Source organism: Pagrus pagrus (genome assembly GCF_965226575.1).
Source record: "Pagrus pagrus genome assembly, contig: HAP1_SCAFFOLD_104, whole genome shotgun sequence".
Lineage (NCBI taxonomy): Eukaryota > Metazoa > Chordata > Actinopteri > Spariformes > Sparidae > Pagrus > Pagrus pagrus.
Window position 1 is genome coordinate 1 of NW_028175359.1, and position 144,179 is coordinate 144,179.

The following is a 144,179-nucleotide window of genomic DNA, read 5'->3' on the forward strand; positions in this document are numbered from 1 at the left end:
GAAAGACAAACTCTGAGTCCGTGTCTGTTTGTGTGTATTTTGTTAGTGTTAAACCTAACACACCCCTTTCCAGCTCACGCAAGGACTGACATTGAATACATACATACACACACTGCCAAGTGCAATACATCCTCCTTCCTCCTCCATTGCACTATGAGCCCACTATTGTTTGCACTTTTGCACCACCTTGCACTTTAATGCACACGTCCATATTTATGGGGACTTGTTTTTATACTGTTTATCTGTGTATCTTTTATATATACTGTTTTTATTTTTCTACTGTCCTACTGCCATGTGGAGCTGCTAAACGTATTTTCACAGTAAATGTTAGTGACAATGTTGACAGTGACAATAAAGGATTCTATTCTATTCTATTTTCTCACCAGTCAAAGACATGCATAATTTGTCAAGCTGATGCCACAATAGATGTACAAATACAAAGCCAAATTTCAGGAAGAAAATTTCTCATTTGTAATGGTTAATGGTTATTAGGGGCCAGGCAGCATACACATTAGGGGTCCCGGCCTTATTGTTATCTCCAGTTTTTTTCTTCTTCTTCTTCTTCTTCTGCGGAAAATCCTACTTCCCATGCATGAAAAATCACCAAACTAATTGGGTTCTTGATCTTTGTTGTCATAGGAAATTGATTTTTATTCAGTGATTACGATTAGATGCAGATAGTAATTGTCTTTAATGAAGTTAAATTTAACATTTTGTTTTTACTCTTTTGAAATGACAGAATCATATCGTTGAAAGGATGTGGCCAGACGTTAATAACAGGGTAACCTACCCACTGAAAAGGGCTCTCATCCACCTTGTAGACCAGGAGGAACTCAACATGGAGGACAACTTGACACAGTATTGTGTGTCCACACTTACCTGTCAGGTGGCTCAGATTGGACTTGAGCGAATGGTGCAGTCCTGGAATGCACACAGGATCCAAGGTTAGCATACCACTTTTTAAATTTCCCTTTAACCCCGTTATGTACCTTTATAGGCATTGTATGTTTGTCATTGTGAATAGGCTATATTCTGAACAGCTGCAACACACTACCGGCCGATGAGAGTCTAATTGTAGTTATATATTATTAGATGTAGCCTAATTGGGAAAACACGGGCAGAAACTTAGTGACCTTGATACTGTTTTTCTTTTTGTTAGTTGTGCACGTTCCCATGACGGGCATGCAGTTCTTAGCAGGCAGGCACTTCTCGGCATAACAAGTCTGAAGCCTAATTTTGTATTTACTTCAATATCAGCCATTTTTAAAGAAAATATTTGAGTGAATAAATTATGGTAAAGCTCACTAGGCAAGACACGTTTATTTGTATAGTACATTTCAACAACAAGGCATCATAAAAAAGATATTAATCACATTAATGTAAGTACAATTAAGTATATGGGATAGCAGACAGATATAAAAACTAAACAAGGCAGATAACACTAGAAGGGCCATAAGCGTCATTTTGACCGCTACATTTTAAACTCTACAATCTCTCATGTAAATACCCAATTGAGTGATGAATGCATTCATTGTGCCATGATGTTTTTAAAAAAAAACAAAATCACACCGAAATGTACATTTTAACAAACTTAATTTCCCTGGTACAAAGTCAGAGTCACATCACCACACTTCAGCACCTTCGTGTTGAACAGCTCCGCTTGCTGTTTCACGGTGGGCGGCAACTCCCGTTTTTGTTTGCCCATGGTGCCAACCAGGCTGGTCTTCTTTGCCTGTAAGGCGGTGGCCAGTTTTAGGGACGTGAAGAAATTGTCTGTGGTAATGTTTCTTCCCTTCCCCAGGAATGGCTCCGCCAGTCTCAGCCCCACACTCTCTCCCACGAGCCGACCTGCGCTCCGTGTCTCCTCCTTCCCCAGACACGGAGACCCGTTCAACATGTATTTAGAGTTGACATCTACAGCCAACCAAAATTTGACTCCGAATTAATCGGGCTTATTCCTCATATATTGGGTGAACTTGCAGGGGGCCTTTGTGGGGAACAGCTGCTCATCAATCGTGATGTTAGCGTCGGATTTGTAGCAGGCTACACTAGTCTGGATGAACCGGTCCCAAGTGGCCCGCACCAGGGCAAACTTGTCGTCCTGCAGACGCACATGTCGGGTCTCCTTCCTGTCAAAGCGCAGGAACCTCATTATGTCCCTGAAGCGATTTATTGCCATCGTTTGTCTGAAAAATGGTAAGCCCCCATTCCTCCATATGAGCAGCAGAATAAGTGAATAGTCCAGGCTGTAACTTAGCGCAGGGCAGCGGAGCTCACCTTGAGCGTTGTATGCCGTAGCCGCCGGGGAAAGCCGTCTCATTTTCCTCGGTACAGACTCTGAGTCACTCTCTGAGGAGATGTTTTCGTGTACCCAGGAAAGATCGCTTTCATTTCTGAGCCCCTCCATCAGAATCACGACTGTCCAAGTTATGAAACATCTTCAGGGCTTCGGCAGTATTCAAATTAGGCTACTCTTCATCCTTTCCTTTTTAGACATGTTGTGAAGGCTCGACTCCATCGCAGACATAGCCCAGCAAACATTTTGACGTCTATTTGACGTCTAATCAACGTCGGTCAGGCAGGTCGATTCGACGTCTAGCAGAGGTGCTGAAATGAAATGTAACGTCCCTAAAATGAGGAGCTTGAGACGTTCAGCTGGGTTTTCTCTCTTCTTTTATTTCCTTTTAACACAGGCTACTGTGGGCCGTAGCCAACGCCAAAATAATCAAAACACTCTCAAAGTCCCCACACACGCTCCTCTCTACTTCCTGATCTCTCTCCCAAAAACAACCCCTGACCTCTCTGTCTCATCCAATCACAGACAAGTAGTCTCACACACTCCCTGTCATAGGTAGCTGCAATTGACTGACAGTTTCTAAACTTGGGATATGTTCACTGACATTCAGGAAACTCAGTAACCGCCTTAACGTTAACATTTCACCTTGATAACAACAGTATCACCCAGTGATCTACACATAACATGAGTGGTACACAAGCACCCAGTCCGCTACACTACCCCCCCTCCTCAAAGTCCCTCGCCCCCGAGGGGGCAAACAAAGTCTCTCAGGTGGACAGGAGGCCTGCGGTTCCTCCGAGGCCGTGTCTCACCAGGGGAAAGGCCCGGAGCGCCAGCCATGTCCTGCGTCCCTTGTGTCCCAACCTCCTGTCTCTCTGGGGAGGCCACGCCCCGGTAGGGAGCCAGCCTATCACAATGCAGGGCCACTTTCCGTCCTCTGAGTGGCAACCGGACCCTGTACACAACCTCACCCAGCCTCTCCAGGATCTGGCAAGGCCCCACCCACTCACTGTCCAGTTTTGGGCACCTGCCCTTCTTCCTCTGGGGGCTATGCACCCAAACCAACTCTCCCACTTCAAAATGACGGCCTCTGGCCCGCACGTCGTAGTTCCTCTTCTGTCTCACCCCCGCACCAAGCAGCTGACCTCTGGCAAACTCGTGAGCAGACTCCAAACGGTCCTGGAGCCTCCTGGCATAGTCGGGGCCTGGAGGGTCTACAAAGGCGTCAGGGGGTTTGCCCACCATCATCTCTGCTGGGGTCCGGATCTCCCTTCCCAGCATGAGGAGGGCAGGGGAGCAGGAAGTGGAGTCCTGGACAGCAGACCGGTATGCCATCAGCACAAGGGGGACGTGAGTATCCCAGTCCTTTTGGTGTTTAGCCGTCACTATGGCAAGCTGTTGTGCCAGTGTGCGGTTAAATCTCTCAACCAGGCCATCACTCTGAGGGTGGAGGGGTGTGGTGCGGGTCTTGTGGGAGCCCAGCTTCTCACACATGGCTGCAAACACACGGGACTCGAAATTCCTGCCCTGGTCAGTGTGAATTTCTTCAGGGGCCCCAAACCTGCTGAACATTCCCTCCACCAGTGCGTCCACTACGGTCTCTTCCTCCTGGTTTGGCAGGCTGTACGCCTCAGGCCACTTCGTGAAATAGTCCATGGCAGTGAGGATGTAGCGGTTACCCCTCTCTGTGAGAGGAAACGGCCCAAGGACATCAATCCCCACTCTCTCCATGGGGCACCCTGCCGGAAACTGTTGGAGCTGGGCATGAGATCTGTCTGTGGGGCCCTTCCGGGCAGTGCAGCTGTCACAGCGTCGGCAGTAGTCTTCCACATCCCGCCTAAGTTGGCCCCAGTAGAACCCCTGTCGGAGGCGGCGTAGTGTCTTGGTGATCCCAAAGTGGCCAGATCCTGGGGCTCCATGTACTGCCCGGAGCACCATCTCCCTCAGGGCCCGTGGTACCACCACCTGCCACCGCGTCTCTCCTGTAGCTGGTTCTTTCCATCCCCTCTGCAGCACCCCATCACACACACGCAGGTTTACAAACATCGACCAGAGTCCTTTTGTGGCTCGCGACAACATCGCAACCTCTTCCCATGCTGGTCTGTGTTGCATCGCCACCCATGTGAGCACTGGTCTGATGTCAACATCCTCTTCTTGCTTACTTTCCCACTCTGCCACATCCACAGCTGCCAGCCCAATACTGGCTGACGCCTGCTCGGGACCCACAGCTGCACATTGCACATCAGGTTGTTGTAACTTTGCCTCATGAGCCTCCCGTTTCTCACAGTGTTGGCAGCCATCAGTGTCACAGGGGCGGCGGGACAGTGCGTCAGCATTTCCATGTCGTGCCCCTGGTCTGTGGATCACAGTGAAGTCATATGCCTGTAGCTCTTCAATCCAGCCTGCCAGTTGACCTTCTGGTTCTCTGAAAGACATGAGCCACTGCAAGGCTGAGTGGTCAGTCCTGACTGTGAAATGGAGGCCCCCAAGGTAATACTTGAAATGCCGTATGGCACTGACCACAGCAAGAAGCTCCCGCCTGGTAACACAGTAGCGACGTTCTGCCTTGTTGAATGTCCTGCTGTGATACGCCACTACTCTCTCACCTTCTGGTGTCACCTGGGCCAGCACAGCACCGGAGCCAACACTGCTGGCGTCTGTGTCGAGGATGAAGGGCAGGGAGGGGTCAGGTGGGGAAAGAATTGGGGCGTCCACTAGGGCTCTCTGTAGTGAAGTGAACGCTGCATGGCACTCTTCTGTCCACAGAAAAACTTCCCCTTTTTGCAGCAGGCGAAATAGTGGTGCAGCTATGCAGGAGAACCCCCTAACGAACCTTCTGTAGTAGGAGGCCAGGCCCAGGAAGCTCTTTAGGTCCTGCACAGAGCTGGGGGTGGGCCAGTCCTTCACAGCTCGTACCTTATCCTCCACGGTGCTGACACCCGCTCCCCCAAGTCTGTGGCCCAGGAATGTGACCTCACGCCTCATGAAACAGCATTTCTGGGGGTGCAGTTTCAAGCCCGCTGCCGCCACCCTCTCCAGCACCCGTCTGAGGGCCATGAGAGCTGACTCGAAGGTCTCCCCGTGAACCAGGATGTCGTCCAAGTACACCACACACTCCTGGCGGGGAATGTCAGCAAGGACCTCATCCATTAGTCTCTCAAATGTGGCGGGGGCATTACAGAGCCCGAAAGGGAGGACCTTGAATTGCCACAAGCCCCCACTGGTGATGAAGGCAGTTTTAGGTCTGGCCTCAGGAGCGAGGGGGACCTGCCAGTACCCGCTGCGCAGGTCCAGAGAGGAGAACCAGGAGGACCCTGACACTGTATCGAGGGCCTCATCAATGCGTGGGAGGGGGTAAGGGTCCTTTTTTGTCACCTTGTTGATGGGTCTGAAATCCACACAGAACCGCCAATCCCCCTTCAGCTTTTTGGGGACCGTGACAACTTGAGAGGCCCAGGAGCTGGTGGAGGGTTCAATGAGTCCAGCCCGTTGCATCTCACACAGGGCTTTATCTGCCGCCGCCTGCTTGGCCAGGGGGAGGCGCCGAGGTCTCATCCTGATGGGCTGCTCATCTCCAGTGTCAATGTTGTGTCGTATGAGATCTGTCTGGCCCACATCATCCTCTGAAAGTGAGAAACAGTCTTTAAACTCCAGCAAGAGTTGCCACAGCAGACCTTGTTCACTAGAAGTCAGTCCATCACAATTTTTCTGCCAAACCTCTTTCACAGCCAAGACTCTCTCTCTGTTGTCAGGTAGAGAGGCAGGGACTGGTTGTGGGTGTAAACCAGTGGCAGACGTGGTGGGAGTCAGGAGGTGCAGCAGTTTTCCGCGGCAGCCGTTGCCTCACCTGCCAGAACTGTAATGGTGTGGGTGGCAGAGCAGCCAGGATGGGGTGGCCTTCTCGACATCTGGATAACATGTCCATCAGGAAAAGTGAGCGTTCCTCTCCCTGTGTTAATGACACAGTCCAATGCCCCGAGAACATCCAGCCCCAGAATACAATCATCTAGAGCCGCCACCCACACCGGGCAGCGAATTGACTTCTTCCCCACGGCCAGAGTCACTAGTGCTTCCCCCACCATGGGAGCACGCTCTCCTGTTACTGTCTGTAGTTTCACCATGGTGGGGAAAATGGTTGTTTTATTTCCTATCAAACTAGGTTTCACCAGGGTTGCTGACGAACCTGTGTCCACCAGCGCAGGGCAGCACGTACCCCCAATAGTCACAGGAGTGTACCAGCAATCTCCTACCCAGGTCCGGCCCAGGACTACTAGGCGTTCAAGCTTACCGTCCAAGTCACTTGATGGTTGTAACACCCCCACCTGGCCGGTGCGCTGCGCTACATCCTCCTCTGGAGAAGGTTGGGACACAGTACAGGGGGCCCGCGCCGTCCCGATCACGCGGTCCCCTTCTCGTTTCCCTGGTTCTCACGGTTGCGTGGGCAATGCCGGACCAGATGGCCGGGCTGACCACATCCCCAGCAGACCCTTGACTGTTGCCTGGGCTGTCGCTCCTCCTTCAGAGTGGCAGCTCGCACTAGCTGGGTCAGCTCCCCCACCCAGGCAGGTTCTGTTGCGTTCAATTCAGTCCCACTAGCAGCCCTCAACTGTGGTGGTCTGTTGAATGAGGAGTCAGCGTCCAGCATTTCTCTCTCTGTTGCTAACTCCAAAGCCTCCTGTAGAGACCTTGGGTGAGCTAGTAGTGTCTGGACACGCAGGTCAGCTGGTAGCAGAGCTTGAAGATAATGGTCTCGGGCCAGTTCACTCTGGATGGCAGGTGGCATGTGAGCATAGGTGCGGTGAAGTAGCCCCTCAATGTCGTTAGCAAGATCCCTTAGCGGCTCCCCAGGGCGTCGCTGACGGCTACACAGTTCAGAGCGCAGCAGGCTAGCTGCTGAGCAGAGCCCAAACCGCCTCTTCAGAGCCCCCACTAAAGCATCATAGTCTCTCCTATCGTCAGGGCTTAGCAGCAGCAGGCTGGACAGAACGTCACCAGTAAGGCACATTGCCAGCTGGAGGGCTTTCTCTTTAGTAGACCACTCGCCGGCCTGGGCTAACAGTTCAAATTGGGCATGAAATGCTTCCCAGCTAGCTTTGCCATCATACCTGGGGGTTTTCATTGAGGGTGGGAGGGCTCCGCCACGCGGCTCACTGTGTCTGTTCATGTCCGTAATTTCGGCCGCGGCCGTGTCCCCACGGGCGGCGTGTCTGTCGTTGGAGCGGCCAGACGAGCCCAAGCCGGTCTCGGCAGCCATCCTCACCGTGATTTCTCTCACCCGGTCTCTGTGCTCGGCCGCCCTCCAACCCACGGTCGGGCTGTAATGTCCCCGTCCATCGGCGTCCTCCTCCCGCTTGATCCCGGAAAGGTCCCGCGGCAACATGCTTCCCAGATGCAGTCAAAGTCACCGCAGCAGCTAGCCCGATGTCACCCGGTGCAGGCGAATTCTGTTCGTCACTTCTGACACCAAATGTAACGTCCCTAAAATGAGGAGCTTGAGACGTTCAGCTGGGTTTTCTCTCTTCTTTTATTTCGTTTTAACACAGGCTACTGTGGGCCGTAGCCAACGCCAAAATAATCAAAACACTCTCAAAGTCCCCACACACGCTCCTCTCTACTTCCTGATCTCTCTCCCAAAAACAACCCCTGACCTCTCTGTCTCATCCAATCACAGACAAGTAGTCTCACACACTCCCTGTCATAGGTAGCTGCAATTGACTGACAGTTTCTAAACTTGGGATATGTTCACTGACATTCAGGAAACTCAGTAACTGCCTTAACGTTAACATTTCACCTTGATAACAACAGTATCACCCAGTGATCTACACATAACATGAGTGGTACACAAGCACCCAGTCCGCTACAGAAAGTTTTTCTGCGGTCGGTCTTATGACCGACCACATTTCGACCGTTATTAGACCGCATCAATTCACGTCGTTTCAACGACATATCAACGGCTCACAGAGCAGGCTACTTCAATCAATGTCATTATTACGTCGTATAGACGACTTTTCAACGTCTCTACGTGACGTCTATCTGACGTCTAATCAACGTCGGTCAGGAAGGTCGATTCGACGTCTAGCAGAGGTGCTGAAATGAAAGTTTTTCTGACGTCGGTCATTTTGACGGCATCAATTCACGTCGTTTCGACGACATAAAAACGGCTCACAGAGCAGGCTACTTCAATTATTACGTCGTATAGACGACTTTTCAACGTCTCTACGTGGCGTCTTTTTGACGTCTAATCAACGTCGGTCAGGCAGGTCGATTCGACGTCTACCAGAGGTGCTGAAATGAAAGTTTTTCTGACGTCGTTTTCATGACCGACGTCATTTCGACGGCTCTTAGGCGGCATCAATTCACGTCGTTTCAACGTCGTTTCGACGGCATATCAACCTTTGTCAAAATACACATGTAATGTATTGCATTTAAAAATATGTTTACCTAAATCGAGTTTCAACTGGTGCCTACATAACTGGCATTACCACATCCATACATTCTATTACAAGCACAGCTCTTGTGCTGTAGCCTATAGTCTACATGTGCAATTCTCAATGCTCTAATCTGCAACTATTTAAATTAACTTATCAATTTCAGCAAAAAAATCCTTAAAATGCAAAGAGGTCAAAAAGTCCAATAGACAACACCAGCAAATTTCACATTTGCCAACTTAAAATATCACAGGAATGGTGAACCTGGTTAAAACTTTCATAGTAAATAAACTCAGCTGTGATAAAGTTAAAAATACTCGAATAATGTTCACCCATACTGTAAAATACAAGTAGTACATGGACAAATCTCAGGTAAAAAAAAAAAGAAAGAAAAAAAAGACAGCATTCAGGACCAGATATATGTAACGAGTTATCTATATATTGAATAATTGAATAAAAAACGAACATGTTTATGGGAACAAATGTTTTATTGACTTTCTTTTTATTGCAGTCCTTTGGGGGTCTGCCCCTTGCCCCCGCTTCTTGGTGGGGCATGTTTAAGTTGGTTCTGAATCACACTCTCTATTTCTGCATCTGTGGCCTTTGGACTCCATCTCTTCACAGCAGCTGGAGAGAGGGCATAAGAAAAAAATAAACATTTTTACAGAGCGCCTATTCAGATGTTAAATGCACTTTATAGATGGCAAGAACAAATTGTTTTGGGAGTTGAAAGAGTAATGAAAGAACCACTTCTTAGAGCCACTCAGTAGCCTGAATCTGATGGTTCCTAGTAAAGCCAGTAGGCATTAACAGTCTGTGCTATGGTAGCCCAGCTTAGCCCAGGATAGCCACATGCACATGAAGCCCATTCAGTAATTTCAATTATATCAATCTTAGTTTCTTACACTTGATGACATGGAACATCTTTGTGGCTTTAAAAGGCACAACACAGAGATGCAACACTAAGCATAACTTCTCTTTCATGCAGGTGCCTGGCTGTACACACAGGGAGCACAATAGCACATTAGAGGTTTTCTTTTAAAGGACAATTCCATTTCATTTCAAACATGTGCTACAGTTTCGGAATACATTTACTCTAAAAGAATGAATTTGAAGATATTCCTCACTGTTGCTGCTGTTATGCATTAGCACCTCTGTCCAAGCATCATCACAACAGCATAAAACAGTGGCGGACGGCTCTGAGGCTGTATCCAAATATTCATATTCATTCAAGCCCCCCCATTCAAGTGTGTGTGTGTGTGTGTGTGTGTGTGTGTGTGTGTATCTCACCTGGTGTGCGTCTCACAATAAACCTGTGAAGTGAGGTAAATCGGACAAATAGTTATCAAAACAGGTCTATGCGAGGGACAGAGACACACAAATAGATTACTTTTATATGTAGAGAGATAGTGACATTGATTAACCTCTGAAGTCAATAAAAATGTAAAAATTTTAGTACGCCTAAAATAAAAAAAAACTGTAAGGATGAATAACTGCTTGTGGCTTCATCTGAGCATGTCAATGGCATTATGGGGCTGTAGCCACACTATCAGTGAACACTTGTTTCAAATTTGAAGAAGATGGCACAAAGTATGACCATTCTACACCTAAGCTGTGATTGACAGATAACCAGCCACACTGTCAGTAACGTCTCTACAATAAGCTGGCGCCCTCTGCCGTTGCGGTCGTGTAGCGACACCAGACAACTATCAGCATGTGTCAACGGTTAGACCCCGGTTATAAGACGATTTCTGGCCACATATCAATGTCCGTGGACCAGATAGTTTTCGGGAGCTGGTATTGACCGTATGGTCCGTCCCGTTTTTGGTGTATGTCAAGCGACACCTATAGGCCTGGCATATGAACTACAACGTTTTCGGTTGATCCGTCTAGATGCAAATATTCTTGAAACAATGCCGAGGAAGACGGAGAAAAAATAACGTTTTCGCCCGTCTGGACGGCCCCTTAAAGTGTTTTGGTTCTGTAACGATGCTAAACTGATAGTTGCACAGATGTTCGGCTCGGTTTAGCATCGAGCACCTCACGTAGCCTGTGAGCTAACTCAGGGCTAGTTTCACACGGCAGCTAACTCGGCTGCTAGCCGCCGCTCGGTTACGAATAAAAGCAAAAAAAAAACAGCTATCTGTAACAATACACGATGCAGCAACAAAATCAAAACTCTAACATGCAACTGATAAACGTATAATGTCTTACCAAACACGGTTTCATTTTAAATTACAGTACTTTTAGTAACTCACCTTTCACAGGTGTCTGTCCTCCTCGTCAACTGACACTGCAAAGTTCTTCTTGCGCATGCGTAGGAAACCCACATTGCCAATATGATACTACATTATTTTCTTAAATTCACGAACATATTTCCATTATTTCGAATAGTTTTTAACATTCGTGCGTTGATAGGTCGTTGAAACAACGTCTAAATGACGTTAGTCATTTCAGCCCCTCAGATAGACGTCAAATCAACCTGCCTGCCCGACGTTAATCAGACGTCCCGACATGATTGGATATCTGCATCTCGACACAGCAGTAGATAGAGGAAATCATTCTTGACAGTGTTTTTTCAGTTAAATATGTTTTCTTTGAGATCGTATTCCCCCTAATGTTATCATGTCGAAAAAAAGTCGAATTAAAGTCACGTTGTGACGCGACGTCGATTGGACGTCTTCATCTAGACGCAGGTCGAGAAAGCGTTTTCTGGCAGTGTTTATTCAGTTAAACCGCTCTAAAATGCATATTTAATTAGGTCATATTTGCCATGATATTATTTTATGATGTTGAAAAACAGTCGAATTAAAGTCACGACGTGACGCGACGTTGACTGGACGTCTTCATCTAGACGCAGGTCGAGAAAATGTTTGCTGGGTAGCAGACACAGAGGTCCCCAACACCCACAGTCAAGACTGACCCGGCTTCAAATAAAAATAATAGTATTCATAATCATTTGAAAATGAGAACGTATGAAGTTTTGTTGACTTCAATGCAGTTGATGTTTAGCCACGAGGTGGCGCAGTTGTTACATGAAGAGTAGACCTCAGGCCTTTACTACGAAGGAGGCTCAACATCTCCAGGCTCTGTGTTCATAACCCGGCTCAACAAAACCTAAAGCCCCGGTCAGAGCTAACTGTATCACGACGGTGGTCATTGTCCGGCTCTGAGCTTTGTGCTCTGTGCGCGTTCACATCAAAGGAGCTGCGATCGCGGGCTGCTGAGAGCTGAGAGAGCTGAGGAATAGGAGTGATCACAACCAAATATGAAAAGAGATGAGGCTAGTTTTTAATTTCTGACAGCTGAACATTGTGCATCTTTTTTTCTTGTTGAAAGATATTTTATATTGTTTCCATATTATTATTTACTGACGGTGATTACAGAATGCAAGTGTGTTATATTGAAAGTGAGGCTGGGTGTGCCTATGAATATAGGCTACAGTGAGTTTTTTAAGGTGCTGTACAAGCAAATCATATTGTCTACTCTGTACAATGACCAAGAGTGTACAGTAGCAGGCTACTGTACACTATAAACAAATGATTTTGCTCTTTGCTCATGGCAGTTGTGACAGTCATTTTTGTTTACATGTCAGCAGGCAAGCTTCACTCATGCCAGGGATGTATTATGCTTTGTCCTATAGCCCACTTAATTGTATCACTTGGAACATGTTATGAAATGGATCTATAGTATAGAAATTTGCTCATAACAGGCCGGCTGGAATACAAAGCAAACTTACCTCTCTCGAATGCACATTCATGGAAGTCTTGTATTGTCATCCCAGGACAAAACACAAACAATGCAGTAATGTAATAATATACATCTTTACATGCACAATACTGAGTCATTCAGAGAGTTATTAAATGTTATTATTATTTAATTACGCAGAAACCACATGGCAGGTGCTATTTTCCCATCCATAGGCTACTCTAAGTTAGGGCTGGGCAAAACGATTATTTTTGTAATCGATAAAAATTTTTTCGATGCATCGATTAATCTAACGATTAATTTTTCAACTCGATTCTATTCCGATTCGATTCGATTAGCGATTATTTCCCCATAATTTGACCTATATAGCAATTTACATATGCTAATTTATGTATCTCAATGGAAAAACACAAATTTCTTCATTCCAATACATTTTTATTGCTCTTAATTACCAAATTCCAAAATAAAATTCAAGTAATGAATAGCAAGCAGCCTCATGTCTTTCAGCACTTTGAGGTGCTGGTGCATAGCCATCGTGCTTTTATGATAGGCCATTTCCATTTTACAAAGCTGACAAACAACAGAGTTGCTCCCTTTTACTGTAAAATAGTCCCATACCTTCGAAATACGTGTTCTTTTTTTGCTGAGTTCAGCGTCAGCTGACTCAGTAGCCCCATTCACACTGCCATTTGCATGCGGGGATCCTGCGCCAATTCTCGGCATCCGCCTCTGTGTGAAAGTTTCAGATGCGGCGAGGGGTGAAATTTCCCTCCGCCTCTGATGCTCCTCCGGAGGTATCAGAGGCGCATTAATGGCGAACCGAACCAGTGTGAACAGATAAGCCGGCGGCACGGAGTGAGGGCGTGTCGGTCTGATGGTGTTCACTGTGTGATAACTAAACAGGTCCAATAATACCGCAGTTATTCATGGATAAGTGTCTGTCAGCCTGTCGGTCCGACCGACTCTTCGTCACATTTCTGGCCGAAAAACAGCATCTGTCCCCGGCAAAAAACTTTTAACTCACCAAGTGTTTGTCACAGTGAAAAAAATCACCGGGACGGTCAGCCCTCCACCGAGACTTCAGTGAGCTTTCCCCCAGAAAACAGCCTCCCTCCCCGGGAGTGAAAGAGTCAGACAGCGTCCTGTTTACTGATGGTGATTATTTAATTATGTCATTTAGAGAAAAACGTAACTTTGTCACTTTCCAGGATGTTTGGTGGGTCAGGATCTCATCACAGCACATTATAACAGCATTCATATGATGATAAACAGTCAGCAGGTAGGCCTACATGTTTAGATTAACAGGTGGACACCGGGGAAACACGTTGAAAAAAACCACACGTCATCACCATGACGTGTACCGTCACGCCTCTTTTGGAGCCGCGGCGCCGGCTTTCTGTGTGAATTACACTCTGGTTCGTCTTTTACGTCGGAGCTGCTCGGCTATGTGTAAACAACCAACGGCGGAGAATTGGCGAACCGCCGCTGCGGCGATAATACGGCGTCTGTGTGAAAAGGGCTACTGGCGTTGCTGCTACTCGCTGCCACCATTTTTTGTTTTGGTCGGTTGACGCGTCGACGTACAGTTTTTGCGTCGACGTATTTTTTGCGTCGACGTAATCGATGACGTCGACGCGTCGCCCCAGCCCTACTCTAAGTACAGCAATGTGAGGGTTTCATACATGTAGGTTGGATCACTCTTCACAATAAACCTGTGAAGTGAGGTAAATTGGACAAATAGTTATCAAAACAGGCCTATGCGAGGGACAGAGACACACAAATAGATTACTTTTATATGTAGAGAGATAGTGACATTGATTAACCTCTGAAGTCAATAAAAATTTAAAGATTTTAGTACGCCTAAAATAAAAAAAAACTGTAAGGATGAATAACTGCTTGTGGCTTCATCTGAGCATGTCAATGGCATTATGGGGCTGTAGCCACACTATCAGTGAACACTTGTTTCAAATTTGAAGAAGATGGCACAAAGTATGACCATTCTACACCTACGCTGTGATTGACAGATAACCAGCCACACTGTCAGTCACGTCTCTACAATAAGCTGGCGCCCTCTGCCGTGGCGGTCGTGTAGCGACACCAGACAACTATCAGCATGTGTCAACGGTTAGACCCCGGTTATAAGACGATTTCTGGCCACATATCAATGTCCGTGGACCAGATAGTTTTCGGGAGCTGGTATGGACCGTATGGTCCGTCCCGTTTTTGGTGTATGTCAAGCGACACCTATAGGCCTGGCATATGAACTACAGCGTTTTCGGTTGATCCGTCTAGATGCAAATATTCTTGAAACAATGCTGAGGAAGACGGAGAAAAAATAACGTTTTCGCCCGTCTGGACGGCCCCTTAAAGTGTTTTGGTTCTGTAACGATGCTAAACCGATAGTTGCACAGATGTTCGGCTCGGTTTAGCATCGAGCACCTCACGTAGCCTGTGAGCTAACTCAGGGCTAGTTTCACACGGCAGCTAACTCGGCTGCTAGCCGCCGCTCGGTTACGAATAAAAGCAAAAAAAACAGCTATCTGTAACAATACACGATGCAGCAACAAAATCAAAACTCTAACATGCAACTGATAAACGTATAATGTCTTACCAAACACGGTTTCATTTTAAATTACAGTACTTTTAGTAACTCACCTTTCACAGGTGTCTGTGTCTCCTCCCCGTCAACTGACACTGCAAAGTTCTTCTTGCGCATGCGTAGGAAACCACTAGGTGCGCTAACTACGCGAGGAAAAATAGTTCCTAGATGGATGCTAGAATCACAAACATTTCAGCCCACATTGCCAATATGATACTACATTATTTTCTTAAATTCACGAACATATTTCCATTATTTCGAATAGTTTTTAACATTCGTGCGTTGATAGGTCGTTGAAACAACGTCTAAATGACGTTGGTCATTTCAGCCCCTCAGATAGACGTCAAATCAACCTGCCTGCCCGACGTTAATCAGACGTCCCGACATGATTGGATATCTGCATCTCGACACAGCAGTAGATAGAGGAAATCATTCTTGACAGTGTTTTTTCAGTTAAATATGTTTTCTTTGAGATCGTATTCCCCCTAATGCTCACATGTCGAAAAAAAGTCGAATTAAAGTCACGTCGTGACGCGACGTCGATTGGACGTCTTCATCTAGACGCAGGTCGAGAAAGCGTTTTCTGGCAGTGTTTATTCAGTTAAACCGCTCTAAAATGCATATTTAATTAGGTCATATTTGCCATGATATTATTTTATGATGTTGAAAAACAGTCGAATTAAAGTCACGACGTGACGCGACGTTGACTGGACGTCTTCATCTAGACGCAGGTCGAGAAAATGTTTGCTGGGTAGCCCTGAGTTAGCTCACAGGCTACGTGAGGTGCTCGATGCTATACCGAGCCGAACATCTGTGCAACTATCGGTTTAGCATCGTTACAGAACCAAAACACTTTAAGGGGCCGTCCAGACGGGCGAAAACGTTATTTTTTCTCCTCGGCATTGTTTCAAGAATATTTGCATCTAGGCGGATCAACCAAAAACGCTGTAGTTCATATGCCAGGCCTATAGGTGTCGCTTGACATATACCAAAAACGGGACGGACCATACCCACTGCGCAAAGAGACGTCCAAACGACGTCTTTTCCAAGTCATTTTTGCACGTCTAATTTTGGTCACCTCAAGGTGCAGACTGTTACTCCAGACGACGTCTTTCTTTCAACGTATACTTGACGTCCATTTATGACGTCCACAGTACCGCCGTGCAGGGGCCATTTCTAGTCCAAATATGGTCGTTGTGGACGTCTTTTCTACGTCAAATTAAAAAAAACTCATATTACTCTTTTTTTTTTTTTTTTACTGGTTTAGTTCCTATGCATAACCAAATGACGCTACAGTAAAATTAGCTGGTACAGGAAAACAGGTTCCTACCTTCTGGACACGTTTCTACAGTCACGTTATAATAAATCACAATCAAATCCTGACTGTTTTGTCACCAATTTTTAATTGCAGACGTCAGTTGACAATACAACAGCAGGCAGTATATACAAACGTGTAAAAAAAAAAAAGGGTTAGCTCCGACGTTCATCTTCGCTGTCATGACGCAGAAGTTCATCCATGTGTAGACACCTCACTCACTTTCAAAAGAGGACCAAACACCACCTGACAAAAGGATAAGAAGGATTTAGAAACACCTTACTAACACTTTACAATACAGTACTCCACTGCACTAAATTGTTAAACATTTGGCTGCAAACCTACGTGGCTGTGTCTGAAGCGCCCCCCCGCCGCCTGTATATTGGTCTGTGCTGCTAGCCCCATTAGCTGTCCCGGTTGTTAGCAAGTGCTAATCTCTCTCTCTCTCTGTCTATCTCAGCAGCAGCACGTCAAAGAAAAAGAAATAAGCGCTGGAGCCGCGGACCCATAACCGGCTGTCACCGACAAATAAAGCCTCGACCAGTAACATGAAAGATGGCTGTGTTGTGAGGTAGCTCGATGCCAACTTCGACTAGCGTTAGCGGTTAGCATCCGCTGCTAACACCCGGCCGCTCCCCAGCTCAACACAATGGCCCTCCTGCTTGTTAACACTGGAGGCCTGTTGCCGATAACGGTCGTGTAATGGCCCACGGCTCCAGCGCTTCACTCCATGTATTTATTTTTCGCCGGTTTCGTTGTACGTTAAACAAAATTGGTCGTGTTCAAAAGCTAACGTTAGCAAATGTAATGCTAATTGTAGCAACAACAGGTTTGAGGCATAAAGCTAAAACGGCAAACGCTATAAATGCATAAATGAACATAAAATTAACTTATGGGTCTATGTGCTGACCGAACTTACCTGCAATTTAGTGGACGACGCTGATTTTCGGATTGCTGTGTAGGTTGTTGTAGAGGTCGAAGGTGCACAGAGCCGAGCGGCCATTTGCTTTCACCGTAGAGAAACACCTGGGCCAATGGGAGTGGCTCTTTTGATGTACGTTGATGACGCAATGCCTCAGCCAATCACCATGGCGTTGACTGTAACACCCCCCCCCCTTCCCCCAAAGGCTACATCTTTATTGTTGTAATAAACTGAATAACACTATTTTAAAAGAGAAAAACAAAAATGTAAACAAACAAAAATATTACTTTTATTCAAAAATAATGTTTAATCACAAAATATGTCATCATGCCCATACTACTACTACTACTACTACTACTACTATGATAATAATAATAATAATAATAATAATAATAATAATAATGTAAATAAATAAATTACATCATGTCAATTACCTGCACCTGTCTTAGACGTCGAAATAAGTGACCTAGCCCGACGTTCAAATGTTCAACTGCATATTGACGTCCAAGTGGGGTCATGATTAGACGTCCAAATAGCAGACCTAGTTTGCACGTCGTGTAGTGGTCCAGAATTGGTCTTGGACCGACGGACGCAATATAGACATGATCTGGACGTCTATCAGACGTCTAATGTTTGGTGGGTACGGTCCATAACAGCTCCCGAAAACTATCTGGTCCACGGACATTGATATGTGGCCAGAAATCGTCTTATAACCGGGGTCTAACCGTTGACACATGCTGATAGTTGTCTGGTGTCGCTACACGACCGCCACGGCAGAGGGCGCCAGCTTATTGTAGAGACGTGACTGACAGTGTGGCTGGTTATCTGTCAATCACAGCGTAGGTGTAGAATGGTCATACTTTGTGCCATCTTCTTCAAATTTGAAACAAGTGTTCACTGATAGTGTGGCTACAGCCCCATAATGCCATTGACATGCTCAGATGAAGCCACAAGCAGTTATTCATCCTTACAGTTTTTTTTTATTTTAGGCGTACTAAAATTTTTACATTTTTATTGACTTCAGAGGTTAATCAATGTCACTATCTCTCTACATATAAAAGTAATCTATTTGTGTGTCTCTGTCCCTCGCATAGACCTGTTTTGATAACTATTTGTCCAATTTACCTCACTTCACAGGTTTATTGTGAGACGCACACCAGGTGAGATACACACACACACACACACACACACACACACACACACACACACACACACACACACACTTGAATGGGGGGGCTTGAATGAATATGAATATTTGGATACAGCCTCAGAGCCGTCCGCCACTGTTTTATGCTGTTGTGATGATGCTTGGACAGAGGTGCTAATGCATAACAGCAGCAACAGTGAGGAATATCTTCAAATTCATTCTTTTAGAGTAAATGTATTCCGAAACTGTAGCACATGTTTGAAATGAAATGGAATTGTCCTTTAAAAGAAAACCTCTAATGCTCTATTGTGCTCCCTGTGTGAACAGCCAGGCACCTGCATGAAAGAGAAGTTATGCTTAGTGTTGCATCTCTGTGTTGTGCCTTTTAAAGCCACAAAGATGTTCCATGTCATCAAGTGTAAGAAACTAAGATTGATATAATTGAAATTACTGAATGGGCTTCATGTGCATGTGGCTATCCTGGGCTAAGCTGGGCTACCATAGCACAGACTGTTATTGCCTACTGGCTTTATTAGGAACCATCAGATTCAGGCTACTGAGTGGCTCTCAGAAGTGGTTCTTTCATTACTCTTTCAACTCCCAAAACAATTTGTTCTTGCCATCTATAAAGTGCATTAACTTCTGAATAGGCGCTCTGTGAATTTTTTCATTTTTTTCTTATGCCCTCTCTCCAGCTGCTGTGAAGAGATGGAGTCCAAAGGCCACAGATGCAGAAATAGAGAGTGTGATTCAGAACCAACTTAAACATGCCCCACCAAGAAGCGGGGGCAAAGGGCAGACCCCCACAGGACTGCAATAAAAAGAAAGTCAATAAAACATTTGTTCCAATAAACATGTTCGTTTTTTATTCAATTATTCAATATATAGATAACTCGTTACATATATCTGGTCCTGAATGCTGTCTTTTTTTTCTTTCTTTTTTTTTTTACCTGAGATTTGTCCATGTACTACTTGTATTTTACAGTATGGGTGAACATTATTCGAGTATTTTTAACTTTATCACAGCTGAGTTTATTTACTATGAAAGTTTTAACCAGGTTCACCATTCCTGTGATATTTTAAGTTGGCAAATGTGAAATTTGCTGGTGTTGTCTATTGGACTTTTTGACCTCTTTGCATTTTAAGGATTTTTTTTGCTGAAATTGATAAGTTAATTTAAATAGTTGCAGATTAGAGCATTGAGAATTGCACATGTAGACTATAGGCTACAGCACAAGAGCTGTGCTTGTAATAGAATGTATGGATGTGGTAATGCCAGTTATGTAGGCACTAGTTGAAACTCGATTTAGGTAAACATATTTTTAAATGCAATACATTACATGTGTATTTTGACAAAGGTTGATATGCCGTCGAAACGACGTTGAAACGACGTGAATTGATGCCGTCTAAGAGCCGTCGAAATGACGTCGGTCATGAAAACGACGTCAGAAAAACTTTCATTTCAGCACCTCTGCTAGACGTCGAATCGACCTGCTTGACCGACGTTGATTAGACGTCAAATAGACGCCACGTAGAGACGTTGAAAAGTCGTCTATACGACGTAATAATTGAAGTAGCCTGCTCTGTGAGCCGTTTTTATGTCGTCGAAACGACGTGAATTGATGCCGTCAAAATGACCGACGTCAGAAAAACTTTAATTTCAGCACCTCTGCTAGACGTCGAATCGACCTGCCTGACCGACGTTGATTAGACGTCAAATAGACGTCAAAATGTTTGCTGGGTAGTGTCTATAATACAGCAATATTTTTGTGGACATTATCAAACGGAAGAACTTTTATTTTGAAAAGCACAGGGCAAGGAAGCACATTAGCCAGTCAGAGGACCCTTTGGCTGCATGTAACTGTTAGCATAGGTTCTATTTTAGTTGGATACTGAATGACAAAATCACAGGTATGCCATTCCACATCGTATTGATGCCTATAATGTCTTTCTACAGATGGCGTTGGGGAACTCGCCTTGAGGCAGCTGCCAGCCTTGCTTCCACCAACGGCTTACAAAGCTGGCCGTGGCTGTGGTGTAAAAGTGGTTCGCCACAGCATTGAGGAATGCAGCTTGGCCTTCATCAACCATAAGCCTGTAAGTCCTCCAGCACATCTAAAGGGAAACTTTATTCATTTCATTAACATATCTGGGCTCAAGAATGTGTGCACGCACACATGCATATCCAGGTTTGTTTTACTATACTTGTGGGGACAGGCAAATGGTAAATGGTCTGCATTTCTATAGCCAGGGTTCCCACGGTCATGGAAAACCTGGAAAAGTCATGGAATTTTAAAAACTAATTTTCCAGGCCTGGAAAAGTCATGGAATTAGTAAAATTCCTTAAAGTTTTGGAAAAGTTATGGAATTTTGTTGTGTGAAATTAAATTAATTGTTACAGTGGATAACTTCCCATGTAATGTAACATTACGGCAGGAACGGTAGGATTTGTCATTAGCGGTTTGTAACAATAGTATATCTCTGCAGACCCAGAGGCTGCAGATTCCCACAAGAGAGTTAAATGTGGCATATATGTTGATCTTGCCAATTCTGTCTACGTAGCATGTAACATCGGTAGGCCAATCTATATCAGTGTAGCAACATATCGATGCAATACGTCTGCCATCAACGTTACATTAATTCTGTCAATAGGGCATAACTCAGTCCATGTAGCTTAGCGCCGTCAGTTCATAGAAAAACATTAAGCTTGTTGATTGGACAGTTGAAGCCTGAAGCCTAAAGCCTCTCTTCCTGTCTTTATCAAAAAATACACTTTTCCATGGATTAAAGTTCTCCGTCGCTATGACGGATTTCCATCATTCAGACTTCACAGAGGTGACTTGTGAGATCAATGTAGATCGGAGGAACTGTTGGCTGATGTTTATTGACAGGTTGTCACACTCTACAGCCAATTGTATCGTTAACGGCGTGTGCACGCCTGACCAATGACAGTGCAGTGACCCACACAGGGCGGGATCTGAACACGGAGCGGCGCTAAAGTTTAGCTGCTTAGCTAGCAAGGACTCGTCGCGCTGCTACGTTATCAGCTGAGTTTAGTCAGCACGTGAGAACTCGTCTGACACAGAGAGTCTCCTGTTGTGTGCTACATGTGTGAAATAACAACTATAGTCTGGACTTTGTCTGCAGTGTATCTGTGTAAATGGCTTCATTCAGCGTCTCTCCCTCCCCTCTGGCACCGTGAGTTACCATGGTTACAGGAACACCCTGAAACTTTATAATGATGATCAATAAGAAGTTTTTGGTTAGTTTGACTGTACAGAATCATGAATGTTGCCTGATTGTAGCTCAATGCTTAAATCTTGTATTATAACATATAGAACAAAGCCTCAGAGCTTCTTTGATTATTAACAGTATGCTAGTGATGACAGAAAGATAACTCGCCATCAGACTGACAAGGCTGCAAAAGTTGCTGCTTGTATGATGTATTTAAACGATAAGAGGCTCACTTTAAACAATATTATTAATAATAATTAATGATGATGATGAGAAGAAGCAGTAGAAAAATAGCGTACTGAAAAGTTCTGTAGATGGTTGATTATTTGAAAGAGTAAAACTTGAGAGAAGCTTGGCAAAACAAAGGGCACAGATTGATTTCATAGATTGAAAATTACATTGAAAAGACAAAAAACATTTTAAGTGTGAATAGAACAGCTGTTCAGATCATCCTCCTGTAAAACACTGTTGGTCAAATATTTAAACTTGATGTCTGCATTAGAGAATATGGTGTGGGGTGAGGCTGTAAATCTTATCTTATTTTTTTAGCACGTGTCAAGTAACGTGCCCTGTTACATGTTTCACAAATTACAAATTGGGAATATGACTTGGCTGCAGCTCGAAAAAAAACATTTCAGTCAAAAGATTTTTTCTTTGCTTTAATCCATGCTTTTCATACTTAATTGACCTTTGAATAGTGTAACAGTAGTTCAGTACAAACATCTGAATTTAATATGGAAAATGTATTTCATGACACAAGAAGCTTATGTGTCTGATTGTACTGTTAACCTGAAGATCTTTTGAAGAGATGAGGCTATGTGTTTTAACTATGCAAGCAATCTCAGCGCACATGTGGAGGGCAGGAGTAGTTACTTGAAACCATATCAACATAAACATAATTAGCCTCTGCTTTTTATATTTTATGTACAATATTTATCATGTTAAATGTCAAAAAGTATTTTAAGTGAATACGAACATAACCAACTATTAGAGATTTAGAAAGGTTTACTGTTTAGTTTTCATACAATAATTAACAGTTGGAGTAAAGTATACTATACAGTTCTGTTCGTGTACTTATATAGGTTGTGAATGGTCATGGAAATGTTATTATGGGTCCTTGAAAAGTCATGGAAAAGTTTTGAAATGTTGTCCATGAAAATGTGTGGGAACCCTGTATAGCGCTTTTCCAGTCCTCTTGGACAGCTCAAAGTGCTTTACAACACATGCCACATTCACACACACATTCATACAATGATGCCGGAGGCTGCTATGCAAGGCACCAGCTGCTCATCAGGAGCAATTTGGGGTTTAGTATCTTGCTCAAGGATACTTTGACATGTAACTCGGGGGAGCTGGGATTTGAACCAGTGACCTTCCGATCACTAGACGACTCGCTCTACCTCCTGAGCTACAGCCGCCCCTACAGGCATCAAAAATAGCTTGACAATAGTCGGAAAATAGCCGATCTACAAGTTTACAACGCGTTGGTCACTATCAAAGCATAATGGGCTTCTAGAACACCTCAGCAGTACCACAGGCTGATCAGTTCCGTACCACACCCAGTGATGCAGTAATTTTTTCTAAAACAGGCCTCAACAAAGTATTGAGTGCAAAAATGAACATATTTATCAGAAGGTTGACACTTTTGTATTTTAACCCATTTGGACCTGATTCTATGAGGTTGACTCTAAAGAAGTCTTCTAAATCTACAAAGCATTTGCGGCCCACCTATCTGACCACCTAACCTGGCCTGACCTAACCTGGCTGCCTATCGGCCAGATAGGATGGTCAGATAGGTGGGCCGCACGCATTTTCAGAGCATGTTTATTATAATGATAAATCATCAATCGATTTGTGGCGTCTTAGGTCAGTTCAGGTCTGAATCCTTTTTTAAATTGTTTTCTGTAATGTGAGCTATATGCCATAACCATCCAGACTTAAACAAAAAAGGTTTGGAATATTTCGTGATGTGCAATGAAAGGTAGACTATTAAAGTTCAACTTTTTGAATTAGAGATGCACTGAATCTTTTCCAAATTGTAAACCTAACTAGACTTTATCATAAAACAATCATTTCTCTAGTGAGGACCAGGAAAAAGGTCCTCACAATGCCTATTTTTTAATTCTACTATACAAGTTGGTAGACATTTGTTCCTTACTCACTCACACTCTCTCACTTGCTCTCTCGCGGACTCTGTGCCACCGAGAGGAGAGCTGTGACACCGGGTCAGAGGCTCTGATTGCAGGTTTGGTTTTCAGCCACAGTGTGGAAGGAGCCTCCACTCTCCTTGCAACAAGGTTATAAGTCATTTATCAAACAACAATGCACGATGTGTTTGTTTCTGTTTTGACGAAGGTACTTCCTACAGATGCTCGTTCACATGACTGCGTTTCACCAATCAAATGTAGCCGCTAGCGACGTTGGACTCCGTTTCACCACTCAGACAGAGTACTACAACAGCATTCATTTTTTATACATAGCCTGTCACGTCTTTCAACAGTCAGCCTAAATAAAAACAGATACCGATAGCCTATGAAACTTAGGATAAATAAATGTTATTCATTCAACTTACCTCCTCCTGGACTTTGATGCCCATCCACCAAAACACCTTTGTGTTTGGTAGCGGGGTCCGTTAGCGGCTCCACTGCCACTAGGCCTACTTGAACCAGCCCGAAAGGCTCCACTGCTGCTACTAGATCCTGGCCGAAAAAGACGCTTTAATTCCTCGTCAACGGCTGGTGGTTGGGATGTTGCTGATGAAACTCTCTGTGTCTCCGACATTGTTGTTAGCAGTTGTCTGTCATTTAATATGTTATTTAGGAGGTCAACTGCTTGCTTGAGACCATGGTTGAGACCATGGTTGAGACCCTCTCTGTCGGTCATTTGCTTTCACCTGAATCCTCATCATACCACTATACTCACACACACACACACTACTATACTGTCTTACACACACTATTATAGTCATACACACACACACTATTATACTCATACGCACACTATTATAGTCATACGCACACACTATTATACTCTTACACACACTACTATACTCATATGCACACACTAGTATACTCATACACACTACTATACTCATGCACACACTAGTATACTCATACACAGTATAGTGGTGTGTGTGCTTGAGTATACTAGTGTGTGTAAGAGAGTATACTAGTGTGTGCGTATGAGTATACTGGTGTGTGTAAGAGAGTATAGTGGTATGTGCGCGTGTGTATGAGTATAGTGGTGTGTGTGAGAGCAAATATGAATAATTTCCTAAACGGCCTGTCATAAATTTCTACTGTGATCTATATCTCTACTGTGTATTTCTACTGTGATGTGTATTTCTAGTGTATTTCGACTGTGTGTTATGTATTTCTAGTGTATTTGTACTGTGTGCTGTGTATTTTGATTGTGTATTTCTATTGTGATGTGTATTTCTACTGTGATTTGTATTTCTACTGTGTATTTCTATTGTGTATTTCTATTGTGATGTGTATTTGTGTATTTCTATTGTGATGTGTCTTTATGCGCATGCGCCGCAGTGTATGCAGCCTGTTCCAGTCGCTCCTGCTAACTTTAACTTTGTGTTCAACTTTCTCCTTTTTTCTTTATCTTACTTGTTCTGTTGAACAATGGGGGAATAAGATGGACGAACTTTCAGCGCTAACCCGGAATCATCAGGAATACCGGGAATGTAGTCTGATGATTTTCTCGGAGTCATGGCTATACACGGATGTTCATGACCACAATGTTTCCATGGAGGGTTTCCACACTGTCTGGGCTGACAGGGACTGCACTATGAGCGGTAAGCGCAAAGGATGGGGGCTTGCTGTTTATGTGAACAACAGGTGGTGCAATCCTGGTCACATCACTATCAAAGACCCCATCTGCAGCCCGGATATTGAACTGTTAGCTGTGGGTCTCCGTCCCTACTATGTAGGCTACCCGGTGAATTCTCACATGCTATTGTCGTGGCTTCAGACCCCCCCCAACTTCTTGAGCACCTCACACCCATCCCCCACTCCTCACACCTCCTCTGGCTCCCATGCTACCTGGCCTCCTCTCATTATGGACTCCAACTCTCCCCCTCCTCGACCTGCACTGTTTACACCGCTTCATGTCAGGAGACAGCTGAGCAAACTCCCCACCGGTAAGGCTGCAGGCCCTGACGGTGTCAGCCCACGGGTTCTCAGAGCCTGCGCCGAACAGCTCTGTGGAGTGCTTTATCGTGTCTTCAACATGAGCCTTAGCCTCTAGAAGGTCCCTGTGATATGGAAGACGTCCTGCCTCGTTCCAGTGCCAAAGACGCCGCAGCCCAGTGGTTTCTCGGACTACCGACCGGTGGTACTGACGTCACATATCATGAAGACCCTTGAGAGACTCGTCCTGGAGCAGCTCAGGCCTATGGTCAGGCCGCACCTGGATCCCCTCCAGTTCGCCTACCAGCCCCGGATTGGAGTCGAGGATGCCATTATCTTCCTGCTGAACCGTGTCTACGCCCACCTGGACAAGCCGGGGAGCACTGTGAGGGTCACGTTCTTTGACTTCTCCAGTGCTTTCAATACCATCAGGCCTGCTCTACTGGGTGACAAGCTGACGGCGATGCTGGTGGATCCCCCCCGTGTCCTGGATTGTGGATTACCTCACTGGCCGACCACAGTACGTGCGCTTGCGGCACTGTGTGTCAGATGCTGTGGTCACCAACACCGGGGCCCACAAGGGACTGTCCTCTCTCCTTTCCTCTTCACCCTTTACACCACGGACTTCAGCTACCAGACAGAGTCGTGCCATCTTCAGAAGTTTTCTGATGACCCTGCTGTTGTTGGATGTACCAGCAAGGCTGAATACAGGACTGTGGTGGACAACTTTGTCACATGGTGTGAGCTGAACCACCTGCAGCTCAACACAACAAAGACTAAAGAGCTGGTGGTGGATCTGAGGAGAACCAGGAAACCAGTGACCCCAGTTTCCATCCTGGGGCTTATGCCACATTATTGTGGACATTGTTGAACACTACAAATATCTGGGGGTGTTCATAGACAATAAACTGGACTGGACTAAGAACACTGATGCCCTTTTCAAGAAGGGACAGAGCCGCCTATATTTTCTGAGGAGGCTCGCTCCTTTAACATCTGCCGGACTATGCTGAGGATGTTCTATGAGTCTGTGGTGGCCAGTGCTATTCTGTTTGCTGTTGTGTGCTGGGGCAGCAGGCTGAGAATAGCAGACGCCAGCAGACTCAACAAGCTGATCAGGAAGGCCAGTGACGTTGTGGGAGCATCTTCAGCGAGAGACTAATTGCTCCAAAGTGCACCACTGAGCGCCACAGGAAGTCTTTCCTACCTGTGGCCATTAAACTTTACAACTCCTCCCTCTGATCGGACTCAAATGGCTATGTATATATATATATATATATATATATATTTATATATGTATATATATGTGTATCTATGTATATTTCACATATGCCATATTTTTTATTGCACTGTATATATGTACATACTTGGAGTGGTCATTGTACACTTGAGATTGAGATTGTCTACTATATTTTTCTATTTTATTTTATTTTATTTGTTGTCTACTTTACTATTGCATTTATATCTATCTCTTGTTCCATTCATGCTGTATTTTATCTCTGCTTTGCATGGAGCATCTGGAACTACAACAATTTCCCCCCAGGGATTAATAAAGTATTCTGATTCTGATTTCTACTGTGATTTGTATTTCTACTGTGTATTTCTATTGTAATGTGTATTTCTACTGAGATGTGTATTTCTACTGTGTATTTCTATCGTCTGCTCTTTATTTCTACTGTGTATTTTGACTGTGTGCTATGTGTTTCTTTTGTTTTTGCACTGTGTGCTGTGTATTTCTACTGTGATGTGTATTTGAACTGTGATGTGTATTTCTACTGTGTATTTCTATTGTGATGTGTATTGCTACTGTGTATTTATCTTGTCTGCTCTGTATTTCTACTGTGTATTTCGACTGTGTGCTATGTATTTCTAGTGTATTTGTACTGTGTGCTGTGTATTTCTACTGTGTATATCTACTGTGATGTGTATTTCTATTGTGATGTGTATTTCTACTGTGTATTTCTATTGTCTGCTCTGTATTTCTAAAGTGTATTTTGACTTTGTGCTGTGTATTTCTACTGTGTATTTCTACTGTGATCTATATCTACTGTATATTTCTACTGTGATGTGTATTTCTAGTGTATTTCTGCTGTGTGCTCTGTATTTCTACTGTGTATTTCCACTGTGTGCTATGTATTTCTAGTGTATTTGCACTGTGTGCTGTGTATTTCTACTGTGTATTTCTACTGTGATGTGTATTTCCATTGTGATGTGTATTTCTACTGTGTATTTCGAATTTGTGCTATGTATTTCTAGTGTATTTGCGCTGTGTGTTGTGTATTTCTACTGTTTATTTCTATTGTCTGCTCTGTATTTATACTGTGAAGTGTATTTCCACTGTGTATTTCTATTGTCTGCTCTGTATTTCTAAAGTGTATTTTGACTCTGTGTATTTCTACTGTGTATTTCTATTGTGATGTGTATTTCTACTGTGTATTTATATTGTTGGCTCTGTATTTCTACTGTGTATTCCTATTGTTGGCTCTGTATTTCTACTGTGTATTTCTATTGTCATGTGTATTTCTACTGTGTATTTCTATTGTTGGCTCTGTATTTCTACTGTGTATTTCTCTTTACTTCTCTGTATTTCTACTGTGTATTTCGACTGTGTGCTATGCATTTCTAGTGTATTCATACTGTGTGCTGTGTATTTCTACTGTGTATTTCTACTGTGTATTTCGATTGTGATGTGTATTTCTACTCTGTATTTCGACTGTGTGCTATGTATGTCTAGTGTATTTTGACTGTTCTATGTATTTCTAGTGTATTTGTACTGTGTGTTGTGTATTTCTACTGTGTATTTCTATTGTGATGTTTATTTCTATTGTGAAGTGTATTTCTACTGTGTATTTCTATTGTGATGTGTATTTCTACTGTGATTTGTATTTCTACTGTGTATTCCTATTGTGATGTGTATTTCTACTGAGATGTGTATTTCTACTGTGTATTTCTATTGTTTGCTCTTTATTTCTACTGTGCACAATAGACATACACAGTAGAAATACACATCACAGTAGAAATACACAGTAGAAATACACAGCACACAGTACAAATACACTAGAAATACATAGCACACAGTCGAAATACACAGTAGAAATACAGAGCCAACAATATAAATGCACAGTAGAAATACACAGCACAGAGTCAAAATACACTTTAGAAATACAGAGCAGACAACAGATATACACAGTGGAAATACACATCACAGTATAAATACAGAGCAGACAACAGATATACACAGTGGAAATACACATCACAGTATAAATACAGAGCAGACAATAGAAATACACAGTAGAAATACACAGCACACAGTACAAATACACTAGAAATACATAGCACACAGTCGAAATACACAGTAGAAATACACATCACAGTAGAAATCCATTGTAGAAATACACAGTAGAAATAAACATCACACAGTGGAAATATACAGTAGAAATACACATCACAATAGAAATACACAGTAGAAATACATAGCACACAGTCGAAATACACAGTAGAAATACACATCACAGTAGAAACACACATCACAATAGAAATACACATCACAATAGAAATACACAGTAGAAATATACAGTAGAAATACACATCACAGTAGAAAAAGACATCACAATAGAAATACACATCACAATAGAAACACACATTAGAAATACACGGCAAACAGTACAGATACACAATAAATACATAGCAAAGAGTCGAAATACACTGTAAAAAAACACATCACAATAGAAATACACAGTAGTAATACACATCACAATAGAAATACACGGTAGAAATACACATCACAATAGAAATACAGAGCAGACAACAGATATACACAGTGGAAATACACATCACAGTATAAATACAGAGCAGACAATAGAAATACACAGTAGAAATACACAGCACACACTACAAATACACTAGAAATACATAGCACACAGTCGAAATACACAGTAGAAATACACATCACAGTAGAAATCCATTGTAGAAATACACAGTAGAAATAAACATCACACAGTGGAAATATACAGTAGAAATACACATCACAATAGAAATACACAGTAGAAATAAATAAACACAATAAATACATAGCAAAGAGTCGAAATACACTGTAAAAAAACACATCACAATAGAAATACACAGTAGTAATACACATCACAATAGAAATACACATCACAATAGAAATACAGAGCCAACAATAGAAATACACAGTAGAAATACACATCACAATAGAAATACACAGTAGAAATAAACAGCACAATGGAAATACACATCACAGTAGAAATACATTGTAGAAATACACATTACACAGTAGAAATACACACTAGCTGTGCATAGCACACAGTGGAAATATACAGTAGAAATACACATCACAATAGAAATACACAGTCAAAATACACAGCACACAGTACAAATACACTAGAAATACATAGCACACAGTAGAAATACACATCACAGTAGAAATACACATCACAATAGAAATACACAGTAGAAATATACAGTAGAAATACACATCACAGTAGAAATAGACATCACAATAGAAATACACATCACAATAGAAACACACATTAAAAATACACGGCAAACAGTACAGATACACAATAAATACATAGCAAAGAGTCGAAATACACTGTAAAAAAACACATCACAATAGAAATACACAGTAGTAATACACATCACAATAGAAATACACAGTAGAAATACACATCACAATAGAAATACAGAGCCAACAATAGAAATACACAGTAGAAATACACATCACAATAGAAATACACAGTAGAAATAAACAGCACAATGGAAATACACATCACAGTAGAAATACATTGTAGAAATACACATTACACAGTAGAAATACACACTAGCTGTGCATAGCACACAGTGGAAATATACAGTAGAAATACACATCACAATAGAAATACACAGTCAAAATACACAGCACACAGTACAAATACACTAGAAATACATAGCACACAGTAGAAATACACATCACAGTAGAAATACACATCACAATAGAAATACACAGTATAAATATACAGTAGAAATACACATCACAGTAGAAATAGACATCACAATAGAAATACACATCACAATAGAAACACACATTAGAAATACACGGCAAACAGTACAGGTACACAATAAATACATAGCAAACAGTCGAAATACACTGTAGAAAAACACATCACAATAGAAATACACAGTAGAAATACACTGCACACAGTACAAATACACTAGAAATACATAGCACACAGTCGAAATGCACAGTAGAAATACAGAGCAGACAAGAGAAATACACAGTAGAAATACAGAGCAGACAAGAGAAATACACAGTAGAAATACAGAGCCAACAATAGAACTACACAGTAGAAATACACATCACAATAGAAATACAGAGCCAACAATAGAAATACGCAGTAGAAATACACATCACAATAGAAATACACAGTAGAAATAAATAGCACACAATGCAAATACACTAGAAATACATAGCACACAGTTGAAATACACAGTAGAAATACACATCACAATGGAAATACACATCACAGTAGAAATACATTGTAGAAATACACAATAGCTGTGCATAGCACACAGCAGAAAAAAACAGTAGAACTACACAGTAGGAATAAACATCACACAGTGGAAATATACAGTAGAAATACATATCACAATAGAAATACACAGTATAAATACACAGCACACAGTACAAATACACTAGAAACACATAGCACACAGTCGAAATACACAGTATAAATACACATCACAGTAGAAATAAACAACAATAGAAATACACAGTAGAAATATACAGTAGAAATACACAGTAGAAATATACAGTAGAAATACACATCACAATAGAAACACACATTAGAAATACACGGCACACAATACAGATACACAAGAAATACATAGCAAACAGTCGAAATACACAGTAGAAAAACACATCACAATAGAAATACACAGCAGAAATACACCGCACACAGTACAAATACACTAGAAATACATAGCACACAGTCAAAATACACAGTAGAAATACAGAGCAGACAAGAGAAATACACAGTAGAAATACAGAGCCAACAATAGAAATACACAGTAGAAATACACATCACAATAGAAATACACAGTAGAAATAAACAGCACACAGTGCAAATACACTAGAAATACATAGCACACAATAGAAATACACAGTAGAAATATACAGTAGAAATACACATCACAGTAGAAATAGACATCACAATAGAAATACACATCACAATAGAAACACACATTAGAAATACACGGCAAACAGTACAGATACACAATAAATACATAGCAAAGAGTCGAAATACACTGTAAAAAAACACATCACAAAAGAAATACACAGTAGTAATACACATCACAATAGAAATACACATCACAATAGAAATACAGAGCCAACAATAGAAATACACAGTAGAAATACACATCACAATAGAAATACACAGTAGAAATAAACAGCACAATGGAAATACACATCACAGTAGAAATACATTGTAGAAATACACATTACACAGTAGAAATACACACTAGCTGTGCATAGCACACAGTGGAAATATACAGTAGAAATACACATCACAATAGAAATACACAGTCAAAATACACAGCACACAGTACAAATACACTAGAAATACATAGCACACAGTAGAAATACACATCACAGTAGAAATACACATCACAATAGAAATACACAGTAGAAATATACAGTAGAAATACACATCACAGTAGAAATAGACATCACAATAGAAATACACATCACAATAGAAACACACATTAAAAATACACGGCAAACAGTACAGATACACAATAAATACATAGCAAAGAGTCGAAATACACTGTAAAAAAACACATCACAATAGAAATACACAGTAGTAATACACATCACAATAGAAATACACAGTAGAAATACACATCACAATAGAAATACAGAGCCAACAATAGAAATACACAGTAGAAATACACATCACAATAGAAATACACAGTAGAAATAAACAGCACAATGGAAATACACATCACAGTAGAAATACATTGTAGAAATACACATTACACAGTAGAAATACACACTAGCTGTGCATAGCACACAGTGGAAATATACAGTAGAAATACACATCACAATAGAAATACACAGTCAAAATACACAGCACACAGTACAAATACACTAGAAATACATAGCACACAGTAGAAATACACATCACAGTAGAAATACACATCACAATAGAAATACACAGTATAAATATACAGTAGAAATACACATCACAGTAGAAATAGACATCACAATAGAAATACACATCACAATAGAAACACACATTAGAAATACACGGCAAACAGTACAGGTACACAATAAATACATAGCAAACAGTCGAAATACACTGTAGAAAAACACATCACAATAGAAATACACAGTAGAAATACACTGCACACAGTACAAATACACTAGAAATACATAGCACACAGTCGAAATGCACAGTAGAAATACAGAGCAGACAAGAGAAATACACAGTAGAAATACAGAGCAGACAAGAGAAATACACAGTAGAAATACAGAGCCAACAATAGAACTACACAGTAGAAATACACATCACAATAGAAATACACAGTATAAATATACAGTAGAAATACACATCACAGTAGAAATAGACATCACAATAGAAATACACATCACAATAGAAACACACATTAGAAATACACGGCAAACAGTACAGGTACACAATAAATACATAGCAAACAGTCGAAATACACTGTAGAAAAACACATCACAATAGAAATACACAGTAGAAATACACTGCACACAGTACAAATACACTAGAAATACATAGCACACAGTCGAAATGCACAGTAGAAATACAGAGCAGACAAGAGAAATACACAGTAGAAATACAGAGCAGACAAGAGAAATACACAGTAGAAATACAGAGCCAACAATAGAACTACACAGTAGAAATACACATCACAATAGAAATACAGAGCCAACAATAGAAATACGCAGTAGAAATACACATCACAATAGAAATACACAGTAGAAATAAATAGCACACAATGCAAATACACTAGAAATACATAGCACACAGTTGAAATACACAGTAGAAATACACATCACAATGGAAATACACATCACAGTAGAAATACATTGTAGAAATACACAATAGCTGTGCATAGCACACAGCAGAAAAAAACAGTAGAACTACACAGTAGGAATAAACATCACACAGTGGAAATATACAGTAGAAATACATATCACAATAGAAATACACAGTATAAATACACAGCACACAGTACAAATACACTAGAAACACATAGCACACAGTCGAAATACACAGTATAAATACACATCACAGTAGAAATACACAACAATAGAAATACACAGTAGAAATATACAGTAGAAATACACAGTAGAAATATACAGTAGAAATACACATCACAATAGAAACACACATTAGAAATACACGGCACACAATACAGATACACAAGAAATACATAGCAAACAGTCGAAATACACAGTAGAAAAACACATCACAATAGAAATACACAGCAGAAATACACCGCACACAGTACAAATACACTAGAAATACATAGCACACAGTCAAAATACACAGTAGAAATACAGAGCAGACAAGAGAAATACACAGTAGAAATACAGAGCCAACAATAGAAATACACAGTAGAAATACACATCACAATAGAAATACACAGTAGAAATAAACAGCACACAGTGCAAATACACTAGAAATACATAGCACACAATCGAAATACACGGTAGAAATACACATCAAAATGGAAATACACATCACAGTAGAAATACATTGTAGAAATACACATTACACAGTAGAAATACACTAGAAATACATAGCACACAGTAGAAATACACATCACACAGTAGAAATACACATCACAATAGAAATACACAGTATAAATATACAGTAGAAATACACATCACAGTAGAAATAGACATCACAATAGAAATACACATCACAATAGAAACACACATTAGAAATACACGGAAACAGTACAGGTACACAATAAATACATAGCAAACAGTCGAAATACACTGTAGAAAAACACATCACAATAGAAATACACAGTAGAAATACACTGCACACAGTACAAATACACTAGAAATACATAGCACACAGTCGAAATGCACAGTAGAAATACAGAGCAGACAAGAGAAATACACAGTAGAAATACAGAGCCAACAATAGAACTACACAGTAGAAATACACATCACAATAGAAATACAGAGCCAACAATAGAAATACGCAGTAGAAATACACATCACAATAGAAATACACAGTAGAAATAAATAGCACACAATGCAAATACACTAGAAATACATAGCACACAGTTGAAATACACAGTAGAAATACACATCACAATGGAAATACACATCACAGTAGAAATACATTGTAGAAATACACAATAGCTGTGCATAGCACACAGCAGAAAAAAACAGTAGAACTACACAGTAGGAATAAACATCACACAGTGGAAATATACAGTAGAAATACATATCACAATAGAAATACACAGTATAAATACACAGCACACAGTACAAATACACTAGAAACACATAGCACACAGTCGAAATACACAGTATAAATACACATCACAGTAGAAATACACAACAATAGAAATACACAGTAGAAATATACAGTAGAAATACACAGTAGAAATATACAGTAGAAATACACATCACAATAGAAGCACACATTAGAAATACACGGCACACAATACAGATACACAAGAAATACATAGCAAACAGTCGAAATACACAGTAGAAAAACACATCACAATAGAAATACACAGCAGAAATACACCGCACACAGTACAAATACACTAGAAATACATAGCACACAGTCAAAATACACAGTAGAAATACAGAGCAGACAAGAGAAATACACAGTAGAAATACAGAGCCAACAATAGAAATACACAGTAGAAATACACATCACAATAGAAATACACAGTAGAAATAAACAGCACACAGTGCAAATACACTAGAAATACATAGCACACAATCGAAATACACAGTAGAAATACACATCAAAATGGAAATACACATCACAGTAGAAATACATTGTAGAAATACACATTACACAGTAGAAATACACTAGAAATACATAGCACACAGTAGAAATACACATCACACAGTAGAAATACACATCACAATAGAAATACACAGTATAAATATACAGTAGAAATACACATCACAGTAGAAATAGACATCACAATAGAAATACACATCACAATAGAAACACACATTAGAAATACACGGAAACAGTACAGGTACACAATAAATACATAGCAAACAGTCGAAATACACTGTAGAAAAACACATCACAATAGAAATACACAGTAGAAATACACTGCACACAGTACAAATACACTAGAAATACATAGCACACAGTCGAAATGCACAGTAGAAATACAGAGCAGACAAGAGAAATACACAGTAGAAATACAGAGCAGACAAGAGAAATACACAGTAGAAATACAGAGCCAACAATAGAACTACACAGTAGAAATACACATCACAATAGAAATACAGAGCCAACAATAGAAATACGCAGTAGAAATACACATCACAATAGAAATACACAGTAGAAATAAATAGCACACAATGCAAATACACTAGAAATACATAGCACACAGTTGAAATACACAGTAGAAATACACATCACAATGGAAATACACATCACAGTAGAAATACATTGTAGAAATACACAATAGCTGTGCATAGCACACAGCAGAAAAAAACAGTAGAAATACACAGTAGGAATAAACATCACACAGTGGAAATATACAGTAGAAATACATATCACAATAGAAATACACAGTATAAATACACAGCACACAGTACAAATACACTAGAAACACATAGCACACAGTCGAAATACACAGTATAAATACACATCACAGTAGAAATACACAACAATAGAAATACACAGTAGAAATATACAGTAGAAATACACAGTAGAAATATACAGTAGAAATACACATCACAATAGAAACACACATTAGAAATACACGGCACACAATACAGATACACAAGAAATACATAGCAAACAGTCGAAATACACAGTAGAAAAGCACATCACAATAGAAATACACAGCAGAAATACACCGCACACAGTACAAATACACTAGAAATACATAGCACACAGTCGAAATACACAGTAGAAATACAGAGCAGACAAGAGAAATACACAGTAGAAATACAGAGCCAACAATAGAAATACACAGTAGAAATACACATCACAGTAGAAATAAACAGCACACAGTGCAAATACACTAGAAATACATAGCACACAATCGAAATACACAGTAGAAATACACATCAAAATGGAAATACACATCACAGTAGAAATACATTGTAGAAATACACATTACACAGTAGAAATACACAATAGCTGTGCATAGCACACAGCAGAAAAACACAGTAGAAATACACAGTGGAAATAAACATCACACAGTGGAAATATACAGTAGAAATACACAGCACACAGTCGAAATACACAGTAGAAATACACAGTAGCAATACAGAGCACAAAGTAGAAATACACAGAAATACAGAGCACAAAGTAGAAATACACATAAAACAGTAGAAATACACACAACACTGTGGAAATACACAGTAGAAAACCCAGCACACAGTAGAAAAAGATAGTAAATTCAAAGCATACAATAGAAATACACAGTAGAAATACACATCACAGTAGATATACACAAAAGAAATACTGCACAGTGCAAAAAGACGCTTCTCTCACTCTGAAACGCTCTAAATTGACATGAGTAAGTTTCCACCATAAATGAATTAAAGGACAGGTGAAACCATCCTTGCCTTAAAATAGATCCAAATTTAGCATGTCCAGGCTAGGAAACTTGTTTGAAAAACCTTTATTCATTGAAATACAACATAGTCTACTTCACAGTTCAAAAACACCGTCTCTCGCTCTGAAATGCTCAAAGTTGACAGAAGTGAGTTTTCACCATAATTGCCATGATATTTATCCAAATTCAACTATTCCTGACAAAGAAAAATCCTTGAAAACGGTCCCTGTATGGTCCATGTCAGGCCCGTGCAGAGACCTTTGGAGGGGCAGATGCTCAAGAAAAAAAAAGGCATAAAAACTATATATATATATATATACATATTAGCAGTAATCATCATGATGATGAGAAAAGAAAAGACATTAACTTACAGTAAGGTACTAACTATGCTGAGGATGAATTTACTTGCTGAGGGAGCTACTCTATCAGGTGAGCTATAGGCCTACATCAGCCATAATGCTGCGTCGTGTCTACCGTTTTAAGAGTTGTCTGCGGTAAAAAAGCTGGCCCCAACCGACTTTTAGCTTTATCACATCAGCTGTGGAGGACTAAACATGACTTAAGTATAAATAAATAAATAAATGCATGAAGAAATGTATACATAAATGTTGAAATAAATACATAAATAAATAAATGCAGGAATAAATAAATACATGCATAAATAAATAAATAAATCAATAAATAAATCAATAAATGCTGAAATAAATGAATAAATAAATAAATAAATGCTGAAATAAATGTATCAATAAATAAATAAATAAAAGAATAAATAAATAAATGCTTTATATTTATTTCTACATTTCTGTACACCTACATTTATTTATTTCTGTATTTCTGTCCATATGTTAATGAGGTAGGAGGTCCTAACCTCAGTCAGCAGCATGATTGGTTACAGGAGTGTGCTCGATGCGGGTCGACTACTTCTGCCTTACTAGCGGCGCTGATGTTGTTGGCTACCAGCCCGCCCGCTCAGCTAACCCTTAGCTGCAGTTCTGATTTAGTTATGGCAGTTTTTGTACGAGCAATTGCGAATGAATTGCGATCATTAGCGAACCATGCAACCAACGACTATGTTCAGTTTCGTCTGGATAGATTGATGGATGACTTGGCTCAGCTCAACGCCGGTATGGATGTGCAAACTGAGCTATCAGTGTTAGACGGTCTGGAAGAAGTCGCCCGCCAACTTTACATCCTGTCAGAGACAGAAGAAGGGACCCTTGGACGTCCGTCGTACAATATACCCCCCACTTTAATCGAAGCACACCTTCTCTGGGGGCACACCGCTAAGGAAATAGCACAGGTGTTCGGAGTGTGCGAGAGAACAATTCGTCGGAGGATGGCACAGTACGGAATAAGGTACTCCGGATTGTCTTTTTGTCTGGTTTCCCGTTTAGCTTCTTTTAAAGGTGGCAATATATGTAATAATGTCTCCTTGCACTGCTCTGTAATCTGAGTTTAAGTTAACTAAAAATTAACTAACGTTACTGATATTAACTTACATTAATATGCACTGGGAGTAGGTCTAACAATACTTGATGATATAGGCCTATATGCTTTGGTTTTCAATGACAGATGGACTGGTGACTAACATGCTTATATTACTGACAAACTTAGTGTAGGAGCCAAAATGGGTTTGGCCTGTATTATTAATTGTTTATCCTGCACATGCTCTTTGGTTACTATTATTTCCGGCAATTAACACCTGGGTGTAGATTCACGGCATTTTACCTGTTTCAGTTGCACGGCGGTTCTGGTTAGACAAAGAGGGTGAGTGGGGCTCGATATTTTCTGTTGACCGTTTCGTTTTATTTCCATAATGTATCGTTTTGTTTCCATATACTTATATCATTTTTTGTGTCAATAAACACTTTAAAAAAGTCACTTTGAGTCAAGAATGGATTTATTCGAGCGTGTCGCAGACAAGATCCCACTGAGTTTCTTAGCGGCCTTTTAAATTGGACAATTAGTCGCTACACTTAGTTTATCATATGTACTCCTAACAGGTAGTGGATTTGTGCTGCTGCATTTGTTGATACTGTACATGGGTGCCATTAATTAACATCTTCAGTTTGTCGGATAATCTGTAACCCTATTTCTGGAGGAAAAGTGAACAGTCAGATGTGACATTTCAGCACAATTGCATTAGTTTGATACATGATAGTGTTGCATTTATAAACTCATACAATATGAAAGATTTTAACTTAAATTATAAATAAAATTAATAAACTGATAGGTATTTAGGTTATTTCTACAGGACACAGCAGCTGAGTTTAGACTAAACAGGAATGAGGTTTGTTTTAGGTGACATCGATTTAAAATAATCTAAACCTTTCACTGCAGCTAACGACAGAGCAACAGACTCCTTGTGATCATTGTTTTGTTTGTACTGTGAGATAGGTGACATTACTTTTTTGCCTCTTGTGACTTTTTTCTTTCATTTCATTTCATTTTTGATGATCAGAGTCCACAATCTATTAACTCCAATAGAGGACAACAGTCTGGATGAAACTGTGACCCAAATTCTGCAGCAGCATCCCATGTCTGGATACAAAATGATGGTTGGGCACCTGAATGCACAAGGCATACGCATACAAAGTAAGGAATTGTATTTATTACCCATTCATTTGTTCGGGGGTTATTTTATGTTGGGATTTGGCCTACTTGCTGATTTACTCACAATGTGAGGAAACTGCTTTATTTAGTGCTAGTCTGGATTTGTGAATTCACTGCCAGATTGGGGAATGCTTTTTTTTTTTTCAGTACACCATATCTGTGCATTGTTTTGCCTATTATAGGACAGCGTGTCCAGGAATCCATGCGGCGAGTGGATCCTGGTGGAGTTTTGATGCGCACCCTTCAGCTGAACCCAAGAAGGCATAGGAAGTATTCTGTTAGAGCACCGAACAGTTTATGGCACATCGATGGAAATCACAAACTGATAAGGTATCAAAAAAACATTCCATCTCAAAAAAAAACATCTCAAGCATCCACTTTATTGTAGATTGTACTAATGTAAGATACTTACTACCCAGTTTAGTGTATATCCAGAGCAGTTACAAAAGCCCATCTATCTATTTTAATTAACCTACCAGTGTCACTGAAAGCCAGACTAGGATTTATCAATGGTGGATGGATCAAATTATTTAATTCATCAATGTTCTTGTGCATGCAAATCAGTTTTACTGACTTCTGCCAGCACCAAAATTAAGAGTTACGCTGGTTGGTTCTTTTAACTTTTCACAGTACTCCATTGTAGATTGTGCAATGTAGAAATTGTAATCTGACAGGGGCTAAAATGGCTACGACTCCCACACTGTGCACCCAGTATTGATGTCAATATTCCCAAATTAAAGTTGCACTCAACAGTTTAACCTCAGCCATTGTCTTCTTTGAAATCTAATATGATGGAGTACAGTGCTAAAAACAGAAAATGTCAGTGACCAAAGACTAAAAGCTCTACAACATGCAGCTGGCCTCAAAGGCTATTTTAAATCTAAATACTCACCAGAACCTTGTATAAATTCACTTTGCCATGTGTGGGTGTAAATTTTGTGAGCTGGAAATAAATACAAAGAAATGTTGACCTAGAAGTATATCAGGATTTTTATTTATGCTTGTGTGTTAAAGATTTCAGATAGAGAAGTTCTGTTCAAATAGGCTTATACAGTATGCTCTGTGTAAATCTGGCCTAAACTTGCACATAAAGAGATGCATGATACAGGTAGTGGTATTGATCTAAGTCTGTTCTCATACGTATCTATTTCAGATGGCATATTGTTGTGCATGGTGGTATTAACGGCTTTAGTCGTTTGATTGTATACTTGAGTGCCGCCACCAACAATCGTGCAGCAACGGTCCAATAAAGCTTTCTGGAAGCTGTCGGTGTCTATGGTGTGCCATCACATGAGAGGTCAGATAAAGGCGGGGAAAATGTTGATGTTGCACGCTACATGGTGATTAATAGAGGACTGAACAGGAATTCACACATTGCTGGCAGGAGTGTCCATAACCAAAGGTAACATAATCTTCCATTCAAACATTTATCAAAATAACACTTTGTAAAAGATGGCCATATAAACTGACTTAACCTGTCTCCTCAAGTCTATCTTAATACAATCAAGCTTTGTGGCAGCAGATTATGAGCTTTTCAACATTAACGTTAGTGTAAATATTGAAAGAGTTGTTCTCCTATTGTCTCTCTGTAATCTATACTGACCAGGAGAAGATTACTATTCTAGTGTGATTCCAATGTAAGTGATGACAAATCTACTGTCCTCATTCTGTAGTTCAGCTGAACTTCATTCTGAAGCTAATATGAGGCTTCAGCAGTCACAGAACAAGGCGACCCATCACTTACAATAGAATGGTTAGCATTAGATTTTCCACAGCCAGTATAGATGGACAGAGGAACAACTACAGCGACCAAAAACTCTTTCATCATACATGTGGGCATGTGAGCATTGTTTGAAGACAAACTTAAAAAAAAAATCAACTTGTCCTTTTAAGAGATTAAAATTAAACTTTGTCATTAACTGTTATTTAGACTGAATATTGAATACATCACTTATTACCTATTTAATTCAGTTCTAATTTACTGTGCTTATCATTGATGGGAGTGTTGTCATACACCAACAGTAGGTAAAAGTATTGGGTAAAGGTATTTTCCTGTATGTTGTGTCTTTGTTCATTGTAGGTAGAATAAACAGTTTTTCCTTTATACCCATCAGAATTGAATGGCTCTGGAGAGACGTTTATGTGGGAGTTCTTGATCTCTTCTACACCATCTTTACCAACCTTGAGAGAGAAGGCCATCTCAATCCTGACAATGAAATGCATCTCTATGCTCTGCACTGGTGCTTCGTGCCCCACATACAGAAGCACCTTCAGTTTTTCCAGCGTGGCTGGAACTGCCACAGACTACGCACTGAGGGCAACCACTCAGCGCTGCAACTGTGGACTCGCCATGAGCATGAGGCGCAGCAGGGCCCCATACAGGTTTGAATTTATTCAGTAATTCTGTTTTACTTTAACTTTTAATTTCCTACATGGGATATTGTCAACATTATCTCCACTTTATGTCCATTATAAAGTGCATGTATCAGTAGCAAAATGTAACTAATCGTGGCTTGTTGTTCAGGAACTAAATGTGATGGATTTATATTGCCTATCATTGGCACTTTCAACACAATAAGGTATTGCTACAATGTTGTGGTCAAACAAGGAGCAGTGATTTAGAGAGAAAATAATACATATTAGCTCTCAAAATTAATGTATTGGCTCTTGGAAATCGTAGTCAAGCTCTTTCTGATGCCATAGCTGTTTTTGGGGCATATACAGAATCCCAGATGATAAACAAGTGATATTTTAAACTAGGTTCTGTAAAATGAATGAATATGGCTTACAGTCCTGTAGACATATTTACCATAAAAATCTTTAAGACTTTGATTTTGATTGACCCTTAACCTCAGCTCTTGCAATTGCAGGTTGACATGGAGTTTGGAGTTGACTGGACTGGACCGAGTGGTCACCGTCAGCCTGGTGTTGTGGTCCCTGAAGTTCAGCTGCAGCGCTCACTGACTGACCAGGAAGTTGCAAGTCTACCAGACCCTGATGTCCCTCTGTCCAATGTGATGGATGCGTATGTACAAAGTGTGAGCTTATTGTCAGAAATGCTCCAGTAAATCCATATTGCTCAAGTTCTGATAAAGAAGCCGGTATTGTGGTTTAGCAGTTCTGATATTTGTGTTGAATCGCATTCTTATTTGACAAAAACATCTTTGTTTCAAGTGTCTAAAATGATTTTTTTTTTTTTTAAGTAAAAAGAATGGTAATGACAGCATTTTTATTTTATACCAGATGTCAAAACTTACATTGTACAATATGACTGCAAACAAACACTTTTTGCAATAAGCAATTTTTTTTAACCATTAAGTTTAAAGGAATAGTTCACCCTTAAAACGAAATTCAGTCATTATCGACTCACCCACATGCTGATTACAAATCCGGTGTAGTTTTTTATTCCTCAAAGTCCAGTTGGAGCACGGCGCTGGTACCCTCCGGCAGTAAACATGGATGTAACGGCTGCAAAAGGCGCCCGAGAGAAAAGGTCCATAAAACTGCACAACAACGTCGTACACGTTAGTACACTTTTATAGCCTATGCCGTCGTTTCGAGAAAACTCTGGATGTCGCCACTTCAGGACACTTGGATTGCAGCGGACGAGCAGTATGGAGGAATATTACAACGTTTTTGTGTGCACAGACTGGCTCCAAATTGACAAGATGGCGGTGCTCATATCTGTAATATTTAGGCTTCACTTTTGTACAGTGGGAGTATCTATAAAGTTGATCAAGTTGAATTATCAGTATTTAAATTGAATGAATTAATTACAAAAATATATTTATTTTTTTCCCTGACATCATCTATTATTTTTGTAGCACACTTGAATGATCCACAGTGTGTTTGGAGTTGTATGTTTTTTTTATTTCCTCCTGCAAACATAAACGTGATGCAGCATTGTAAATCATGCACTGCTCTCTGAGCTTCATCTGAACAACACAATGCATGTATTGACCTGCCCTGACAAAGAGCGACCCTAAACCACAAACTCCCTCTTGTGGTGAAACTCTGGAATTACAATGCCTTACTCTTGTCCTTTGAGCCACAACAATTACCAAACAGTCCATGTCAAAACAAATAAACAAATATATAGGGGGTGTCCTTTTAAGCCACTGTCCCACATTTCTATCGTCCTAGCCCCAATTTGTATCAATAAAATCATACTTGAAAAATCGTACCAACTTGATTTTCTCACGAATATCAAGGTCAGCACAGTCCTTAATATCGATTGTGGCTTCTTCTGGGGATCCACCAAAGAGCACATGCAGGATAGCTGGGCTCAGTCCACCAAAGCATGGCCCATCATGTAGAAATGAATGACCGATCATTCGACCAGCAACAACAAAGAAGTCACTCTCCAAAAGCAGATGGGAAGTGGAGGGAATCCGATGATCTTGTTCCCCTCAAAAAGAAGAGTTCCCCCTGGCACTTGAATACAAAGAGAAAAGCAAAGCATATAGACAGTAATGTAAAGGACATAGATATTTAACTATCATACAGAATTAGTTAAGGAAATATCAATCAGCCACTGAATATTCTGGTTGATCCTGTAGAAACCTAAAGGTTCACAGCAGCGACATTCACATTTATGAAAAAGGTTAGTATTCTCTGGGTATACGTAAAGGTCTGGGAAGACAGATCTGTTTTCAGTCTGGAACTGGTACCAACCAAACACCAAAGTGAATATTTACTTACCAAAATTTATCTCAAACCCATACTGAACATTTTTGACATGATGGTTGCAAAGAAATGGCGAGTCACACCATCACCAATTGCTGGATCTCCTGAAAAAGCAGAACACACGGTACAGACATCAGTTAAATGAAAACTGTAAAAAATATATATATTTTTTATCTTTAGTTTTGTATGTGTAAGCAATTTACCCTTAAGTGTGCATGTCAAGGGGCAAGCCCACTCAACATAAGCCATCTTATAAAAAGAAAGGAGTGCCCTTTCCCTGTCCACTGCACTGTCTCGAAGATCCATGGTAAGACTTAAAAATTTTCCAGTTGCGTGCTGACTTAAAATGGCTTCTTTGAATCTCTTTGCTGACTCTGTAGGATTTGGTGCAATTTGCCAATCTAAAAGTAGTTGTTCAAATGCTCAAATTAATACTGGATCAATTAATATACAGAGTGCAACAAGTTATTGAAATAAATTATGTAATATTTAATAACGTAACAAACCAGGGAAGCCTCTCTCTTCAGTGGGATCTAGATCAACCATCTCAGGAGCAGGCACACAACCCTGAGGTGGCACCGAGTAGTTTGAGTTGTTGGCCCTTGATGTCTCCCTCACCTGTGGCCTCGTCAACATGCTGACAAATCTACCTTCACTTCAGGAGGAGTTGGCACTTCCTGTGGAAACCTCAACCTCTACCTCACCACTGCTCTGTGATGGTCTTGAGTAAAAAGAGGTAATTTTTGTTAGTTTGGCTAGTATATTTTATATTGCATAACACACTCACAAAAACACTGCAATCTAGTAAAACTAGAGTTTAAAAGTAGAAAAGGATGGCCATATATATATAATCAATCAATTCCATTCAAACTCTAAGACTTTCCCTCAAGACCAATATCCAGGATCTATATCCTCCACATTTGGATGCACAACAATGTATGAACAATATGGCTTTTCAGAGGGATTGTTGGCATCAAAATAACTAATATTTGGGCCCACAATAATGAAACATTAGATGTGCGGATCTGTCATGTCTGCCCTGCACTTAGACATGTATAGTTACAATTGTTTAACACACACACACACACACTCACTCAAAATGCTTTACACCTTATGGCTGACTACACATGCAGCATGATTTACAAATGTGATATTTTAGTTCTGTAGAGCATACCTCATGCATTCATCACTATGAGCTTTTATGCGTGAAAAAGGGAACTCCTCTCCACACCCGACACATTTCTGAGGTGGTCCAATTAGCTCATTACTGCAGTCTGGTCGACTGTCCTATAAACAAGATCATTTTAAAAATCATCAAAAGCAATAACTATGTGACTGTCATTCACAGTCTGCATTTTTAAAATGGGAACACCAGTCAAAAAGTGAGGAACTTACAGGGTCCAGATTCAGGTTCCTTTGGAGTGGTCGTATGAAAAGAGTGACATGACCAATCTGGGTTTGGGGATCTTTCAGGTGTCTTACATGATAACCCTCATTGGGACAGGGGATGAGGATCAGGTGGCGACTGCGTGTTGTTCCAGAGATTTTGAGCAACTCAAATCCACCCCCTGGTCTGAGTTTTGGATAGGCTTCATACAGAAATTCTTTAAATTCGTTTGCATCTGTATGGCTACCTGAAAAGAGAAGATAATAATAAAATAACAGGTCTAGAAATTACTTATTTTTAAAAAAAAAACCTTTAGCATTTGGAGCATTATTAAGACAAGTTTTTGACAAGCATGTCATGGCTGATACCAACGGATTCCTTAGATTTTCTAATTTCATGACGTAACAATATCCTCATGCTAGCTTTAAAATTGAGCCCTATACAGCCTCTGAAAGACAAAATGCCGGACGAGGAAGAGGCAGGCAATCTCAATTCGAATTAATTCAGTTTGAATCCCAAATTTATATAGGCTACACTACCCAGCAAACATTTTCTCGACCTGCGTCTAGATGAAGACGTCCAGTCAACGTCGCGTCACGTCGTGACTTTAATTCAACTGTTTTTCAACATCAAAAAATAATATCATGGCAAATATGACCTAATTTAAATATGCATTTTAGAGCGGTTTAACTGAATAAACACTGCCAGAAAACGTTTTCTCGACCTGCGTCTAGATAAAGACGTCCAATCGAAGTCGCGTCACGACGTGACTTTAATTCTACTTTTTTTCGACATGATAACATTAGGGGGAATACGATCTCAAAGAAAACATATTTAACTGAAAAAACACTGTCAAGAATGATTTCCTCTATCTAGCCTACTGCTGTGTCTAGATGCAGATATCCAATCATGTCGGGACGTCTGATTAACGTCGGGCAGGCCGGTTGATTTGACGTCTATCTGAGGGGCTGAAATGACCAACGTCATTTAGACGTTGTTTCAACTACATATCAACGCACGAATGTTAAAAACTATTCGAAATAATGGAAATATGTTCGTGAATTTAAGAAAATATTGTAGTATCATATTGGCAATGTGGGCTGAAATGTTTGTGATTCCAGCATCCATCTAGGAACTATTTTTCCTCGCGTAGTTAGCGCACCTAGCGGTTTCCTACGCATGCGCAAGAAGAACTTTGCAGTGTCAGTTGACGAGGAGGAGACACAGACACCTGTGAAAGGTGAGTTACTAAAAGTACTGTAATTTAAAATGAAACCGTGTTTGGTAAGACATTATACGTTTATCAGTTGCATGTTAGAGTTTTGATTTTGTTGCTGCATCGTGCATTGTTACTGTTTTTTTTTGCTTTTATTCGTAACCGAGCGGCGGCTAGCAGCCGAGTTAGCTGCCGTGTGAAACTAGTCCTGAGTTAGCTCACAGGCTAAGTGAGGTGCTCGATGCTAAACCGAGCCGAACATCTGTGCAACTCTCGGTTTAGCATCGTTACAGAACCAAAACACTTTAAGGGGCCGTCTAGATGGGCGAAAACGTTATTTTTTCTCCGTCTTCCTCGGCATTGTTTCAAGAATATTTGCATCTAGACGGATCCACCGAAAACGCTGTAGTTCATATGCCAGGCCTATAGGTGTCGCTTGACATACACCAAAAACGGGACGGACCACCATCTGGTCCACGGACATTGATATGTGGCCAGAAATCGTCTTATAACCGGGGTCTAACCGTTGACACCATAGACATATATACATAGACGCCGCATTGACTGCTGCCGCCCACTAGAGCGACGTGCCTACAGGGCGGCCATCTTGGAACAGGACCACTCGCTCCTACAGTGCATTACGTCTATGGAGAAATGATGTGTCTACACAATAAAAATGATCATAAATCGCTCATTTGTCAAGCTATTTTCACGGGATTTGTTTGTCAAACATCAGACCAGATAGACAGACAGACAGACACACATAAATAGAACAAAAATAACCCAAAAAACGTTCAGGTGTGTTCAGGTCTTTATTGCTTGAAGGCTATTACATTTGAGTATCTTCTTCTTCTTCTTCTTCTTCTTCTTATTATTATTATTATTATTTTATATTAATATTACTACTGTTATTTTTATTATTGTTATTCCAATCATTATATTATTATATTATTGCTATTATTATTATTATTGTTATTGTTATTATTTAATATTAATATTATATTATTGTTGTTATTATTATAATTACATCACTATCATCATCATTATTATAATTATTGAAGACATAGGATCTGCTGTCTACCCTTTGTGAAAAGCAGACCGTCAGAACAGCTTGCAGGAGCTTACAGGACTCATCACGTTCTGTTCCATTTTTTTGAGTGGCTCCCCTGAGGATTCAGACTTTGTTGCATGCTGCAGGACACAGAGGAAAACTTTGTGCCTTGTGGCTGTCCAGCTCCTAAACTACCACCACCCCCTGATCAGTTTTATCATCTCTATGAATAAAGTGATTTGATTGATTCCAAATATTCAAACTAAACAGGCACTTTGAATTATCAGAGGGTTAAGTAGTAAAACTTAGAAAATATTCAAGGAAAGAACAAGAACATTAACACACCCCTCCAAACAAACTATTTATAAGAGTATTTACAACCTGTCATGAATTGGAGCTAAAACCCCTGAAAGAGAACTGTTTTGCACAGTTTCTTTCTTGTGCTGCCACTCTGGTATTTGAGTGATGTAAGTTTTGCAATGTGGTGCAGCCTAATTTTGAGGAACACAGACACCACTAGTTTCAGTAGGTCAGAATGGTGGTTGTCAATGCCAAATTGTGTGTCTTCAGTGTGTTCCCCGAGCAAAAATACATCATCCGTACCAATCTCCTCACGGACCACATGCATGACCACTGACACCTTGGGAGCTTGCTCTGAGTGGACCTGGCGAATCACCCGCTCTGCTGCTCTCACTACTTTGACTGTGCCCTCTTAGGGAATCATGAGCCCGCCATTATTTTTGAGCACAAGTAGGTGGTAGCTCTCATCATGTGAAGAGGGTACGGCATCTGCCACCAGGCTGGCACGGCACACATGGCAAGAGAGCCTTTTTAGAACCTGCCGAACAACAAACCCTGCAATGTAGACTAGAGCATTGTCTACAAGCCCACCAAAGCGCGTGGGCAGGTAGCTGTGGTCACACACAAGGGCTGCAAAGTTAACAAACGGGGGAGGGAGTTCTTCTGCAGTGACACTGTGTCATCCTGTGCTGCCACGTTGCCTAGCCCACTTGGTGAGACACCACACCAGACCATCAGACGCCGGAAGATGCCCTGGAACTGGCCGGCAGAGGGATTGTTGTTCCAGCCCCCTAAAGGAAAAAAACAACACACACACACACTACAATTACACTAAAGATATTTTCTGTTTGTTTTTTAAAGGCTTTAAAATGTGAACTTTACCTGATGCTCTGATCGAATTAAAGAGAAGCTCCAAGTGATCTTGGCTGAACCGGTAGGTGCAGACATACCGCTGGACTTGGAGCAGCTCAGGAATCATGAGCATGAGGGTGTCAATGTTGATCACAAACCCGATGACAGACAAGTATCTTCAAAAGAAAATGTTTTATTTCCCTAATTGTATTGAGACAAAGACACCTTGAGGAAGCACCTAGGAATTTTGTAAAGAGGTAAATTGATTTTGCCAGCAAATCCATCAGATGTGAAACAGCAAAGGGTGACAGGGATAGATAGACAGACAGACAGACAGACAGACAGACAGATAGACAGATAGATAGATAGATAGATAGATAGATAGATATCTTATCTTCTTTTAGGAAGCTGAACCAACAATAGGAACATTATTAAACCAGAACAGGGACAGCTTGAAACAAGAACTTGCCATACCTGACACCTGCATGATGTTAACATGTATCATACATACCATTGTATAGTCACTATTTTTAAAAGACCTCTTAGATTTGTGAAGCGATGTGCCATCTTTAATTGACAATTTGATCAGAAACTCCCTTGCTCTCATCAAGAACACCACTCACTCCTCCCAATTCAAAGCCCCAAGGGGAGCTTTAAATCCTTTCGCGCGGGGATTGTGGCTGTTCATGACATCAAAGAGCCTGTCAATCATCTAAAAACAAATATCTGCATTAACTTTAAGCATCTAAAACCATCTCCATAACAGTGTTTCAACACGTATCATATCAAATGAATACTTATATATTCAAAAAAACAAAAAAACTATTCATTTCAGTATGTAAACATGCAAGTATTTGGAACTTGACTCTACTCCATCTATGGCCCTATGCACATCCCTAATCATTTTACCTCAATGAATTCCGCTGTCGCTTCACAGTCTCTGAACTGCGAGTAGCCCAGGTCCCTCAGCGTGCGGAGAGCCACTGCAACAGACAGACTCAATGTCTGGGCAGCCAGGGACACCTTCATTTTTTGGTTTTCAAAGTGGACATGCTTTTGAGTGACTTTATTTGCAGCATGCAGTCCGTCTTTGGTTTGAACATCGTTGAGATGGATGATGTATCTCCAGCTGATCAGGCCTGTGGTGTTCTTAACTGGGCTGTAAGCCTTCAAAATCAAAATCAGAATTAGAATCTTTATTAGTCACAGCTGAGCTCACCAAAGTACAGACAGGAAAATGTAATGCATCATCACATGCAGTCATAACTATGTAAATAAAACACACAACAATAAAATAGAATAAAAAAGCAAATAAGCCTAGAACAACAATCAGCACTTACCTGTAGCATGTTAGAGATAGATAGATAGATAGATAGATAGATAGATAGATAGATAGATAGATAGATAGATAGATAGCACTTACCTGTAGCATGTTACGTGCCAGTTTCAGCATGTGACAGGCATCCATTGTAACAAACACTCTCTCACCAGTCACTGGATGGGGGAAAAAGGTCTTCAGGGGCTCAAGAGGGTTTGCTTTAAGGTCACAACCAAGTTGGTTGCACATGCTGAGGTTGGTTGCATGCCCGTCCATCGTCACGCAGATCACTCTCAAACCATGAGCATGAAGTTCCTCTATGGCATGGACAACCAAGACCTTCTGTGTTTCTGGTGAGAGAGTCTTGGTAAAATAGTAGCCAACTGGAGCTTTCCAGTGCCCTAGAATGCCTACCACCATAAGAACGAGAGCCTCAGAGGCAACATCGGTCTCGTTTAATCCATCCCCCAAATCCACAAACCCTGACATTTTTTGAGTTTGTGGATTGTAGTGCACATGCTTTTTAATAGCCATGGCATCCAAAATCAGTGTCACCAATCCATATTTAGCTTGGTCTTCTGTGCACCTTCCTCCTAGCATCTCCAACATCATTTTGTTGAGGCCAGGCTTTGCATCCACTGAAGTCAGCCACCTTTGAAAAATAAAATGTAGTAATTTGACCACCCTAACCCATTCAGAAAAAAACAAAATAAACAGAAACTAGCATTCTCCCCACACATTCCCCTCATAGACATCATGCATATGCACTCACAGACACGCACGGACACACACACTCACACACTAAAGGGACCACAATGGAAATAAGCTGTCAGCTTTTTTGTGTTTTTATCCCTTTGGCAGCATTTGTGTCGATGTATGTTTCTCAATCTCAATCAATCAATCAATATCTGAAAGCTCAAAATGTATCAGAACACAGTGTGTGATGTGATGTGAGCTTTTTAAATCAGTAATTTTTACTGTCTTGTTTAGATTACATTTACATTTTTTGAGCACATTATGAATAAATACCACACACTAGTCTTGTTTCATACAATGTACACACTTTATTTAACATTTTGGCAGTTCTATTTGTAGCGCTCACATTTAGTTACTTTTGTACAGTCAATTCTTAATTTCTTTGTATGGGTTGTTTGTATTGGTTGTTATATGTTTTTTGAAATAAAATATTTTCAAATGTACTTATTTTGGGTATAGAACACCCATTTTTCAGAATTTTCCTGCCAGCTCGGTCCCTCACAATATATTTAACAATCAGGCAACATGGAGAAAACCTTTGCAATGTATGGGGATGTGGGAGAGGAAGATGTTGAGACTCTCTCAGGAAACTATATGCCTTTGGACCATGAAGTTGTAGCGTCAGGGCAAACTCCCTCTGCTCTCTGGTGTACTCATGGCCCTTCTTTGCCAAGAGGTCTACCCGAAGATCTGAAATTCAGTAAGCATAAACTTATTAGTAAGACCCCTTTAAATAAAAAGGAAGAGAGTTTAACACAGACTATAAACAAAAAATACCTATATAAAATATTCAAATTAGTATTTCCATTTTACCTGAGTAGCATTCAAGCTTGTCTTTCAGCTCTTCATTTATGAGGTTTTTCTCCCTCAGATCCTCGAGAAGAGTGTGTACATTTTTCTTCGCCCTTAGCTCCCGGAGCTTGCTATTTCTCTTCTCGCGCTCATGGAAATGCTGAGGCAACTCCACTGGCAGGATTTCTTCTGCTTTCCTTGAAGCTTTTGTTGTCCTTGATGGTACTTGCTAAAATTTAAGAAACATAATACAACATTTTTTAAAAAGTTTTTAGCATCGGAAAGTGGACTGTACTTTATTCCTAAACATGCAGACAGAAAAAAAGTTTAGAAAAGTGTGGTATTAAGTAGCTATGGAATGCTTACATGGACATATGAATCATAGAAATTAATGAATTCATTAGCCAAATGGCACATATACCTTTTGTAAATGAGATGGGAAGTTAAACACAGATGGTTTGACTCCATGTCTCAGCCGAACAATTTGTCCTGTTCTGTCAAAGTCATCTGGCTGGAAGCGCTCACTGCAGAGCAAGGACCTCTCAGTTGCCACAAAACCTTCCCGTTTCACTGCCAGTTCCCATTGTCTCTTTAAACTACTGTCTTTGGGAAACCTTAAAAATATGAGAAAAGTAGCGAGAGATGAAGAATTGTCTACAACAAAAAATAATTCCATGTAATCCCTTCCCATGAACCAGTCTGCCACCCAGTCCTCCCATTAAGCTGGCCAGCTCTCCCTACCTTTCCTCCCACCAGAAGCTGCCTTCATCAGTTCTTGTTAACATTTCCATGTATCCAACATTCTGTGTTATAAACTGTTTTCTTGTCTGTAACAACATCTATTGCACGTCTGCCCGTCCTCGGTGAGGGATCCCTCCTCTGTTGCTTGATTTTTTTTCCATGGAGTTTTTCCTCAGTGGATGTGAGGGTCTAAGGGCAGAGGATGTTGTTATGATGCCATGTAAAGCCCTTTGAGACAAACTGTTTGTAAAGACGGGCTATACAAATAAAATTGCCTTGCACATACAGCTAATGATGATCAATATACTGTATTAGCTATATTAGACCGATCACTGCAGTCTGTTTTTTCTGTGTAAAGGGGAGTTGCTAGGGACGCTGCTTCTTTAACGGTTTCTGGTAGTTTTTTTTTTTTTTTACAGAGATAGTTTATAGATTCATAACACCGCATTTAGACCAAAATTTTGTCTCAGATTAGTTATTTCACTGGGGGCGGCTGTAGCTCAGTGGGTAGAGCAGGTGACCAGCCACCAGAAGGTTGCTGGTTCAAACCCCGGCTCCCCTGGGCGGAACTGAGCTACATGCCGAAGCATCCTTGAGCAAGATGCTGAACCGCTCCTGATGTGCAGTTGGCACCTTGCAAGATGCAAGGCAGCCTCTGCCATCAGAGGGCCCTGGATGAACTGGCGTCTCATTCAGGGGTGTGCCCTGGCCTTCGACCTGGGCACACCCCTGGGCCAAGATGGCCGCCCTGTAGGCACGTCGCTCCACAGTCGATGCGGCGTCTATTTATATATGTCTATGGTAGACACATGCTGATAGTTGTCTGGTGTCGCTACACGACCGCAACGGCAGAGGGCGCCAGCTTATTGTAGAGACGTGACAGATACTGTGGCTGGTTATCTGTCAATCACAGCGTAGGTGTAGAATGGTCATACTTTGTGCCATCTTCTTCAAATTTGAAACAAGTGTTCACTGATAGTGTGGCTACAGCCCCATAATGCCATTGACATGCTCAGATGAATCACTATCTCTCTACATATAAAAGTAATCTATTTGTGTGTCTCTGTCCCTCGCATAGGCCTGTTTTGATAACTATTTGTCCAATTTACCTCACTTCACAGGTTTATTGTGAGACGCACACCAGGTGAGATACACACACACACACACACACACACACTTGAATGGGGGGGCTTGAATGAATATGAATATTTGGATACAGCCTCAGAGCCGTCCGCCACTGTTTTACGCTCTAAGCTGGGCTACCATAGCACAGATTGTTAATGCCTACTGGCTTTATTAGGAACCATCAGATTCAGGCTTCTGAGTGGCTCTAAGAAGTGGTTCTTTCATTACTCTTTCAACTCCCAAAACAATTTGTTCTTGCCATCTATAAAGTGCATTTAACATCTGAATAGGCGCTCTGTAAATTTTTTTATTTTTTTCTTATGCCCTCTCTCTAGCTGCTGTGAAGAGATGGAGTCCAAAGGCCACAGATGCATAAATAGAGTGTGATTCAGAACCAACTTAAACATGCCCCAGCAAGAAGCGGGGGCAAGGGGCAGACCCCCACAGGACTGCAATAAAAAGGAAGTCAATAAAACATTTGTTCCAATAAACATGTTCGTTTTTTTTTTTTTTTTTACCTGAGATTTGTCCATGTACTACTTGTATTTTACAGTATGGGTGAACATTATTCGAGTATTTTTAACTTTATCACAGGTGAGTTTATTTACTATGAAAGTTTTAACCAGGTTCACCATTCCTGTGATATTTTAAGTTGGCAAATGTGAAATTTGCTGGTGTTGTCTATTGGACTTTTTGACCTCTTTGCATTTTAAGGATTTTTTTTGCTGAAATGGATAAGTTAATTTAAATAGTTGCAGATTAGAGCATTGAGAATTGCACATGTATACAGCACAAGAGCTGTGCTTGTCATAGAATGTATGGATGTGGTAATGCCAGTTATGTAGGCACTAGTTGAAACTCGATTTAGGTAAACATATTTTTAAATGCAATACATTACATGTGTATTTTGACAAAGGTTGATATGCTGTCGAAACGACGTTGAAACGACGTGAATTGATGCCGTCTAAGAGCCATCGAAATGATGTCGGTCATGAGACCGACGTCAGAAAAACTGCCTGCCTGACCGACGTTGATTAGACGTCAAATAGACGTCAAAATGTTTGCTGGGTATTAGAAATACACTGACAGGACAAATGTGTGTCAATCATAGACTTTAGATGTATGACATACCTTGAAATGTAAGACGTTTTTCCCCTAAACCTGCTGCAGCAAGTCTGTCTTTGGCGTTTCGGTTGGGGACCAAGTCCGCGTTTTTGTCCACAAGACAGCAGAATGAATGTGTGTAGGAATAAAGTTGGGTGGGCCCAGCAACGGATCGCCGTCTTGCTGTCCTTGTCCCTCCCATGTATGGCCCAAACAGTCTTGAAACCTCGGCTAGGATCAAGTGAAGAGGACATGCTCAATGTTAGAAAATAATATAAAGAGATTGCAGGGGAAATATGTTGGTAGGGATGGGCGATATGGCCTATCACCTTAGAAGAAAAGCTTGTATTTGACTCTCTTTTTAGATTTTTGTGCTGGCATCAACACTGAGTGTTTTATTTGAAAATTAACCGGATGTCATGTTGTTCTTTCGTGTCTGACTTCCTGTCTGCTCTGTGCTGAATTCGGCTGAATTGCTCCACACACTCTACAGAGTATAGTTTGCTGCTGCTTGTCGGACAGCTTAAATCCGAACCACGTCCAAATAATGGATGTCGCAACGGTCTTTTTCACCAGCTCCTCCGTTTCCCTTTCAGCCATGTTTACTCAAGATGACGATGATGCGTTGCAGCCGCGGCTCTACATTTCGCGGGTGGATTGCGTCATCAACATGCATTATTGCGATAGTGCAATAGAATTAAAATCTCTATTGTAGGCCAATTTTGTATCGTTTATATTGCATATCGTTTGTATCGCCCATTACTGTTGGCTAATGTTGATGTTAGCATCGCACACTATAGCAATGTGATCTGTTAAAGCTAATGCACAGCGCCACTGAAAAAAAATCACACATCACTGGCGATAGTAGTTTTGTCCACAGATGGGAGTTAGAATCAAAAACTGTTCCCTGTAGACACCTACCGTCCACTGGGTGTCTGGGTGTCATGCTATGTGACGGCGGAGGTGGTGAACTTGGCTCGTTGGGGTCCTCGGTGCTGTACAGAAAATAACAAAGCAGTGAAAATCATATGGGTACCAAGCTCAATTATTGTTAAACTCAACAACTGCTGTTTACCTATACTTGTTACAGGCCTAAACAGAAGAAACTCACAATTTTCAAGCTGGTCAGCCACATCCCAAAGCAGGTCTGCCAGTGGCCTCCTGGTCGAGGCCATTTTCGAGCTGGTTTACAACTTCACAGGGAGGAAGGCTTGGGATCGGGAATCGTTTGCTTTTGTCTGGCTCTCCAATTTGACCAATCATGCTGTTGACTGAGGTTAGGACCTCCTACCTCGTTAACATATGGACACAGAAATACAGAAATAAATAAATGTAGGTGAACAGAAATGTATAAATAAATATAAAGCATTTATTTATTCTTTGATTTATTCTTTTATTTCAGCATTTATTTATTTATTCATTTAGTTCAGCATTTATTTATTAATTAATTTATTTACACATTTATTTATTTATGCATTCATTTATTTATACTTAAGTCATGTTTAGTCCTCCATAATCAGCAGGACTGCATCTTCACGCAGCAGTCGCAGTCACCTCGGTCGTTTTGGCATTTGCCCTCATCCCCCTATGGCCAGACCGTCACTACTCCTGTTTCATAGCGCAAATGCAATATTGTTGCTGTAACGTGCGATCTGTCGGATTTTGGGCCGAGCCCGTCTCTCGCTGCAGCGGGGGGCACGTCGGGGCACGTCTTGGTGGATGATGTTACCCAGGGGAGCCAGGTCATTTCATTTAGGCTGCATAAATTATTATTATTATTTGCTATTTATTATTCTTTAAGGGCTACTGACAGGCCTTCACAAAAACACACACACGCAAAAAAAAAAAAAAAAAAAAAAAAATAGTACCGAGACAAAAGGGCACTTTGGGCATCAAGGAGCAAAGGGGCAGGTGCCTTAGTAATTAAAGTTGTACTTTATTTTACTTATTTGAAGTGTACTTTATTGTAAGTCTATTGTAAATTGTTCTAAGGTGTACTTTTAAAAAGTATACTTTGTTTCAAAGCACTTATAGTAGAAGATTAATATTCTTATTAAAAGTGGACTTATTTTTGAGTCATTTGTAATATACGGTTAATATACTTTATTAAAGTGCACTTAATTTGCACTTCTTTGGAAGTGAATTTAGGTACACTTATGAAAAGACTGTAAGTCTGTTTTAAATTGTTCTAAAATATACTTTTACAAAGTATACTTTATTTCAAAGTACTTACATTAGTCGAATAGTATTCATAAGATAAGTATGCTTATTTGAGTCATTTGTAATATACTGTTAGGATACTTCATTAAAGTGCACTTAGTTTCACTCTGTACAGAGACGACACCCTCTGTCCTTCAACTCTCGATTCGAGTGAGGAAAAACTTGCCCCCAAAAAATACCCTTTTAACAGGGAAAAAATATGCGGAAGAAACCTCAGGAAGAGCCACAGGGGAGGGATCCCTCTCCCAGGACGGACAGACGTGCAATAGATGTCGCATGTACAGAGCAGATCAACGAGACCACAATGTATACAATTATAATAGATGGTTGACAGGAATGAAAGTACATAAAGAAGTATTACAGCAATAATAATGAAATGCACATAATGGAAATGTGACTACTAGTAATAACAGTAGTAGTGGTTAACGGTAAGGATAAAATGTAGTAATGCATTACAATAATAGTAGTGAAGCGTATGTAACAGAGATATGGCTAATATTAGCAACAGTAGTGGTGGGTGTCAGGCAGGGCCATGGCAGTAGGCGCATCCACGATCCACGACCCGGGCACGGCCAGGATCCATGAGAGCCTGTAGGACTAGAAAGCACAACTCTGGAGAAGAAGTGAAGTCAGTGACATGCAGAGATGGGGCATGTATACAGGCATAATGTATACAGATGGAGAGGAGAGGAGGAGAGAGAAGCTCAGTGTATCATTTGTCCCCCGGACTGGGCCTATAGCAGCATAACTAAGAGCTGGTCCAAGACAGGCCTGGGCAAGCCCTAACTATAAGCTATATCAAAAAGGAAGGTCTTAAGTCTACTCTAGAGAGGGTGTCCGCCTCCCGGACCAAAACAGGAAGATGGTTCCACAGAAGAGGAGCTTGATAACTGAAGGCTCTGGCTCCCATTCTGCTTTTGGAGACTTTAGGAACTACAAGTAATCCTGCGTTCTGGGAGCGTAATGCTCTAGTTGGGTAATAGGGTATGAGCTCCTGGAGATATGATGGTGCCTGACCATTAACAGCTTTGTAAGTGAGGAGAAGGATTTTAAACTCTATTCTTGATTTTACAGGGAGCCAGTGCAGAGAGGCCAATACAGGAGTAATATGATCTCTTTTCTTAGTTCCTGTCAGTACATGTGCTGCAGCATTCTGGACCAGCTGGAGACTCTTTAGAGACTTGTGAGGGCAGCCTGATAATAGAGAATTACAATAGTCCAGCCTGGAAGTAACAAATGCATGGACTAGCTTTTCTGCGTCATTTTGAGACAGGATGGGCCTGATTTTTGCAATTTTACGTAGATGAAAAAATGCAGACCTTGAAATTTGTTTTATGTGGGAAGTTGAAGGACATCTCTTGATCAAAGATAACTCCCAGATTCCTGACGGTGGTGCTGGAGGCCAAGTTAATGCCATCCAAACTAGCTATATCATTAGACAATAACTTAATTGGAAGTGAATTTAGGTACACTTAAAAAAGTGCAAATGAAGTTGAGTTTGTTTTAAGCCGTTTTTCTTCATTATTCAGTATATTAAATAGTTCTAGCAGTAGTTATTTAGTGTACTTATGAAAGGAGTTATTACTTAGCAATACACTTTCTACATATTACATGTATGTGCTAGTACATTTGTTTTCATTTCATTCCCAGTTATGATACAGCAATTTGTAGGAAGTCGCAAAATGAAACGGGTTGTAATTTATATATATATATGCATTTATTTCACATTTGATATACAGTCTATAGTACAGGCCCTGGAAAGAAAGGCGCCTAATTCAAATAGCAACGTTTGCATCTTTGCCATCCAATCAGCGCATTGCGCTCAGCTCAGCCTCTTTGAGCTCCACGATTCACGGCGCTTCATTCTGGTCAACGTTGCTGTTGAATGACATTGACCAGCTAAAGTCTCCGTCGCGAGGCGAAGCAAGCCCAAGCCTACTTCTGATTCACAGTAAGTACATTCAATGTTTTTAATTTCTGATTGAATGGTCATGCATTCTATATTTCCATTCATCACACCGGCTAATTTTATGATTTCGTTGGCGAGTCATGATGTGTTTCAGCAACTTCAGTCATCGTAGCCAGATAACCAACGTTAATGTTAGCTAACGTCAGTCTTACAGCTACTGTAACTGTAAGTTAACCTATTATTACTGCTCTTGGTAGCGGCAGCGTTACGCCTGTGTGTATGTGCTTCAGTAACACAGTGTAATATTACATGATGAAGCGTGGTGTGGTTTCTTTAAGGGGTAGAGCAGTGCGTGTGCGCGTAGGGTCTGTGTGTGTGTAGTGAAGCGAGCGGCAGGTGAGGTTGGAGCAGACATTAGCAGAGCAGAGGAAGAGGTTAGCCGTGCATGTACAGTTCAGTATGTGGCCAAATAAACGCACAAGCTTCTCCAGACCACGTAATGTCTCTCCTATTGTTTTACCAACTACTGTCTGACAGCAAAGTGAAGTGAAGCGTGTTAGCCCTGAAGCTAACCGGCTTCAGCCCAGGAGGAAAACGTACTCCCCTGCGCTCTGCCACTACGGTCTTAGCCTACTGTACATGTTAACCGGTCGTCTAGCTGCTTAGTTTATGACTTTAATTTAAACTACTTCCAAGAAATAACGGACCTTATCAGCCAACCTGAAGCTTATGTATGACAGCTATTCATGTCTGCAGTCAGGTACAGTATAGTCATGTCAGTACAGTATCTGAATGCAAAACGTCCAAATAACGTGACCTCTATTGTTCCTACACCAGTAACTTGTAATAGCAGCTCAAGAATCGTAAAAGTAGAGGAAAAGATTGATTAATTGATTGATAAATAAAATCAAAATAAATAAATGTATACATGATATACACCTCTTACTGCTAGATATGACCATGGTTGGAAAATTGCACAGTACACGTGAGCACATCTTTGTAATATAAAGATAAAATGCTGTGTAGCATTAATAAAACAAATTGCCTGTAAATGTGGTAATTGGACAGAGGCTGTAATTTCAAGGACTTACACACTTGTTCAGCACACTATGTTTATGCTGTGATTCATAGTTATAACCACTGTTATTATTTCTATGTTGTCCTCAGATGAGCACTAAACCAAAGAGCCACAAGGCAATGTGAGAGGGGGAGTGGATGGTGAGACTGAGGACATTTACCAGCTCTGGGGTTTGGCCTGCTGGAGAACGCAACAGACCAGCCCCGAGGCAGCGCTAATGGCATGATCTCTACCAGAAGGTAAAGTACATCAAAATATCCACCTATTACTCATGACCATTGTTTTGAGTTACATGTAGTCTATTTAAAAGCTTCTGTGATTTCTATAGCAGCTAGATCACACGGAAACTGACCACCAGTAATTACTAAATACATGTTGGACTATTTACTGGTAGCAGTATTGGTATACCATACTGATAAAATTTCTCAGTTTCCAGAAAGCAGGTTAAAACGTAAGTGAACCCTGAGATGAGGGAAACTCTGGGGTTTTGTTTTTTTTACGTAAATGAGAGGTATCTTAAACTCTGTGTCAGTCACCATGGTAACTGACTCTGGGAACCTAATGTGCTCTCTAGCAGGTTTACTTAAAGAAACCCTGAGTCTTACGGAGCTGTCTGACAGGGCCCTTTTCTTTTCTTCTCAACAGCATCATGTTGAAGCAGAAATAATTCACATAGTTTTACAACAGGGGGATTATTTAGATTCGTTTAGATTAGCTCCCATTCCCTGAGCCGAACGGTACCACTCCTCATCAGTCCGTCATTTATCTGAACAATATTCTCAGTCTGGCTGCACATGGAATATCAGACTACACGTCTGATATTCTAGCTGACGTGCTCTCAGACGTCTAGCTGACGTGCTCTCAGATCTTGACCTCTTCATTTTTATCACTTTGCAGGTTAATCAATCACCTTCCAGCAGTCAGAAAAAGAGGAATCATTCACATTTCATTTGGCTTCTTTTTTTCCCACAGATAGCTACAAAACCCATCAGCCTGCATTGCCTCCAACAACGCAATTTCAAAGTACATGTTTCTAATTTTCTGCCGCATTTAGGATAATATTAAATAACTTCAAGTGCTATCTGTAGATAAAAGTGAGTGTCTGCCTCTTGGGTCCTGGGGGTGAGTGACGCCCTTAGCCTCTGGCCACCCAGCGACCTGACTCAGGACCAGCTCCTCTGCCTCTGTCAGACGTGGTGGAGGTGGAGGTGACCACCACCTCTGCCTTCTTCCACATGTTCATTTACTCAGCAGGATGTTAGGAGACAGGATGTGTGTTAATCAGTAGGTATCTGTTGGTGGTAAAAGCTGCTACTAGCTGAAATATCCACTGAATTAACTCACAAGACTGTTTTTATAGTCTATACTCAGAGTTTCACTTCACAGATTAAGTCAACTCAGAGTTCAGGGTTAGGCTTCGAGTTTGTTGAACCTCCTTTCTGGAATACCCCTTTGATGTACTGTTCAAAATAATATGATTATGCTGCGTGACTTACATTATCTCTTGTCTATTTGGTCAACAGACGCTGTTCTTCTGGAGTTTCCACAGACAAGTGTCTCTGATGTGTGCGCGGCCATCAGACAAAAGTGTAACAATGAGCAGTTCAGCCGAAAAAAAAGGAACATAATGTGTGGTGTGTGTTTCTGTATGGTGGGAGGGGTTAGGCGTGCAATAATAAGGAATATTGTTTTTCATTGTTCACTATTTCTCAGTGTTCTGTAAAGTTTATGTGTAATGTTTAGGTCTTGCTGACTGAAATGGACCTATTTCTACAAGGTGTACTAAAGTACCAATAGTTAAAAATGTTTAAAAGCCATAATGTAAATGTTCATACATTTGTTGTATAAATGTTAAGAGACAGTACAAGTTTTTTGTATTTACAATGTATTATTCTAATTTGGATATGGTACGAATAGATTAAAGACTATTTTTTCACCTGGAAGTAGTCCCACAAGTTTCACTTTCACAGCCTTTAGTATGCTGGTAATACATTTGCAAACATGTGCAAGGTAGATAGTAATATAGCAAAGTAAAGAGAAAGTATATTGACTATTATGCAAAGTATGCTTTTTTAGCAATTGGAATAAGCCAAACATATAATTAAGCATATTAGCACAGTAAGAATATATTAAAAGTATAAAGCTTATATATTTTTGAGACACTAACAAATCATTTTTAATGTACTTATGATACAAACAAAGTACTAGTATAGTACAAGTGTAACTTTAATTTGACTAATTAAGCATATATAAAGCCATATGCTTAAAGTATACAAAATATACTTTAAGTTGTTCCACTTTAGCACATAAAAGTACACTAAATACACTTCAAGTTGAGCTTTTCTACAATGACTTACAATTAAAATATATTTAGTACAAAATTAGTTGTTCCAAAATAGCATGCTTCAAGTTAACTAATCATGAACACACTTGAAGTATAATGATGATTAGTGTGGCTTCAAGTACACAAAAGTATGCTAAATTTTAGTACATTTAGCACATTTATTTTTCAACTGGGCAGTTCAGGCCAGAAAACTTTTTTGAAAGACCTCTTTTTCACTGAAATGCAGCTTAGGCTACTGTACAGTGCAATAACACGCTCCTATCGCTCTGAAAGGCTCATTTTTGACATAAACCAGTTTTCACCCTTAATGAATTAAATTCCAGGTAAACACTCGTTTGCCATGAAGAAGATACAAATTCAACTAGTTCAGGCTAGAAAACTTTTTTGAAAGACCTTTTTTTCACTGAAATGCCGCTTAGGCTACTGTACAGTGCAAAAACACACTCCTATCGCTCTGAAAGGCTAATTTTTGACATAAACCAGTTTTCACCCTTAATGAATTAAATTCCAGGTAAAAACTTGTTTGCCAGGAAGAAGATCCAAATTCAACCAGTTCAGGCTAGAAAACCTGTTTGAAAGACCTTTTTTCAGTGAAATGCAGCTTAGGCTACTGTACAGTGCAGAAACAGGCTCCTCTCGCTCTGAAAGGCTAATTTTTGACATGAAGCAGTTTTCACCCTTAATGAATTAAATTCCAGGTAAACACTCGTTTGCCATGAAGAAGATCCAAATTCAACCAGTTCAGGCCAGAAAACTTGTTTGAAAGACCTTTTTTCAGTGAAATGCCGCTTATGCTAGCCTACTGTACAGTGCAAAAACAGGCTCCACTCGCTCTGAAAGGCTCATTTTTGACATAAGCCAGTTTTCACCCTTAAAGAATTAAATTCCAGGTAAAAACTCCTTTGCCATGAAGAAGATGCAAATTCAACCAGTTCAGGCTAGAAAACCTGTTTGAAAGACCTTTTTTCAGTGAAATGCAGCTTAGGCTAGCCAGTAGGCCAGTAGTACAGTGCAAAAACAGGCTCCACTCGCTCTGAAAGGCTCATTTTTGACATAAGCCAGTTTTCACCCTTAAAGAATTAAATTCCAGGTAAAAACTCCTTTGCCATGAAGAAGATGCAAATTCAACCAGTTCAGGCTAGAAAACCTGTTTGAAAGACCTTTTTTCAGTGAAATGCAGCTTAGGCTACTGTACAGTGCAAAAACAGGCTCCTCTCGCTCTGAAACGCTCATTTTTGACATACGCCAGTTTTCACCCTTAATGAATTAAATTCCAGGTAAATACTCCTTTGCCATGAAGAAGATCCAAATTCAACCAGTTCAGGCTAGAAAACCTGTTTGAAAGACCTTTTTTCAGTGAAATGCAGCTTAGTGCAAAAACAGGCTGCTCTCGCTCTGAAACGCTCATTTTTCACATAAGCCACTTTTCAGCCTTAGGCGACTGTACAGTGCTAAAACAGCCTCCTATCGCTCTGAAACGCTCATTTTTGACATCAGCCCCTTTTCACCCTTAATGAATGAATTTCCAGGTAAAAACTCCTTTGCCATGAAGAAGATCCAAATTCAACCAGTTCAGGCTAGTAAACCTGTTTGAAAGACCTTTTTTCAGTGAAATGCAGCTTAGGCGACTGTACAGTGCTAAAACAGCCTTCTATCGCTCTGAAACGCTCATTTTTGACATAAGCCACATTTCACCCTTAATGAATGAAATTCCAGGTAAAAACTCCTTTGCCATGAAGAAGATACAAATTCAACCAGTTCAGGCTAGTAAACCTGTTTGAAAGACCTTTTTTCAGTGAAATGCAGCTTAGTGCAAAAACAGGCTGCTCTCGCTCTGAAACGCTCATTTTTCACATAAGCCACTTTTCAGCCTTAGGCGACTGTACAGTGCAAAAACAGCCTCCTCTCGCTCTGAAACGCTCATTTTTCACATAACCCACTTTTCAGCGCTAAAACAGCCTCCTATCGCTCTGAAACGCTCATTTTTGACATCAGCCACTTTTCACCCTTACTGAATGAAATTCCAGGTAAAAACTCCTTTGCCATGAAGAAGATACAAATTCAACCAGTTCAGGCTAGTAAACCTGTTTGAAAGACCTTTTTTCAGTGAAATGCAGCTTAGGCGACTGTACAGTGCAAAAACACACTCCTATCGCTCTGAAAGGCTAATTTTTGACATAAACCAGTTTTCACCCTTAATGAATTAAATTCCAGGTAAAAACTTGTTTGCCAGGAAGAAGATCCAAATTCAACCAGTTCAGGCTAGAAAACCTGTTTGAAAGACCTTTTTTCAGTGAAATGCAGCTTAGGCTACTGTACAGTGCAGAAACAGGCTCCTCTCGCTCTGAAAGGCTAATTTTTGACATGAAGCAGTTTTCACCCTTAATGAATTAAATTCCAGGTAAACACTCGTTTGCCATGAAGAAGATCCAAATTCAACCAGTTCAGGCCAGAAAACTTGTTTGAAAGACCTTTTTTCAGTGAAATGCCGCTTATGCTAGCCTACTGTACAGTGCAAAAACAGGCTCCACTCGCTCTGAAAGGCTCATTTTTGACATAAGCCAGTTTTCACCCTTAAAGAATTAAATTCCAGGTAAAAACTCCTTTGCCATGAAGAAGATGCAAATTCAACCAGTTCAGGCTAGAAAACCTGTTTGAAAGACCTTTTTTCAGTGAAATGCAGCTTAGGCTAGCCAGTAGGCCAGTAGTACAGTGCAAAAACAGGCTCCACTCGCTCTGAAAGGCTCATTTTTGACATAAGCCAGTTTTCACCCTTAAAGAATTAAATTCCAGGTAAAAACTCCTTTGCCATGAAGAAGATGCAAATTCAACCAGTTCAGGCTAGAAAACCTGTTTGAAAGACCTTTTTTCAGTGAAATGCAGCGTAGGCTACTGTACAGTGCAAAAACAGGCTCCTCTCGCTCTGAAACGCTCATTTTTGACATACGCCAGTTTTCACCCTTAATGAATTAAATTCCAGGTAAATACTCCTTTGCCATGAAGAAGATCCAAATTCAACCAGTTCAGGCTAGAAAACCTGTTTGAAAGACCTTTTTTCAGTGAAATGCAGCTTAGGCGACTGTACAGTGCAGAAACAGGCTGCTCTCGCTCTGAAACGCTCATTTTTCACATAAGCCACTTTTCAGCCTTAGGCGACTGTACAGTGCTAAAACAGCCTCCTATCGCTCTGAAACGCTCATTTTTGACATCAGCCACTTTTCACCCTTAATGAATGAAATTCCAGGTAAAAACTCCTTTGCCATGAAGAAGATGCAAATTCAACCAGTTCAGGCTAGAAAACCTGTTTGAAAGACCTTTTTTCAGTGAAATGCAGCTTAGGCTAGCCAGTAGGCCAGTAGTACAGTGCAAAAACAGGCTCCACTCGCTCTGAAAGGCTCATTTTTGACATAAGCCAGTTTTCACCCTTAAAGAATTAAATTCCAGGTAAAAACTCCTTTGCCATGAAGAAGATGCAAATTCAACCAGTTCAGGCTAGAAAACCTGTTTGAAAGACCTTTTTTCAGTGAAATGCAGCTTAGGCTACTGTACAGTGCAAAAACAGGCTCCTCTCGCTCTGAAACGCTCATTTTTGACATACGCCAGTTTTCACCCTTAATGAATTAAATTCCAGGTAAATACTCCTTTGCCATGAAGAAGATCCAAATTCAACCAGTTCAGGCTAGAAAACCTGTTTGAAAGACCTTTTTTCAGTGAAATGCAGCTTAGTGCAAAAACAGGCTGCTCTCGCTCTGAAACGCTCATTTTTCACATAAGCCACTTTTCAGCCTTAGGCGACTGTACAGTGCTAAAACAGCCTCCTATCGCTCTGAAACGCTCATTTTTGACATCAGCCCCTTTTCACCCTTAATGAATGAATTTCCAGGTAAAAACTCCTTTGCCATGAAGAAGATCCAAATTCAACCAGTTCAGGCTAGTAAACCTGTTTGAAAGACCTTTTTTCAGTGAAATGCAGCTTAGGCGACTGTACAGTGCTAAAACAGCCTTCTATCGCTCTGAAACGCTCATTTTTGACATAAGCCACATTTCACCCTTAATGAATGAAATTCCAGGTAAAAACTCCTTTGCCATGAAGAAGATACAAATTCAACCAGTTCAGGCTAGTAAACCTGTTTGAAAGACCTTTTTTCAGTGAAATGCAGCTTAGTGCAAAAACAGGCTGCTCTCGCTCTGAAACGCTCATTTTTCACATAAGCCACTTTTCAGCCTTAGGCGACTGTACAGTGCAAAAACAGCCTCCTCTCGCTCTGAAACGCTCATTTTTCACATAACCCACTTTTCAGCGCTAAAACAGCCTCCTATCGCTCTGAAACGCTCATTTTTGACATCAGCCACTTTTCACCCTTACTGAATGAAATTCCAGGTAAAAACTCCTTTGCCATGAAGAAGATACAAATTCAACCAGTTCAGGCTAGTAAACCTGTTTGAAAGACCTTTTTTCAGTGAAATGCAGCTTAGGCGACTGTACAGTGCAAAAACACACTCCTATCGCTCTGAAAGGCTAATTTTTGACATAAACCAGTTTTCACCCTTAATGAATTAAATTCCAGGTAAAAACTTGTTTGCCAGGAAGAAGATCCAAATTCAACCAGTTCAGGCTAGAAAACCTGTTTGAAAGACCTTTTTTCAGTGAAATGCAGCTTAGGCTACTGTACAGTGCAGAAACAGGCTCCTCTCGCTCTGAAAGGCTAATTTTTGACATGAAGCAGTTTTCACCCTTAATGAATTAAATTCCAGGTAAACACTCGTTTGCCATGAAGAAGATCCAAATTCAACCAGTTCAGGCCAGAAAACTTGTTTGAAAGACCTTTTTTCAGTGAAATGCCGCTTATGCTAGCCTACTGTACAGTGCAAAAACAGGCTCCACTCGCTCTGAAAGGCTCATTTTTGACATAAGCCAGTTTTCACCCTTAAAGAATTAAATTCCAGGTAAAAACTCCTTTGCCATGAAGAAGATGCAAATTCAACCAGTTCAGGCTAGAAAACCTGTTTGAAAGACCTTTTTTCAGTGAAATGCAGCTTAGGCTAGCCAGTAGGCCAGTAGTACAGTGCAAAAACAGGCTCCACTCGCTCTGAAAGGCTCATTTTTGACATAAGCCAGTTTTCACCCTTAAAGAATTAAATTCCAGGTAAAAACTCCTTTGCCATGAAGAAGATGCAAATTCAACCAGTTCAGGCTAGAAAACCTGTTTGAAAGACCTTTTTTCAGTGAAATGCAGCGTAGGCTACTGTACAGTGCAAAAACAGGCTCCTCTCGCTCTGAAACGCTCATTTTTGACATACGCCAGTTTTCACCCTTAATGAATTAAATTCCAGGTAAATACTCCTTTGCCATGAAGAAGATCCAAATTCAACCAGTTCAGGCTAGAAAACCTGTTTGAAAGACCTTTTTTCAGTGAAATGCAGCTTAGGCGACTGTACAGTGCAGAAACAGGCTGCTCTCGCTCTGAAACGCTCATTTTTCACATAAGCCACTTTTCAGCCTTTAGGCGACTGTACAGTGCTAAAACAGCCTCCTATCGCTCTGAAACGCTCATTTTTGACATCAGCCACTTTTCACCCTTAATGAATGAAATTCCAGGTAAAAACTCCTTTGCCATGAAGAAGATACAAATTCAACCAGTTCAGGCTAGTAAACCTGTTTGAAAGACCTTTTTTCAGTGAAATGCAGCTTAGTGCAAAAACAGGCTGCTCTCGCTCTGAAACGCTCATTTTTCACATAAGCCACTTTTCAGCCTTAGGCGACTGTACAGTGCTAAAACAGCCTCCTATCGCTCTGAAACGCTCATTTTTGACATCAGCCACTTTTCACCCTTAATGAATGAAATTCCAGGTAAAAACTCCTTTGCCATGAAGAAGATACAAATTCAACCAGTTCAGGCTAGTAAACCTGTTTGAAAGACCTTTTTTCAGTGAAATGCAGCTTAGTGCAAAAACAGGCTGCTCTCGCTCTGAAACGCTCATTTTTCACATAAGCCACTTTTCAGCGCTAAAACTCCTATCGCTCTGAAACGCTCATTTTTCACATAAGCCACTTTTCAGCGCTAAAACAGCCTCCTATCGCTCTGAAACGCTCATTTTTGACATAAGCCACTTTTCACCCTTAATGAATGAAATTCCAGGTAAAACCTCCTTTGCCATGAAGAAGATACAAATTCAACCAGTTCAGGCTAGTAAACCTGTTTGAAAGACCGTTTTTCAGTGAAATGCAGCTTAGTGCAAAAACAGGCTGCTCTCGCTCTGAAACGCTCATTTTTCACATAAGCCACTTTTCAGCGCTAAAACAGCCTCCTATCGCTCTGAAACGCTCATTTTTCACATAAGCCACTTTTCAGCGCTAAAACAGCCTCCTATCGCTCTGAAACGCTCATTTTTGACATCAGCCACTCTTCACCCTTAATGAATGAAATTCCAGGTAAAAACTCCTTTGCCATGAAGAAGATACAAATTCAACCAGTTCAGGCTAGTAAACCTGTTTGAAAGACCTTTTTTCAGTGAAATGCAGCTTAGTGCAAAAACAGGCTGCTCTCGCTCTGAAACGCTCATTTTTCACATAAGCCACTTTTCAGCGCTAAAACAGCCTCCTATCGCTCTGAAACGCTCATTTTTGACATCAGCCACTTTTCACCCTTAATGAATGAAATTCCAGGTAAAACCTCCTTTGCCATGAAGAAGATACAAATTCAACCAGTTCAGGCTAGTAAACCTGTTTGAAAGACCTTTTTTCAGTGAAATGCAGCTTAGTGCAAAAACAGGCTGCTCTCGCTCTGAAACGCTCATTTTTCAAATAAGCCACTTTTCAGCGCTAAAACAGCCTCCTATCGCTCTGAAACGCTCATTTTTCACATAAGCCACTTTTCAGCGCTAAAACAGCCTCCTATCGCTCTGAAGCGCTCATTTTTGACATCAGCCACTTTTCAGCCTTAATGAATGAAATTCCAGGTAAAAACTCCTTTGCCATGAAGAAGATACAAATTCAACCAGTTCAGGCTAGTAAACCTGTTTGAAAGACCTTTTTTCAGTGAAATGCAGCTTAGTGCAAAAACAGGCTGCTCTCGCTCTGAAACGCTCATTTTTCACATAAGCCACTTTTCAGCCTTAGGCGACTGTACAGTGCTAAAACAGCCTCCTATCGCTCTGAAACGCTCATTTTTGACATCAGCCACTTTTCACCCTTAATGAATGAAATTCCAGGTAAAAACTCCTTTGCCATGAAGAAGATACAAATTCAACCAGTTCAGGCTAGTAAACCTGTTTGAAAGACCTTTTTTCAGTGAAATGCAGCTTAGTGCAAAAACAGGCTGCTCTCGCTCTGAAACGCTCATTTTTCACATAAGCCACTTTTCAGCCTTAGGCGACTGTACAGTGCTAAAACAGCATCCTATCGCTCTGAAACGCTCATTTTTGACATCAGCCACTTTTCACCCTTAATGAATGAAATTCCAGGTAAAAACTCCTTTGCCATGAAGAAGATACAAATTCAACCAGTTCAGGCTAGTAAACCTGTTTGAAAGACCTTTTTTCAGTGAAATGCAGCTTAGTGCAAAAACAGGCTGCTCTCGCTCTGAAACGCTCATTTTTCACATAAGCCACTTTTCAGCCTTATAGGCGACTGTACAGTGCAAAAACAGCCTCCTCTCGCTCTGAAACGCTCATTTTTCACATAAGCCACTTTTCAGCCTTAGGCGACTGTACAGTGCTAAAACAGCCTCCTATCGCTCTGAAACGCTCATTTTTGACATAACCCACTTTTCAGCCTTAATGAATTAAATTCCAGGTAAAAACTCCTTTGCCATGAAGAAGATCCAAATTCAACAAGTTCAGGCTAGTACCCTGTTTGAAAGACCTTTTTTCAGTGAAATGCAGCTTAGTGCAAAAACAGGCTGCTCTCGCTCTGAAACGCTCATTTTTCACATAAGCCACTTTTCAGCCTTAGGCGACTGTACAGTGCTAAAACAGCCTCCTATCGCTCTGAAACGCTCATTTTTGACATAAGCCACTTTTCAGCCTTAATGAATTAAATTCCAGGTAAAAACTCCTTTGCCATGAAGAAGATCCAAATTCAATCAGTTCAGGCTAGTAAACCTGTTTGAAAGACCTTTTTTCAGTGAAATGCAGCTTAGTGCAAAAACAGGCTGCTCTCGCTCTGAAACGCTCATTTTTCACATGAGCCACTTTTCAGCGCTAAAACAGCCTCCAATCGCTCTGAAACGCTCATTTTTGACATAAGCCACTTTTCACCTTTAATGAATGAAATTCCAGGTAAAAACTCCTTTGCCATGAAGAAGATCCAAATTCAACCAGTTCAGGCTAGTAAACCTGTTTGAAAGACCTTTTTTCAGTGAAATGCAGCTTAGTGCAAAAACAGGCTGCTCTCGCTCTGAAACGCTCATTTTTCACATAAGCCACTTTTCAGCCTTAGGCGACTGTACAGTGCTAAAACAGCCTCCTATCGCTCTGAAACGCTCATTTTTGACATAACCCACTTTTCAGCCTTAATGAATTAAATTCCAGGTAAAAACTCCTTTGCCATGAAGAAGATCCAAATTCAACAAGTTCAGGCTAGTAAACCTGTTTGAAAGACCTTTTTTCAGTGAAATGCAGCTTAGTGCAAAAACAGCCTCCTCTCGCTCTGAAACGCTCATTTTTCACATAAGCCACTTTTCAGCCTTAGGCGACTGTACAGTGCTAAAACAGCCTCCTATCGCTCTGAAACGCTCATTTTTGACATAACCCACTTTTCAGCCTTAATGAATTAAATTCCAGGTAAAAACTCCTTTGCCATGAAGAAGATCCAAATTCAACCAGTTCAGGCTAGTAAACCTGTTTGAAAGACCTTTTTTCAGTGAAATGCAGCTTAGTGCAAAAACAGGCTGCTCTCGCTCTGAAACGCTCATTTTTCACATAAGCCACTTTTCAGCCTTAGGCGACTGTACAGTGCTAAAACAGCCTCCTATCGCTCTGAAACGCTCATTTTTGACATAACCCACTTTTCAGCCTTAATGAATTAAATTCCAGGTAAAAACTCCTTTGCCATGAAGAAGATCCAAATTCAACAAGTTCAGGCTAGTAAACCTGTTTGAAAGACCTTTTTTCAGTGAAATGCAGCTTAGTGCAAAAACAGGCTGCTCTAGCTCTGAAACGCTCATTTTTCACATAAGCCACTTTTCAGCCTTAGGCGACTGTGCAGTGCTAAAACAGCCTCCTATCGCTCTGAAACGCTCATTTTTGACATAAGCCACTTTTCACCCTTAATGAATGAAATTCCAGGTAAAAACTCCTTTGCCATGAAGAAGATCCAAATTCAACCAGTTCAGGCTAGTAAACCTGTTTGAAAAACCTTTTTTCAGTGAAATGCAGCTTAGTGCAAAAACAGGCTGCTCTCGCTCTGAAACGCTCATTTTTCACATAAGCCACTTTTCAGCCTTAGAGGCGACTGTACAGTGCAAAAACAGCCTCCTCTCGCTCTGAAACGCTCATTTTTCACATAAGCCACTTTTCAGCCTTAGGCGACTGTACAGTGCTAAAACAGCCTCCTATCGCTCTGAAACGCTCATTTTTGACATAACCCACTTTTCAGCCTTAATGAATGAAATTCCAGGTAAAAACTCCTTTGCCATGAAGAAGATCCAAATTCATCCAGTTCAGGCTAGTAAACCTGGTTGAAAGACCTTTTTTCAGTGAAATGCAGCTTAGTGCAAAAACAGGCTGCTCTCGCTCTGAAACGCTCATTTTTCACATAAGCCACTTTTCAGCCTTAGGCGACTGTACAGTGCTAAAACAGCCTCCTATCGCTCTGAAACGCTCATTTTTGACATAACCCACTTTTCAGCCTTAATGAATTAAATTCCAGGTAAAAACTCCTTTGCCATGAAGAAGATCCAAATTCAACAAGTTCAGGCTAGTAAACCTGTTTGAAAGACCTTTTTTCAGTGAAATGCAGCTTAGTGCAAAAACAGGCTGCTCTCGCTCTGAAACGCTCATTTTTCACATGAGCCACTTTTCAGCCTTAGGCGACTGTACAGTGCTAAAACAGCCTCCTATCGCTCTGAAACGCTCATTTTTGACATAAGCCACTTTTCACCTTTAATGAATGAAATTCCAGGTAAAAACTCCTTTGCCATGATGAAGATCCAAATTCATCCAGTTCAGGCTAGTAAACCTGGTTGAAAGACCTTTTTTCAGTGAAATGCAGCTTAGTGCAAAAACAGGCTGCTCTCGCTCTGAAACGCTCATTTTTCACATAAGCCACTTTTCAGCCTTAGGCGACTGTACAGTGCTAAAACAGCCTCCTATCGCTCTGAAACGCTCATTTTTGACATAACCCACTTTTCAGCCTTAATGAATTAAATTCCAGGTAAAAACTCCTTTGCCATGAAGAAGATCCAAATTCAACAAGTTCAGGCTAGTAAACCTGTTTGAAAGACCTTTTTTCAGTGAAATGCAGCTTAGTGCAAAAACAGGCTGCTCTCGCTCTGAAACGCTCATTTTTCACATAAGCCACTTTTCAGCCTTAGGCGACTGTACAGTGCTAAAACAGCCTCCTATCGCTCTGAAACGCTCATTTTTCACATAAGCCACTTTTCAGCCTTATAGGCGACTGTACAGTGCAAAAACAGCCTCCTCTCGCTCTGAAACGCTCATTTTTCACATAAGCCACTTTTCAGCCTTAGGCGACTGTACAGTGCTAAAACAGCCTCCTATCGCTCTGAAACGCTCATTTTTGACATAACCCACTTTTCAGCCTTAATGAATGAAATTCCAGGTAAAAACTCCTTTGCCATGAAGAAGATCCAAATTCATCCAGTTCAGGCTAGTAAACCTGGTTGAAAGACCTTTTTTCAGTGAAATGCAGCTTAGTGCAAAAACAGGCTGCTCTCGCTCTGAAACGCTCATTTTTCACATAAGCCACTTTTCAGCCTTAGGCGACTGTACAGTGCTAAAACAGCCTCCTATCGCTCTGAAACGCTCATTTTTGACATAACCCACTTTTCAGCCTTAATGAATGAAATTCCAGGTAAAAACTCCTTTGCCATGAAGAAGATCCAAATTCAACAAGTTCAGGCTAGTAAACCTGTTTGAAAGACCTTTTTTCAGTGAAATGCAGCTTAGTGCAAAAACAGGCTGCTCTCGCTCTGAAACGCTCATTTTTCACATAAGCCACTTTTCAGCCTTAGGCGACTGTACAGTGCTAAAACAGCCTCCTATCGCTCTGAAACGCTCATTTTTGACATAAGCCACTTTTCACCTTTAATGAATGAAATTCCAGGTAAAAACTCCTTTGCCATGATGAAGATCCAAATTCATCCAGTTCAGGCTAGTAAACCTGGTTGAAAGACCTTTTTTCAGTGAAATGCAGCTTAGTGCAAAAACAGGCTGCTCTCGCTCTGAAACGCTCATTTTTCACATAAGCCACTTTTCAGCCTTAGGCGACTGTACAGTGCAAAAACAGGCTGCTCTCGCTCTGAAACGCTCATTTTTCACATAACCCACTTTTCACCCTTAATGAATTAAATTCCAGGTAAAAACTCCTTTGCCATGAAGAAGATCCAAATTCAACCAGTTCAGGCTAGTAAACCTGTTTGAAAGACCTTTTTTCAGTGAAATGCAGCTTAGTGCAAAAACAGGCTGCTCTCGCTCTGAAACGCTCATTTTTCACATAAGCCACTTTTCAGCCTTATAGGCGACTGTACAGTGCAAAAACAGCCTCCTCTCGCTCTGAAACGCTCATTTTTCACATAAGCCACTTTTCAGCCTTAGGCGACTGTACAGTGCTAAAACAGCCTCCTATCGCTCTGAAACGCTCATTTTTGACATAACCCACTTTTCAGCCTTAATGAATTAAATTCCAGGTAAAAACTCCTTTGCCATGAAGAAGATCCAAATTCAACAAGTTCAGGCTAGTAAACCTGTTTGAAAGACCTTTTTTCAGTGAAATGCAGCTTAGTGCAAAAACAGGCTGCTCTCGCTCTGAAACGCTCATTTTTCACATAAGCCACTTTTCAGCCTTATAGGCGACTGTACAGTGCAAAAACAGCCTCCTCTCGCTCTGAAACGCTCATTTTTCACATAAGCCACTTTTCAGCCTTAGGCGACTGTACAGTGCTAAAACAGCCTCCTATCGCTCTGAAACGCTCATTTTTGACATAACCCACTTTTCAGCCTTAATGAATTAAATTCCAGGTAAAAACTCCTTTGCCATGAAGAAGATCCAAATTCAACAAGTTCAGGCTAGTAAACCTGTTTGAAAGACCTTTTTTCAGTGAAATGCAGCTTAGTGCAAAAACAGGCTGCTCTCGCTCTGAAACGCTCATTTTTCACATAAGCCACTTTTCAGCCTTAGGAGACTGTACAGTGCTAAAACAGCCTCCTATCGCTCTGAAACGCTCATTTTTGACATAACCCACTTTTCAGCCTTAATGAATTAAATTCCAGGTAAAAACTCCTTTGCCATGAAGAAGATCCAAATTCAACCAGTTCAGGCTAGTAAACCTGTTTGAAAGACCTTTTTTCAGTGAAATGCAGCTTAGTGCAAAAACAGGCTGCTCTCGCTCTGAAACGCTCATCTTTCACATAAGCCACTTTTCAGCCTTATAGGCGACTGTACAGTGCAAAAACAGCCTCCTCTCGCTCTGAAACGCTCATTTTTCACATAAGCCACTTTTCAGCCTTAGGCGACTGTACAGTGCTAAAACAGCCTCCTATCGCTCTGAAACGCTCATTTTTGACATAACCCACTTTTCAGCCTTAATGAATTAAATTCCAGGTAAAAACTCCTTTGCCATGAAGAAGATCCAAATTCAACAAGTTCAGGCTAGTAAACCTGTTTGAAAGACCTTTTTTCAGTGAAATGCAGCTTAGTGCAAAAACAGGCTGCTCTCGCTCTGAAACGCTCATTTTTGACATAAGCCACTTTTCACCTTTAATGAATGAAATTCCAGGTAAAAACTCCTTTGCCATGAAGTAGATCCAAATTCAACCAGTTCAGGCTAGTAAACCTGTTTGAAAGACCTTTTTTCAGTGAAATGCAGCTTAGTGCAAAAACAGGCTGCTCTCGCTCTGAAACGCTCATTTTTCACATAAGCCACTTTTCAGCCTTAGGCGACTGTACAGTGCTAAAACAGCCTCCAATCGCTCTGAAACGCTCATTTTTGACATAAGCCACTTTTCACCTTTAATGAATGAAATTCCAGGTAAAAACTCCTTTGCCATGAAGAAGATCCAAATTCATCCAGTTCAGGCTAGTAAACCTGGTTGAAAGACCTTTTTTCAGTGAAATGCAGCTTAGTGCAAAAACAGGCTGCTCTCGCTCTGAAACGCTCATTTTTCACATAAGCCACTTTTCAGCCTTATAGGCGACTGTACAGTTCAAAAACAGCCTCCTCTCGCTCTGAAACGCTCATTTTTGACATAACCCACTTTTCACCCTTAATGAATTAAATTCCAGGTAAAAACTCCTTTGCCATGAAGAAGATCCAAATTCAACCAGTTCAGGCTAGTAAACCTGTTTGAAAGACCTTTTTTCAGTGAAATGCAGCTTAGTGCAAAAACAGGCTGCTCTCGCTCTGAAACGCTCATTTTTCACATAAGCCACTTTTCAGCGCTAAAACAGCCTCCCATCGCTCTGAAACGCTCATTTTTGACATAAGCCACTTTTCACCTTTAATGAATGAAATTCCAGGTAAAAACTCCTTTGCCATGAAGAAGATCCAAATTCATCCAGTTCAGGCTAGTAAACCTGGTTGAAAGACCTTTTTTCAGTGAAATGCAGCTTAGTGCAAAAACAGGCTGCTCTCGCTCTGAAACGCTCATTTTTCACATAAGCCACTTTTCAGCCTTATAGGCGACTGTACAGTGCAAAAACAGCCTCCTCTCGCTCTGAAACGCTCATTTTTCACATAAGCCACTTTTCAGCCTTAGGCGACTGTACAGTGCTAAAACAGCCTCCTATCGCTCTGAAACGCTCATTTTTGACATAACCCACTTTTCAGCCTTAATGAATTAAATTCCAGGTAAAAACTCCTTTGCCATGAAGAAGATCCAAATTCATCCAGTTCAGGCTCGTAAACCTGGTTGAAAGACCTTTTTTCAGTGAAATGCAGCTTAGTGCAAAAACAGGCTGCTCTCGCTCTGAAACGCTCATTTTTCACATAAGCCACTTTTCACCTTTAATGAATGAAATTCCAGGTAAAAACTCCTTTGCCATGAAGAAGATCCAAATTCATCCAGTTCAGGCTCGTAAACCTGGTTGAAAGACCTTTTTTCAGTGAAATGCAGCTTAGTGCAAAAACAGGCTGCTCTCGCTCTGAAACGCTCATTTTTCACATAAGCCACTTTTCACCTTTAATGAATGAAATTCCAGGTAAAAACTCCTTTGCCATGAAGAAGATCCAAATTCATCCAGTTCAGGCTCGTAAACCTGGTTGAAAGACCTTTTTTCAGTGAAATGCAGCTTAGTGCAAAAACAGGCTGCTCTCGCTCTGAAACGCTCATCTTTCACATAAGCCACTTTTCAGCCTTATAGGCGACTGTACAGTGCAAAAACAGCCTCCTCTCGCTCTGAAACGCTCATTTTTCACATAAGCCACTTTTCACCTTTAATGAATGAAATTCCAGGTAAAAACTCCTTTGCCATGAAGAAGATCCAAATTCATCCAGTTCAGGCTAGTAAACCTGGTTGAAAGACCTTTTTTCAGTGAAATGCAGCTTAGTGCAAAAACAGGCTGCTCTCGCTCTGAAACGCTCATTTTTCACATAAGCCACTTTTCAGCCTTATAGGCGACTGTACAGTGCAAAAACAGCCTCCTCTCGCTCTGAAACGCTCATTTTTCACATAAGCCACTTTTCAGCCTTAGGCGACTGTACAGTGCTAAAACAGCCTCCTATCGCTCTGAAACGCTCATTTTTGACATAACCCACTTTTCAGCCTAAATGAATTAAATTCCAGGTAAAAACTCCTTTGCCATGAAGAAGATCCAAATTCAACAAGTTCAGGCTAGTAAACCTGTTTGAAAGACCTTTTTTCAGTGAAATGCAGCTTAGTGCAAAAACAGGCTGCTCTCGCTCTGAAACGCTCATTTTTCACATAAGCCACTTTTCAGCGCTAAAACAGCCTCCAATCGCTCTGAAACGCTCATTTTTGACATAAGCCACTTTTCACCTTTAATGAATGAAATTCCAGGTAAAAACTCCTTTGCCATGAAGAAGATTCGAATTCAACCAGTTCAGGCTAGTAAACCTGTTTGAAAGACCTTTTTTCAGTGAAATGCAGCTTAGTGCAAAAACAGGCTGCTCTCGCTCTGAAACGCTCATTTTTCACATAAGCCACTTTTCACCTTTAATGAATGAAATTCCAGGTAAAAACTCCTTTGCCATGATGAAGATCCAAATTCAACCAGTTCAGGCTAGTAAACCTGTTTGAAAGACCTTTTTTCAGTGAAATGCAGCTTAGTGCAAAAACAGGCTGCTCTCGCTCTGAAACGCTCATTTTTCACATAAGCCACTTTTCAGCCTTAGGAGACTGTACAGTGCTAAAACAGCCTCCTATCGCTCTGAAACGCTCATTTTTCACATAAGCCACTTTTCAGCCTTAGGCGACTGTACAGTGCTAAAACAGCCTCCTATCGCTCTGAAACGCTCATTTTTGACATAACCCACTTTTCAGCCTTAATGAATTAAATTCCAGGTAAAAACTCCTTTGCCATGAAGAAGATCCAAATTCAACAAGTTCAGGCTAGTAAACCTGTTTGAAAGACCTTTTTTCAGTGAAATGCAGCTTAGTGCAAAAACAGGCTGCTCTCGCTCTGAAACGCTCATTTTTCACATAAGCCACTTTTCAGCCTTAGGCGACTGTACAGTGCTAAAACAGCCTCCTATCGCTCTGAAACGCTCATTTTTCACATAAGCCACTTTTCACCTTTAATGAATGAAATTCCAGGTAAAAACTCCTTTGCCATGATGAAGATCCAAATTCATCCAGTTCAGGCTAGTAAACCTGGTTGAAAGACCTTTTTTCAGTGAAATGCAGCTTAGTGCAAAAACAGGCTGCTCTCGCTCTGAAACGCTCATTTTTCACATAAGCCACTTTTCAGCCTTAGGCGACTGTACAGTGCTAAAACAGCCTCCTATCGCTCTGAAACGCTCATTTTTGACATAACCCACTTTTCAGCCTTAATGAATTAAATTCCAGGTAAAAACTCCTTTGCCATGAAGAAGATCCAAATTCAACAAGTTCAGGCTAGTAAACCTGTTTGAAAGACCTTTTTTCAGTGAAATGCAGCTTAGTGCAAAAACAGGCTGCTCTCGCTCTGAAACGCTCATTTTTCACATAAGCCACTTTTCAGCCTTAGGCGACTGTACAGTGCTAAAACAGCCTCCTATCGCTCTGAAACGCTCATTTTTCACATAAGCCACTTTTCAGCCTTATAGGCGACTGTACAGTGCAAAAACTGCCTCCTCTCGCTCTGAAACGCTCATTTTTCACATAAGCCACTTTTCAGCCTTAGGCGACTGTACAGTGCTAAAACAGCCTCCTATCGCTCTGAAACGCTCATTTTTGACATAACCCACTTTTCAGCCTTAATGAATGAAATTCCAGGTAAAAACTCCTTTGCCATGAAGAAGATCCAAATTCATCCAGTTCAGGCTAGTAAACCTGGTTGAAAGACCTTTTTTCAGTGAAATGCAGCTTAGTGCAAAAACAGGCTGCTCTCGCTCTGAAACGCTCATTTTTCACATAAGCCACTTTTCAGCCTTAGGCGACTGTACAGTGCTAAAACAGCCTCCTATCGCTCTGAAACGCTCATTTTTGACATAACCCACTTTTCAGCCTTAATGAATGAAATTCCAGGTAAAAACTCCTTTGCCATGAAGAAGATCCAAATTCAACAAGTTCAGGCTAGTAAACCTGTTTGAAAGACCTTTTTTCAGTGAAATGCAGCTTAGTGCAAAAACAGGCTGCTCTCGCTCTGAAACGCTCATTTTTCACATAAGCCACTTTTCAGCCTTAGGCGACTGTACAGTGCTAAAACAGCCTCCTATCGCTCTGAAACGCTCATTTTTGACATAAGCCACTTTTCACCTTTAATGAATGAAATTCCAGGTAAAAACTCCTTTGCCATGATGAAGATCCAAATTCATCCAGTTCAGGCTAGTAAACCTGGTTGAAAGACCTTTTTTCAGTGAAATGCAGCTTAGTGCAAAAACAGGCTGCTCTCGCTCTGAAACGCTCATTTTTCACATAAGCCACTTTTCAGCCTTAGGCGACTGTACAGTGCAAAAACAGGCTGCTCTCGCTCTGAAACGCTCATTTTTCACATAACCCACTTTTCACCCTTAATGAATTAAATTCCAGGTAAAAACTCCTTTGCCATGAAGAAGATCCAAATTCAACCAGTTCAGGCTAGTAAACCTGTTTGAAAGACCTTTTTTCAGTGAAATGCAGCTTAGTGCAAAAACAGGCTGCTCTCGCTCTGAAACGCTCATTTTTCACATAAGCCACTTTTCAGCCTTATAGGCGACTGTACAGTGCAAAAACAGCCTCCTCTCGCTCTGAAACGCTCATTTTTCACATAAGCCACTTTTCAGCCTTAGGCGACTGTACAGTGCTAAAACAGCCTCCTATCGCTCTGAAACGCTCATTTTTGACATAACCCACTTTTCAGCCTTAATGAATTAAATTCCAGGTAAAAACTCCTTTGCCATGAAGAAGATCCAAATTCAACAAGTTCAGGCTAGTAAACCTGTTTGAAAGACCTTTTTTCAGTGAAATGCAGCTTAGTGCAAAAACAGGCTGCTCTCGCTCTGAAACGCTCATTTTTCACATAAGCCACTTTTCAGCCTTATAGGCGACTGTACAGTGCAAAAACAGCCTCCTCTCGCTCTGAAACGCTCATTTTTCACATAAGCCACTTTTCAGCCTTAGGCGACTGTACAGTGCTAAAACAGCCTCCTATCGCTCTGAAACGCTCATTTTTGACATAACCCACTTTTCAGCCTTAATGAATTAAATTCCAGGTAAAAACTCCTTTGCCATGAAGAAGATCCAAATTCAACAAGTTCAGGCTAGTAAACCTGTTTGAAAGACCTTTTTTCAGTGAAATGCAGCTTAGTGCAAAAACAGGCTGCTCTCGCTCTGAAACGCTCATTTTTCACATAAGCCACTTTTCAGCCTTAGGAGACTGTACAGTGCTAAAACAGCCTCCTATCGCTCTGAAACGCTCATTTTTGACATAACCCACTTTTCAGCCTTAATGAATTAAATTCCAGGTAAAAACTCCTTTGCCATGAAGAAGATCCAAATTCAACCAGTTCAGGCTAGTAAACCTGTTTGAAAGACCTTTTTTCAGTGAAATGCAGCTTAGTGCAAAAACAGGCTGCTCTCGCTCTGAAACGCTCATCTTTCACATAAGCCACTTTTCAGCCTTATAGGCGACTGTACAGTGCAAAAACAGCCTCCTCTCGCTCTGAAACGCTCATTTTTCACATAAGCCACTTTTCAGCCTTAGGCGACTGTACAGTGCTAAAACAGCCTCCTATCGCTCTGAAACGCTCATTTTTGACATAACCCACTTTTCAGCCTTAATGAATTAAATTCCAGGTAAAAACTCCTTTGCCATGAAGAAGATCCAAATTCAACAAGTTCAGGCTAGTAAACCTGTTTGAAAGACCTTTTTTCAGTGAAATGCAGCTTAGTGCAAAAACAGGCTGCTCTCGCTCTGAAACGCTCATTTTTGACATAAGCCACTTTTCACCTTTAATGAATGAAATTCCAGGTAAAAACTCCTTTGCCATGAAGTAGATCCAAATTCAACCAGTTCAGGCTAGTAAACCTGTTTGAAAGACCTTTTTTCAGTGAAATGCAGCTTAGTGCAAAAACAGGCTGCTCTCGCTCTGAAACGCTCATTTTTCACATAAGCCACTTTTCAGCCTTAGGCGACTGTACAGTGCTAAAACAGCCTCCAATCGCTCTGAAACGCTCATTTTTGACATAAGCCACTTTTCACCTTTAATGAATGAAATTCCAGGTAAAAACTCCTTTGCCATGAAGAAGATCCAAATTCATCCAGTTCAGGCTAGTAAACCTGGTTGAAAGACCTTTTTTCAGTGAAATGCAGCTTAGTGCAAAAACAGGCTGCTCTCGCTCTGAAACGCTCATTTTTCACATAAGCCACTTTTCAGCCTTATAGGCGACTGTACAGTTCAAAAACAGCCTCCTCTCGCTCTGAAACGCTCATTTTTGACATAACCCACTTTTCACCCTTAATGAATTAAATTCCAGGTAAAAACTCCTTTGCCATGAAGAAGATCCAAATTCAACCAGTTCAGGCTAGTAAACCTGTTTGAAAGACCTTTTTTCAGTGAAATGCAGCTTAGTGCAAAAACAGGCTGCTCTCGCTCTGAAACGCTCATTTTTCACATAAGCCACTTTTCAGCGCTAAAACAGCCTCCCATCGCTCTGAAACGCTCATTTTTGACATAAGCCACTTTTCACCTTTAATGAATGAAATTCCAGGTAAAAACTCCTTTGCCATGAAGAAGATCCAAATTCATCCAGTTCAGGCTAGTAAACCTGGTTGAAAGACCTTTTTTCAGTGAAATGCAGCTTAGTGCAAAAACAGGCTGCTCTCGCTCTGAAACGCTCATTTTTCACATAAGCCACTTTTCAGCCTTATAGGCGACTGTACAGTGCAAAAACAGCCTCCTCTCGCTCTGAAACGCTCATTTTTCACATAAGCCACTTTTCAGCCTTAGGCGACTGTACAGTGCTAAAACAGCCTCCTATCGCTCTGAAACGCTCATTTTTGACATAACCCACTTTTCAGCCTTAATGAATTAAATTCCAGGTAAAAACTCCTTTGCCATGAAGAAGATCCAAATTCATCCAGTTCAGGCTCGTAAACCTGGTTGAAAGACCTTTTTTCAGTGAAATGCAGCTTAGTGGAAAAACAGGCTGCTCTCGCTCTGAAACGCTCATTTTTCACATAAGCCACTTTTCACCTTTAATGAATGAAATTCCAGGTAAAAACTCCTTTGCCATGAAGAAGATCCAAATTCATCCAGTTCAGGCTCGTAAACCTGGTTGAAAGACCTTTTTTCAGTGAAATGCAGCTTAGTGCAAAAACAGGCTGCTCTCGCTCTGAAACGCTCATCTTTCACATAAGCCACTTTTCAGCCTTATAGGCGACTGTACAGTGCAAAAACAGCCTCCTCTCGCTCTGAAACGCTCATTTTTCACATAAGCCACTTTTCACCTTTAATGAATGAAATTCCAGGTAAAAACTCCTTTGCCATGAAGAAGATCCAAATTCATCCAGTTCAGGCTAGTAAACCTGGTTGAAAGACCTTTTTTCAGTGAAATGCAGCTTAGTGCAAAAACAGGCTGCTCTCGCTCTGAAACGCTCATTTTTCACATAAGCCACTTTTCAGCCTTATAGGCGACTGTACAGTGCAAAAACAGCCTCCTCTCGCTCTGAAACGCTCATTTTTCACATAAGCCACTTTTCAGCCTTAGGCGACTGTACAGTGCTAAAACAGCCTCCTATCGCTCTGAAACGCTCATTTTTGACATAACCCACTTTTCAGCCTAAATGAATTAAATTCCAGGTAAAAACTCCTTTGCCATGAAGAAGATCCAAATTCAACAAGTTCAGGCTAGTAAACCTGTTTGAAAGACCTTTTTTCAGTGAAATGCAGCTTAGTGCAAAAACAGGCTGCTCTCGCTCTGAAACGCTCATTTTTCACATAAGCCACTTTTCAGCGCTAAAACAGCCTCCAATCGCTCTGAAACGCTCATTTTTGACATAAGCCACTTTTCACCTTTAATGAATGAAATTCCAGGTAAAAACTCCTTTGCCATGAAGAAGATTCGAATTCAACCAGTTCAGGCTAGTAAACCTGTTTGAAAGACCTTTTTTCAGTGAAATGCAGCTTAGTGCAAAAACAGGCTGCTCTCGCTCTGAAACGCTCATTTTTCACATAAGCCACTTTTCACCTTTAATGAATGAAATTCCAGGTAAAAACTCCTTTGCCATGATGAAGATCCAAATTCAACCAGTTCAGGCTAGTAAACCTGTTTGAAAGACCTTTTTTCAGTGAAATGCAGCTTAGTGCAAAAACAGGCTGCTCTCGCTCTGAAACGCTCATTTTTCACATAAGCCACTTTTCAGCCTTAGGAGACTGTACAGTGCTAAAACAGCCTCCTATCGCTCTGAAACGCTCATTTTTCACATAAGCCACTTTTCAGCCTTAGGCGACTGTACAGTGCTAAAACAGCCTCCTATCGCTCTGAAACGCTCATTTTTGACATAACCCACTTTTCAGCCTTAATGAATTAAATTCCAGGTAAAAACTCCTTTGCCATGAAGAAGATCCAAATTCAACAAGTTCAGGCTAGTAAACCTGTTTGAAAGACCTTTTTTCAGTGAAATGCAGCTTAGTGCAAAAACAGGCTGCTCTCGCTCTGAAACGCTCATTTTTCACATAAGCCACTTTTCAGCCTTAGGAGACTGTACAGTGCTAAAACAGCCTCCTATCGCTCTGAAACGCTCATTTTTGACATAACCCACTTTTCAGCCTTAATGAATTAAATTCCAGGTAAAAACTCCTTTGCCATGAAGAAGATCCAAATTCAACCAGTTCAGGCTAGTAAACCTGTTTGAAAGACCTTTTTTCAGTGAAATGCAGCTTAGTGCAAAAACAGGCTGCTCTCGCTCTGAAACGCTCATCTTTCACATAAGCCACTTTTCAGCCTTATAGGCGACTGTACAGTGCAAAAACAGCCTCCTCTCGCTCTGAAACGCTCATTTTTCACATAAGCCACTTTTCAGCCTTAGGCGACTGTACAGTGCTAAAACAGCCTCCTATCGCTCTGAAACGCTCATTTTTTGACATAACCCACTTTTCAGCCTTAATGAATTAAATTCCAGGTAAAAACTCCTTTGCCATGAAGAAGATCCAAATTCAACAAGTTCAGGCTAGTAAACCTGTTTGAAAGACCTTTTTTCAGTGAAATGCAGCTTAGTGCAAAAACAGGCTGCTCTCGCTCTGAAACGCTCATTTTTGACATAAGCCACTTTTCACCTTTAATGAATGAAATTCCAGGTAAAAACTCCTTTGCCATGAAGTAGATCCAAATTCAACCAGTTCAGGCTAGTAAACCTGTTTGAAAGACCTTTTTTCAGTGAAATGCAGCTTAGTGCAAAAACAGGCTGCTCTCGCTCTGAAACGCTCATTTTTCACATAAGCCACTTTTCAGCCTTAGGCGACTGTACAGTGCTAAAACAGCCTCCAATCGCTCTGAAACGCTCATTTTTGACATAAGCCACTTTTCACCTTTAATGAATGAAATTCCAGGTAAAAACTCCTTTGCCATGAAGAAGATCCAAATTCATCCAGTTCAGGCTAGTAAACCTGGTTGAAAGACCTTTTTTCAGTGAAATGCAGCTTAGTGCAAAAACAGGCTGCTCTCGCTCTGAAACGCTCATTTTTCACATAAGCCACTTTTCAGCCTTATAGGCGACTGTACAGTTCAAAAACAGCCTCCTCTCGCTCTGAAACGCTCATTTTTGACATAACCCACTTTTCACCCTTAATGAATTAAATTCCAGGTAAAAACTCCTTTGCCATGAAGAAGATCCAAATTCAACCAGTTCAGGCTAGTAAACCTGTTTGAAAGACCTTTTTTCAGTGAAATGCAGCTTAGTGCAAAAACAGGCTGCTCTCGCTCTGAAACGCTCATTTTTCACATAAGCCACTTTTCAGCGCTAAAACAGCCTCCCATCGCTCTGAAACGCTCATTTTTGACATAAGCCACTTTTCACCTTTAATGAATGAAATTCCAGGTAAAAACTCCTTTGCCATGAAGAAGATCCAAATTCATCCAGTTCAGGCTAGTAAACCTGGTTGAAAGACCTTTTTTCAGTGAAATGCAGCTTAGTGCAAAAACAGGCTGCTCTCGCTCTGAAACGCTCATTTTTCACATAAGCCACTTTTCAGCCTTATAGGCGACTGTACAGTGCAAAAACAGCCTCCTCTCGCTCTGAAACGCTCATTTTTCACATAAGCCACTTTTCAGCCTTAGGCGACTGTACAGTGCTAAAACAGCCTCCTATCGCTCTGAAACGCTCATTTTTGACATAACCCACTTTTCAGCCTTAATGAATTAAATTCCAGGTAAAAACTCCTTTGCCATGAAGAAGATCCAAATTCATCCAGTTCAGGCTCGTAAACCTGGTTGAAAGACCTTTTTTCAGTGAAATGCAGCTTAGTGCAAAAACAGGCTGCTCTCGCTCTGAAACGCTCATTTTTCACATAAGCCACTTTTCACCTTTAATGAATGAAATTCCAGGTAAAAACTCCTTTGCCATGAAGAAGATCCAAATTCATCCAGTTCAGGCTCGTAAACCTGGTTGAAAGACCTTTTTTCAGTGAAATGCAGCTTAGTGCAAAAACAGGCTGCTCTCGCTCTGAAACGCTCATCTTTCACATAAGCCACTTTTCAGCCTTATAGGCGACTGTACAGTGCAAAAACAGCCTCCTCTCGCTCTGAAACGCTCATTTTTCACATAAGCCACTTTTCACCTTTAATGAATGAAATTCCAGGTAAAAACTCCTTTGCCATGAAGAAGATCCAAATTCATCCAGTTCAGGCTAGTAAACCTGGTTGAAAGACCTTTTTTCAGTGAAATGCAGCTTAGTGCAAAAACAGGCTGCTCTCGCTCTGAAACGCTCATTTTTCACATAAGCCACTTTTCAGCCTTATAGGCGACTGTACAGTGCAAAAACAGCCTCCTCTCGCTCTGAAACGCTCATTTTTCACATAAGCCACTTTTCAGCCTTAGGCGACTGTACAGTGCTAAAACAGCCTCCTATCGCTCTGAAACGCTCATTTTTGACATAACCCACTTTTCAGCCTAAATGAATTAAATTCCAGGTAAAAACTCCTTTGCCATGAAGAAGATCCAAATTCAACAAGTTCAGGCTAGTAAACCTGTTTGAAAGACCTTTTTTCAGTGAAATGCAGCTTAGTGCAAAAACAGGCTGCTCTCGCTCTGAAACGCTCATTTTTCACATAAGCCACTTTTCAGCGCTAAAACAGCCTCCAATCGCTCTGAAACGCTCATTTTTGACATAAGCCACTTTTCACCTTTAATGAATGAAATTCCAGGTAAAAACTCCTTTGCCATGAAGAAGATTCGAATTCAACCAGTTCAGGCTAGTAAACCTGTTTGAAAGACCTTTTTTCAGTGAAATGCAGCTTAGTGCAAAAACAGGCTGCTCTCGCTCTGAAACGCTCATTTTTCACATAAGCCACTTTTCACCTTTAATGAATGAAATTCCAGGTAAAAACTCCTTTGCCATGATGAAGATCCAAATTCAACCAGTTCAGGCTAGTAAACCTGTTTGAAAGACCTTTTTTCAGTGAAATGCAGCTTAGTGCAAAAACAGGCTGCTCTCGCTCTGAAACGCTCATTTTTCACATAAGCCACTTTTCAGCCTTAGGAGACTGTACAGTGCTAAAACAGCCTCCTATCGCTCTGAAACGCTCATTTTTCACATAAGCCACTTTTCAGCCTTAGGCGACTGTACAGTGCTAAAACAGCCTCCTATCGCTCTGAAACGCTCATTTTTGACATAACCCACTTTTCAGCCTTAATGAATTAAATTCCAGGTAAAAACTCCTTTGCCATGAAGAAGATCCAAATTCAACAAGTTCAGGCTAGTAAACCTGTTTGAAAGACCTTTTTTCAGTGAAATGCAGCTTAGTGCAAAAACAGGCTGCTCTCGCTCTGAAACGCTCATTTTTCACATAAGCCACTTTTCAGCCTTAGGAGACTGTACAGTGCTAAAACAGCCTCCTATCGCTCTGAAACGCTCATTTTTGACATAACCCACTTTTCAGCCTTAATGAATTAAATTCCAGGTAAAAACTCCTTTGCCATGAAGAAGATCCAAATTCAACCAGTTCAGGCTAGTAAACCTGTTTGAAAGACCTTTTTTCAGTGAAATGCAGCTTAGTGCAAAAACAGGCTGCTCTCGCTCTGAAACGCTCATCTTTCACATAAGCCACTTTTCAGCCTTATAGGCGACTGTACAGTGCAAAAACAGCCTCCTCTCGCTCTGAAACGCTCATTTTTCACATAAGCCACTTTTCAGCCTTAGGCGACTGTACAGTGCTAAAACAGCCTCCTATCGCTCTGAAACGCTCATTTTTGACATAACCCACTTTTCAGCCTTAATGAATTAAATTCCAGGTAAAAACTCCTTTGCCATGAAGAAGATCCAAATTCAACAAGTTCAGGCTAGTAAACCTGTTTGAAAGACCTTTTTTCAGTGAAATGCAGCTTAGTGCAAAAACAGGCTGCTCTCGCTCTGAAACGCTCATTTTTGACATAAGCCACTTTTCACCTTTAATGAATGAAATTCCAGGTAAAAACTCCTTTGCCATGAAGTAGATCCAAATTCAACCAGTTCAGGCTAGTAAACCTGTTTGAAAGACCTTTTTTCAGTGAAATGCAGCTTAGTGCAAAAACAGGCTGCTCTCGCTCTGAAACGCTCATTTTTCACATAAGCCACTTTTCAGCCTTAGGCGACTGTACAGTGCTAAAACAGCCTCCAATCGCTCTGAAACGCTCATTTTTGACATAAGCCACTTTTCACCTTTAATGAATGAAATTCCAGGTAAAAACTCCTTTGCCATGAAGAAGATCCAAATTCATCCAGTTCAGGCTAGTAAACCTGGTTGAAAGACCTTTTTTCAGTGAAATGCAGCTTAGTGCAAAAACAGGCTGCTCTCGCTCTGAAACGCTCATTTTTCACATAAGCCACTTTTCAGCCTTATAGGCGACTGTACAGTTCAAAAACAGCCTCCTCTCGCTCTGAAACGCTCATTTTTGACATAACCCACTTTTCACCCTTAATGAATTAAATTCCAGGTAAAAACTCCTTTGCCATGAAGAAGATCCAAATTCAACCAGTTCAGGCTAGTAAACCTGTTTGAAAGACCTTTTTTCAGTGAAATGCAGCTTAGTGCAAAAACAGGCTGCTCTCGCTCTGAAACGCTCATTTTTCACATAAGCCACTTTTCAGCGCTAAAACAGCCTCCCATCGCTCTGAAACGCTCATTTTTGACATAAGCCACTTTTCACCTTTAATGAATGAAATTCCAGGTAAAAACTCCTTTGCCATGAAGAAGATCCAAATTCATCCAGTTCAGGCTAGTAAACCTGGTTGAAAGACCTTTTTTCAGTGAAATGCAGCTTAGTGCAAAAACAGGCTGCTCTCGCTCTGAAACGCTCATTTTTCACATAAGCCACTTTTCAGCCTTATAGGCGACTGTACAGTGCAAAAACAGCCTCCTCTCGCTCTGAAACGCTCATTTTTCACATAAGCCACTTTTCAGCCTTAGGCGACTGTACAGTGCTAAAACAGCCTCCTATCGCTCTGAAACGCTCATTTTTGACATAACCCACTTTTCAGCCTTAATGAATTAAATTCCAGGTAAAAACTCCTTTGCCATGAAGAAGATCCAAATTCATCCAGTTCAGGCTCGTAAACCTGGTTGAAAGACCTTTTTTCAGTGAAATGCAGCTTAGTGCAAAAACAGGCTGCTCTCGCTCTGAAACGCTCATTTTTCACATAAGCCACTTTTCACCTTTAATGAATGAAATTCCAGGTAAAAACTCCTTTGCCATGAAGAAGATCCAAATTCATCCAGTTCAGGCTCGTAAACCTGGTTGAAAGACCTTTTTTCAGTGAAATGCAGCTTAGTGCAAAAACAGGCTGCTCTCGCTCTGAAACGCTCATCTTTCACATAAGCCACTTTTCAGCCTTATAGGCGACTGTACAGTGCAAAAACAGCCTCCTCTCGCTCTGAAACGCTCATTTTTCACATAAGCCACTTTTCACCTTTAATGAATGAAATTCCAGGTAAAAACTCCTTTGCCATGAAGAAGATCCAAATTCATCCAGTTCAGGCTAGTAAACCTGGTTGAAAGACCTTTTTTCAGTGAAATGCAGCTTAGTGCAAAAACAGGCTGCTCTCGCTCTGAAACGCTCATTTTTCACATAAGCCACTTTTCAGCCTTATAGGCGACTGTACAGTGCAAAAACAGCCTCCTCTCGCTCTGAAACGCTCATTTTTCACATAAGCCACTTTTCAGCCTTAGGCGACTGTACAGTGCTAAAACAGCCTCCTATCGCTCTGAAACGCTCATTTTTGACATAACCCACTTTTCAGCCTAAATGAATTAAATTCCAGGTAAAAACTCCTTTGCCATGAAGAAGATCCAAATTCAACAAGTTCAGGCTAGTAAACCTGTTTGAAAGACCTTTTTTCAGTGAAATGCAGCTTAGTGCAAAAACAGGCTGCTCTCGCTCTGAAACGCTCATTTTTCACATAAGCCACTTTTCAGCGCTAAAACAGCCTCCAATCGCTCTGAAACGCTCATTTTTGACATAAGCCACTTTTCACCTTTAATGAATGAAATTCCAGGTAAAAACTCCTTTGCCATGAAGAAGATTCGAATTCAACCAGTTCAGGCTAGTAAACCTGTTTGAAAGACCTTTTTTCAGTGAAATGCAGCTTAGTGCAAAAACAGGCTGCTCTCGCTCTGAAACGCTCATTTTTCACATAAGCCACTTTTCACCTTTAATGAATGAAATTCCAGGTAAAAACTCCTTTGCCATGATGAAGATCCAAATTCAACCAGTTCAGGCTAGTAAACCTGTTTGAAAGACCTTTTTTCAGTGAAATGCAGCTTAGTGCAAAAACAGGCTGCTCTCGCTCTGAAACGCTCATTTTTCACATAAGCCACTTTTCAGCCTTAGGAGACTGTACAGTGCTAAAACAGCCTCCTATCGCTCTGAAACGCTCATTTTTGACATAACCCACTTTTCAGCCTTAATGAATTAAATTCCAGGTAAAAACTCCTTTGCCATGAAGAAGATCCAAATTCAACCAGTTCAGGCTAGTAAACCTGTTTGAAAGACCTTTTTTCAGTGAAATGCAGCTTAGTGCAAAAACAGGCTGCTCTCGCTCTGAAACGCTCATCTTTCACATAAGCCACTTTTCAGCCTTATAGGCGACTGTACAGTGCAAAAACAGCCTCCTCTCGCTCTGAAACGCTCATTTTTCACATAAGCCACTTTTCAGCCTTAGGCGACTGTACAGTGCTAAAACAGCCTCCTATCGCTCTGAAACGCTCATTTTTGACATAACCCACTTTTCAGCCTTAATGAATTAAATTCCAGGTAAAAACTCCTTTGCCATGAAGAAGATCCAAATTCAACCAGTTCAGGCTAGTAAACCTGTTTGAAAGACCTTTTTTCAGTGAAATGCAGCTTAGTGCAAAAACAGGCTGCTCTCGCTCTGAAACGCTCATTTTTCACATAAGCCACTTTTCAGCGCTAAAACAGCCTCCCATCGCTCTGAAACGCTCATTTTTGACATAAGCCACTTTTCACATTTAATGAATGAAATTCCAGGTAAAAACTCCTTTGCCATGAAGAAGATCCAAATTCATCCAGTTCAGGCTAGTAAACCTGGTTGAAAGACCTTTTTTCAGTGAAATGCAGCTTAGTGCAAAAACAGGCTGCTCTCGCTCTGAAACGCTCATTTTTCACATAAGCCACTTTTCAGCCTTATAGGCGACTGTACAGTGCAAAAACAGCCTCCTCTCGCTCTGAAACGCTCATTTTTCACATAAGCCACTTTTCAGCCTTAGGCGACTGTACAGTGCTAAAACAGCCTCCTATCGCTCTGAAACGCTCATTTTTGACATAACCCACTTTTCAGCCTTAATGAATTAAATTCCAGGTAAAAACTCCTTTGCCATGAAGAAGATCCAAATTCAACAAGTTCAGGCTAGTAAACCTGTTTGAAAGACCTTTTTTCAGTGAAATGCAGCTTATTGCAAAAACAGGCTGCTCTCGCTCTGAAACGCTCATTTTTCACATAAGCCACTTTTCACCTTTAATGAATGAAATTCCAGGTAAAAACTCCTTTGCCATGAAGAAGATCCAAATTCATCCAGTTCAGGCTCGTAAACCTGGTTGAAAGACCTTTTTTCAGTGAAATGCAGCTTAGTGCAAAAACAGGCTGCTCTCGCTCTGAAACGCTCATTTTTCACATAAGCCACTTTTCAGCCTTATAGGCGACTGTACAGTGCAAAAACAGCCTCCTCTCGCTCTGAAACGCTCATTTTTCACATAAGCCACTTTTCACCTTTAATGAATGAAATTCCAGGTAAAAACTCCTTTGCCATGAAGAAGATCCAAATTTATCCAGTTCAGGCTAGTAAACCTGGTTGAAAGACCTTTTTTCAGTGAAATGCAGCTTAGTGCAAAAACAGGCTGCTCTCGCTCTGAAACGCTCATTTTTCACATAAGCCACTTTTCAGCCTTATAGGCGACTGTACAGTGCAAAAACAGCCTCCTCTCGCTCTGAAACGCTCATTTTTCACATAAGCCACTTTTCAGCCTTAGGCGACTGTACAGTGCTAAAACAGCCTCCTATCGCTCTGAAACGCTCATTTTTGACATAACCCACTTTTCAGCCTTAATGAATTAAATTCCAGGTAAAAACTCCTTTGCCATGAAGAAGATCCAAATTCAACAAGTTCAGGCTAGTAAACCTGTTTGAAAGACCTTTTTTCAGTGAAATGCAGCTTAGTGCAAAAACAGGCTGCTCTCGCTCTGAAACGCTCATTTTTCACATAAGCCACTTTTCAGCGCTAAAACAGCCTCCAATCGCTCTGAAACGCTCATTTTTGACATAAGCCACTTTTCACCTTTAATGAATGAAATTCCAGGTAAAAACTCCTTTGCCATGAAGAAGATTCGAATTCAACCAGTTCAGGCTAGTAAACCTGTTTGAAAGACCTTTTTTCAGTGAAATGCAGCTTAGTGCAAAAACAGGCTGCTCTCGCTCTGAAACGCTCATTTTTCACATAAGCCACTTTTCACCTTTAATGAATGAAATTCCAGGTAAAAACTCCTTTGCCATGATGAAGATCCAAATTCAACCAGTTCAGGCTATTAAACCTGTTTGAAAGACCTTTTTTCAGTGAAATGCAGCTTAGTGCAAAAACAGGCTGCTCTCGCTCTGAAACGCTCATTTTTCACATAAGCCACTTTTCAGCCTTAGGAGACTGTACAGTGCTAAAACAGCCTCCTATCGCTCTGAAACGCTCATTTTTGACATAACCCACTTTTCAGCCTTAATGAATTAAATTCCAGGTAAAAACTCCTTTGCCATGAAGAAGATCCAAATTCAACCAGTTCAGGCTAGTAAACCTGTTTGAAAGACCTTTTTTCAGTGAAATGCAGCTTAGTGCAAAAACAGGCTGCTCTCGCTCTGAAACGCTCATCTTTCACATAAGCCACTTTTCAGCCTTATAGGCGACTGTACAGTGCAAAAACAGCCTCCTCTCGCTCTGAAACGCTCATTTTTCACATAAGCCACTTTTCAGCCTTAGGCGACTGTACAGTGCTAAAACAGCCTCCTATCGCTCTGAAACGCTCATTTTTGACATAACCCACTTTTCAGCCTTAATGAATTAAATTCCAGGTAAAAACTCCTTTGCCATGAAGAAGATCCAAATTCAACAAGTTCAGGCTAGTAAACCTGTTTGAAAGACCTTTTTTCAGTGAAATGCAGCTTAGTGCAAAAACAGGCTGCTCTCGCTCTGAAACGCTCATTTTTCACATAAGCCACTTTTCACCTTTAATGAATGAAATTCCAGGTAAAAACTCCTTTGCCATGAAGAAGATCCAAATTCATCCAGTTCAGGCTAGTAAACCTGGTTGAAAGACCTTTTTTCAGTGAAATGCAGCTTAGTGCAAAAACAGGCTGCTCTCGCTCTGAAACGCTCATTTTTCACATAAGCCACTTTTCAGCCTTATAGGCGACTGTACAGTGCAAAAACAGCCTCCTCTCGCTCTGAAACGCTCATTTTTGACATAAGCCACTTTTCACCTTTAATGAATGAAATTCCAGGTAAAAACTCCTTTGCCATGAAGAAGATCCAAATTCATCCAGTTCAGGCTAGTAAACCTGGTTGAAAGACCTTTTTTCAGTGAAATGCAGCTTAGTGCAAAAACAGGCTGCTCTCGCTCTGAAACGCTCATTTTTCACATAAGCCACTTTTCAGCCTTATAAGCGACTGTACAGTGCAAAAACAGCCTCCTCTCGCTCTGAATCGCTCATCTTTCACATAAGCCACTTTTCAGCCTTATAGGCGACTGTACAGTGCAAAAACAGCCTCCTCTCGCTCTGAAACGCTCATTTTTCACATAAGCCACTTTTCAGCCTTAGGCGACTGTACAGTGCAAAAACAGGCTGCTCTCGCTCTGAAACGCTCATTTTTCACGTAACCCACTTTTCACCTTTAATGAATGAAATTCCAGGTAAAAACTCCTTTGCCATGAAGAAGATCCAAATTCATCCAGTTCAGGCTAGTAAACCTGGTTGAAAGACCTTTTTTCAGTGAAATGCAGCTTAGTGCAAAAACAGGCTGCTCTCGCTCTGAAACGCTCATTTTTCACATAAGCCACTTTTCAGCCTTATAGGCGACTGTACAGTGCAAAAACAGCCTCCTCTCGCTCTGAAACGCTCATTTTTGACATAAGCCACTTTTCACCTTTAATGAATGAAATTCCAGGTAAAAACTCCTTTGCCATGAAGAAGATCCAAATTCATCCAGTTCAGGCTAGTAAACCTGGTTGAAAGACCTTTTTTCAGTGAAATGCAGCTTAGTGCAAAAACAGGCTGCTCTCGCTCTGAAACGCTCATTTTTGACATAAGCCACTTTTCAGCCTTAATGAATTAAATTCCAGGTAAAAACTCCTTTGCCATGAAGAACATCCAAATTCAACAAGTTCAGGCTAGTAAACCTGTTTGAAAGACCTTTTTTCAGTGAAATGCAGCTTAGTGCAAAAACAGGCTGCTCTCGCTCTGAAACGCTCATTTTTCACATAAGCCACTTTTCAGCGCTAAAACAGCCTCCAATCGCTCTGAAACGCTCATTTTTCACATAAGCCACTTTTCACCTTTAATGAATGAAATTCCAGGTAAAAACTCCTTTGCCATGAAGAAGATTCGAATTCAACCAGTTCAGGCTAGTAAACCTGTTTGAAAGACCTTTTTTCAGTGAAATGCAGCTTAGTGCAAAAACAGGCTGCTCTCGCTCTGAAACGCTCATTTTTCACATAAGCCACTTTTCAGTCTTAGGCGACTGTACAGTGCAAAAACAGGCTGCTCTCGCTCTGAAACGCTCATTTTTCACATAAGCCACTTTTCACCTTTAATGAATGAAATTCCAGGTAAAAACTCCTTTGCCATGAAGAAGATCCAAATTCAACCAGTTCAGGCTAGTAAACCTGTTTGAAAGACCTTTTTTCAGTGAAATGCAGCTTAGTGCAAAAACAGGCTGCTCTCGCTCTGAAACGCTCATTTTTCACATAAGCCACTTTTCAGCCTTAGGAGACTGTACAGTGCTAAAACAGCCTCCTATCGCTCTGAAACGCTCATTTTTGACATAACCCACTTTTCAGCCTTAATGAATTAAATTCCAGGTAAAAACTCCTTTGCCATGAAGAAGATCCAAATTCAACCAGTTCAGGCTAGTAAACCTGTTTGAAAGACCTTTTTTCAGTGAAATGCAGCTTAGTGCAAAAACAGGCTGCTCTCGCTCTGAAACGCTCATCTTTCACATAAGCCACTTTTCAGCCTTATAGGCGACTGTACAGTGCAAAAACAGCCTCCTCTCGCTCTGAAACGCTCATTTTTCACATAAGCCACTTTTCAGCCTTAGGCGACTGTACAGTGCTAAAACAGCCTCCTATCGCTCTGAAACGCTCATTTTTCACGTAACCCACTTTTCACCTTTAATGAATGAAATTCCAGGTAAAAACTCCTTTGCCATGAAGAAGATCCAAATTCATCCAGTTCAGGCTAGTAAACCTGGTTGAAAGACCTTTTTTCAGTGAAATGCAGCTTAGTGCAAAAACAGGCTGCTCTCGCTCTGAAACGCTCATTTTTCACATAAGCCACTTTTCAGCGATAAAACAGCCTCCAATCGCTCTGAAACGCTCATTTTTGACATAAGCCACTTTTCACCTTTAATGAATGAAATTCCAGGTAAAAACTCCTTTGCCATGAAGAAGATCCAAATTCAACCAGTTCAGGCTAGTAAACCTGTTTGAAAGACCTTTTTTCAGTGAAATGCAGCTTAGTGCAAAAACAGGCTGCTCTCGCTCTGAAACGCTCATTTTTCACATAAGCCACTTTTCAGCCTTAGGCGACTGTACAGTGCAAAAACAGGCTGCTCTCGCTCTGAAACGCTCATTTTTCACATAACCCACTTTTCACCCTTAATGAATATAATTCCAGGTAAAAACTCCTTTGCCATGAAGAAGATCCAAATTCAACCAGTTCAGGCTAGTAAACCTGTTTGAAAGACCTTTTTTCAGTGAAATGCAGCTTAGTGCAAAAACAGGCTGCTCTCGCTCTGAAACGCTCATTTTTCACATAAGCCACTTTTCAGCCTTAGGAGACTGTACAGTGCTAAAACAGCCTCCTATCGCTCTGAAACGCTCATTTTTGACATAACCCACTTTTCAGCCTTAATGAATTAAATTCCAGGTAAAAACTCCTTTGCCATGAAGAAGATCCAAATTCAACCAGTTCAGGCTAGTAAACCTGTTTGAAAGACCTTTTTTCAGTGAAATGCAGCTTAGTGCAAAAACAGGCTGCTCTCGCTCTGAAACGCTCATCTTTCACATAAGCCACTTTTCAGCCTTAGAGGCGACTGTACAGTGCAAAAACAGCCTCCTCTCGCTCTGAAACGCTCATTTTTCACATAAGCCACTTTTCAGCCTTAGGCGACTGTACAGTGCTAAAACAGCCTCCTATCGCTCTGAAACGCTCATTTTTGACATAAGCCACTTTTCACCTTTAATGAATGAAATTCCAGGTAAAAACTCCTTTGCCATGAAGAAGATCCAAATTCATCCAGTTCAGGCTAGTAAACCTGGTTGAAAGACCTTTTTTCAGTGAAATGCATCTTAGTGCAAAAACAGGCTGCTCTCGCTCTGAAACGCTCATTTTTCACATAAGCCACTTTTCAGCGATAAAACAGCCTCCAATCGCTCTGAAACGCTCATTTTTGACATAAGCCACTTTTCACCTTTAATGAATGAAATTCCAGGTAAAAACTCCTTTGCCATGAAGAAGATCCAAATTCAACCAGTTCAGGCTAGTAAACCTGGTTGAAAGACCTTTTTTCAGTGAAATGCAGCTTAGTGCAAAAACAGGCTGCTCTCGCTCTGAAACGCTCATTTTTCACATAAGCCACTTTTCAGCCTTATAGGCGACTGTACAGTGCAAAAACAGCCTCCTCTCGCTCTGAAACGCTCATTTTTCACATAAGCCACTTTTCAGCCTTAGGCGACTGTACAGTGCTAAAACAGCCTCCTATCGCTCTGAAACGCTCATTTTTGACATAACCCACTTTTCAGCCTTAATGAATTAAATTCCAGGTAAAAACTCCTTTGCCATGAAGAAGATCCAAATTCAACAAGTTCAGGCTAGTAAACCTGTTTGAAAGACCTTTTTTCAGTGAAATGCAGCTTAGTGCAAAAACAGGCTGCTCTCGCTCTGAAACGCTCATTTTTCACATAAGCCACTTTTCACCTTTAATGAATGAAATTCCAGGTAAAAACTCCTTTGCCATGAAGAAGATCCAAATTCATCCAGTTCAGGCTCGTAAACCTGGTTGAAAGACCTTTTTTCAGTGAAATGCAGCTTAGTGCAAAAACAGGCTGCTCTCGCTCTGAAACGCTCATTTTTCACATAAGCCACTTTTCAGCCTTATAGGCGACTGTACAGTGCAAAAACAGCCTCCTCTCGCTCTGAAACGCTCATTTTTCACATAAGCCACTTTTCACCTTTAATGAATGAAATTCCAGGTAAAAACTCCTTTGCCATGAAGAAGATCCAAATTTATCCAGTTCAGGCTAGTAAACCTGGTTGAAAGACCTTTTTTCAGTGAAATGCAGCTTAGTGCAAAAACAGGCTGCTCTCGCTCTGAAACGCTCATTTTTCACATAAGCCACTTTTCAGCCTTATAGGCGACTGTACAGTGCAAAAACAGCCTCCTCTCGCTCTGAAACGCTCATTTTTCACATAAGCCACTTTTCAGCCTTAGGCGACTGTACAGTGCTAAAACAGCCTCCTATCGCTCTGAAACGCTCATTTTTGACATAACCCACTTTTCAGCCTTAATGAATTAAATTCCAGGTAAAAACTCCTTTGCCATGAAGAAGATCCAAATTCAACAAGTTCAGGCTAGTAAACCTGTTTGAAAGACCTTTTTTCAGTGAAATGCAGCTTAGTGCAAAAACAGGCTGCTCTCGCTCTGAAACGCTCATTTTTCACATAAGCCACTTTTCAGCGCTAAAACAGCCTCCAATCGCTCTGAAACGCTCATTTTTGACATAAGCCACTTTTCACCTTTAATGAATGAAATTCCAGGTAAAAACTCCTTTGCCATGAAGAAGATTCGAATTCAACCAGTTCAGGCTAGTAAACCTGTTTGAAAGACCTTTTTTCAGTGAAATGCAGCTTAGTGCAAAAACAGGCTGCTCTCGCTCTGAAACGCTCATTTTTCACATAAGCCACTTTTCACCTTTAATGAATGAAATTCCAGGTAAAAACTCCTTTGCCATGATGAAGATCCAAATTCAACCAGTTCAGGCTATTAAACCTGTTTGAAAGACCTTTTTTCAGTGAAATGCAGCTTAGTGCAAAAACAGGCTGCTCTCGCTCTGAAACGCTCATTTTTCACATAAGCCACTTTTCAGCCTTAGGAGACTGTACAGTGCTAAAACAGCCTCCTATCGCTCTGAAACGCTCATTTTTGACATAACCCACTTTTCAGCCTTAATGAATTAAATTCCAGGTAAAAACTCCTTTGCCATGAAGAAGATCCAAATTCAACCAGTTCAGGCTAGTAAACCTGTTTGAAAGACCTTTTTTCAGTGAAATGCAGCTTAGTGCAAAAACAGGCTGCTCTCGCTCTGAAACGCTCATCTTTCACATAAGCCACTTTTCAGCCTTATAGGCGACTGTACAGTGCAAAAACAGCCTCCTCTCGCTCTGAAACGCTCATTTTTCACATAAGCCACTTTTCAGCCTTAGGCGACTGTACAGTGCTAAAACAGCCTCCTATCGCTCTGAAACGCTCATTTTTGACATAACCCACTTTTCAGCCTTAATGAATTAAATTCCAGGTAAAAACTCCTTTGCCATGAAGAAGATCCAAATTCAACAAGTTCAGGCTAGTAAACCTGTTTGAAAGACCTTTTTTCAGTGAAATGCAGCTTAGTGCAAAAACAGGCTGCTCTCGCTCTGAAACGCTCATTTTTCACATAAGCCACTTTTCACCTTTAATGAATGAAATTCCAGGTAAAAACTCCTTTGCCATGAAGAAGATCCAAATTCATCCAGTTCAGGCTAGTAAACCTGGTTGAAAGACCTTTTTTCAGTGAAATGCAGCTTAGTGCAAAAACAGGCTGCTCTCGCTCTGAAACGCTCATTTTTCACATAAGCCACTTTTCAGCCTTATAGGCGACTGTACAGTGCAAAAACAGCCTCCTCTCGCTCTGAAACGCTCATTTTTGACATAAGCCACTTTTCACCTTTAATGAATGAAATTCCAGGTAAAAACTCCTTTGCCATGAAGAAGATCCAAATTCATCCAGTTCAGGCTAGTAAACCTGGTTGAAAGACCTTTTTTCAGTGAAATGCAGCTTAGTGCAAAAACAGGCTGCTCTCGCTCTGAAACGCTCATTTTTCACATAAGCCACTTTTCACCTTTAATGAATGAAATTCCAGGTAAAAACTCCTTTGCCATGAAGAAGATCCAAATTCATCCAGTTCAGGCTAGTAAACCTGGTTGAAAGACCTTTTTTCAGTGAAATGCAGCTTAGTGCAAAAACAGGCTGCTCTCGCTCTGAAACGCTCATTTTTCACATAAGCCACTTTTCAGCCTTATAGGCGACTGTACAGTGCAAAAACAGCCTCCTCTCGCTCTGAAACGCTCATTTTTGACATAAGCCACTTTTCACCTTTAATGAATGAAATTCCAGGTAAAAACTCCTTTGCCATGAAGAAGATCCAAATTCATCCAGTTCAGGCTAGTAAACCTGGTTGAAAGACCTTTTTTCAGTGAAATGCAGCTTAGTGCAAAAACAGGCTGCTCTCGCTCTGAAACGCTCATTTTTCACATAAGCCACTTTTCAGCCTTATAAGCGACTGTACAGTGCAAAAACAGCCTCCTCTCGCTCTGAATGGCTCATCTTTCACATAAGCCACTTTTCAGCCTTATAGGCGACTGTACAGTGCAAAAACAGCCTCCTCTCGCTCTGAAACGCTCATTTTTCACATAAGCCACTTTTCAGCCTTAGGCGACTGTACAGTGCAAAAACAGGCTGCTCTCGCTCTGAAACGCTCATTTTTCACGTAACCCACTTTTCACCTTTAATGAATGAAATTCCAGGTAAAAACTCCTTTGCCATGAAGAAGATCCAAATTCATCCAGTTCAGGCTAGTAAACCTGGTTGAAAGACCTTTTTTCAGTGAAATGCAGCTTAGTGCAAAAACAGGCTGCTCTCGCTCTGAAACGCTCATTTTTCACATAAGCCACTTTTCAGCCTTATAGGCGACTGTACAGTGCAAAAACAGCCTCCTCTCGCTCTGAAACGCTCATTTTTGACATAAGCCACTTTTCACCTTTAATGAATGAAATTCCAGGTAAAAACTCCTTTGCCATGAAGAAGATCCAAATTCATCCAGTTCAGGCTAGTAAACCTGGTTGAAAGACCTTTTTTCAGTGAAATGCAGCTTAGTGCAAAAACAGGCTGCTCTCGCTCTGAAACGCTCATTTTTGACATAAGCCACTTTTCAGCCTTAATGAATTAAATTCCAGGTAAAAACTCCTTTGCCATGAAGAAGATCCAAATTCAACAAGTTCAGGCTAGTAAACCTGTTTGAAAGACCTTTTTTCAGTGAAATGCAGCTTAGTGCAAAAACAGGCTGCTCTCGCTCTGAAACGCTCATTTTTCACATAAGCCACTTTTCAGCGCTAAAACAGCCTCCAATCGCTCTGAAACGCTCATTTTTCACATAAGCCACTTTTCACCTTTAATGAATGAAATTCCAGGTAAAAACTCCTTTGCCATGAAGAAGATTCGAATTCAACCAGTTCAGGCTAGTAAACCTGTTTGAAAGACCTTTTTTCAGTGAAATGCAGCTTAGTGCAAAAACAGGCTGCTCTCGCTCTGAAACGCTCATTTTTCACATAAGCCACTTTTCAGTCTTAGGCGACTGTACAGTGCAAAAACAGGCTGCTCTCGCTCTGAAACGCTCATTTTTCACATAAGCCACTTTTCACCTTTAATGAATGAAATTCCAGGTAAAAACTCCTTTGCCATGAAGAAGATCCAAATTCAACCAGTTCAGGCTAGTAAACCTGTTTGAAAGACCTTTTTTCAGTGAAATGCAGCTTAGTGCAAAAACAGGCTGCTCTCGCTCTGAAACGCTCATTTTTCACATAAGCCACTTTTCAGCCTTAGGAGACTGTACAGTGCTAAAACAGCCTCCTATCGCTCTGAAACGCTCATTTTTGACATAACCCACTTTTCAGCCTTAATGAATTAAATTCCAGGTAAAAACTCCTTTGCCATGAAGAAGATCCAAATTCAACCAGTTCAGGCTAGTAAACCTGTTTGAAAGACCTTTTTTCAGTGAAATGCAGCTTAGTGCAAAAACAGGCTGCTCTCGCTCTGAAACGCTCATCTTTCACATAAGCCACTTTTCAGCCTTATAGGCGACTGTACAGTGCAAAAACAGCCTCCTCTCGCTCTGAAACGCTCATTTTTCACATAAGCCACTTTTCAGCCTTAGGCGACTGTACAGTGCTAAAACAGCCTCCTATCGCTCTGAAACGCTCATTTTTCACGTAACCCACTTTTCACCTTTAATGAATGAAATTCCAGGTAAAAACTCCTTTGCCATGAAGAAGATCCAAATTCATCCAGTTCAGGCTAGTAAACCTGGTTGAAAGACCTTTTTTCAGTGAAATGCAGCTTAGTGCAAAAACAGGCTGCTCTCGCTCTGAAACGCTCATTTTTCACATAAGCCACTTTTCAGCGATAAAACAGCCTCCAATCGCTCTGAAACGCTCATTTTTGACATAAGCCACTTTTCACCTTTAATGAATGAAATTCCAGGTAAAAACTCCTTTGCCATGAAGAAGATCCAAATTCAACCAGTTCAGGCTAGTAAACCTGTTTGAAAGACCTTTTTTCAGTGAAATGCAGCTTAGTGCAAAAACAGGCTGCTCTCGCTCTGAAACGCTCATTTTTCACATAAGCCACTTTTCAGCCTTAGGCGACTGTACAGTGCAAAAACAGGCTGCTCTCGCTCTGAAACGCTCATTTTTCACATAACCCACTTTTCACCCTTAATGAATATAATTCCAGGTAAAAACTCCTTTGCCATGAAGAAGATCCAAATTCAACCAGTTCAGGCTAGTAAACCTGTTTGAAAGACCTTTTTTCAGTGAAATGCAGCTTAGTGCAAAAACAGGCTGCTCTCGCTCTGAAACGCTCATTTTTCACATAAGCCACTTTTCAGCCTTAGGAGACTGTACAGTGCTAAAACAGCCTCCTATCGCTCTGAAACGCTCATTTTTGACATAACCCACTTTTCAGCCTTAATGAATTAAATTCCAGGTAAAAACTCCTTTGCCATGAAGAAGATCCAAATTCAACCAGTTCAGGCTAGTAAACCTGTTTGAAAGACCTTTTTTCAGTGAAATGCAGCTTAGTGCAAAAACAGGCTGCTCTCGCTCTGAAACGCTCATCTTTCACATAAGCCACTTTTCAGCCTTAGAGGCGACTGTACAGTGCAAAAACAGCCTCCTCTCGCTCTGAAACGCTCATTTTTCACATAAGCCACTTTTCAGCCTTAGGCGACTGTACAGTGCTAAAACAGCCTCCTATCGCTCTGAAACGCTCATTTTTGACATAAGCCACTTTTCACCTTTAATGAATGAAATTCCAGGTAAAAACTCCTTTGCCATGAAGAAGATCCAAATTCATCCAGTTCAGGCTAGTAAACCTGGTTGAAAGACCTTTTTTCAGTGAAATGCATCTTAGTGCAAAAACAGGCTGCTCTCGCTCTGAAACGCTCATTTTTCACATAAGCCACTTTTCAGCGATAAAACAGCCTCCAATCGCTCTGAAACGCTCATTTTTGACATAAGCCACTTTTCACCTTTAATGAATGAAATTCCAGGTAAAAACTCCTTTGCCATGAAGAAGATCCAAATTCAACCAGTTCAGGCTAGTAAACCTGGTTGAAAGACCTTTTTTCAGTGAAATGCAGCTTAGTGCAAAAACAGGCTGCTCTCGCTCTGAAACGCTCATTTTTCACATAAGCCACTTTTCAGCCTTATAGGCGACTGTACAGTGCAAAAACAGCCTCCTCTCGCTCTGAAACGCTCATTTTTCACATAAGCCACTTTTCAGCCTTAGGCGACTGTACAGTGCTAAAACAGCCTCCTATCGCTCTGAAACGCTCATTTTTGACATAACCCACTTTTCAGCCTTAATGAATTAAATTCCAGGTAAAAACTCCTTTGCCATGAAGAAGATCCAAATTCAACAAGTTCAGGCTAGTAAACCTGTTTGAAAGACCTTTTTTCAGTGAAATGCAGCTTAGTGCAAAAACAGGCTGCTCTCGCTCTGAAACGCTCATTTTTCACATAAGCCACTTTTCAGCGCTAAAACAGCCTCCAATCGCTCTGAAACGCTCATTTTTCACGTAACCCACTTTTCACCTTTAATGAATGAAATTCCAGGTAAAAACTCCTTTGCCATGAAGAAGATCCAAATTCATCCAGTTCAGGCTAGTAAACCTGGTTGAAAGACCTTTTTTCAGTGAAATGCAGCTTAGTGCAAAAACAGGCTGCTCTCGCTCTGAAACGCTCATTTTTCACATAAGCCACTTTTCAGCCTTATAGGCGACTGTACAGTGCAAAAACAGCCTCCTATCGCTCTGAAACGCTCATTTTTGACATAACCCACTTTTCAGCCTCAATGAATTAAATTCCAGGTAAAAACTCCTTTGCCATGAAGAAGATCCAAATTCAACAAGTTCAGGCTAGTAAACCTGTTTGAAAGACCTTTTTTCAGTGAAATGCAGCTTAGTGCAAAAACAGGCTGCTCTCGCTCTGAAACGCTCATTTTTCACATAAGCCACTTTTCAGCGCTAAAACAGCCTCCAATCGCTCTGAAACGCTCATTTTTGACATAAGCCACTTTTCACCTTTAATGAATGAAATTCCAGGTAAAAACTCCTTTGCCATGAAGAAGATCCAAATTCAACCAGTTCAGGCTAGTAAACCTGTTTGAAAGACCTTTTTTCAGTGAAATGCAGCTTAGTGCAAAAACAGGCTGCTCTCGCTCTGAAACGCTCATTTTTCACATAAGCCACTTTTCAGCCTTAGGCGACTGTACAGTGCAAAAACAGGCTGCTCTCGCTCTGAAACGCTCATTTTTCACGTAACCCACTTTTCACCTTTAATGAATGAAATTCCAGGTAAAAACTCCTTTGCCATGAAGAAGATCCAAATTCATCCAGTTCAGGCTAGTAAACATGGTTGAAAGACCTTTTTTCAGTGAAATGCAGCTTAGTGCAAAAACAGGCTGCTCTCGCTCTGAAACGCTCATTTTTCACATAAGCCACTTTTCAGCCTTATAGGCGACTGTACAGTGCAAAAACAGCCTCCTATCGCTCTGAAACGCTCATTTTTGACATAACCCACTTTTCACCTTTAATGAATGAAATTCCAGGTAAAAACTCCTTTGCCATGAAGAAGATCCAAATTCAACCAGTTCAGGCTAGTAAACCTGTTTGAAAGACCTTTTTTCAGTGAAATGCAGCTTAGTGCAAAAACAGGCTGCTCTCGCTCTGAAACGCTCATTTTTCACATAAGCCACTTTTCAGCCTTAGGCGACTGTACAGTGCAAAAACAGGCTGCTCTCGCTCTGAAACGCTCATTTTTCACGTAACCCACTTTTCACCTTTAATGAATGAAATTCCAGGTAAAAACTCCTTTGCCATGAAGAAGATCCAAATTCATCCAGTTCAGGCTAGTAAACATGGTTGAAAGACCTTTTTTCAGTGAAATGCAGCTTAGTGCAAAAACAGGCTGCTCTCGCTCTGAAACGCTCATTTTTCACATAAGCCACTTTTCAGCGATAAAACAGCCTCCAATCGCTCTGAAACGCTCATTTTTGACATAAGCCACTTTTCACCTTTAATGAATGAAATTCCAGGTAAAAACTCCTTTGCCATGAAGAAGATCCAAATTCAACCAGTTCAGGCTAGTAAACCTGTTTGAAAGACCTTTTTTCAGTGAAATGCAGCTTAGTGCAAAAACAGGCTGCTCTCGCTCTGAAACGCTCATTTTTCACATAAGCCACTTTTCAGCGCTAAAACAGCCTCCAATCGCTCTGAAACGCTCATTTTTGACATAAGCCACTTTTCACCTTTAATGAATGAAATTCCAGGTAAAAACTCCTTTGCCATGAAGAAGATCCAAATTCATCCAGTTCAGGCTAGTAAACCTGGTTGAAAGACCTTTTTTCAGTGAAATGCAGCTTAGTGCAAAAACAGGCTGCTCTCGCTCTGAAACGCTCATTTTTCACATAAGCCACTTTTCAGCCTTATAGGCGACTGTACAGTGCAAAAACAGCCTCCTCTCGCTCTGAAACGCTCATTTTTCACATAAGCCACTTTTCAGCCTTAGGCGACTGTACAGTGCTAAAACAGCCTCCTATCGCTCTGAAACGCTCATTTTTGACATAACCCACTTTTCAGCCTTAATGAATTAAATTCCAGGTAAAAACTCCTTTGCCATGAAGAAGATCCAAATTCAACAAGTTCAGGCTAGTAAACCTGTTTGAAAGACCTTTTTTCAGTGAAATGCAGCTTAGTGCAAAAACAGGCTGCTCTCGCTCTGAAACGCTCATTTTTCACATAAGCCACTTTTCAGCGCTAAAACAGCCTCCAATCGCTCTGAAACGCTCATTTTTGACATAAGCCACTTTTCACCTTTAATGAATGAAATTCCAGGTAAAAACTCCTTTGCCATGAAGAAGATCCAAATTCATCCAGTTCAGGCTAGTAAACCTGGTTGAAAGACCTTTTTTCAGTGAAATGCAGCTTAGTGCAAAAACAGGCTGCTCTCGCTCTGAAACGCTCATTTTTCACATAAGCCACTTTTCAGCCTTATAGGCGACTGTACAGTGCAAAAACAGCCTCCTATCGCTCTGAAACGCTCATTTTTGACATAACCCACTTTTCAGCCTCAATGAATTAAATTCCAGGTAAAAACTCCTTTGCCATGAAGAAGATCCAAATTCAACAAGTTCAGGCTAGTAAACCTGTTTGAAAGACCTTTTTTCAGTGAAATGCAGCTTAGTGCAAAAACAGGCTGCTCTCGCTCTGAAACGCTCATTTTTCACATAAGCCACTTTTCAGCCTTAGGCGACTGTACAGTGCAAAAACAGGCTGCTCTCGCTCTGAAACGCTCATTTTTCACGTAACCCACTTTTCACCTTTAATGAATGAAATTCCAGGTAAAAACTCCTTTGCCATGAAGAAGATCCAAATTCATCCAGTTCAGGCTAGTAAACATGGTTGAAAGACCTTTTTTCAGTGAAATGCAGCTTAGTGCAAAAACAGGCTGCTCTCGCTCTGAAACGCTCATTTTTCACATAAGCCACTTTTCAGCGATAAAACAGCCTCCAATCGCTCTGAAACGCTCATTTTTGACATAAGCCACTTTTCACCTTTAATGAATGAAATTCCAGGTAAAAACTCCTTTGCCATGAAGAAGATCCAAATTCAACCAGTTCAGGCTAGTAAACCTGTTTGAAAGACCTTTTTTCAGTGAAATGCAGCTTAGTGCAAAAACAGGCTGCTCTCGCTCTGAAACGCTCATTTTTCACATAAGCCACTTTTCAGCCTTAGGCGACTGTACAGTGCAAAAACAGGCTGCTCTCGCTCTGAAACGCTCATTTTTCACATAACCCACTTTTCACCCTTAATGAATATAATTCCAGGTAAAAACTCCTTTGCCATGAAGAAGATCCAAATTCAACCAGTTCAGGCTAGTAAACCTGTTTGAAAGACCTTTTTTCAGTGAAATGCAGCTTAGTGCAAAAACAGGCTGCTCTCGCTCTGAAACGCTCATTTTTCACATAAGCCACTTTTCAGCCTTAGGCGACTGTACAGTGCAAAAACAGGCTGCTCTCGCTCTGAAACGCTCATTTTTCACGTAACCCACTTTTCACCTTTAATGAATGAAATTCCAGGTAAAAACTCCTTTGCCATGAAGAAGATCCAAATTCATCCAGTTCAGGCTAGTAAACATTGTTGAAAGACCTTTTTTCAGTGAAATGCAGCTTAGTGCAAAAACAGGCTGCTCTCGCTCTGAAACGCTCATTTTTCACATAAGCCACTTTTCAGCGATAAAACAGCCTCCAATCGCTCTGAAACGCTCATTTTTGACATAAGCCACTTTTCACCTTTAATGAATGAAATTCCAGGTAAAAACTCCTTTGCCATGAAGAAGATCCAAATTCAACCAGTTCAGGCTAGTAAACCTGTTTGAAAGACCTTTTTTCAGTGAAATGCAGCTTAGTGCAAAAACAGGCTGCTCTCGCTCTGAAACGCTCATTTTTCACATAAGCCACTTTTCAGCGCTAAAACAGCCTCCAATCGCTCTGAAACGCTCATTTTTGACATAAGCCACTTTTCACCTTTAATGAATGAAATTCCAGGTAAAAACTCCTTTGCCATGAAGAAGATCCAAATTCATCCAGTTCAGGCTAGTAAACCTGGTTGAAAGACCTTTTTTCAGTGAAATGCAGCTTAGTGCAAAAACAGGCTGCTCTCGCTCTGAAACGCTCATTTTTCACATAAGCCACTTTTCAGCCTTATAGGCGACTGTACAGTGCAAAAACAGCCTCCTCTCGCTCTGAAACGCTCATTTTTCACATAAGCCACTTTTCAGCCTTAGGCGACTGTACAGTGCTAAAACAGCCTCCTATCGCTCTGAAACGCTCATTTTTGACATAACCCACTTTTCAGCCTTAATGAATTAAATTCCAGGTAAAAACTCCTTTGCCATGAAGAAGATCCAAATTCAACAAGTTCAGGCTAGTAAACCTGTTTGAAAGACCTTTTTTCAGTGAAATGCAGCTTAGTGCAAAAACAGGCTGCTCTCGCTCTGAAACGCTCATTTTTCACATAAGCCACTTTTCAGCGCTAAAACAGCCTCCAATCGCTCTGAAACGCTCATTTTTGACATAAGCCACTTTTCACCTTTAATGAATGAAATTCCAGGTAAAAACTCCTTTGCCATGAAGAAGATCCAAATTCATCCAGTTCAGGCTAGTAAACCTGGTTGAAAGACCTTTTTTCAGTGAAATGCAGCTTAGTGCAAAAACAGGCTGCTCTCGCTCTGAAACGCTCATTTTTCACATAAGCCACTTTTCAGCCTTATAGGCGACTGTACAGTGCAAAAACAGCCTCCTATCGCTCTGAAACGCTCATTTTTGACATAACCCACTTTTCAGCCTCAATGAATTAAATTCCAGGTAAAAACTCCTTTGCCATGAAGAAGATCCAAATTCAACAAGTTCAGGCTAGTAAACCTGTTTGAAAGACCTTTTTTCAGTGAAATGCAGCTTAGTGCAAAAACAGGCTGCTCTCGCTCTGAAACGCTCATTTTTCACATAAGCCACTTTTCAGCGCTAAAACAGCCTCCAATCGCTCTGAAACGCTCATTTTTGACATAAGCCACTTTTCACCTTTAATGAATGAAATTCCAGGTAAAAACTCCTTTGCCATGAAGAAGATCCAAATTCAACCAGTTCAGGCTAGTAAACCTGTTTGAAAGACCTTTTTTCAGTGAAATGCAGCTTAGTGCAAAAACAGGCTGCTCTCGCTCTGAAACGCTCATTTTTCACATAAGCCACTTTTCAGCCTTAGGCGACTGTACAGTGCAAAAACAGGCTGCTCTCGCTCTGAAACGCTCATTTTTCACGTAACCCACTTTTCACCTTTAATGAATGAAATTCCAGGTAAAAACTCCTTTGCCATGAAGAAGATCCAAATTCATCCAGTTCAGGCTAGTAAACATGGTTGAAAGACCTTTTTTCAGTGAAATGCAGCTTAGTGCAAAAACAGGCTGCTCTCGCTCTGAAACGCTCATTTTTCACATAAGCCACTTTTCAGCGCTAAAACAGCCTCCAATCGCTCTGAAACGCTCATTTTTCACATAAGCCACTTTTCACCTTTAATGAATGAAATTCCAGGTAAAAACTCCTTTGCCATGAAGAAGATCCAAATTCATCCAGTTCAGGCTAGTAAACCTGGTTGAAAGACCTTTTTTCAGTGAAATGCATCTTAGTGCAAAAACAGGCTGCTCTCGCTCTGAAACGCTCATTTTTCACATAAGCCACTTTTCAGCGATAAAACAGCCTCCAATCGCTCTGAAACGCTCATTTTTGACATAAGCCACTTTTCACCTTTAATGAATGAAATTCCAGGTAAAAACTCCTTTGCCATGAAGAAGATCCAAATTCAACCAGTTCAGGCTAGTAAACCTGTTTGAAAGACCTTTTTTCAGTGAAATGCAGCTTAGTGCAAAAACAGGCTGCTCTCGTTCTGAAACGCTCATTTTTCACATAAGCCACTTTTCAGCGCTAAAACAGCCTCCAATCGCTCTGAAACGCTCATTTTTGACATAAGCCACTTTTCACCTTTAATGAATGAAATTCCAGGTAAAAACTCCTTTGCCATGAAGAAGATCCAAATTCATCCAGTTCAGGCTAGTAAACCTGGTTGAAAGACCTTTTTTCAGTGAAATGCAGCTTAGTGCAAAAACAGGCTGCTCTCGCTCTGAAACGCTCATTTTTCACATAAGCCACTTTTCAGCCTCAATGAATTAAATTCCAGGTAAAAACTCCTTTGCCATGAAGAAGATCCAAATTCAACCAGTTCAGGCTAGTAAACCTGTTTGAAAGACCTTTTTTCAGTGAAATGCAGCTTAGTGCAAAAACAGGCTGCTCTCGCTCTGAAACGCTCATTTTTCACATAAGCCACTTTTCAGCCTTATAGGCGACTGTACAGTGCAAAAACAGCCTCCTCTCGCTCTGAAACGCTCATTTTTCACATAAGCCACTTTTCAGCCTTAGGCGACTGTACAGTGCTAAAACAGCCTCCTATCGCTCTGAAACGCTCATTTTTGACATAACCCACTTTTCAGCCTTAATGAATTAAATTCCAGGTAAAAACTCCTTTGCCATGAAGAAGATCCAAATTCAACAAGTTCAGGCTAGTAAACCTGTTTGAAAGACCTTTTTTCAGTGAAATGCAGCTTAGTGCAAAAACAGGCTGCTCTCGCTCTGAAACGCTCATTTTTCACATAAGCCACTTTTCAGCCTTAGGCGACTGTACAGTGCAAAAACAGGCTGCTCTCGCTCTGAAACGCTCATTTTTCACGTAACCCACTTTTCACCTTTAATGAATGAAATTCCAGGTAAAAACTCCTTTGCCATGAAGAAGATCCAAATTCATCCAGTTCAGGCTAGTAAACATGGTTGAAAGACCTTTTTTCAGTGAAATGCAGCTTAGTGCAAAAACAGGCTGCTCTCGCTCTGAAACGCTCATTTTTCACATAAGCCACTTTTCAGCGATAAAACAGCCTCCAATCGCTCTGAAACGCTCATTTTTGACATAAGCCACTTTTCACCTTTAATGAATGAAATTCCAGGTAAAAACTCCTTTGCCATGAAGAAGATCCAAATTCAACCAGTTCAGGCTAGTAAACCTGTTTGAAAGACCTTTTTTCAGTGAAATGCAGCTTAGTGCAAAAACAGGCTGCTCTCGCTCTGAAACGCTCATTTTTCACATAAGCCACTTTTCAGCGCTAAAACAGCCTCCAATCGCTCTGAAACGCTCATTTTTGACATAAGCCACTTTTCACCTTTAATGAATGAAATTCCAGGTAAAAACTCCTTTGCCATGAAGAAGATCCAAATTCATCCAGTTCAGGCTAGTAAACCTGGTTGAAAGACCTTTTTTCAGTGAAATGCAGCTTAGTGCAAAAACAGGCTGCTCTCGCTCTGAAACGCTCATTTTTCACATAAGCCACTTTTCAGCCTTATAGGCGACTGTACAGTGCAAAAACAGCCTCCTCTCGCTCTGAAACGCTCATTTTTCACATAAGCCACTTTTCAGCCTTAGGCGACTGTACAGTGCTAAAACAGCCTCCTATCGCTCTGAAACGCTCATTTTTGACATAAGCCACTTTTCACCCTTAATGAATGAAATTCCAGGTAAAAACTCCTTTGCCATGAAGAAGATCCAAATTCAACCAGTTCAGGCTAGTAAACCTGTTTGAAAGACCTTTTTTCAGTGAAATGCAGCTTAGTGCAAAAACAGGCTGCTCTCGCTCTGAAACGCTCATTTTTCACATAAGCCACTTTTCAGCGCTAAAACAGCCTCCAATCGCTCTGAAACGCTCATTTTTCACATAAGCCACTTTTCACCTTTAATGAATGAAATTCCAGGTAAAAACTCCTTTGCCATGAAGAAGATCCAAATTCAACCAGTTCAGGCTAGTAAACCTGTTTGAAAGACCTTTTTTCAGTGAAATGCAGCTTAGTGCAAAAACAGGCTGCTCTCGCTCTGAAACGCTCATTTTTCACATAAGCCACCTTTCAGCCTTAGGAGACTGTACAGTGCTAAAACAGCCTCCTATCGCTCTGAAACGCTCATTTTTGACATAAGCCACTTTTCACCCTTAATGAATGAAATTCCAGGTAAAAACTCCTTTGCCATGAAGAAGATCCAAATTCAACCAGTTAAGGCTAGTATACCTGTTTGAAAGACCTTTTTTCAGTGAAATGCAGCTTAGTGCAAAAACAGGCTGCTCTCGCTCTGAAACGCTCATTTTTCACATAAGCCACTTTTCAGCGCTAAAACAGCCTCCAATCGCTCTGAAACGCTCATTTTTCACATAAGCCACTTTTCACCTTTAATGAATGAAATTCCAGGTAAAAACTCCTTTGCCATGAAGAAGATCCAAATTCAACCAGTTCAGGCTAGTAAACCTGTTTGAAAGACCTTTTTTCAGTGAAATGCAGCTTAGTGCAAAAACAGGCTGCTCTCGCTCTGAAACGCTCATTTTTCACATAAGCCACTTTTCAGCGCTAAAACAGCCTCCAATCGCTCTGAAACGCTCATTTTTGACATAAGCCACTTTTCACCTTTAATGAATGAAATTCCAGGTAAAAACTCCTTTGCCATGAAGAAGATCCAAATTCATCCAGTTCAGGCTAGTAAACCTGGTTGAAAGACCTTTTTTCAGTGAAATGCAGCTTAGTGCAAAAACAGGCTGCTCTCGCTCTGAAACGCTCATTTTTCACATAAGCCACTTTTCAGCCTTATAGGCGACTGTACAGTGCAAAAACAGCCTCCTCTCGCTCTGAAACGCTCATTTTTCACATAAGCCACTTTTCAGCCTTAGGCGACTGTACAGTGCTAAAACAGCCTCCTATCGCTCTGAAACGCTCATTTTTGACATAAGCCACTTTTCACCCTTAATGAATGAAATTCCAGGTAAAAACTCCTTTGCCATGAAGAAGATCCAAATTCAACCAGTTCAGGCTAGTAAACCTGTTTGAAAGACCTTTTTTCAGTGAAATGCAGCTTAGTGCAAAAACAGGCTGCTCTCGCTCTGAAACGCTCATTTTTCACATAAGCCACTTTTCAGCGCTAAAACAGCCTCCAATCGCTCTGAAACGCTCATTTTTCACATAAGCCACTTTTCACCTTTAATGAATGAAATTCCAGGTAAAAACTCCTTTGCCATGAAGAAGATCCAAATTCAACCAGTTCAGGCTAGTAAACCTGTTTGAAAGACCTTTTTTCAGTGAAATGCAGCTTAGTGCAAAAACAGGCTGCTCTCGCTCTGAAACGCTCATTTTTCACATAAGCCACCTTTCAGCCTTAGGAGACTGTACAGTGCTAAAACAGCCTCCTATCGCTCTGAAACGCTCATTTTTGACATAAGCCACTTTTCACCCTTAATGAATGAAATTCCAGGTAAAAACTCCTTTGCCATGAAGAAGATCCAAATTCAACCAGTTAAGGCTAGTATACCTGTTTGAAAGACCTTTTTTCAGTGAAATGCAGCTTAGTGCAAAAACAGGCTGCTCTCGCTCTGAAACGCTCATTTTTCACATAAGCCACTTTTCAGCGCTAAAACAGCCTCCAATCGCTCTGAAACGCTCATTTTTCACATAAGCCACTTTTCACCTTTAATGAATGAAATTCCAGGTAAAAACTCCTTTGCCATGAAGAAGATCCAAATTCAACCAGTTCAGGCTAGTAAACCTGTTTGAAAGACCTTTTTTCAGTGAAATGCACCTTAGTGCAAAAACAGGCTGCTCTCGCTCTGAAACGCTCATTTTTCACATAAGCCACTTTTCAGCCTTAGGCGACTGTACAGTGCAAAAACAGGCTGCTCTCGCTCTGAAACGCTCATTTTTCACGTAACCCACTTTTCACCTTTAATGAATGAAATTCCAGGTAAAAACTCCTTTGCCATGAAGAAGATCCAAATTCATCCAGTTCAGGCTAGTAAACATGGTTGAAAGACCTTTTTTCAGTGAAATGCAGCTTAGTGCAAAAACAGGCTGCTCTCGCTCTGAAACGCTCATTTTTCACATAAGCCACTTTTCAGCGCTAAAACAGCCTCCAATCGCTCTGAAACGCTCATTTTTCACATAAGCCACTTTTCACCTTTAATGAATGAAATTCCAGGTAAAAACTCCTTTGCCATGAAGAAGATCCAAATTCATCCAGTTCAGGCTAGTAAACCTGGTTGAAAGACCTTTTTTCAGTGAAATGCATCTTAGTGCAAAAACAGGCTGCTCTCGCTCTGAAACGCTCATTTTTCACATAAGCCACTTTTCAGCGATAAAACAGCCTCCAATCGCTCTGAAACGCTCATTTTTGACATAAGCCACTTTTCACCTTTAATGAATGAAATTCCAGGTAAAAACTCCTTTGCCATGAAGAAGATCCAAATTCAACCAGTTCAGGCTAGTAAACCTGTTTGAAAGACCTTTTTTCAGTGAAATGCAGCTTAGTGCAAAAACAGGCTGCTCTCGCTCTGAAACGCTCATTTTTCACATAAGCCACTTTTCAGCGCTAAAACAGCCTCCAATCGCTCTGAAACGCTCATTTTTGACATAAGCCACTTTTCACCTTTAATGAATGAAATTCCAGGTAAAAACTCCTTTGCCATGAAGAAGATTCGAATTCAACCAGTTCAGGCTAGTAAACCTGTTTGAAAGACCTTTTTTCAGTGAAATGCAGCTTAGTGCAAAAACAGGCTGCTCTCGCTCTGAAACGCTCATTTTTCACATAAGCCACTTTTCAGCCTTAGGCGACTGTACAGTGCAAAAACAGGCTGCTCTCGCTCTGAAACGCTCATTTTTCACATAACCCACTTTTCACCCTTAATGAATATAATTCCAGGTAAAAACTCCTTTGCCATGAAGAAGATCCAAATTCAACCAGTTCAGGCTAGTAAACCTGTTTGAAAGACCTTTTTTCAGTGAAATGCAGCTTAGTGCAAAAACAGGCTGCTCTCGCTCTGAAACGCTCATTTTTCACGTAACCCACTTTTCACCTTTAATGAATGAAATTCCAGGTAAAAACTCCTTTGCCATGAAGAAGATCCAAATTCATCCAGTTCAGGCTAGTAAACCTGGTTGAAAGACCTTTTTTCAGTGAAATGCAGCTTAGTGCAAAAACAGGCCGCTCTCGCTCTGAAACGCTCATTTTTCACATAAGCCACTTTTCAGCGATAAAACAGCCTCCAATCGCTCTGAAACGCTCATTTTTGACATAAGCCACTTTTCACCTTTAATGAATGAAATTCCAGGTAAAAACTCCTTTGCCATGAAGAAGATCCAAATTCAACCAGTTCAGGCTAGTAAACCTGTTTGAAAGACCTTTTTTCAGTGAAATGCAGCTTAGTGCAAAAACAGGCTGCTCTCGCTCTGAAACGCTCATTTTTCACATGAGCCACTTTTCAGCCTTAGGCGACTGTACAGTGCAAAAACAGGCTGCTCTCGCTCTGAAACGCTCATTTTTCACATAAGCCACTTTTCAGCGCTAAAACAGCCTCCAATCGCTCTGAAACGCTCATTTTTCACATAAGCCACTTTTCACCTTTAATGAATGAAATTCCAGGTAAAAACTCCTTTGCCATGAAGAAGATCCAAATTCAACCAGTTCAGGCTAGTAAACCTGTTTGAAAGACCTTTTTTCAGTGAAATGCAGCTTAGTGCAAAAACAGGCTGCTCTCGCTCTGAAACGCTCATTTTTCACATAAGCCACCTTTCAGCCTTAGGAGACTGTACAGTGCTAAAACAGCCTCCTATCGCTCTGAAACGCTCATTTTTGACATAAGCCACTTTTCACCCTTAATGAATGAAATTCCAGGTAAAAACTCCTTTGCCATGAAGAAGATCCAAATTCAACCAGTTAAGGCTAGTATACCTGTTTGAAAGACCTTTTTTCAGTGAAATGCAGCTTAGTGCAAAAACAGGCTGCTCTCGCTCTGAAACGCTCATTTTTCACATAAGCCACTTTTCAGCGCTAAAACAGCCTCCAATCGCTCTGAAACGCTCATTTTTCACATAAGCCACTTTTCACCTTTAATGAATGAAATTCCAGGTAAAAACTCCTTTGCCATGAAGAAGATCCAAATTCAACCAGTTCAGGCTAGTAAACCTGTTTGAAAGACCTTTTTTCAGTGAAATGCAGCTTAGTGCAAAAACAGGCTGCTCTCGCTCTGAAACGCTCATTTTTCACATAAGCCACTTTTCAGCGCTAAAACAGCCTCCAATCGCTCTGAAACGCTCATTTTTGACATAAGCCACTTTTCACCTTTAATGAATGAAATTCCAGGTAAAAACTCCTTTGCCATGAAGAAGATCCAAATTCATCCAGTTCAGGCTAGTAAACCTGGTTGAAAGACCTTTTTTCAGTGAAATGCAGCTTAGTGCAAAAACAGGCTGCTCTCGCTCTGAAACGCTCATTTTTCACATAAGCCACTTTTCAGCCTTATAGGCGACTGTACAGTGCAAAAACAGCCTCCTCTCGCTCTGAAACGCTCATTTTTCACATAAGCCACTTTTCAGCCTTAGGCGACTGTACAGTGCTAAAACAGCCTCCTATCGCTCTGAAACGCTCATTTTTGACATAAGCCACTTTTCACCCTTAATGAATGAAATTCCAGGTAAAAACTCCTTTGCCATGAAGAAGATCCAAATTCAACCAGTTCAGGCTAGTAAACCTGTTTGAAAGACCTTTTTTCAGTGAAATGCAGCTTAGTGCAAAAACAGGCTGCTCTCGCTCTGAAACGCTCATTTTTCACATAAGCCACTTTTCAGCGCTAAAACAGCCTCCAATCGCTCTGAAACGCTCATTTTTCACATAAGCCACTTTTCACCTTTAATGAATGAAATTCCAGGTAAAAACTCCTTTGCCATGAAGAAGATCCAAATTCAACCAGTTCAGGCTAGTAAACCTGTTTGAAAGACCTTTTTTCAGTGAAATGCAGCTTAGTGCAAAAACAGGCTGCTCTCGCTCTGAAACGCTCATTTTTCACATAAGCCACCTTTCAGCCTTAGGAGACTGTACAGTGCTAAAACAGCCTCCTATCGCTCTGAAACGCTCATTTTTGACATAAGCCACTTTTCACCCTTAATGAATGAAATTCCAGGTAAAAACTCCTTTGCCATGAAGAAGATCCAAATTCAACCAGTTAAGGCTAGTATACCTGTTTGAAAGACCTTTTTTCAGTGAAATGCAGCTTAGTGCAAAAACAGGCTGCTCTCGCTCTGAAACGCTCATTTTTCACATAAGCCACTTTTCAGCGCTAAAACAGCCTCCAATCGCTCTGAAACGCTCATTTTTCACATAAGCCACTTTTCACCTTTAATGAATGAAATTCCAGGTAAAAACTCCTTTGCCATGAAGAAGATCCAAATTCAACCAGTTCAGGCTAGTAAACCTGTTTGAAAGACCTTTTTTCAGTGAAATGCACCTTAGTGCAAAAACAGGCTGCTCTCGCTCTGAAACGCTCATTTTTCACATAAGCCACTTTTCAGCCTTAGGCGACTGTACAGTGCAAAAACAGGCTGCTCTCGCTCTGAAACGCTCATTTTTCACGTAACCCACTTTTCACCTTTAATGAATGAAATTCCAGGTAAAAACTCCTTTGCCATGAAGAAGATCCAAATTCATCCAGTTCAGGCTAGTAAACATGGTTGAAAGACCTTTTTTCAGTGAAATGCAGCTTAGTGCAAAAACAGGCTGCTCTCGCTCTGAAACGCTCATTTTTCACATAAGCCACTTTTCAGCGCTAAAACAGCCTCCAATCGCTCTGAAACGCTCATTTTTCACATAAGCCACTTTTCACCTTTAATGAATGAAATTCCAGGTAAAAACTCCTTTGCCATGAAGAAGATCCAAATTCATCCAGTTCAGGCTAGTAAACCTGGTTGAAAGACCTTTTTTCAGTGAAATGCATCTTAGTGCAAAAACAGGCTGCTCTCGCTCTGAAACGCTCATTTTTCACATAAGCCACTTTTCAGCGATAAAACAGCCTCCAATCGCTCTGAAACGCTCATTTTTGACATAAGCCACTTTTCACCTTTAATGAATGAAATTCCAGGTAAAAACTCCTTTGCCATGAAGAAGATCCAAATTCAACCAGTTCAGGCTAGTAAACCTGTTTGAAAGACCTTTTTTCAGTGAAATGCAGCTTAGTGCAAAAACAGGCTGCTCTCGCTCTGAAACGCTCATTTTTCACATAAGCCACTTTTCAGCGCTAAAACAGCCTCCAATCGCTCTGAAACGCTCATTTTTGACATAAGCCACTTTTCACCTTTAATGAATGAAATTCCAGGTAAAAACTCCTTTGCCATGAAGAAGATTCGAATTCAACCAGTTCAGGCTAGTAAACCTGTTTGAAAGACCTTTTTTCAGTGAAATGCAGCTTAGTGCAAAAACAGGCTGCTCTCGCTCTGAAACGCTCATTTTTCACATAAGCCACTTTTCAGCCTTAGGCGACTGTACAGTGCAAAAACAGGCTGCTCTCGCTCTGAAACGCTCATTTTTCACATAACCCACTTTTCACCCTTAATGAATATAATTCCAGGTAAAAACTCCTTTGCCATGAAGAAGATCCAAATTCAACCAGTTCAGGCTAGTAAACCTGTTTGAAAGACCTTTTTTCAGTGAAATGCAGCTTAGTGCAAAAACAGGCTGCTCTCGCTCTGAAACGCTCATTTTTCACGTAACCCACTTTTCACCTTTAATGAATGAAATTCCAGGTAAAAACTCCTTTGCCATGAAGAAGATCCAAATTCATCCAGTTCAGGCTAGTAAACCTGGTTGAAAGACCTTTTTTCAGTGAAATGCAGCTTAGTGCAAAAACAGGCCGCTCTCGCTCTGAAACGCTCATTTTTCACATAAGCCACTTTTCAGCGATAAAACAGCCTCCAATCGCTCTGAAACGCTCATTTTTGACATAAGCCACTTTTCACCTTTAATGAATGAAATTCCAGGTAAAAACTCCTTTGCCATGAAGAAGATCCAAATTCAACCAGTTCAGGCTAGTAAACCTGTTTGAAAGACCTTTTTTCAGTGAAATGCAGCTTAGTGCAAAAACAGGCTGCTCTCGCTCTGAAACGCTCATTTTTCACATGAGCCACTTTTCAGCCTTAGGCGACTGTACAGTGCAAAAACAGGCTGCTCTCGCTCTGAAACGCTCATTTTTCACGTAACCCACTTTTCACCCTTAATGAATTAAATTCCAGGTAAAAACTCCTTTGCCATGAAGAAGATCCAAATTCAACAAGTTCAGGCTAGTAAACCTGTTTGAAAGACCTTTTTTCAGTGAAATGCAGCTTAGTGCAAAAACAGGCTGCTCTCGCTCTGAAACGCTCATTTTTCACATAAGCCACTTTTCAGCCTTAGGCGACTGTACAGTGCTAAAACAGCCTCCAATCGCTCTGAAACGCTCATTTTTGACATAAGCCACTTTTCACCTTTAATGAATGAAATTCCAGGTAAAAACTCCTTTGCCATGAAGAAGATCCAAATTCATCCAGTTCAGGCTAGTAAACCTGGTTGAAAGACCTTTTTTCAGTGAAATGCAGCTTAGTGCAAAAACAGGCTGCTCTCGCTCTGAAACGCTCATTTTTCACATAAGCCACTTTTCAGCCTTATAGGCGACTGTACAGTTCAAAAACAGCCTCCTCTCGCTCTGAAACGCTCATTTTTGACATAACCCACTTTTCAGCCTTAATGAATTAAATTCCAGGTAAAAACTCCTTTGCCATGAAGAAGATCCAAATTCAACCAGTTCAGGCTAGTAAACCTGTTTGAAAGACCTTTTTTCAGTGAAATGCAGCTTAGTGCAAAAACAGGCTGCTCTCGCTCTGAAACGCTCATTTTTCACATAAGCCACTTTTCAGCGCTAAAACAGCCTCCAATCGCTCTGAAACGCTCATTTTTGACATAAGCCACTTTTCACCTTTAATGAATGAAATTCCAGGTAAAAACTCCTTTGCCATGAAGAAGATCCAAATTCATCCAGTTCAGGCTAGTAAACCTGGTTGAAAGACCTTTTTTCAGTGAAATGCAGCTTAGTGCAAAAACAGGCTGCTCTCGCTCTGAAACGCTCATTTTTCACATAAGCCACTTTTCAGCCTTATAGGCGACTGTACAGTGCAAAAACAGCCTCCTCTCGCTCTGAAACGCTCATTTTTCACATAAGCCACTTTTCAGCCTTAGGCGACTGTACAGTGCTAAAACAGCCTCCTATCGCTCTGAAACGCTCATTTTTGACATAACCCACTTTTCAGCCTTAATGAATTAAATTCCAGGTAAAAACTCCTTTGCCATGAAGAAGATCCAAATTCAACAAGTTCAGGCTAGTAAACCTGTTTGAAAGACCTTTTTTCAGTGAAATGCAGCTTAGTGCAAAAACAGGCTGCTCTCGCTCTGAAACGCTCATTTTTCACATAAGCCACTTTTCAGCGCTAAAACAGCCTCCAATCGCTCTGAAACGCTCATTTTTGACATAAGCCACTTTTCAGCCTTAGGCGACTGTACAGTGCTAAAACAGCCTCCAATCGCTCTGAAACGCTCATTTTTGACATAAGCCACTTTTCACCTTTAATGAATGAAATTCCAGGTAAAACTCCTTTGCCATGAAGAAGATCCAAATTCAACCAGTTCAGGCTAGTAAACCTGTTTGAAAGACCTTTTTTCAGTGAAATGCAGCTTAGTGCAAAAACAGGCTGCTCTCGCTCTGAAACGCTCATTTTTCACATAAGCCACTTTTCAGCGCTAAAACAGCCTCCAATCGCTCTGAAACGCTCATTTTTGACATAAGCCACTTTTCACCTTTAATGAATGAAATTCCAGGTAAAAACTCCTTTGCCATGAAGAAGATCCAAATTCATCCAGTTCAGGCTAGTAAACCTGGTTGAAAGACCTTTTTTCAGTGAAATGCAGCTTAGTGTAAAAACAGGCTGCTCTCGCTCTGAAACGCTCATTTTTCACATAAGCCACTTTTCAGCCTTATAGGCGACTGTACAGTGCAAAAACAGCCTCCTCTCGCTCTGAAACGCTCATTTTTCACATAAGCCACTTTTCAGCCTTAGGCGACTGTACAGTGCTAAAACAGCCTCCTATCGCTCTGAAACGCTCATTTTTGACATAACCCACTTTTCAGCCTTAATGAATTAAATTCCAGGTAAAAACTCCTTTGCCATGAAGAAGATCCAAATTCAACCAGTTCAGGCTAGTAAACCTGTTTGAAAGACCTTTTTTCAGTGAAATGCAGCTTAGTGCAAAAACAGGCTGCTCTCGCTCTGAAACGCTCATTTTTGACATAAGCCACTTTTCACCTTTAATGAATGAAATTCCAGGTAAAAACTCCTTTGCCATGAAGAAGATTCGAATTCAACCAGTTCAGGCTAGTAAACCTGTTTGAAAGACCTTTTTTCAGTGAAATGCAGCTTAGTGCAAAAACAGGCTGCTCTCGCTCTGAAACGCTCATTTTTCACATAAGCCACTTTTCAGCCTTAGGCGACTGTACAGTGCAAAAACAGGCTGCTCTCGCTCTGAAACGCTCATTTTTCACATAACCCACTTTTCATCCTTAATGAATATAATTCCAGGTAAAAACTCCTTTGCCATGAAGAAGATCCAAATTCAACCAGTTCAGGCTAGTAAACCTGTTTGAAAGACCTTTTTTCAGTGAAATGCAGCTTAGTGCAAAAACAGGCTGCTCTCGCTCTGAAACGCTCATTTTTCACGTAACCCACTTTTCACCTTTAATGAATGAAATTCCAGGTAAAAACTCCTTTGCCATGAAGAAGATCCAAATTCATCCAGTTCAGGCTAGTAAACCTGGTTGAAAGACCTTTTTTCAGTGAAATGCAGCTTAGTGCAAAAACAGGCCGCTCTCGCTCTGAAACGCTCATTTTTCACATAAGCCACTTTTCAGCGATAAAACAGCCTCCAATCGCTCTGAAACGCTCATTTTTGACATAAGCCACTTTTCACCTTTAATGAATGAAATTCCAGGTAAAAACTCCTTTGCCATGAAGAAGATCCAAATTCAACCAGTTCAGGCTAGTAAACCTGTTTGAAAGACCTTTTTTCAGTGAAATGCAGCTTAGTGCAAAAACAGGCTGCTCTCGCTCTGAAACGCTCATTTTTCACATGAGCCACTTTTCAGCCTTAGGCGACTGTACAGTGCAAAAACAGGCTGCTCTCGCTCTGAAACGCTCATTTTTCACGTAACCCACTTTTCACCCTTAATGAATTAAATTCCAGGTAAAAACTCCTTTGCCATGAAGAAGATCCAAATTCAACAAGTTCAGGCTAGTAAACCTGTTTGAAAGACCTTTTTTCAGTGAAATGCAGCTTAGTGCAAAAACAGGCTGCTCTCGCTCTGAAACGCTCATTTTTCACATAAGCCACTTTTCAGCCTTATAGGCGACTGTACAGTTCAAAAACAGCCTCCTCTCGCTCTGAAACGCTCATTTTTGACATAACCCACTTTTCAGCCTTAATGAATTAAATTCCAGGTAAAAACTCCTTTGCCATGAAGAAGATCCAAATTCAACCAGTTCAGGCTAGTAAACCTGTTTGAAAGACCTTTTTTCAGTGAAATGCAGCTTAGTGCAAAAACAGGCTGCTCTCGCTCTGAAACGCTCATTTTTCACATAAGCCACTTTTCAGCGCTAAAACAGCCTCCAATCGCTCTGAAACGCTCATTTTTGACATAAGCCACTTTTCACCTTTAATGAATGAAATTCCAGGTAAAAACTCCTTTGCCATGAAGAAGATTCGAATTCAACCAGTTCAGGCTAGTAAACCTGTTTGAAAGACCTTTTTTCAGTGAAATGCAGCTTAGTGCAAAAACAGGCTGCTCTCGCTCTGAAACGCTCATTTTTCACATAAGCCACTTTTCAGCCTTAGGCGACTGTACAGTGCAAAAACAGGCTGCTCTCGCTCTGAAACGCTCATTTTTCACATAACCCACTTTTCACCCTTAATGAATATAATTCCAGGTAAAAACTCCTTTGCCATGAAGAAGATCCAAATTCAACCAGTTCAGGCTAGTAAACCTGTTTGAAAGACCTTTTTTCAGTGAAATGCAGCTTAGTGCAAAAACAGGCTGCTCTCGCTCTGAAACGCTCATTTTTCACGTAACCCACTTTTCACCTTTAATGAATGAAATTCCAGGTAAAAACTCCTTTGCCATGAAGAAGATCCAAATTCATCCAGTTCAGGCTAGTAAACCTGGTTGAAAGACCTTTTTTCAGTGAAATGCAGCTTAGTGCAAAAACAGGCCGCTCTCGCTCTGAAACGCTCATTTTTCACATAAGCCACTTTTCAGCGATAAAACAGCCTCCAATCGCTCTGAAACGCTCATTTTTGACATAAGCCACTTTTCACCTTTAATGAATGAAATTCCAGGTAAAAACTCCTTTGCCATGAAGAAGATCCAAATTCATCCAGTTCAGGCTAGTAAACCTGGTTGAAAGACCTTTTTTCAGTGAAATGCAGCTTAGTGCAAAAACAGGCTGCTCTCGCTCTGAAACGCTCATTTTTCACATAAGCCACTTTTCAGCCTTATAGGCGACTGTACAGTGCAAAAACAGCCTCCTCTCGCTCTGAAACGCTCATTTTTCACATAAGCCACTTTTCAGCCTTAGGCGACTGTACAGTGCTAAAACAGCCTCCTATCGCTCTGAAACGCTCATTTTTGACATAACCCACTTTTCAGCCTTAATGAATTAAATTCCAGGTAAAAACTCCTTTGCCATGAAGAAGATCCAAATTCAACAAGTTCAGGCTAGTAAACCTGTTTGAAAGACCTTTTTTCAGTGAAATGCAGCTTAGTGCAAAAACAGGCTGCTCTCGCTCTGAAACGCTCATTTTTCACATAAGCCACTTTTCAGCGCTAAAACAGCCTCCAATCGCTCTGAAACGCTCATTTTTGACATAAGCCACTTTTCAGCCTTAGGCGACTGTACAGTGCTAAAACAGCCTCCAATCGCTCTGAAACGCTCATTTTTGACATAAGCCACTTTTCACCTTTAATGAATGAAATTCCAGGTAAAACTCCTTTGCCATGAAGAAGATCCAAATTCAACCAGTTCAGGCTAGTAAACCTGTTTGAAAGACCTTTTTTCAGTGAAATGCAGCTTAGTGCAAAAACAGGCTGCTCTCGCTCTGAAACGCTCATTTTTCACATAAGCCACTTTTCAGCGCTAAAACAGCCTCCAATCGCTCTGAAACGCTCATTTTTGACATAAGCCACTTTTCACCTTTAATGAATGAAATTCCAGGTAAAAACTCCTTTGCCATGAAGAAGATCCAAATTCATCCAGTTCAGGCTAGTAAACCTGGTTGAAAGACCTTTTTTCAGTGAAATGCAGCTTAGTGTAAAAACAGGCTGCTCTCGCTCTGAAACGCTCATTTTTCACATAAGCCACTTTTCAGCCTTATAGGCGACTGTACAGTGCAAAAACAGCCTCCTCTCGCTCTGAAACGCTCATTTTTCACATAAGCCACTTTTCAGCCTTAGGCGACTGTACAGTGCTAAAACAGCCTCCTATCGCTCTGAAACGCTCATTTTTGACATAAGCCACTTTTCAGCCTTAATGAATTAAATTCCAGGTAAAAACTCCTTTGCCATGAAGAAGATCCAAATTCAACCAGTTCAGGCTAGTAAACCTGTTTGAAAGACCTTTTTTCAGTGAAATGCAGCTTAGTGCAAAAACAGGCTGCTCTCGCTCTGAAACGCTCATTTTTGACATAAGCCACTTTTCACCTTTAATGAATGAAATTCCAGGTAAAAACTCCTTTGCCATGAAGAAGATCCAAATTCATGCAGTTCAGGCTAGTAAACCTGGTTGAAAGACCTTTTTTCAGTGAAATGCAGCTTAGTGCAAAAACAGGCTGCTCTCGCTCTGAAACGCTCATTTTTCACATAAGCCACTTTTCAGCGCTAAAACAGCCTCCAATCGCTCTGAAACGCTCATTTTTGACATAAGCCACTTTTCACCTTTAATGAATGAAATTCCAGGTAAAAACTCCTTTGCCATGAAGAAGATCCAAATTCATGCAGTTCAGGCTAGTAAACCTGGTTGAAAGACCTTTTTTCAGTGAAATGCAGCTTAGTGCAAAAACAGCCTCCTCTCGCTCTGAAACGCTCATTTTTCACATAAGCCACTTTTCAGCCTTATAGGCGACTGTACAGTGCAAAAACAGCCTCCTCTCGCTCTGAAACGCTCATTTTTCACATAAGCCACTTTTCAGCCTTAGGCGACTGTACAGTGCTAAAACAGCCTCCTATCGCTCTGAAACGCTCATTTTTGACATAACCCACTTTTCAGCCTTAATGAATTAAATTCCAGGTAAAAACTCCTTTGCCATGAAGAAGATCCAAATTCAACCAGTTCAGGCTAGTAAACCTGTTTGAAAGACCTTTTTTCAGTGAAATGCAGCTTAGTGCAAAAACAGGCTGCTCTCGCTCTGAAACGCTCATTTTTCACATAAGCCACTTTTCAGCGCTAAAACAGCCTCCAATCGCTCTGAAACGCTCATTTTTGACATAAGCCACTTTTCACCTTTAATGAATGAAATTCCAGGTAAAAACTCCTTTGCCATGAAGAAGATCCAAATTCATGCAGTTCAGGCTAGTAAACCTGATTGAAAGACCTTTTTTCAGTGAAATGCAGCTTAGTGCAAAAACAGGCTGCTCTCGCTCTGAAACGCTCATTTTTCACATAAGCCACTTTTCAGCCTTAGGCGACTGTACAGTGCTAAAACAGCCTCCTCTCGCTCTGAAACGCTCATTTTTCACATAAGCCACTTTTCAGCCTTAGGCGACTGTACAGTGCTAAAACAGCCTCCTATCGCTCTGAAACGCTCATTTTTGACATAACCCACTTTTCAGCCTTAATGAATGAAATTCCAGGTAAAAACTCCTTTGCCATGAAGAAGATCCAAATTCAACAAGTTCAGGCTAGTAAACCTGTTTGAAAGACCTTTTTTCAGTGAAATGCAGCTTAGTGCAAAAACAGGCTGCTCTCGCTCTGAAACGCTCATTTTTCACATAAGCCACTTTTCAGCGCTAAAACAGCCTCCAATCGCTCTGAAACGCTCATTTTTGACATAAGCCACTTTTCAGCCTTAGGCGACTGTACAGTGCTAAAACAGCCTCCAATCGCTCTGAAACGCTCATTTTTGAAATAAGCCACTTTTCACCTTTAATGAATGAAATTCCAGGTAAAACTCCTTTGCCATGAAGAAGATCCAAATTCAACCAGTTCAGGCTAGTAAACCTGTTTGAAAGACCTTTTTTCAGTGAAATGCAGCTTAGTGCAAAAACAGGCTGCTCTCGCTCTGAAACGCTCATTTTTCACATAAGCCACTTTTCAGCGCTAAAACAGCCTCCAATCGCTCTGAAACGCTCATTTTTGACATAAGCCACTTTTCAGCCTTAGGCGACTGTACAGTGCTAAAACAGCCTCCAATCGCTCTGAAACGCTCATTTTTGACATAAGCCACTTTTCACCTTTAATGAATGAAATTCCAGGTAAAAACTCCTTTGCCATGAAGAAGATCCAAATTCAACCAGTTCAGGCTAGTAAACCTGTTTGAAAGACCTTTTTTCAGTGAAATGCAGCTTAGTGCAAAAACAGGCTGCTCTCGCTCTGAAACGCTCATTTTTCACATAAGCCACTTTTCAGCCTTAGGCGACTGTACAGTGCTAAAACAGCCTCCAATCGCTCTGAAACGCTCATTTTTGACATAAGCCACTTTTCACCTTTAATGAATGAAATTCCAGGTAAAAACTCCTTTGCCATGAAGAAGATCCAAATTCAACCAGTTCAGGCTAGTAAACCTGTTTGAAAGACCTTTTTTCAGTGAAATGCAGCTTAGTGCAAAAACAGGCTGCTCTCGCTCTGAAACGCTCATTTTTCACATAAGCCACTTTTCAGCGCTAAAACAGCCTCCAATCGCTCTGAAACGCTCATTTTTGACATAAGCCACTTTTCAGCCTTAGGCGACTGTACAGTGCTAAAACAGCCTCCAATCGCTCTGAAACGCTCATTTTTGACATAAGCCACTTTTCACCTTTAATGAATGAAATTCCAGGTAAAAACTCCTTTGCCATGAAGAAGATCCAAATTCAACCAGTTCAGGCTAGTAAACCTGTTTGAAAGACCTTTTTTCAGTGAAATGCAGCTTAGTGCAAAAACAGGCTGCTCTCGCTCTGAAACGCTCATTTTTCACATAAGCCACTTTTCAGCCTTAGGCGACTGTACAGTGCTAAAACAGCCTCCAATCGCTCTGAAACGCTCATTTTTGACATAAGCCACTTTTCACCTTTAATGAATGAAATTCCAGGTAAAAACTCCTTTGCCATGAAGAAGATCCAAATTCAACCAGTTCAGGCTAGTAAACCTGTTTGAAAGACCTTTTTTCAGTGAAATGCAGCTTAGTGCAAAAACAGGCTGCTCTCGCTCTGAAACGCTCATTTTTCACATAAGCCACTTTTCAGCGCTAAAACAGCCTCCAATCGCTCTGAAACGCTCATTTTTGACATAAGCCACTTTTCAGCCTTAGGCGACTGTACAGTGCTAAAACAGCCTCCAATCGCTCTGAAACGCTCATTTTTGACATAAGCCACTTTTCACCTTTAATGAATGAAATTCCAGGTAAAAACTCCTTTGCCATGAAGAAGATCCAAATTCAACCAGTTCAGGCTAGTAAACCTGTTTGAAAGACCTTTTTTCAGTGAAATGCAGCTTAGTGCAAAAACAGGCTGCTCTCGCTCTGAAACGCTCATTTTTCACATAAGCCACTTTTCAGCCTTAGGCGACTGTACAGTGCTAAAACAGCCTCCAATCGCTCTGAAACGCTCATTTTTGACATAAGCCACTTTTCACCTTTAATGAATGAAATTCCAGGTAAAAACTCCTTTGCCATGAAGAAGATCCAAATTCAACCAGTATAGGTTAGTAAACCTGTTTGAAAGACCTTTTTTCAGTGAAATGCAGCTTAGTGCAAAAACAGGCTGCTCTCGCTCTGAAACGCTCATTTTTCACATAAGCCACTTTTCAGCCTTATAGGCGACTGTACAGTGCAAAAACAGCCTCCTCTCGCTCTGAAACGCTCATTTTTCACATAAGCCACTTTTCAGCCTTAGGCGACTGTACAGTGCTAAAACAGCCTCCTATCGCTCTGAAACGCTCATTTTTGACATAACCCACTTTTCAGCCTTAATGAATTAAATTCCAGGTAAAAACTCCTTTGCCATGAAGAAGATCCAAATTCAACCAGTTCAGGCTAGTAAACCTGTTTGAAAGACCTTTTTTCAGTGAAATGCAGCTTAGTGCAAAAACAGGCTGCTCTCGCTCTGAAACGCTCATTTTTCACATAAGCCACTTTTCAGCGCTAAAACAGCCTCCAATCGCTCTGAAACGCTCATTTTTGACATAAGCCACTTTTCACCTTTAATGAATGAAATTCCAGGTAAAAACTCCTTTGCCATGAAGAAGATCCAAATTCATGCAGTTCAGGCTAGTAAACCTGGTTGAAAGACCTTTTTTCAGTGAAATGCAGCTTAGTGCAAAAACAGGCTGCTCTCGCTCTGAAACGCTCATTTTTCACATAAGCCACTTTTCAGCCTTAGGCGACTGTACAGTGCTAAAACAGCCTCCTCTCGCTCTGAAACGCTCATTTTTCACATAAGCCACTTTTCAGCCTTAGGCGACTGTACAGTGCAAAAACAGGCTGCTCTCGCTCTGAAACGCTCATTTTTCACATAAGCCACTTTTCAGCGCTAAAACAGCCTCCAATCGCTCTGAAACGCTCATTTTTCACATAAGCCACTTTTCAGCCTTAGGCGACTGTACAGTGCAAAAACAGGCTGCTCTCGCTCTGAAACGCTCATTTTTCACATAAGCCACTTTTCAGCCTTAGGAGACTGTACAGTGCTAAAACAGCCTCCTATCGCTCTGAAACGCTCATTTTTGACATAACCCACTTTTCAGCCTTAATGAATTAAATTCCAGGTAAAAACTCCTTTGCCATGAAGAAGATCCAAATTCAACCAGTTCAGGCTAGTAAACCTGTTTGAAAGACCTTTTTTCAGTGAAATGCAGCTTAGTGCAAAAACAGGCTGCTCTCGCTCTGAAACGCTCATTTTTCACATAAGCCACTTTTCAGCGCTAAAACAGCCTCCAATCGCTCTGAAACGCTCATTTTTGACATAAGCCACTTTTCACCTTTAATGAATGAAATTCCAGGTAAAAACTCCTTTGCCATGAAGAAGATCCAAATTCATGCAGTTCAGGCTAGTAAACCTGGTTGAAAGACCTTTTTTCAGTGAAATGCAGCTTAGTGCAAAAACAGGCTGCTCTCGCTCTGAAACGCTCATTTTTCACATAAGCCACTTTTCAGCCTTAGGCGACTGTACAGTGCTAAAACAGCCTCCTCTCGCTCTGAAACGCTCATTTTTCACATAAGCCACTTTTCAGCCTTAGGCGACTGTACAGTGCTAAAACAGCCTCCTATCGCTCTGAAACGCTCATTTTTGACATAACCCACTTTTCAGCCTTAATGAATTAAATTCCAGGTAAAAACTCCTTTGCCATGAAGAAGATCCAAATTCAACCAGTTCAGGCTAGTAAACCTGTTTGAAAGACCTTTTTTCAGTGAAATGCAGCTTAGTGCAAAAACAGCCTCCTCTCGCTCTGAAACGCTCATTTTTCACATAAGCCACTTTTCAGCCTTAGCGACTGTACAGTGCAAAAACAGGCTGCTCTCGCTCTGAAACGCTCATTTTTCACATAAGCCACTTTTCAGCCTTAGGCGACTGTACAGTGCTAAAACAGCCTCCAATCGCTCTGAAACGCTCATTTTTGACATAAGCCACTTTTCACCTTTAATGAATGAAATTCCAGGTAAAAACTCCTTTGCCATGAAGAAGATCCAAATTCAACCAGTATAGGTTAGTAAACCTGTTTGAAAGACCTTTTTTCAGTGAAACGCAGCTTAGTGCAAAAACAGGCTGCTCTCGCTCTGAAACGCTCATTTTTCACATAAGCCACTTTTCAGCCTTATAGGCGACTGTACAGTGCAAAAACAGCCTCCTCTCGCTCTGAAACGCTCATTTTTCACATAAGCCACTTTTCAGCCTTAGGCGACTGTACAGTGCTAAAACAGCCTCCTATCGCTCTGAAACGCTCATTTTTCACGTAAGCCACTTTTCAGCCTTAGGCGACTGTACAGTGCTAAAACAGCCTCCAATCGCTCTGAAACGCTCATTTTTGACATAAGCCACTTTTCACCTTTAATGAATGAAATTCCAGGTAAAAACTCCTTTGCCATGAAGAAGATCCAAATTCAACAAGTTCAGGCTAGTAAACCTGTTTGAAAGACCTTTTTTCAGTGAAATGCAGCTTAGTGCAAAAACAGGCTGCTCTCGCTCTGAAACGCTCATTTTTCACATAAGCCACTTTTCAGCCTTATAGGCGACTGTACAGTGCAAAAACAGCCTCCTCTCGCTCTGAAACGCTCATTTTTCACATAAGCCACTTTTCAGCCTTAGGCGACTGTACAGTGCTAAAACAGCCTCCTCTCGCTCTGAAACGCTCATTTTTCACATAAGCCACTTTTCAGCCTTAGGCGACTGTACAGTGCTAAAACAGCCTCCTCTCGCTCTGAAACGCTCATTTTTCACATAAGCCACTTTTCAGCCTTAGGCGACTGTACAGTGCTAAAACAGCCTCCTATCGCTCTGAAACGCTCATTTTTCACATAAGCCACTTTTCAGCGCTAAAACAGCCTCCTATCGCTCTGAAACGCTCATTTTTGACATCAGCCACTTTTCACCCTTAATGAATGAAATTCCAGGTAAAAACTCCTTTGCCATGAAGAAGATACAAATTCAGCCAGTTCAGGCTAGTAAACCTGTTTGAAAGACCTTTTTTCAGTGAAATGCAGCTTAGTGCACAAACAGGCTGCTCTCGCTCTGAAACGCTCATTTTTCACATAAGCCACTTTTCAGCCTTAGGCGACTGTACAGTGCTAAAACAGCCTCCTATCGCTCTGAAACGCTCATTTTTGACATAAGCCACTTTTCACCCTTAATGAATGAAATTCCAGGTAAAAACTCCTTTGCCATGAAGAAGATCCAAATTCAACCAGTTCAGGCTAGTAAACCTGTTTGAAAGACCTTTTTTCAGTGAAATGCAGCTTAGTGCAAAAACAGGCTGCTCTCGCTCTGAAACGCTCATTTTTCACATAAGCCACTTTTCAGCGCTAAAACAGCCTCCAATCGCTCTGAAACGCTCATTTTTCACATAAGCCACTTTTCACCTTTAATGAATGAAATTCCAGGTAAAAACTCCTTTGCCATGAAGAAGATCCAAATTCAACCAGTTCAGGCTAGTAAACCTGTTTGAAAGACCTTTTTTCAGTGAAATGCAGCTTAGTGCAAAAACAGGCTGCTCTCGCTCTGAAACGCTCATTTTTCACATAAGCCACCTTTCAGCCTTAGGAGACTGTACAGTGCTAAAACAGCCTCCTATCGCTCTGAAACGCTCATTTTTGACATAAGCCACTTTTCACCCTTAATGAATGAAATTCCAGGTAAAAACTCCTTTGCCATGAAGAAGATCCAAATTCAACCAGTTAAGGCTAGTATACCTGTTTGAAAGACCTTTTTTCAGTGAAATGCAGCTTAGTGCAAAAACAGGCTGCTCTCGCTCTGAAACGCTCATTTTTCACATAAGCCACTTTTCAGCGCTAAAACAGCCTCCAATCGCTCTGAAACGCTCATTTTTCACATAAGCCACTTTTCACCTTTAATGAATGAAATTCCAGGTAAAAACTCCTTTGCCATGAAGAAGATCCAAATTCAACCAGTTCAGGCTAGTAAACCTGTTTGAAAGACCTTTTTTCAGTGAAATGCACCTTAGTGCAAAAACAGGCTGCTCTCGCTCTGAAACGCTCATTTTTCACATAAGCCACTTTTCAGCCTTAGGCGACTGTACAGTGCAAAAACAGGCTGCTCTCGCTCTGAAACGCTCATTTTTCACATAAGCCACTTTTCAGCCTTAGGCGACTGTACAGTGCTAAAACAGCCTCCAATCGCTCTGAAACGCTCATTTTTGACATAACCCACTTTTCAGCCTTAATGAATTAAATTCCAGGTAAAAACTCCTTTGCCATGAAGAAGATCCGAATTCAACCAGTTCAGGCTAGTAAACCTGTTTGAAAGACCTTTTTTCAGTGAAATGCAGCTTAGTGCAAAAACAGGCTGCTCTCGCTCTGAAACGCTCATTTTTCACATAAGCCACTTTTCAGCCTTAGGCAACTGTACAGTGCAAAAACAGGCTGCTCTCGCTCTGAAACGCTCATTTTTCACGTAACCCACTTTTCACCCTTAATGAATTAAATTCCAGGTAAAAACTCCTTTGCCATGAAGAAGATCCAAATTCAACAAGTTCAGGCTAGTAAACCTGTTTGAAAGACCTTTTTTCAGTGAAATGCAGCTTAGTGCAAAAACAGGCTGCTCTCGCTCTGAAACGCTCATTTTTCACATAAGCCACTTTTCAGCCTTAGGCGACTGTACAGTGCTAAAACAGCCTCCAATCGCTCTGAAACGCTCATTTTTGACATAAGCCACTTTTCACCTTTAATGAATGAAATTCCAGGTAAAAACTCCTTTGCCATGAAGAAGATCCAAATTCATCCAGTTCAGGCTAGTAAACCTGGTTGAAAGACCTTTTTTCAGTGAAATGCAGCTTAGTGCAAAAACAGGCTGCTCTCGCTCTGAAACGCTCATTTTTCACATAAGCCACTTTTCAGCGCTAAAACAGCCTCCAATCGCACTGAAACGCTCATTTTTGACATAAGCCACTTTTCACCTTTAATGAAGGAGATTCCAGGTAAAAACTCCTTTGCCATGAAGAAGATCCAAATTCAACCAGTTCAGGCTAGTAAACCTGTTTGAAAGACCTTTTTTCAGTGAAATGCAGCTTAGTGCAAAAACAGGCTGCTCTCGCTCTGAAACGCTCATTTTTCACATAAGCCACTTTTCAGCCTTAGGCGACTGTGCAGTGCAAAAACAGGCTGCTCTCGCTCTGAAACGCTCATTTTTCACATAACCCACTTTTCACCCTTAATGAATATAATTCCAGGTAAAAACTCCTTTGCCATGAAGAAGATCCAAATTCATCCAGTTCAGGCTAGTAAACCTGGTTGAAAGACCTTTTTTCAGTGAAATGCAGCTTAGTGCAAAAACAGGCTGCTCTCGCTCTGAAACGCTCATTTTTCACATAAGCCACTTTTCAGCCTTATAGGCGACTGTACAGTGCAAAAACAGCCTCCTCTCGCTCTGAAACGCTCATTTTTCACATAAGCCACTTTTCAGCCTTAGGCGACTGTACAGTGCTAAAACAGCCTCCTCTCGCTCTGAAACGCTCATTTTTCACATAAGCCACTTTTCAGCCTTAGGCGACTGTACAGTGCTAAAACAGCCTCCTCTCGCTCTGAAACGCTCATTTTTCACATAAGCCACTTTTCAGCCTTAGGCGACTGTACAGTGCTAAAACAGCCTCCTATCGCTCTGAAACTCTCATTTTTGACATAACCCACTTTTCAGCCTTAATGAATGAAATTCCAGGTAAAAACTCCTTTGCCATGAAGAAGATCCAAATTCAACAAGTTCAGGCTAGTAAACCTGTTTGAAAGACCTTTTTTCAGTGAAATGCAGCTTAGTGCAAAAACAGGCTGCTCTCGCTCTGAAACGCTCATTTTTCACATAAGCCACTTTTCAGCCTTAGGCGACTGTACAGTGCTAAAACAGCCTCCTCTCGCTCTGAAACGCTCATTTTTCACATAAGCCACTTTTCAAGCCTTAGCGACTGTACAGTGCAAAAACAGGCTGCTCTCGCTCTGAAACGCTCATTTTTCACATAACCCACTTTTCACCCTTAATGAATTAAATTCCAGGTAAAAACTCCTTTGCCATGAAGAAGATCCAAATTCAACCAGTTCAGGCTAGTAAACCTGTTTGAAAGACCTTTTTTCAGTGAAATGCAGCTTAGTGCAAAAACAGGCTGCTCTCGCTCTGAAACGCTCATTTTTCACATAAGCCACTTTTCAGCGCTAAAACAGCCTCCAATCGCTCTGAAACGCTCATTTTTGACATAAGCCACTTTTCAGCCTTAGGCGACTGTACAGTGCTAAAACAGCCTCCAATCGCTCTGAAACGCTCATTTTTGACATAAGCCACTTTTCACCTTTAATGAATGAAATTCCAGGTAAAACTCCTTTGCCATGAAGAAGATCCAAATTCAACCAGTTCAGGCTAGTAAACCTGTTTGAAAGACCTTTTTTCAGTGAAATGCAGCTTAGTGCAAAAACAGGCTGCTCTCGCTCTGAAACGCTCATTTTTCACATAAGCCACTTTTCAGCCTTATAGGCGACTGTACAGTGCAAAAACAGCCTCCTCTCGCTCTGAAACGCTCATTTTTCACATAAGCCACTTTTCAGCCTTAGGCGACTGTACAGTGCTAAAACAGCCTCCTATCGCTCTGAAACGCTCATTTTTGACATAACCCACTTTTCAGCCTTAATGAATTAAATTCCAGGTAAAAACTCCTTTGCCATGAAGAAGATCCAAATTCAACAAGTTCAGGCTAGTAAACCTGTTTGAAAGACCTTTTTTCAGTGAAATGCAGCTTAGTGCAAAAACAGGCTGCTCTCGCTCTGAAACGCTCATTTTTCACATAAGCCACTTTTCAGCGCTAAAACAGCCTCCAATCGCTCTGAAACGCTCATTTTTGACATAAGCCACTTTTCAGCCTTAGGCGACTGTACAGTGCTAAAACAGCCTCCAATCGCTCTGAAACGCTCATTTTTGACATAAGCCACTTTTCACCTTTAATGAATGAAATTCCAGGTAAAAACTCCTTTGCCATGAAGAAGATCCAAATTCATCCAGTTCAGGCTAGTAAACCTGGTTGAAAGACCTTTTTTCAGTGAAATGCAGCTTAGTGCAAAAACAGGCTGCTCTCGCTCTGAAACGCTCATTTTTCACATAAGCCACTTTTCAGCCTTATAGGCGACTGTACAGTGCAAAAACAGCCTCCTCTCGCTCTGACACGCTCATTTTTCACATAAGCCACTTTTCAGCCTTAGGCGACTGTACAGTGCTAAAACAGCCTCCTCTCGCTCTGAAACGCTCATTTTTCACATAAGCCACTTTTCAGCCTTAGGCGACTGTACAGTGCTAAAACAGCCTCCTCTCGCTCTGAAACGCTCATTTTTCACATAAGCCACTTTTCAGCCTTAGGCGACTGTACAGTGCAAAAACAGGCTGCTCTCGCTCTGAAACGCTCATTTTTCACATAACCCACTTTTCACCCTTAATGAATGAAATTCCAGGTAAAAACTCATTTGCCATGAAGAAGATCCAAATTCAACCAGTTCAGGCTAGTAAACCTGTTTGAAAGACCTTTTTTCAGTGAAATGCAGCTTAGTGCAAAAACAGGCTGCTCTCGCTCTGAAACGCTCATTTTTCACATAAGCCACTTTTCAGCGCTAAAACAGCCTCCAATCGCTCTGAAACGCTCATTTTTGACATAAGCCACTTTTCACCTTTAATGAAGGAAATTCCAGGTAAAAACTCCTTTGCCATGAAGAAGATCCAAATTCAACCAGTTCAGGCTAGTAAACCTGTTTGAAAGACCTTTTTTCAGTGAAATGCAGCTTAGTGCAAAAACAGGCTGCTCTCGCTCTGAAACGCTCATTTTTCACATAAGCCACTTTTCAGCCTTAGGCGACTGTGCAGTGCAAAAACAGGCTGCTCTCGCTCTGAAACGCTCATTTTTCACATAACCCACTTTTCACCCTTAATGAATATAATTCCAGGTAAAAACTCCTTTGCCATGAAGAAGATCCAAATTCATCCAGTTCAGGCTAGTAAACCTGGTTGAAAGACCTTTTTTCAGTGAAATGCAGCTTAGTGCAAAAACAGGCTGCTCTCGCTCTGAAACGCTCATTTTTCACATAAGCCACTTTTCAGCCTTATAGGCGACTGTACAGTGCAAAAACAGCCTCCTCTCGCTCTGAAACGCTCATTTTTCACATAAGCCACTTTTCAGCCTTAGGCGACTGTACAGTGCTAAAACAGCCTCCTCTCGCTCTGAAACGCTCATTTTTCACATAAGCCACTTTTCAGCCTTAGGCGACTGTACAGTGCTAAAACAGCCTCCTCTCGCTCTGAAACGCTCATTTTTCACATAAGCCACTTTTCAGCCTTAGGCGACTGTACAGTGCTAAAACAGCCTCCTATCGCTCTGAAACTCTCATTTTTGACATAACCCACTTTTCAGCCTTAATGAATGAAATTCCAGGTAAAAACTCCTTTGCCATGAAGAAGATCCAAATTCAACAAGTTCAGGCTAGTAAACCTGTTTGAAAGACCTTTTTTCAGTGAAATGCAGCTTAGTGCAAAAACAGGCTGCTCTCGCTCTGAAACGCTCATTTTTCACATAAGCCACTTTTCAGCCTTAGGCGACTGTACAGTGCTAAAACAGCCTCCTCTCGCTCTGAAACGCTCATTTTTCACATAAGCCACTTTTCAAGCCTTAGCGACTGTACAGTGCAAAAACAGGCTGCTCTCGCTCTGAAACGCTCATTTTTCACATAACCCACTTTTCACCCTTAATGAATTAAATTCCAGGTAAAAACTCCTTTGCCATGAAGAAGATCCAAATTCAACCAGTTCAGGCTAGTAAACCTGTTTGAAAGACCTTTTTTCAGTGAAATGCAGCTTAGTGCAAAAACAGGCTGCTCTCGCTCTGAAACGCTCATTTTTCACATAAGCCACTTTTCAGCGCTAAAACAGCCTCCAATCGCTCTGAAACGCTCATTTTTGACATAAGCCACTTTTCAGCCTTAGGCGACTGTACAGTGCTAAAACAGCCTCCAATCGCTCTGAAACGCTCATTTTTGACATAAGCCACTTTTCACCTTTAATGAATGAAATTCCAGGTAAAACTCCTTTGCCATGAAGAAGATCCAAATTCAACCAGTTCAGGCTAGTAAACCTGTTTGAAAGACCTTTTTTCAGTGAAATGCAGCTTAGTGCAAAAACAGGCTGCTCTCGCTCTGAAACGCTCATTTTTCACATAAGCCACTTTTCAGCCTTATAGGCGACTGTACAGTGCAAAAACAGCCTCCTCTCGCTCTGAAACGCTCATTTTTCACATAAGCCACTTTTCAGCCTTAGGCGACTGTACAGTGCTAAAACAGCCTCCTATCGCTCTGAAACGCTCATTTTTGACATAACCCACTTTTCAGCCTTAATGAATTAAATTCCAGGTAAAAACTCCTTTGCCATGAAGAAGATCCAAATTCAACAAGTTCAGGCTAGTAAACCTGTTTGAAAGACCTTTTTTCAGTGAAATGCAGCTTAGTGCAAAAACAGGCTGCTCTCGCTCTGAAACGCTCATTTTTCACATAAGCCACTTTTCAGCGCTAAAACAGCCTCCAATCGCTCTGAAACGCTCATTTTTGACATAAGCCACTTTTCAGCCTTAGGCGACTGTACAGTGCTAAAACAGCCTCCAATCGCTCTGAAACGCTCATTTTTGACATAAGCCACTTTTCACCTTTAATGAATGAAATTCCAGGTAAAAACTCCTTTGCCATGAAGAAGATCCAAATTCATCCAGTTCAGGCTAGTAAACCTGGTTGAAAGACCTTTTTTCAGTGAAATGCAGCTTAGTGCAAAAACAGGCTGCTCTCGCTCTGAAACGCTCATTTTTCACATAAGCCACTTTTCAGCCTTATAGGCGACTGTACAGTGCAAAAACAGCCTCCTCTCGCTCTGACACGCTCATTTTTCACATAAGCCACTTTTCAGCCTTAGGCGACTGTACAGTGCTAAAACAGCCTCCTCTCGCTCTGAAACGCTCATTTTTCACATAAGCCACTTTTCAGCCTTAGGCGACTGTACAGTGCTAAAACAGCCTCCTCTCGCTCTGAAACGCTCATTTTTCACATAAGCCACTTTTCAGCCTTAGGCGACTGTACAGTGCAAAAACAGGCTGCTCTCGCTCTGAAACGCTCATTTTTCACATAACCCACTTTTCACCCTTAATGAATGAAATTCCAGGTAAAAACTCATTTGCCATGAAGAAGATCCAAATTCAACCAGTTCAGGCTAGTAAACCTGTTTGAAAGACCTTTTTTCAGTGAAATGCAGCTTAGTGCAAAAACAGGCTGCTCTCGCTCTGAAACGCTCATTTTTCACATAAGCCACTTTTCAGCGCTAAAACAGCCTCCAATCGCTCTGAAACGCTCATTTTTGACATAAGCCACTTTTCAACTTTAATGAATGAAATTCCAGGTAAAAACTCCTTTGCCATGAAGAAGATCCAAATTCATCCAGTTCAGGCTAGTAAACCTGGTTGAAAGACCTTTTTTCAGTGAAATGCAGCTTAGTGCAAAAACAGGCTGCTCTCGCTCTGAAACGCTCATTTTTCACATAAGCCACTTTTCAGCGCTAAAACAGCCTCCAATCGCTCTGAAACGCTCATTTTTGACATAAGCCACTTTTCAGCCTTAGGCGACTGTACAGTGCTAAAACAGCCTCCAATCGCTCTGAAACGCTCATTTTTGACATAAGCCACTTTTCACCTTTAATGAATGAAATTCCAGGTAAAAACTCCTTTGCCATGAAGAAGATCCAAATTCATCCAGTTCAGGCTAGTAAACCTGGTTGAAAGACCTTTTTTCAGTGAAATGCAGCTTAGTGCAAAAACAGGCTGCTCTCGCTCTGAAACGCTCATTTTTCACATAAGCCACTTTTCAGCCTTATAGGCGACTGTACAGTGCAAAAACAGCCTCCTCTCGCTCTGACACGCTCATTTTTCACATAAGCCACTTTTCAGCCTTAGGCGACTGTACAGTGCTAAAACAGCCTCCTCTCGCTCTGAAACGCTCATTTTTCACATAAGCCACTTTTCAGCCTTAGGCGACTGTACAGTGCTAAAACAGCCTCCTCTCGCTCTGAAACGCTCATTTTTCACATAAGCCACTTTTCAGCCTTAGGCGACTGTACAGTGCAAAAACAGGCTGCTCTCGCTCTGAAACGCTCATTTTTCACATAACCCACTTTTCACCCTTAATGAATGAAATTCCAGGTAAAAACTCATTTGCCATGAAGAAGATCCAAATTCAACCAGTTCAGGCTAGTAAACCTGTTTGAAAGACCTTTTTTCAGTGAAATGCAGCTTAGTGCAAAAACAGGCTGCTCTCGCTCTGAAACGCTCATTTTTCACATAAGCCACTTTTCAGCGCTAAAACAGCCTCCAATCGCTCTGAAACGCTCATTTTTGACATAAGCCACTTTTCACCTTTAATGAATGAAATTCCAGGTAAAAACTCCTTTGCCATGAAGAAGATCCAAATTCATCCAGTTCAGGCTAGTAAACCTGGTTGAAAGACCTTTTTTCAGTGAAATGCAGCTTAGTGCAAAAACAGGCTGCTCTCGCTCTGAAACGCTCATTTTTCACATAAGCCACTTTTCAGCCTTAGGCGACTGTACAGTGCTAAAACAGCCTCCAATCGCTCTGAAACGCTCATTTTTGACATAAGCCACTTTTCACCTTTAATGAATGAAATTCCAGGTAAAAACTCCTTTGCCATGAAGAAGATCCAAATTCAACCAGTTCAGGCTAGTAAACCTGTTTGAAAGACCTTTTTTCAGTGAAATGCAGCTTAGTGCAAAAACAGGCTGCTCTCGCTCTGAAACGCTCATTTTTCACATAAGCCACTTTTCAGCGCTAAAACAGCCTCCAATCGCTCTGAAACGCTCATTTTTGACATAAGCCACTTTTCAGCCTTAAAGAATGAAATTCCAGGTAAAAACTCCTTTGCCATGAAGAAGATCCAAATTCAACCAGTTCAGGCTAGTAAACCTGTTTGAAAGACCTTTTTTCAGTGAAATGCAGCTTAGTGCAAAAACAGGCTGCTCTCGCTCTGAAACGCTCATTTTTCACATAAGCCACTTTTCAGCCTTAGGCGACTGTGCAGTGCTAAAACAGCCTCCTATCGCTCTGAAACGCTCATTTTTGACATAAGCCACTTTTCACCATTAATGAATTAAATTCCAGGTAAAAACTCCTTTGCCATGAAGAAGATCCAAATTCAACAAGTTCAGGCTAGTAAACCTGTTTGAAAGACCTTTTTTCAGTGAAATGCAGCTTAGTGCAAAAACAGGCTGCTCTCGCTCTGAAACGCTCATTTTTCACATAAGCCACTTTTCAGCCTTAGGCGACTGTACAGTGCTAAAACAGCCTCCAATCGCTCTGAAACGCTCATTTTTGACATAAGCCACTTTTCAGCCTTAGGCGACTGTACAGTGCTAAAACAGCCTCCAATCGCTCTGAAACGCTCATTTTTGACATAAGCCACTTTTCACCTTTAATGAATGAAATTCCAGGTAAAAACTCCTTTGCCATGAAGAAGATCCAAATTCATGCAGTTCAGGCTAGTAAACCTGGTTGAAAGACCTTTTTTCAGTGAAATGCAGCTTAGTACAAAAACAGGCTGCTCTCGCTCTGAAACGCTCATTTTTCACATAAGCCACTTTTCAGCCTTAGGCGACTGTACAGTGCTAAAACAGCCTCCTATCGCTCTGAAACGCTCATTTTTGACATAACCCACTTTTCAGCCTTAATGAATGAAATTCCAGGTAAAAACTCCTTTGCCATGAAGAAGATCCAAATTCAACCAGTTCAGGCTAGTAAACCTGTTTGAAAGACCTTTTTTCAGTGAAATGCAGCTTAGTGCAAAAACAGGCTGCTCTCGCTCTGAAACGCTCATTTTTCACATAAGCCACTTTTCAGCGCTAAAACAGCCTCCAATCGCTCTGAAACGCTCATTTTTCACATAAGCCACTTTTCACCTTTAATGAATGAAATTCCAGGTAAAAACTCCTTTGCCATGAAGAAGATCCAAATTCAACCAGTTCAGGCTAGTAAACCTGTTTGAAAGACCTTTTTTCAGTGAAATGCAGCTTAGTGCAAAAACAGGCTGCTCTCGCTCTGAAACGCTCATTTTTCACATAAGCCACTTTTCAGCGCTAAAACAGCCTCCAATCGCTCTGAAACGCTCATTTTTCACATAAGCCACTTTTCAGCGCTAAAACAGCCTCCAATCGCTCTGAAACGCTCATTTTTGACATAAGCCACTTTTCACCTTTAATGAATGAAATTCCAGGTAAAAACTCCTTTGCCATGAAGAAGATCCAAATTCATGCAGTTCAGGCTAGTAAACCTGGTTGAAAGACCTTTTTTCAGTGAAATGCAGCTTAGTGCAAAAACAGGCTGCTCTCGCTCTGAAACGCTCATTTTTCACATAAGCCACTTTTCAGCCTTAGGCGACTGTACAGTGCTAAAACAGCCTCCTCTCGCTCTGAAACGCTCATTTTTCACATAAGCCACTTTTCAGCCTTAGGCGACTGTACAGTGCTAAAACAGCCTCCTATCGCTCTGAAACGCTCATTTTTGACATAACCCACTTTTCAGCCTTAATGAATTAAATTCCAGGTAAAAACTCCTTTGCCATGAAGAAGATCCAAATTCAACAAGTTCAGGCTAGTAAACCTGTTTGAAAGACCTTTTTTCAGTGAAATGCAGCTTAGTGCAAAAACAGGCTGCTCTCGCTCTGAAACGCTCATTTTTCACATAAGCCACTTTTCAGCGCTAAAACAGCCTCCAATCGCTCTGAAACGCTCATTTTTGACATAAGCCACTTTTCACCTTTAATGAATGAAATTCCAGGTAAAAACTCCTTTGCCATGAAGAAGATCCAAATTCAACCAGTTCAGGCTAGTAAACCTGTTTGAAAGACCTTTTTTCAGTGAAATGCAGCTTAGTACAAAAACAGGCTGCTCTCGCTCTGAAACGCTCATTTTTCACATGAGCCACTTTTCAGCCTTAGGCGACTGTACAGTGCTAAAACAGCCTCCAATCGCTCTGAAACGCTCATTTTTGACATAAGCCACTTTTCAGCCTTAGGCGACTGTACAGTGCTAAAACAGCCTCCAATCGCTCTGAAACGCTCATTTTTGACATAAGCCACTTTTCACCTTTAATGAATGAAATTCCAGGTAAAAACTCCTTTGCCATGAAGAAGATCCAAATTCATGCAGTTCAGGCTAGTAAACCTGGTTGAAAGACCTTTTTTCAGTGAAATGCAGCTTAGTACAAAAACAGGCTGCTCTCGCTCTGAAACGCTCATTTTTCACATAAGCCACTTTTCAGCCTTAGGCGACTGTACAGTGCTAAAACAGCCTCCTATCGCTCTGAAACGCTCATTTTTGACATAACCCACTTTTCAGCCTTAATGAATGAAATTCCAGGTAAAAACTCCTTTGCCATGAAGAAGATCCAAATTCAACCAGTTCAGGCTAGTAAACCTGTTTGAAAGACCTTTTTTCAGTGAAATGCAGCTTAGTGCAAAAACAGGCTGCTCTCGCTCTGAAACGCTCATTTTTCACATAAGCCACTTTTCAGCGCTAAAACAGCCTCCAATCGCTCTGAAACGCTCATTTTTGACATAAGCCACTTTTCAGCCTTAGGCGACTGTACAGTGCTAAAACAGCCTCCAATCGCTCTGAAACGCTCATTTTTGACATAAGCCACTTTTCACCTTTAATGAATGAAATTCCAGGTAAAAACTCCTTTGCCACGAAAAAGATCCAAATTCAACCAGTTCAGGCTAGTAAACCTGTTTGAAAGACCTTTTTTCAGTGAAATGCAGCTTAGTGCAAAAACAGGCTGCTCTCGCTCTGAAACGCTCATTTTTCACATAAGCCACTTTTCAGCCTTAGGCGACTGTACAGTGCTAAAACAGCCTCCTATCGCTCTGAAACGCTCATTTTTGACATAACCCACTTTTCAGCCTTAATGAATGAAATTCCAGGTAAAAACTCCTTTGCCATGAAGAAGATCCAAATTCAACAAGTTCAGGCTAGTAAACCTGTTTGAAAGACCTTTTTTCAGTGAAATGCAGCTTAGTGCAAAAACAGGCTGCTCTCGCTCTGAAACGCTCATTTTTCACATAAGCCACTTTTCAGCGCTAAAACAGCCTCCAATCGCTCTGAAACGCTCATTTTTCACATAAGCCACTTTTCAGCCTTAGGCGACTGTACAGTGCTAAAACAGCCTCCTATCGCTCTGAAACGCTCATTTTTGACATAACCCACTTTTCAGCCTTAATGAATGAAATTCCAGGTAAAAACTCCTTTGCCATGAAGAAGATCCAAATTCAACCAGTTCAGGCTAGTAAACCTGTTTGAAAGACCTTTTTTCAGTGAAATGCAGCTTAGTGCAAAAACAGCCTCCAATCGCTCTGAAACGCTCATTTTTCACATAAGCCACTTTTCACCTTTAATGAATGAAATTCCAGGTAAAAACTCCTTTGCCATGAAGAAGATCCAAATTCATGCAGTTCAGGCTAGTAAACCTGGTTGAAAGACCTTTTTTCAGTGAAATGCAGCTTAGTGCAAAAACAGGCTGCTCTCGCTCTGAAACGCTCATTTTTCACAAAAGCCACTTTTCAGCGCTAAAACAGCCTCCAATCGCTCTGAAACGCTCATTTTTCACATAAGCCACTTTTCAGCCTTAGGAGACTGTACAGTGCTAAAACAGCCTCCTATCGCTCTGAAACGCTCATTTTTGACATAACCCACTTTTCAGCCTTAATGAATTAAATTCCAGGTAAAAACTCCTTTGCCATGAAGAAGATCCAAATTCAACCAGTTCAGGCTAGTAAACCTGTTTGAAAGACCTTTTTTCAGTGAAATGCAGCTTAGTGCAAAAACAGGCTGCTCTCGCTCTGAAACGCTCATTTTTCACATAAGCCACTTTTCAGCGCTAAAACAGCCTCCAATCGCTCTGAAACGCTCATTTTTGACATAAGCCACTTTTCACCTTTAATGAATGAAATTCCAGGTAAAAACTCCTTTGCCATGAAGAAGATCCAAATTCATGCAGTTCAGGCTAGTAAACCTGGTTGAAAGACCTTTTTTCAGTGAAATGCAGCTTAGTGCAAAAACAGGCTGCTCTCGCTCTGAAACGCTCATTTTTCACATAAGCCACTTTTCAGCCTTAGGCGACTGTACAGTGCTAAAACAGCCTCCTCTCGCTCTGAAACGCTCATTTTTCACATAAGCCACTTTTCAGCCTTAGGCGACTGTACAGT

General features: G+C 41.0%; 1 protein-coding gene and 4 long non-coding RNA genes across 7 annotated transcripts; 3 read left to right on the forward strand and 2 right to left on the reverse strand.

Annotated features, from left to right (window-relative positions):
- The first annotated feature begins 741 nt into the window (after window positions 1–741).
- On the forward strand, window positions 742–40,759 carry LOC311253984 (uncharacterized protein). 3 transcript variants are annotated; one of them, XM_084384412.1, is made up of 3 exons: window positions 742–944; window positions 20,373–20,512; window positions 25,295–27,027. In XM_084384412.1, exons 1-3 carry the CDS (start codon window positions 758–760, stop codon window positions 25,904–25,906), a joined length of 939 nt encoding a protein of 312 aa, XP_084240538.1. In that variant the 5' UTR covers window positions 742–757; the 3' UTR covers window positions 25,907–27,027. The 3 variants fall into 3 exon arrangements, 1 of the variants encoding a protein (XP_084240538.1); XR_014622125.1 differs by lacking the exons at window positions 742–944; window positions 25,295–27,027 and adding exons at window positions 40,064–40,197; window positions 40,398–40,759 and having other exon boundaries at window positions 20,270–20,512; XR_014622126.1 differs by lacking the exons at window positions 742–944; window positions 20,373–20,512; window positions 25,295–27,027 and adding exons at window positions 38,557–38,958; window positions 40,064–40,197; window positions 40,398–40,759.
- A 1,621-nt stretch (window positions 40,760–42,380) lies between these two features.
- On the forward strand, window positions 42,381–43,324 carry LOC311253983. The gene is made up of 2 exons (XR_014622124.1): window positions 42,381–42,597; window positions 43,086–43,324. It is a non-coding gene; the product is annotated as an uncharacterized lncRNA (long non-coding RNA).
- Window positions 43,325–44,425: 1,101 nt separating this feature from the next.
- LOC311253982 lies at window positions 44,426–45,266 on the reverse strand. The gene is made up of 3 exons (XR_014622123.1): window positions 45,105–45,266; window positions 44,917–45,005; window positions 44,426–44,649 (listed from the first exon to the last, which is right to left on the reverse strand). It is a non-coding gene; the product is annotated as an uncharacterized lncRNA (long non-coding RNA).
- Window positions 45,267–52,170: 6,904 nt separating this feature from the next.
- Window positions 52,171–56,748, reverse strand: LOC311253980. The gene is made up of 5 exons (XR_014622121.1): window positions 56,655–56,748; window positions 56,465–56,538; window positions 55,571–55,774; window positions 52,995–53,187; window positions 52,171–52,802 (listed from the first exon to the last, which is right to left on the reverse strand). It is a non-coding gene; the product is annotated as an uncharacterized lncRNA (long non-coding RNA).
- Window positions 56,749–59,590: 2,842 nt separating this feature from the next.
- Window positions 59,591–62,693, forward strand: LOC311253981. The gene is made up of 3 exons (XR_014622122.1): window positions 59,591–59,714; window positions 60,840–60,989; window positions 62,274–62,693. It is a non-coding gene; the product is annotated as an uncharacterized lncRNA (long non-coding RNA).
- Window positions 62,694–144,179: the final 81,486 nt, after the last annotated feature.

Excerpts from the sequence above, each read along its gene's own strand:
- LOC311253984 (XM_084384412.1), top strand. The coding sequence starts at position 758 with ATGTGGCCAGACGTTAATAACAGGGTAACCTACCCACTGAAAAGGGCT. Across the intron at positions 945-20,372 it reads GAATGCACACAGGATCCAAG|ATGGCGTTGGGGAACTCGCC; the intron begins GTTAGCATACCA and ends GTCTTTCTACAG. Across the intron at positions 20,513-25,294 it reads CCTTCATCAACCATAAGCCT|ATGGACGAACTTTCAGCGCT; the intron begins GTAAGTCCTCCA and ends TGGGGGAATAAG.